Genomic DNA, 131,543 nt, shown 5'->3' on the forward strand with positions numbered 1-131,543 from the left:
CAGAACCTGTCAGGAGAGGGCCAGGGCAAGGTGAAGCGAGTGAAGAAGTCACCTTAGGTCTAAAAGTAAAGTGGGTACCAAAAACCTCAGTAACCAAGATAAATAATATTTTAATGCAATATTTTAAACTTCAAAATTAATACAAAAAAATCCATAATGGACAAAATCTCAAAATTTTTGATAAAGTCATGAACAGTATTACTGAACCTTCTTCCTGCCTCAGGTTCCAATATGGTTCAGCACCACACTGCTGCTGAGCATGAACAAACTTCAGAATCCATGGTATCTTATTAAGGGGTTCAAGCTCCTTACTTTTCCCACTTTGTACCAATCAAAGATGGCCTGACGTGTGGGTCAGAACGGAGTGCATCCTGGAAAGAGATTTGTTTGAGGACATCTATGGTCCATTAGAGGAAGTAGGGTGCTATCCCTCATGAGAGTTTCTTGACGAATTTACTCTTATCTCTCTCTACACACACTTTCACTAGGAATGCGGCAGACAAGGAAAGTACTTGCAGCTGTGAAGAACAAGGAATATAGAGACAAACTCAAGGGACCTCAATAGGATACTTCCCTCTTCCTGACCAATATGTCACCTGTCCCCAACAGAAGAGCCTGCTACATCCACCACCACCCACCAGATAGCTGACACTTACGGTTTCGGTACGAAGTCCAAGGAATAGGCAAAGAACAATTGTGTTGTACCTAAGTGGATGCAGGAACCAGCTAGAGGGAAAACAAGCACAAGACCCAGAAAAGATGGTATAGAGCAAAATGGAACTCTTGGGGGAAAAAGAAGACAACTGACCCATAAAATAATAACAAAAACATAAGAAAAGTTAATGACAGCACATGCATACACACACACATATACATAATCTTTCTGAGACTAGGAAAACAACATGATTTTTAACTTAAAGAAATGGTGAATTGAAGAGAGAAAAATTGTAATGAAACTGAATGATCAGGTGGAGGAGAGGTCTAACAAGGCAGAGGAAGAAATACGAATACATGACAAACATACAGAAAAATATACAACAATTGGATGTCATGACGACTACATATTGATAAATATACATGACTGGTATAACTGACAGAAATATCAGGCACAGAAACCAAAACTGCTTACTTGTGCCCACCTAAAAGATTCAGAAGAACATCAGCAGAATCTGAATATACAGCAGAGAGATCAATAACATTCTCCGAGGGGCACCTGGGTGGCTCAGTCGGTTAAGCGTCTGACTTGGGCTCAGGTCATGATCTCACAGTTCGTGGTTTCGAGCCCCACATCGGGCTCTGTGCTGACAGCTTGGAGCCTGGAGACTGCTTCTGATTCTATGTCTCCCTGTCTGCCCCTCCCCTGCTCATGCTGTCTTTCTCTGTCTCTCAAAAATAAATAAATGCAAAAAAAAAATTAAAAATATAAATAAAAATTTTAAAAATAACATTCTCTGAGGAAGATGCAAATCTGCTGGCCTCCAAGGTCTTATTAAAACCTACATAGTTGTAGTTCATAGCATCTGAGTGACTCAAGTTCACATCAGACTGAGAGCATACGTGTTTCTCTTCTAAGCCCTGTCTTATACCCATAAGCCTAGAGCACGCCAGGATGGAGACTTGTCTGAAAACTTCTGGAGACCTCCTCAACTGGGCCAAGTACACGTCATCAATCTTGAGATACTCAATGCTCAGTACAGTCCCCAGTGCACTGGTCTGAAACAGCTTGTCATGCATTTTCACAGCCTCCACAGCCTAACACAGCTTGATTGAATTACCTTCTTGAATGCTGTGCAGTTACCCAGGGTTTCTAGGATAGCCCAACTATAGAGCCCATCCTGAAAGGAGAAATGGGAATCCTAAAATGGGAATCCCAAAATGGGAAAACAGGAGTTCCAGAAGAAAAAGCAACAGATGTTGGAGAGGAAATTGTTAGGTCAATAACATTTTTAAATTTCTCTAAGCAAAGAAAGATGTGAATTTTCAGATTATAAGGTCTCACTGAGTTCCAGGAAGGGCTCATCGGAAAAGGCACATATTAATGTTATATTTTTTCCTGATAAAATTCCTGAATTCTGAGGAGTCATCTTCATGAGCTACAAAACAAAGAAGTGGTTATTTGCAAAGGAAAAACAATTACATTTAGCACTGAAATTTTTATCCACAACAAAGAAAGTGAGAAAGGAATTAATCATTTAGCAGAAAAAAAAAAGATATGTGTGAATATGCAATGATTCAAAAAAATATTTAAAAAGGTATACTTCACTGGAAGCAATTACTAGATAAAGGATTCTAATGAAACAAAAAATTAGCAAAGGAGAAACCTCAAGAGAGGAGAAGACAAGATGACAGAATTACTGAGAATATAAATTTTGAAATTAGGGACAGCCATGTTTAGTTAATTTCAGGCCTTTGGGATATAAGCAAATGAGATGTGCTCAACTTCTGTGTTATCTCTTCAAAAAATTTTTTTAAATGTTTATTTTTGAGAGAGAGAGGGGAAAAAAAAAAAGAGCGTGAGCAGGGGACAGGCAGAGAGAGAGAGAGAGACAGAATCTGAAGCAGGCTCCAGGCTCTAAATTGTAAGCCCAGAGCCCGATGCAGGGCTGAAACTCATGAACCCGGAGATCATGCCCTGAGCTGAAGTCCGTCGCTAAACCAACTGCCACACAGGTGCCCTTGTGTTATCTCTTTTTAGAAAGATACTTATCCTGAGCCTCATCTTTCACTCTGCTTGACAGCTAGGAAATTAGGGAAATTAGAGCGAACTTCAAAGACATATATTGAGGAAGAGACATACCACAAACCACAAACTGATCACACCTGTAAGAGAGTTAAACCATAGTGTTTGTACTCTGTATTGAGGTCCCTTTGAAACCTCAGCTTAGCTCAGCTAATGTATTAGGTTGAATCATATGAAATTGCTGATGTTCATTCAATAGTTGTTGACCTGGGAAAAATGACAAGTTTCTATGGTTCAATCTAATAGTTCCTATTATAGAGATCAGTTGAATTTCTGTATTATAAATTCAGATGTCTCCCGGTTCCTGTTTTTGTGCTACTGTTTTCCTCAAGGGGACTTTGAATGAGTCAATCTTACTCCTTCAGGACAGGAGGATTTCTTTGTAAACAAAGAAAGGAGTGAACAATGAAAAGTGACAGGAGAAATGCTCTGATTATAGTCTGTCAGAGGATATAAGGAGAGTGAGATTTAGAGGATTCTTTATTTGCTTCAAAAATAGGATAGATTTTTGTAGATATCTTTGTATTGTGTGTTCTTTCTGCTTGTACTGCTCATGTGAATTTCTTTTCTGTGTATGCTTGTTTTTTTATTTCTTATGTGTGCAACATTTTTTTTTTTAATTTGTGACAATTCTTAAAGCCTCAGATGAAGGCAGATTCCTCCAAAAAGTATTCACACTTGCTTCTGCCAGTTACCTGGGAATACTACCAATCCTTTAAGTGATTAAAGAAGCATTTCAAATTAAATGTACAGCTTAAATTGTGTATGATAATACATGTAGTATTAACTGGTGCTACAAATCCATGAGAGAGCTGGCACATGGTTACAACTTCTCAGGGAGTGTTCTTCCCTCTATCTTGGCTCAGGGTTGAGGCAAATGTTTTTGCATTCTTCCAGGGGTAAAGAGGGATGAGGATAGCTTAATCCCTGTTCACCCTTATCCTGAGGCTCTATAGCTTTTAGCTGGGTCTGTTTCTAGGGCAGGACTGCTCCCTGACTCCCCAGGCAAGACAAACTCTGAGCCTTCAATTCAGTCCTTTTTGTGGCAGTTCTGACCTCAAAACTGAAGGTCAAGTTCACCTCATTCAACAAAGACCTTCAGGATAGAAGTGGTTTCCATCATTACCGTAGTGCTCCATGCTCCTGCTTTGGGTTAGATGTTATCTTGAGAAGTCTTAAATTAATTTTTAATTTTTTTTTGGTTATTTGATACTTTCACTGATGTATTTTTAAATTTTTTAATGTTTATTTATTTTTTAGAGAAAGAGAGACAGAGCATGAGTTGGGGGCAGGGGTGGGCAGAGACAAAGAGGGAGACACAGAATCCGAAGCAGGCTCCAGGCTCTGAGCTGTCAGCACAGAGCCCCATGTGGGGCTCGAACCCAGGAGCCCTGACATCGTGACCTGAGCCGAAGTCAGACGCTTGACCGACTGAGCCACCCAGGCGCCCATCACTGATATTTTTATAAAATATTTTACTCAGTATTTTTCCTTGTTTTGGCAGGAATATTGATTCAAATAGCTTAGTAGGCCATATCACCACAAATTAAAGTCATCAATAAAAGTAAAAAAAATATTTTCAATGTTAAATTTGCAAAAGCATTAAGGAGTTTAGAGCTGGGTATATCTGGCACATTGATACCCACCCCCTTCACCTGCCTCCACCCACTCTCCCATTATTTTACTTATAGCATCTGATTTACATGGGACTGACCGGCCAACTTGAACCATGTACACAAGGTTCAAATAGAGTTTTTGGAGTTGAAATTCCCATGTGGAATGTTAAAAACTCAATGGCTCTTGATTACCAGATATTTGATACTTGAGTATCTCCGCTCCATAACAAAACATTCCTTAACTGGATATCAAAATATATCTCCAAATGTGTCCTAGATATATTTTGCTTGATGATTAAAATCTTTCAAAGACTGAAATATGACAAAATGCATGAGGTAATTATAACAGAAAGATTAATAAAATGAATGTGTATCTTAAGCCACAAATATCAAAGAAAATGAGGATCCTCTTCTCAAAAGTACATAGTGCATAGTTAAAATATTAGTCAATGAACAGGAATGGAAAACAATCCCAGTCTTCCTATGAGTACAATGTGAAGTTGTAATATTTGCGTGTCCTGTTTCTTTCTCATTAAGTTCTTCCTCTAAGACAATTTACAAAAGAAATTCTTTGTACATGATGTCTCCTTCATGGACTCTTAAAAGTATTGGCATTATAGACACAAAATGTGCAGTGAAACATTCCTTTGTTTTTTACATAGTTCCATGGGAAGGAACTTATGCAAATTACAGTCACAGACAAAACATATCCTGATGACATCATGATTTCCAACTGAAAACTTTCCAACTCTAGAAGAAAAAAATGTTTCTTCCAACCTTACCCTCCCCCACTAGTGGCAACAGGCACATCCAGCTGTTGTTTTCACAGAAGGGAGTCTGTTGAAGCACCACCCTATTGTTGCTGGTCTCATCCTTCAGCAAATTTGCAGAATGCTAAAATCGGTTCCTCATGTTATGGTCAAGGCTGGAGTTCTTTGTTTCTGTAACTCCTTTCTGATTAAGATTTTCAAGAAGTTATTAAAAATAATAAACAAAGAAATCAGAGCAAATGTTATTAAGGGATACACATAGTCTTGCTTGCCATCCTGACCAAATGCTAAACAGTTGCAAGCTGTTATAAAAATGAATGTATAATTAAAATCATAAGCCAAAGAAATTAAAACCTTTAAGAATTTCATCATAATAAGATATATCAATTCAAAACAAGATTTTAAACTGATTTTGGTGGGGAAGTTGAAAATGTCATACTTTCTAGCTTCATCATTGTGGTTCAAGCAGAAATCATTTTGCCAATGCAGATTAAAAATAGTAAATGCAATTAGTGTCTTCTTAGAGGGAAATGTCTGTACTAGTGCTATCATTATTATAGTGCCTAGTATCAAAATCATTACATTTCAGCCCAAATCCTGGAGAAATTAGTTGATGTAAAAAAAAAAAATGTTTTCTGATCATATGACCAGGTATTTGGTACCATACCTTCCCAGGGACAAAAGAAGTTTCTGAACCCCCAGAGCAGAGGCCACAAGTGCCTAACACAGTGTCTGCTAATATAGTTTTGCAATACATGTCATTACGTAGATAAATCATGGACCCTAATTTGAATGTGTAGGATTTTTGAAGAAATAGATACAATGTAGGTATATGTTATGCCACACTAATGTTTTTTGAATAAATGAAACTTTAATCCAAAATAATGAGTCTGTTGTGAAAAGATATTTTTTACTAAACATATATCATAGAGCAATTAATTGGACTAAACTTCAGGAAAGGAATTCCTATTCCAAGCCCCTTACTAGGCCCATCGCTTTAACAAACAGTCATAATAACTTCCTCTCAACCTGTTGGAAATTAATTAGGAAGATGATGGATGGAAATGCTAAGACAAATAAATCAAAACAAGGCTAGGCCTCTGATGTGCTTTTGGACCTCTTGTCAATTCTCTGAACTTTTGCTTGGTTTCTTTTTCTGTACAATTAGAGAGTTAGACTTGAACTGTTTGTTTTCCAATTCCTTTAGCCCAAGTGTCTGACAGAAATGCTCTGATGGTGGAGCTTCTAGAACTCAAGTGGAGCCCCCATCTCAGCACTGGCTGTGAGGCCAGCTTCTCTGGGTCAGGGCTGAGGACGCCTCAGAACACAAACAATGCACCAAGCAAGGAAAAGAGATTCAAACATTTATAATTTTAGAGAAAAAGAAGGAAGAGGTGGAGAGAAAGGAAAAAATGCACTAGTTCATGCCTAGCTCCAAGTTTAAAATGCCTCAAGTTTACTTTTTTACAGTATTTTGAAAAATGGTTGACAATTTTTCATTGTCACTTTTTACATGTTTTTGGTTTGTTTGTTTTTCATAAAATAGAACCAGGGGATTTTTATCTTCTCACAATTGTAGTAGTTTCTCTATATTCATCCCAGGAGGAGGCTGTGATACCACTACTTGATGCCAACCAGTATCTATTTCTCCCTCTTCCTTTCTAGTAAAACGGTGATTTTTTTTTCAGGCTGGCAGTGTGCCCAGTTGAAACTAATTACTTACCCAGACTCTCTAGCATGTTGATATGGTCCATGTGTCAGAATTCTGACCAATGACATGAAAGCAGAATACTAGGTGGGAATTTCAGGAAAGCTATTGATTTCTTGATTTAAAAAATACTTATTTGCCTTTGATTTGCTGAATAAATTATTGGCACACATCCTTTGCCCTCCACCCTTGTTACTTATTTCTGCATGGAACATGGGCATGATACTAGAGGCACATCAGCCATTTTGCAACCATGAGAACAAGACTCATAAAGTCCAGAAGACAGAGAAATGGAAAGAGCCTGAGTCCCAAAAGGCATTGTGGCACTACCATATTAGCCTTGTTCTAGGTGAGTAAAAAATAAACCCTAACTATTTAAGCCAAACTCAGTTCTTAACTGATATAGAATTCGAGCTTTTCTTCCAACCATCCCCCAGCCCTCTCCCAAATCCTTGGGGTACATGAAATAGCATCATCAAAGCCAAAATGGTTAACAACTTTTGGGTTACATGAATCAAAGCCAGTAACGAAGATGACAACACTCAGCCTTATATGGAAGGGATTCAAAGCTGAGTGAAGCAGAGATTCACAAAAACAAAGGGACTAGGGGTGCATTGTGGGAGAAGGTGGTGGTGGGTCAGAGACCAACACACAATTGTGTGAGGTACTGCATAAGAGACCGTGGCAGAGTGTCTATAGAGATTGGGCATTAAGAACTATAGCTGGTAGAGAAGCACTGAAAGTAGCTATGAGCACGTCTGTAGGCAAGGGAGTAAATGGATGACTCAGAGGAACTTACATGAATATCAGTAGAGCAGACTGCTTGAGGAATAGCTGAAAAGTAACAGTGGAAGCACTTTCAGTAACATAAGGAATCAGGGAAATGATGGGAACCTCCAGTTATTACAGACTCAGACCTATTCCTAGGCTCTTAATAACATAAGTTTAAGATTCTCATATGATTATGCAAATTGAGTGTTGAGTTAGGAAAATAGGGGGTATGTGTCTCAAAGAAGACTATATTTGACCGATCAAATTAAAGGAATGTGACATGTCATGAACCCTAAAGGAGACTGTTTTATATTAGACTCACAAATGTAACACATAATTACTCTTATTTGCAAAGGAAATGTAGCTTTCTTATTTCACTTTAATTAATCTAATCCTCATCTTGCTGTCTCATGCAGCCTCACTGGCAGTCAACAGTAGGAGATGGGAAGGATAAGAGAGGCTTCCATTTACAAATGAATGATATCTCAAAATCTTCACATTTAAGCAGTTTAATGTTCTTCAATCTCTGGTGTGAGGTTGTGGAGAAGGAAGGGTTCCCATGTGACCAATAGAAGCACAGAATAGAAGGTCTTCAATTTACATGTGCTTTCCTTTCTCTGTCAAGGAATAGCTACACTGATCTGGTAGGTAGATCAATATTCACTGGTGAGCAACTAGTTCTGTCTGGCCATTTGGGTAATCTACTTGATTTTGGTAAGGCAATCTTACCAGTCTGCTGTCTTTGAGTCTGGCCTTAGACCAGCCTACCTACTCACTAAGGAGTCCCTTTAGTCAAAAGCATTAAGAGCACCAAGGGATGAACCTAAAATCTATGTTTGAACTCAGGATTCCAGAAATTCTCATGTGTTCTGATACTTACCTGAGACCAATATATTGTCTTTGAAGACTCAGACATTGACACTGTCAGAACCTAAGACAACATTTGAGTGACTGAAGCACAATATCCATACTTAAGAACAAGTTTAGACCATGTAGAAAACTCGTGAAACGGAGCCAGAAGCCTTGATACAAAGTCTCCAGCTATGGAAATCTTTTTGGAAATCCAAGCAAAGTGAATCAGGTCCAAACAAAAAGGCAGAGGGAGGGCAAATTTGCTCTCTCTACTTGAGTTGAGATAGCCATCTTCTCCTGTATTCAGACATCTGTACTCTGGGTTCTCAGGCTTTGACTCAAACCAGAACTTACAGCATCAGCTGCCACCACTCCCCACTTTCCCCAACCCCCATCCATCTTAGACCTTTGGACTTATACTTACATCACTGGCTTTCTTGGATGGGACTTCTTGGTCTCTATAACCACATAAGCCAATTCCTATAATCTCTCTCTCCTTTATTTTATACATAATATGTAATATATAATATAATATATATAAATATACATACATACAGTAGTTTCACATTTTCTCTTTTCTTATGTGATTATTTTTGCTTAATTATTACAATTACTAAGAGGGTTGTGTTAAAATCTCTAAATATGATTTTAGATTTGTCTTCATCTCCCTTTCTATCTATTAGTTATTACTTCATGTTTGTCAAAACTCTGGTTTTAGGCACATACACATTTAAATTAATTCTCCTGATCTACTCACCCTTGTGATGGATCTTATATAGCCATTCAGCTTTAATATGAATAGTATTTGCATGGCATATAATTTTTCAAGCTCTGTGTGCCTTTTCATTAAAATGTATCTTTTGGAAACAGTATATAGTTGGATCTTGCTGCTTTATACAGATTGACACTCTTTGCCTCTAATTAGAAAACTTAGCTCATTTACATTTAATGCAATTATTGATATTATTAGTTCTAGATTTGCCATTTTGTGACTTTTTTTCCTTTTTTTCTCATATTGTTTGGTTGTTATTATAGCTCATCCATTTCTTTTTGCCTGCCTTCTTTTGAGTTAATCAATTGTTTTTAGTATTCCTTTTTTATTTCTCTATTGGCTTTTCAGTATATCTCTTTCAGTTTTTTCTTTTTTAGTGGTTGCTTTAGGAATTACAATGTCTATCTTCAAGTTATTTCAAACTGTGTAGAGTCAGTAGTGAACTATTACATGTAAAAATATATAGGAAACTTATAACAATGTAATTCAATTATCACCCCATGTTCTTTGTGTTTTTTGGGTATATACATACATACATACATACATACATACATACATATATATAATCTTCAAAATTGATTTAATTTTTGCTTTATATGGTAACAAATCTTTTAAAGCAGTTGTACTCCACCAAGGGCAATTTGCCTCCCAGGAGACATTTCACAATATCTACAGACATTTTTTATTTTCACAACTGTGAAAGAGTACTGTTGACAACCCGTGGATAGAGGCCAAGGATATTGCTAAAAAGTTTATAATGTACAGGACAGTCCCTCAAAACAAAGACATATCCAAAGACATATTGCAAAACATCTAGCATGTGAAGGCAATAAAGTTTAAACATATAGAGCTTACTTCAGTAACTTAGGTTTCCAGCTAATTAAGGACATTTCTTTACTGTATTCAACATTCCTCCAAATACAGCATTTATATTCAAACCTGGAGCGTTAAACTCTCTAATCTTATAGTAGGTACTTATTAGCTGATGATCAATCACTGAGTTTGTTGAATGAATTAATTGTGGTGTGTGGTTCCACACGAGGAATTTAAAGACAATTGGAACGAAACCAGAGTTCTGAAGAGGAGAGTCTCACCCACCATTTGTCTTCTTCTTCCTCTTTCTTCCTGGTGTTGCAAATACATCTAGTAATCATTGTTGGGGTTATTTTCATTTAAAAGGAGAAGAAGAGGACATTTTTAAAAATCTAGCAAATTATGTTTGCATATTAAATAAATCCTAAGAGTTTAAACCTTTTTGAATAAGATTATTATACATTTCTTAAAGTGTAATCTGGTTTCTTTTTTCAAATAATCTCTTTCAGTTTTGTTGGACACTGATAAAATGATAATAGTCAAATTTGTCTAAGAGCACAGGATTTCAAGCTAAACCCAGGTGTGAATCTCTAGATTTATTACTTCCTAAATTTACTACCTATCACTCTTCCAAGCCTCATTTATTATCATTTTTTAAATCTGTAAAATGGAGACAAAACCTATCTCTCAAGGCAGTTGAGAAACACTTTGCACCTAGTCTAGCAAAAAACATTTAGAGTGTCCAAGGCTTTGTTTCATCTTGGGAAACTAGTTTGTTGGCTCACCAGCTTGGCCCTTGTGCCTAGAGAATACATCCCTGGTAAACTGGAGTCAGCTGAGCTATCTATTATGGGCGACAACACTCATGTCTCTGTGGACACTGATCAGCACTACTGAGATAAGGTCCAGATGCACTCTGTCACAGATCACTCATTTCAAGCAAGCCTATGGAAAGCCAGGGAAATGGTGAAGGGTGGCCACTGAACTCTTTCACCATCTTCCCAGGGAAATGCTATGAATTCATTCTTGGAAGAAGCTAAGCTACAACCTGTAGCAAGTCAACTCCTTATCCAGATGTCACAGAGGCCTGCAGCTCACAGACTTTCTGAAGGCCATAGGGGAACAAAGGCTTTAAGTCCAGACAGTAGGCCTTCTCTTTTACAGCCTCAAAGTTGACAGCAGTACTAACGTCACTTTCATACCAGCTTCAAAAATTGACTAGAGGGGCCTTCTTTAGTCCTGGGAGAACCATCAAATCAAAACACACTTGCACACACATGCACACACACACACACACACACACACTTGCACACACACACACACACACACACACACACTGTCTCTCTCTCAAACAAATGGCATATCTTCCACCTCGTACATTGACTGCCACAGCTGCCTTCCCGACAGGGTATTCAATCACACAAATGTCTTCTGTTTGAAGGCTGTTTCCACCTCCAGTCAGGCAGGTTGTTTTCAGCACATCTGACAAAATAGGCCAGATCTGCACAGCAATGTTTGAGAGGAAGTGCAACAAAAGACATCCAGCTGTGCTGAATTAAAAGGTCTTCATTCATCACCTTCCATCAGTCCAAAAGCAAAAGGAGGCTGACGTTATTTGTAAGAAATTTAAGGGTGTTATTATTCACCTGTAATTAAAAAGAATGGTTTGATTTGGCTTACAGCCTGGAGGAGAATGAATACTTGTATTTTGCCAGGTTATGAATTTTTCCAAGTACTGAATAGGCTCTGAGAATGAGGCAATGAGATGGAGAAACTTCTTAAGGTAGAATTTTCCTGTATTCACTTGTCACTTGCTTTTTTTTTTTTTCAATCCAGCATTTCTTTACCTTTGCTCTTCTGCTTTGGAGAAGTGTTCCCAGAGGATAGAAATCCAGGGGATTTTGAGTCCATCAACATTAGGAAGTTCATGTAGAAGGTTTTAGATATCCCAAAGAGATGGTATGTGTGGAAACTTACTACAGAGGCCCAAAGTTGCATTTTTCGGATACCCTACATATATAGAGAAATAAGGCTTTCTATGGTGTACAGTAAACAAATATACATGGTAAGAAAACTAGAGATGGTTTTAAAATATTAAAATATTTTATGCATCCAGAGGCACATGTATTTCTCAAGCATGTTAGCGTGGTCTGACAGGCCTATGTTTTGGGGGTGAGGGGAGGGGGGAGGTTCCCAATTACATGCTGGGAAAGTTAAACATTTTCAGTAACAATTATAAGTTTTTGTACTTTCAGAGAATTCATATGGTTTTATTCTGATATCACTAAGTCTAAAAACAAAATTTTCTTTAGGACTGCCAAAATTGTTGTTGGAGGTTAATAGAGAGTAGGTGGCCCGAAGGCAGGTCTTGGCCAGCATGAGCAGCACATGAGGACAGCATTGGGCCAGGACCTGGGAGCCCAGCAGTTTGGGGCTTCACTATATCCCACCATGCTGAGCAGTGCAGGAAAGGAAAGGATAGGGCAGCTGAAATTTAAGCTGCTTGGATGCCCTATATAATATTTGGTATTTTGAAAACACTTTACACTTGCCAGTAAGTAAATCCAGATGGAATTCAAATAAGTTTAGCCAATATTATTATCCTGGCTTGCTGATGTGGAGAGTCAGGTCTGATTGATTTGCCCAAGGACTTTCAATTCCTACAGAGCCACCATACAACTTTTTACCGCTTCCTGTATATCCAGTGGGCCAAAGAGGGTCCTGGAAGAAAACAGAGACTTTCATATTTCCTGTTCTTGGCTCAACCCAGCAGGTCACAAAAGCTTCTGAACAAAGGAAAAATGTCCATCCTTATAACTTGGCTGGCTCCTCTTTCAGTACTTTCTTACAAAGCAACCATGGTCAGTTTTTTCAGACCTACTGCCTAATTTCTGTTAGGCCATTTTTATTAGGCTCAGGATATTCTCCTGAATAGTTATGGAAAACAACTTTCCCCAGCTTACTCATAAGAAAGAAAGCTATCTGGGATCCGGATAGCTGGAACCCAGAACAGAACATACACAATTTTAAGTTTGCATTGATGTATTTTCATTTCTAAGCAAAACCTAAATTATTGTTAAAAATCTCTCCTTTTTCTAGGATGGACATTACACGTTTATTCACTGGGTAAGTTTCCCAACTTTTACTGATGAAAAAAATCACCTCATTTGGGCGGTTAAATACACACACACACACACACACACACACACACACCAAACAAACAAACAAACAAACAACAACAGAACAGACTCCCCAGCCCCACTCAGACTTGCTAAGTGAGAAACTCTCCGGAAGCTGCATGGGAAATTATAATATCAAAGACTCTGGGATCTCATGTAGTCTCAATTCAAATCTCACCTCTGCTACTTAGTAGCTGTGTGACCTTGGACAAGAGGCCTATCCTCTCTGCACCTCTCATCTCTTCATAATGAAATGTAAAATGTGAACCTGCCCTTTGAGAAACCTCCCATTAAAAGGCAGTTTAGTAAAAAAACTGGTTCAGCAGAGAAATCTAAGAGGAGCCAAAGATAGTCTTTAGATCGGTCTATTTCCAAAAAACTGGGTGATGTTAAAAAAATTTACCTACCTTTTATTTAGATTCATCCAAGCTCTAAAACTGTGAGAATGAAACTATGATTTTGAAAACAAGGAGACATTCTCAGACTGCATTTAGATACCTGAAAGGAAGTGGCCATCCACTCTAATCACACCAAAATCTGAGTAGTTTAGGAAGAAAAAATTATAAATAAGCCACTCTAGCATTCTATGTTATTCAAGCTTCAAATATGCTCAGTGTTAAATACAAACTTATTAACCTACCAACAGCGGGACTTTATGAGATGTTTTAAGTAGCTCATTCCTAAATAGCTTACCAAATTACCTAAAAGACTTTTGTTTTGTACAAAAAGAATATGCTACTCCAATGAATGACAAAATTGTCTTAATTTGAAAACCCTTCTCATAAAGGACATGCTCAAGAAGACACAGGCAGGATCTTGATCTTGACTAATCAGTGGAAACATTGGGGAAATGTATCAAAATGAATAATAGAGCCAGGGTACATAAATAATGAGTACATTTCTTAACTACTTCGCTAAAACTGGTTGCTGACAAGCCAGATGGCACAAGTCATTAGTGCCTTTTGGCTTTGGTGTCTCTGCTAACTAACTCAGGAATGGGAACTCAGGACTGGAACAGCACCTCTATTGTTAGGGCCCCTCAAAGCGGAATACACTAAAAGGCCCTCCTGTAGCTGAGGAACAATGACTTAAAATTCTTTTGTTATTCTGCAATGCCTCAAAATTCGTTAAGTCTTGTCCTCTATCACCCTAAGGCACTTTGGGGACTTAATTAAGCTATTGTTTGCAGACATGGGATAAATTCAGTCACATCACAAAAGAAACAAATTCGGTTCCAAATGTTATACATACTTCCCTCTCAACTGTAAAGCAAGATTCGAGACCTATCTGAAAACAGTAACATAATTGTGGGTTTCTTTCTAAATGAAAGGGCCAGAATAATGTATTAAAAACAAAAACAGGAAAGCATAAACTATTAATTTTATTATGGAACTTGTTTACTAAACTCTGATGGTCTTTTTAAGTGTAAATATAATTGGTGCTTTCACATATTTGTTTACAAAATATCAGTCACTTTAGGTGGAATAAAGTGAAATGCTAAAGATAAATCAGGACATTGCTGCTCAGATCATTATGAAGGCTCTGCCGTTATACTAAGCCCTGATCCCCTGGGTGTCCTTCACTGGCGGTCAGTGAAGATTGCGCTGCTAGAAAAAAACTCCAAAAAAACCTCTAAAATGGATCAAATCACTAAATGATTATAAAGTTTTTGTTCCTTTTATTGAGTTAGTAATAAAATCTATCACTTATTTGAGAGAGGTCATTATTTGTGTCTTGAAAAATTCCATGCCATGGTTAGAGCTTATGTAATGAACAAATCCGGAGCAATGTGGGACTTTGTAATATGAAGTGATTCTTGGGTCAGTACAGGTCTCATGAATCCCAGACTATTCTTTTCCTGTTCTCTCTCTTGGCTCCAAAGGCAGGTCAAAGCAATAGCAAATAGTGCCTCCTACCCAGAGCTGGCACTACAAGTGTCCTGCAAAGTTAATTGGAAAACATAGCCAACACAGCCAATGGTGGCTAAGCTCCTGATAGTCTGTGAATGAAGACCATTTTTGTATCCTATGCCTGCTCATAGGTAGTCACATATAGAACACCTGACACCAAGTTGATATTTTGACTAAGGGCTACATTGTTCTTGCAGTTTTCTTGAGCTATCCCAGTCCTCTTGGCCGATGTTATCTGAACTGAAGCTCTTAAGACACATCTATGTTTGCATAGTCCTCTGCCTTTACTGAGGCCTACTCCTTTGCTTAAGGCCCACCACCTCTATGGAAATCTATGGAAATTAATACTTGCCAAAGGAAATGTTCCTTACTATAAGCTGCAGTGGTCTTTAATGGTGATATTTTCATAGGCCTAAGCCTGAATCCTAACTCCACGTGGAAACCCAGCCACACTCCACAACATAGGCCATAGCACAGTATTCACATTGAAGGTACACTGAGTGTCCTAGTAAAATGCAAGGCTCAAAGTCCTGACTCTACCCCAGGTCTCTCCATATGTATTTTTATCTACAAATTATATGCCTTGTCTTCTGTTTCACAAGCTTCCTAAGGAGTCTTGCCAAGGAATATGCTAAGATGAGGGTAAAAGTGGCATAATACAAAGCAGCCTTCTCATCTCTCTAGGGTTTGTATCCATTGTGAAATAAAACAAAAGTGTCAGCAGATGAAGACCCAGAATCTCATATTATGAATGGTAAGTTGGAAGATATTACTTGATGGTGTAGAGCTAGCTTTCAGTTTGGCTGCTTTGGTCTTGGAAAACTTACCCAAAGGAAATTTTGAATTTGAATAGCAAACACACTTTCCCAGGTCATTTTGTTTCTCTGGACCTGATAGAGAAAGGAGAAGCAAGAAACTACCTCTGCCACCATTTGCAGCCCCATCTGACTGAGAAGCAGTGTTCAAAGGCCAGTGCCCAACATACAGGTAATCCCTTTGACCACCCTGGGAAGAAAAATGGCAGGCTGGGGGACTAGAGAGCTAGGAGTGTTATACAAATGGATATCACTCCATATGGATAGAACATTAGGCATCAACATAAAGTATTTCTTTTATTTATTTATTTATTTATTTATTTATTTATTTATTTATTCATTCATTTAGAGACAGAGAGAACTCAAACAGATTTATTTATTTTGAGAGAGAGAGAGAGAGCACAAACAGGGGAGGGATAGAGAGAGAGGGAGGCATTGAATCCTAAGCAGGCTCCAGGTTGTCAGTGTAGAGCCCGACTACAACTGTAAGATCATGACTTGAGGTGAAATCAAGAGTTAGGCACTTAACCAACTGAGCCACCCAGGTGCACCAAAGAGTGAAGTATTTCTGCCCAAATACTCAAAGACCCATTAGAAAAAGTGTTTCTTTCCTTCTGATAATCAGAGAATCAATTCTGTAATCTATTTTAATTTTACATTTTGCAGAGCTTCTAAGAAGCTTAAAGCTGAGTGTATTTGCTCAATTATAATAGTTTCTCTGCTGTATTTATTTGTATTTAAATGCAAATAATGCATTAAATAAATTCAGAATCCTTCCTTTATTTTACAAAATGTAAGCCTTCCACCTTTCAAGGAATTATAAGACTGTTCTACTCTTAGTTACCAATCAAATGTGATTTACCACGATGGCACATTACAAGACAACCCTTCAGGACCATGAGTGCTTTGCCAATACAAACATAGTTCATTGATTTTACAAAAAATATTGTAGACAAGTCCTAAAAGTAAACAGGTGCATACATTTTTTTGAAATTCAGACCTTATGTTTCATTAAGGGGGGCTACAGACGAAGGGAAAGTCAGGATAATCAATAATTACAAAGTAAAAGTGAAATCAGTTTCAGAAGTGTTTTCTGACATGAAATATAAACAAAGTTTTTTTGGAGAGGATGGGAAAAAAAGATTAATTAAAGGTAGAAATCTCTTTCATCATAGGTCAGTTTTTTTACACACCATTAAGCTCATTCTTTTTCAAGAATGGTTCAAAATTATTTGACTAAAATCAGTAATAAAAATGGAATGAAAAGGAAATAGTCTTGAAATAAGTATATTTTATTTAAGTCCTTTGTATTGATCAAATGTCAGCGTGGATAGCAATATTTAGTCTTTATAAAGCTCTTCACAGCTTGATCCACTGACACCACAGTTTTCTTAATTTCCTGACCAACAGCATTGTATGGCCAACAGCTGGTGCCTTTAACCCAGCAGATGCTTTTGTGTCTCAGTTGTATTCATCATACAGGCAGCGTCCAGGATTGTGTTTTCCTTCACACCCTTCTCCCACATGCAGAAACTTCCTTCAGAAGACAAAGGGAGTGTGCATAAAAACACACCACAGGGTGTGGATGAGTTTAATAAACACAGTCTCCCGTGTATAAAGAGCCTAACTCTTTCCTAGTACAGTAGGATTACACAACAGCCACTGAAGTAATTTGAAATGGCTCCTATAAGACCAAAATCCACAGCCAAAGGAATCACATAATCATAGAATATTGAACTTGGATGGAATCAGTACAGTGTATCAAAGCCGAGTAATATATGGGTGCTTTTAAAGGAAAAAGTTATTTAAGCTCACACTCCCCCCCCATGTTTATTTAAACCATTTTTGTTATAAAATTACTTAAATATGTAGAACCAGAAATCAAAGTATAAACTTATCATATATCTAGCTTCTTCAACTCCCAATTGGGACAGATACCACTAAGTTTAAGTGTCAATGTAGGTAAGTGTCATATACTATAAGTTGTAATGAACTTTCAAGGTGAAAATCATGCCAGAGTGTCAGCATGTTTTCATGTGGTTCCATCTCCACCATTTACTGACTGTGTCACTTGAAACAGGTTACTTAGCCAATCTGTGCCTCATCTATAATAGTAGAATCAACCATATAGGTTATAAAATTAAGTAAAATAATAAAAATGTAACAGGGCATACCATAAAGTTAGTGTTCAGTAAATGATCATGATCATTTGTTTTCAAAACCATATAGTCACCAAAATTCAAAGCTTATTTAACTTAATGATATGATTTTTTAATGAATATATATATACATATATATATACGTATATATATATATGTATATATATATAGTGAGAGTAAGTTCACAGACCATTTTTTGAACAGAATGATATTAAGAACTTCAAGAATGTGTTCTCTAGTTCAGAATAACCAGACTTCATAAATAATTAACTCTGCCAGTTTGCAATTTTAAAACCAAATTTAATAAGGTGACACTCTGAAGTTATTCTGTCACCGCAAGATAAGGTATTATCACGTTATTGAAATCTGCATTAAATGCATTGTTTAACCATTTCTCTAATGAAGAAGTAGATTATACACTACTGGTACTACCTTTAGGACCAAGGAAAATAAAAAATCTCTGATAGATTTTTCAATTAGAGTTTGGTAACCTGAAACTATCAGCCATATCAATATCCGAGACCTTGCAAAATCACAAAGAAGAAGTTTAGAGGAGCCCAGGTGGCTAAGTCAGTTGAATGTCTGGCTTCGGCTCAGGTCATGATCTAGGGGGTCAGAGTTCGAGCCCTGCATCAGGCTCTGTGCTGACAGCTTGGACCCTGGAGCCTGCTTCGGATCTGTGTCTCCCTCTCTCTCTGCCCCTCCCCAGGTCGTTCTCTCTCTCTCTCTCTCTCTCAAAAATAAATAAAAACATTAAAGAAAACTTTTTTTAATTAAAAATAAAAAGAAGTTAAGAAGTTTGGTTCCTTTCCAAAGTTCTTTGTTCTCTATGAAAGTGTGAAAAATCTTCACATCACAAAAAGAAATAGCAATTTGATCGGTGTGTCCCAAAATAATCAGGTTGGCTTTCATGGTGGTGAAGAAAACATTCTCAATTATCACAAAAGTGGTAACTGCACGGTTTTAATTATACTTATTTCTGTGTCTAATATTTTCCCTTGTTAAAATTTATTATGTATGAAAATAAACATACATGTCAGATAGACATCACAACTAACATTATCTCAGATCTGTAAAGAATATATTTCAGAGGACAGAATTTTCTCTATTATTTGTGTGGGACCTTAAAACCAATTTGAAAGCTAATATGAACCCAGTACTTTTTCCTGCATTCAGATACATAAAGCATTCCTTACATTTTTAGAAGTTTCCATCATGTCAAGTAGTTGTATTACAGTGTTCAGATTTATAAATAGATGTTTTAAATTAATAACGATATGCATATAGGAGTCTCACATCAAAGGTTTTCAATAAAATCTTTCCCTAGCTACTTAGACATATATATGATTTAAATTTTGAAAGCATTTTTCATATTTTCAATCACTGACACGTGCAACTGATTTTTTTAAAATCCTTTCTAAGCACCAACTAAGAATACAAAACAAAGAAAATATAAACCCAAAAACCTCTATGCGGGGATGGGGGGGGGGATATTGTAATATGTAAAAGATGAATTAGGAGGCAAACCTTTGAAAGAAAAAACTTTTTAGGCTAGTGGAATTGATGTGTATAGAATGGGCTGTTAACTAGATGCATTTAGTTGCAGTTGAACTACTCAAACAGGAATGAGAGGAGATAGAACTTATACTTTAGGAATCTTCATATAGTATCCATCTCTTTAAACATATCAGTATTTTTCATTTCATAGACTTCTTTCTCTTTCACATACAGTACCAGTTAGAATTTACTGTGTAACAAACCACCCCACAACTTTGTCAGTTTAGGCAACAACATTTATTTAGCTTGAATATCAGTTGGTCAGCAGTTGGAGCTGTGTTCAGCCTGATGGCCTTTGGGTGTGGCCCAGGCTGACAGCTGTTAGCTCAGCTTCTTCAAGGACCTTGGCTGGAACAGCCTGGAGTCTCTTGATGCATGGTTTCTTATCCTCTAGCAGGCCAGACTGTGCACAGGGTACAGTTTTAAGCTCAGTGCGAGAGATCCCTAATATGCAAATGCTTTTTAAGACTCTATTTGCTGCTGTTCCATTGACCAAGGCTGGGCACAAGGCCAGTTTACATTCAATAGAGTGAAGAAAGGCTTCACTTTTTAGTGAGAAGACCTGAACATATTTGTCACTATTTTGCTATTTATCATATCCATAATATTTCTTAACTCATGTCCTTTCAATTTAGTGCCTAAATATCTCTGAAATTCATCCATTTCTCTCTTAAGCAACATTCCTTAAGGTCAGCTACCATTATCTTTTATTGGACTACTGCAGCAGCTTTCTAAGTGACTCCCTTCAACTATGCTTACTGACTTCCAAGAAGGCAGCCAAGCAATCTTTTTTAAAACCTAGAAAGTATTTGAATAAGAATATCCAATTAGCCAGTGAAAGTCTTTTCATTGCATCAACTTAAAACTCAAGTCTTCACCAGGCCTATTAGGTTCTCCATGGTATAGTTCACACACCTTCAGTCTGTGTGGCCTCCCATGAGAGTGAATAAAAACATGTACAATGACAGGAGGGTGCCTGACCTGGCCATATCTGAAAGCTTCTATCAATAAAGGAAGTTTGGACTGGGTTTGAGTAAGAAGTGACTAGAATGAGTTGGGAAAAGGGGATGAATATTAATATCAGTTGCAATTTCACATTAAAAAAAATTTTTTTTCAGTGTTTGTTTATTTTAGAGACAGAGAGAGAGAGACAGAGACAGAGTGAGAGCCAGGGGAGGGGCAAAAAGAGAGGGAGACACACAATCTGAAGCAGGCTTCAGGCTCTGAGCTGTCAGCACAGAGCCCAATGTGAGGCTCAAACTCATGAACTGTGAGATCATGACCCAAGCTGAAGTTGGACACTTAACCAACTGAGCCACCCAGGTGCCCCTCACATTTATTTGTATGATTTGTTAATTGTTAAAAGCTGAGATGACATCTGTTTTTCTCACCACTAAGTCCTTGGTGCCTATCAAAATGACTGGTTTAGAAATGTTAAGACAAGATTAACTTTCAGATACCTAAACAGAGACTAAATTTTGGACTTATTATGAAATCACAATATTTCACAATGACACTTTACCAATGTTTGAAGCCATTATTTTTAGGGTCTATGACATATGTTTCTGGGCTTTATATCAGGAATAAGGAAATTTGGGTTCTAGGATTAGTTCAGCCATTACCCATCTGTTAAATATTCTTGGTCTCAGTTCCTCATTGGTAAGGTGAGAAAGAATGTGTACATAGTATCTATCTTTCCAATTCTTTAATTATGTGATGCTATGATTCTGAGACTTGAAATAAGCAGAAAATTTTAACATAAAGATAACCTCCTTTCAGAAGTGAATGTATTATACATTTATTTATCTGAATTTGCTTTGGACTTATGATGTGTCTTCAATTTAAGTAGCCAGAGGATCTAATTATATATAAAAATCCAATTGCTCAAAATGTTAAACGTAGAGACTTTTGAAAAACCCAGAGAAAATAAAAAAATAAAACACAGAAGAATAAACATATAATATGTAAACAATAGAATGAAATTAAATAGCAATAGCAATCTCCTCATCGCAGCTAATAGAGTAACTGTCCTAAATTTGTGGACTACTTAGATGCCTCACATTGAGAAACATGCTGAATTTCCAAAAATTTTAACACATGGGACCTGCTTATGAAGCATCTGGAAAATCCCAAAATCAAAACATGCACTTCAGCAGGACAATTTCAAAAGAGTATAACCCAGAGGCTATGTCCCCCAAGCTGAGTGTGGCAGGAAATAGTTGGGCCCCCACATGTCAGGACAAAATTTCTGCAGCACTTCTCAATAGGACATTTAAAAAGAGAAAAGCAAATAGGCAACACAGCAGTAGGTATTTTTTAATATATTTCAGATTTTACTCAAACAAAAACAACATATGGGATTCTGAAGTAATTCACAATTCATTATAATGAATCAAATAAGAGATTTTGAACCTCTTGAACCCAAAGTAATAGATTTTATTCTCATGATTTTGTGAGGCTTCTGAGGTAAATCCTAGTTTATTGAGAAATGTATCTGACCTAGGACATCAGAAAAACAGAGTCTAAATTCAGCTATGTGATGTGACCTTAATCTCTCAATCTGCAATGTATATGAAAATAGGGCAAAAGAATGGCCTCTGGAGGTTGACTGCTGGTTTTTAATCCCAGCTCCTCCTCAGGAAAAAAAATATATTAAATAACTTGGCATTTGATAAATGAAGTGTCATGTATTTTGTAGGGTAGCCACTAAGAATAGAAAGTTACAAATTCCAACTAAAGGGTGGGAAAAAATGCAGTAACAGAAATAACACAATTATAAATAAAGCAGGGAAAAGATTAATAAACAATATACAACAAGTTGTACAAATAGCAAAAAGGTGGCAAAAGTTAACCCAAAATATATCAGTAATTATATTAAGTATAAATGAGCCATATGTTATAATTAAAAGGCAAAGATAAACTAGATTAAAATACAAAAGCAAATACTTTTTATAAAAAGTACATATAAAAACAGAAATACAGAGGATAAAAATTTTAAAGTTTGTGGGGCACCTGAGTGGCTCAGTCAGTTAAGCATCCAATTTCGGCTCAGGTCATAATCTCGCAGTGTGTAGGTTCAAGCCACGCATCAGGATCTGTGCTGACAGCTCAGAGCCTGGAGCCTGTTTTGGATTCTATGTCTCCCTCACTCTCTGTGCCTCCCCAACTCACACTCTGTCTCTCTCTGTCTCTCAAAAATAAATAAACATTGAAAAAGAAATTTTTTAATAAAAATAACAATAAAAATAACATACAATTGGCCAACTTCTTGAAAGATTAATCAAGTAAAACAAGAGAAGACACAAAATAATCAGTATCAGTAATATAAAAATGGAACATAATTATTATTGATATATATATTTCCTCTGTCTAGAACACTCTTATCAAAATATTCAAAAGGCCAACCTTCTCACCTCTTTCAAGTCTTTGCTCATATGTCTGCTTTTCAGTTACACTGACCCAAATCAGCCTCTTAAGGTTGGAACACTGCCCACCCAGCAATTCCTCTAACCTGCTCTCTACTTAGTTTTCCCCATAAAATGTATCAGGCTCTAAAAGATTATATGATTTACAATTTATTATGTTGGTTGTCAATCTCTCCTTGCTACTAAATCAACTCAGTAAGAGCTGAGGCCTTTGCTTTCCTATGATGTATCCCATGTACCTAGAATAGTTCCCAGCCCATGGTAGGCACTCAATAAATATTTGCTGAATGAATGAATGTGTGTGAAAGTTCACCTTTTGGGGAAATACATGAGTATAAGAGCTTTGAGCAATTTTTGTTGCCCAAATAATAATTGACCTAACTTCATGATTTATGGAATTGCAGATAATTTTGGAAATATTCATGCAAAAATATTCACAAAAATAGTTTATAAAAATAAACAATATTGATATTTATAGTCTTTTCTTTAATTTTTATTTTTTAAGTTTATTTATTTATTTTTAGAAAGAGACAGAGACAGTGAGCAGGAGGGAGACAGAGAGAGACAGAGAGAGACTCCTAAGTAGGATCTATGCTCAGTGGAGAGCCTGACGCAAGGCATGAACCCACAAACCGTGAGATCATGACCTGAGCCAAATCAAGAGTTGGATGTTTAACCAACTGAGCCATCCAGGCACCCTGACATTTTATTCCTTTAATTTAACTCCAATACAAAAATGAAACTTATGGAAGAAGACAACTTTTGCCTAAGGGACTGTGACATATATCAATGAGCAACCCTGTTTCAGAATTCCATGCTATCAACAACAGAGGAAGGTGGTTCAGGATGTGTACAACCAAAGATGTTATACATGTGTCTAGTGCTGAATTCTCAAAAGATTGCTCCAAGTGTCCCAAAATAAATGGTATCTGATAAGTTGTAAATTAGTAGGTGATAAGTAATTGACTCCATCAATATGGTATTTCCAGAAGATTCTCTAGATAATTGCTATAATAAGTATATTAGATTTGTGTCCTCTAACCAGCCAACAGGAAAAATGTTCTCATAAATTTTTGCCCTGGTGTTGCACATGTTTTATTTGTTTGCCTGAATACACACACACACACACACACACACACACACACGCAAACACACACACACACACACACACACACATACACATATAAATATTCATGTTATATATATATGTATGTGTATATATATATAATATTCATGTCAAATTACATTCTGAAATGTAAGTATAAAAAATAAATTTAAATGGGACAACCTACTTTAATTTTAAACAAGTGTTTGAATCTCATCCCAAGTTTGGAGAAGTGGGGACAAAGCTGGCAGTGATTACTTGGTCACACCACTTGCAGTGTGGCAGCGAGTGAGTGCCTAAGTCCTCCCAGCACATGTGCTGCCACTCAGGCACTGCTCTGCTGTACCCTGTCTTAAGATTCTGCAAAAAGTCCAAGCATCTTGATCTTATTCATTTTTTCTGCTTCTAACAGCTGTAACAATTAGAGATGCCCTAATGGCTGAATCAGAACATATCCCAGTCAACAAAGTAAACAATGGTGTAGCAATTCAACTAGAAAACTTTTTGGTCTGAAGTATGTTCTTTTCTAGTTCAAGCATCTGGGAAAGGTACTGATAATATTGAATTGAGGGAAACCATAAGCCAGTAGGAACTTTAAGAACTGACATATCAATCAACGTCTCTATAGGACTCTAACAGAGGTAGGGTTTTTCATTCTATGTGTTTCTCAAAGTTAATCATAGTTTTAATTAACTTAGAAATGAAATATGTCACTAAGTGATGTAGGGAGATAAAAAGTAAATAAAATATGTATTCTCTACCATTAGTATATGTTTAGAATCTAGTTTGAGAGAAAGAACATGGACATATTTTTTAAAAGACAGCATCTGAATAATAGTTTCTAAATAAATCTAGAGGTATTCAACAGAGAGACAACAAAATGGACTAGACTGTTTTGGGCAGGATTTAGATTGGAAAGGAGGTAGCAATAAGAAAGATATTCCATGTAAGGTGTGGATAAAGTGGCAAAGGAAGGATAGGCAGGCTGGGATCTGACTGATATAAGGGGCTGGTGCCATGGGGATTAGAATCATGTACTCTCAGCCTTAAAGGAATTATAGCATCCTGCCAGAAGTTGCTTTGTTTGTGTTGTATGTGCACATATATATCAATTTTAGCTGACCCCTCCTAATAGTATATTGATCTCATTTTGCCTATCTCCAGCTAAAGGTCTGATTAGCAACTTCCAGGCCCAGATTCCCACCAAACCCTTTAAACCATAATCACAGCCCCAGAGTAAAAAATATCAGTGCCTTCTACTAATCATGGGTCCCAGAATTCCACACTTATTTTTTAACTCATAAAATAGAAAACAAATGTTCATTAAACAATGAGTTTGATCTAACCAGCATAAGAAGGAATGGAGGGAAAGGCAGCCCAGTGTTGTGGTTTGTAACATGGACTCTGGAGCCAGACTTCTTAGATTCAGAACACTGGATCTCCTACTTCGTGGAGGCCTGACACTGGGCAAATCTATAACCCAATGCTTTCATCTGTAAAATGGAGATAATAATGATACCTCAAAGCATTATTCTGAGGATTAGATTAATTAATACTTCTAAAGCATTTTGAGCAAAGCCCCATATAAGTGGTCATACTACTAATATTAATAACACTAGTTTTATTACTGAGTAAGCTGAGAAAATAGTCATGTGACTTATACAAAAAAACACAAGACTCATACCTTAGGAACATTTTTAGTTTTTAGAATTTATGATGTTAGTTTTGTTTGCCAAAAGTAATTACTTTAACATGAATCCTCACCATATGGCAACAAATAGCTAGAACTCAGGGAGACCCTCAGCTCACTAAAAAGTCAGAAAGCTTTTTAGTGGCTTATCGGGGGGAATGAGACTCTGGTCATTGTCATATAGATCTGGTCAGTAGAGGGTACAATGTTCTCAGAGGTTGTATGGATTCCTAAGACCATTAGGCACTTGGAATTTGAAGATGTTCTTTTTACTGTACCTTAAACTTTTGGGAAAAAAGAAAAAAATAGAGGACAGGGGGCAGGAGGATGGGGCAGAGTAGGAAGACCAGAGGCTCGCTTTATCCCATAAACACAACTAGATAACTATCAAATCCTCTTGAATATCTCAGAAATCAACCTGAAGACTGACAGAACAAACTCCACAACTAAAGGAAAGGAAGAAGCCACATTGAAAAAGGTAAGAAGTGCAGAGACAGAGTTTAGGGGAGAAAGTGATCACAGCTGCTGTGGAAGAGAGGGAGCCGTGGTTGCAGAGAAAGGCAAGAGAAACAGGAGTACACCGGTGAACGCACGAGGAGAATGTTCCCCCAAAGCCATTGGCTTGGAAAATCAGAGGGACTGAATTTTGTGAGTTCTTGCTACCAACAGTGTTTAAAGCCTAGAGTTTTAAAAGTCAGTGGGCTTGGCTAAGATAGAGCTCAGAGGGCATTGCATCTGTTCCTGAAGAGAAGGCAGGCAAACAACCTGAGACAGTGTGGAAACAGCAATCTGAAGCATGGCTGGGAACACAGTGGGGAGATTATTCACTTTTATCCAAGCACATACCTAAGAGGTAGAGTTAACAGAGACACCTCTCCAGGAACAAAGATTCTGGCAGATGCCATTTCCCTCTCCCTCCCCTCAGCATAAACACAGAGCCACCTGCAGGGGTGTAATGCTAACACTGGCTGCCTAACTTGCTTATACCAATCCCCACTTTTGCTGTGCTTTGGTGGGACTGCCCCTCTCAGTTAAGCTTGCTTTAGTGCTAGTGCAGCAGGCTCCTCCTCCAGAATACCAGCACAAACCCTGCCCTCACCATGTCTCCCAAGAGACTCCCAGAGTTCTGCAGGACCTCAGATATCTCGGAAGTAATGTCAGGTCTAATTTTACAAGCAGACCAGAGCCTACCTAGTTAAAACTTGCCACATTCTGGCCAAGGACCAAACACTGCCTATAGGCAAAGAGAGCCTCTACTGACAACTGGCCTGGAGGATAGACCAGCCAGAACACAATAGCAGAACACACGCAGCACACACTGAAGACATTCCCTAAAGCACCAGGCCCTAGGCACTACATGGCCTCTTCTTCATCAGGCCATTACTTTCAGGAGGAGAAGACATAACTGGCTTCTGTAACACACAGAAGAAGGCAGAGAGTTAGACAAAATGTGAAGAAAGAGGAGTTTATCCCAAATGAAAGAACAAGATAAGGCCACAGCCAGAAATCTAATTGAGACAGAAATAAGTAACATGCCTGATGGATAATTTAAAGCAACAACCATAAGGATACTCACTGGGCTTATGAAAAGAATGGAAGACATCAGTGAGGACCCTTCCCACAGAGATAAAAGAGTTAAAAAGAATCAATCCGAGATGAAGACCACAATAAATGAGATTAGAAACACACTTGATGCAACGAACAGCAAGCTGTAAGAAGCAGAGGAATGAATTAATGACTAGAAGACCAAGTAATGGAAAACAATGAAGCTGAACAATAGAGATTAAAGAATTATGCAACAAGAGAATAGACTTAGGGAGCTCAGTGATGCCATCAAATGTAATAACATTCATATTATAGAAGTCCCAGAAGATGAGGAGAGATAAAAGGGGGCATAAAATTTATTTCAAGAAATAATAGCTGAAAACTTTCCTAACCTGGGAAAGGAAACAGAAACCCAGATCCAGGAGGAACAGAAAACTCTCATCAAAATCAATAAAAGCAGGCACACACCAAGACGTATTGTAATTAAATCTGCAAAATATAATGGTAAGGAAAAACATTAAAAACAGCAAGACAAAAGCAGTCATTCACTTACAAGGGAAAACCCATAAGGTTAGTTGGAGATTTTTCAACAGAAACTTGGCAAGACAGAAGAGAGTGGCATATTCAAAGTGTTGAATGGGAAAAATCTGTTCAATTTTCCTCCATCCAGCAAGAATACTCTATCTAGCAGAGCTATCATTCAGAATAGAAGGAGAGATAAAGTTTCCCAGACAAATAAAAACTAAACCACTAAACCACTAAACCAATTCTGCAAGAAATATTAAACGGGACTCTTTGAGTGGAAAGGAGAGACCAAAAGTGACAATAAAAAGGCAGCAAACACAAAAGTAGTAAAAACGAATATTTCTGTAAAAATCAGTCAAGGAGCTCACACACGCATGAAAGATATAGAATATAATAATATATACCTAATGTGGGGAGGAGAAGAGAAAAGAATGGGTTCAAACTTGAATGATCATCAAATTAATATAGACTGTTAATTTCAGGAGAGGTTATATACAAATCTACTGGTAACCATATATCAAAACCCAGTAATAAACATGCAAAGAATAAAGAGAAAGAAACACAAATATATCACTAAAGAAAATCAGTAAAACATGAAAGAGAGAAAGACAAGAAAGAATCAGAAAACGTCTCTGGAAGAAACCACAAAACAAGTAATAAAATGGGAATAAATACGTATCTATCAATAATAACTTTGAATATAAACAAACTACACACTCCATTCAAAAGACATAGGGTAACAAAATGGATGAAAAAAACCCCAAAACTTATTTATATGTTGCCTACAAGAGATTCATTTTAGACTTAAAGACACTTGCAGATTAAAAGTGAGGGGATGGAGAAACATTTATCATGCAAATGGAGGTCAAAAGAAAGTTGGAATAGGAATACTTATATCAGACAAATTGGAATTTAAAGCAAAGACTGTAATAAGACAAAAAGAAGGGCACTACATAATAATAAAGGAGACAATCCAACAAGAAAATATAGCAAATTTAAATATTTATGCACCCAACATAGAAGTACCCAAATATATAAAATAATTATTAACAAACATAAAAGAACTAATTGATAATAACCCAATAATACTAAGGGACTTTAACACTCCACTTACATCAGTGGACAGATTGTCTGAATAGAAAAATAAACAGGGAAACAATGGTTTTGAATGACACACTTAATGGACTTTACAGATATATTCAAAGCATTTCCTCCCAAAACAGTGGAATACACAACCTTTTCAAGTGCAGATGGAACATTCTCCAGAAAAGATCACTTAGTTACAAAACAGACCTCAACAAATAGAAAAAGACTGAAGTCATACCATATAACTTTTCTGGTCACTACACTATAAAACCAGAAGTCAAGTACAAGAAAAAAATCTGGAAAGACCACAAATACATGGAGGTTAAGTAACATGCTACTAAATAATAGAAGTGTCAACCATGAAATCAAAGAAGAAATTTAAAAAAAATAAATGGAAGCAAAAGAAAATGAAAAAGCAGCAGTCCAAAACCTTTGGGACACAACAAAAGCAGTTCTAAGAGGGAAGTTTATAGCAATACTGGCCTACCTCAAGAAGCAAGAAAAATACCAAATAAACAACTTAGCCTTACAGTTAAAGGAGCTACGAAAATAACAACAAATGAAGCCTGAAGCCAGAAGAAGGAAACATATAATAGAGATTAAAGCAGAAATAAATGATATAGAAACTAAACAAATATATAATAATAATAGAACAGGAGCTGGTTCATTGAAAGAAATTAATAAAATTGATTAAAACCTCTAGCCAGATTTATCAAAAAGCAAAGAGAAAAGGCCCAAATAAATAAAATCACAAATGAGAAAGGAGAAATAACAATCAACACTATAGAAATACAAACAAATATAAGAGAATATTATGAAAAATTATATGGCAACAAATTGGACAACCTATAAGAAATGGATAAATTCTTAGAAACGTATAAATTACCAAAACTGAAACAGGAAGAAACATACAACTTGAATAGACCAATAACTAGCAATGACAGTGGGTGTGTAATCAAAAAACTTGCAAGGAACAAAAGTCCAAGACCAGACGACCTCCCAGGGAGAACTCTACTAAACATTTAAAGAAGAGTTAGTACCTATTCTTCTCAAGCTATTTCCAAAAAATAGAAAAGAAAGGAAAGCTTTCAAATTCATTCTATGAGGCCAGCATTACCAAAACCAGATAAAGGCACTACTAAAAAAGAGAACTATAGACCCATATCTCTGATGAATATAGATGCAAAAATTATCAATAAAATGCCAGCAAACTAGGGAACTTGGGTGGTTCAGTCCGTTGAGTGTCTAACTTTGGCTCAGGTCACGATCTGGTGGTTTGTGAGTTTGGGCCCCACATCGGGCTCACTGCTGTCAGATTGTCAGTGTAGGGCCTGCTCTGGATCCTCTGTCCTACTCTCTGTGCCCCACTCCCCCCAACTTGTGCTTTCCCAAAAGTAATTAAATATTTTTTATTTATTTTTATTTTTTTTAATGTTTATTTTTGAGACAGAGAGAGACAAAGCATGAGCAAGGAAAGGGCAGAGAGAGAGGGAGACACAGAATGTGAAGCAGGCTCCAGGCTCTGAGCCGTCAGCACAGAGCCTGACACGGGGCTTGAACTCACAAACTGTGAGATCGTGACCTGAGCCGAAGGCAGACACTTAACCGACTGAGCTACCCAGGCACCCCTTAAATATTTTTTAAAAAATAAAAAAAATAAACACTAAAATTACTGTGGTTAAATAAATAAATAAATAAATAAATAAATAAATAAAATGCTGACAAACTGAATCCAACAATGCGTTAAAAAAATCATTAATCATGATCAAATAGGATTTATTCCTGGGTTGCCAGGGTCATTCAATATTTGCAAATCAAACAATGTAACATATCATATTAATAAAAGAAAGGATAAGAACTATATGATCATTTCAATAGATGCTGAAAAAGCATTTAACAAAGTGTATAGCATTCATTCACAATAAAAACCCTCAAAAAAGTAGATTGAGAGGGAACATACTTCAATGTAATAAAGGCTATATATGAAAATTCCACAGCTAATATCATCTTATTTGAGGAAAAACTCAGCTTTTCCTCTATGGTCAGGAGCAAGACAGGGATGTCTACTCTCACCACTTTCATTCAACATAGTACTGGAAGTTCTAGCTATAGCAATCAGACAACAACAACAACAAAATCAAAGGCATAAGTAAATTGCAAGGCAATGATAAATAAATTGGCAAGGAAGAAGTAAAACTTTCACTATTTGCAGAGAACATGATACATTATATAGAAAACCTGAAAGACTCCACCAAAAAACTGCTAGAACTGATAAATTAGGTAACGTCACAGGATACAAAATCAATGCACAGAAATCTGTTGCATTTGTATACATCAATAATGAGGCAGAAGAAAGAGAAATTAAGGAATTAATCCTGTTTACAATTGGAGCAAAAACAATAAGATACCTAGGAATAAACCTAATTGAAGAGGTGACAGACCTATATTCTTAAAGCAATAAAACACTGACGAAAGAAATTCAAGATGACACAAAGAGATGGAAAGACATTATATGCTCTTGACTGGAAGAACAAATATTGTTAAAATGTTTATACTACCCAAAGCAATCTATACATTTAATGCAATCCCTGTCAAAATACTACCAGCATTTTTCAGAGTTAGAACAAACAATCCTAAAACTTGTGTGGAACCATAAAGGACCCCGAATAGTCAAAGCAACCCTAAAAAAAAAAGCTAGAAGCATCACGACTTTGGACTTTCAAGTTATATTACAAAACTTTAGTAATCAAAACAGGATGGTACTGGCACAAAAATAGACACGTAGATCAGTAGAACAGAATAGAAAACTCAGAAAGAAACTCACAATCATAAAGTCAATTAATCTTCAACAAAGCAAGAAAGAATATCCAATGGGAAAAATAAACAAATAATCCAACTAAAAAATGGGCAGAAGACACAAATAGAAATTTTTTCATAGAAGACATACAATCAATAGGCACGTGAAAAGATGCTCAACATCACTCATCATCAGGAAAATGCAAATCAAACCTACAATGCAATATCACTTCACACTGGTCAGAACGGCTAAAATCAGTAACACAAGAAACAACAGGTGTTGGAGAGGATATGGAGAAAGGGAAATGCTTATGTAGCGGTGGTGACAATGCAAAATGGTGCAGCCACTCTGGAAAATATTATGGAGGTTCTTCAAAAACTTGAATAGAGAACTACCCTACAATCCAGCAATTGCACTGCTAGGTATTTATCCAGAGAATACATAAATAATTCAAAGGGATACATTCACCTTGATGTTTATAGCAGCATTATTTACAATAGCCAAACTATGGAAGCAGCTCAAGTGACTTTTGACTGATGAATGGACAAAGAAGATGTGATATATATGATACACACACACACACACACATACACACACACACACACACACACACACACACACACAATGGAATATTACTCAGCCATAAAAAGAATGAAACCTTGTCACTTGCAATGACATGGATGAAGCCAGAGAGTATTATTCTCAGTGAAACAAGTCGGTCAAAGAAAGACAAATACTACGTTATTTCACTCATATGTGAAATTAAAGAAACAAAACAAATAAGCAAAGGGGAGAAAAAGAGAGAGAGGCAAATCAAGAAACAGACTCTTAACTGTAGAGAACAAGTTGATGGTTACCAGAGGGGAGGGGCATGAGGGGATGGGTGAAATAGGTATGGGAATTAAGGAGTGCACTTGTCATGATGAGCACTGGGTGATGTACGGAAGTGTTAAATTACTATATTGTGCACCTGAAACTAATATTACACTGTATGTTAACTAACTAGAATCAAAATAAAAACTTAAAAAAATTAGAGGGGACTGTTTCTGACTTTCCAAACTGAAAGTCCACTGAAAGGTGGAGAAGATTTCTCTCCAATGCATTTTGGAGTTAAGTGTCATGCTCAGGTTGTGGAGAGCCTGCTATTGTCCACCAGATATCTGTGATTTTCTTCCATCATGTGCTGTTGTCATGGAGAAGCAGCTCTCCAGTAAGGAACTACATTTTCCAACACCTTTTATATTGGGTAGACCCCTGACACTCAGTTTCAGTGAGTGAAGAGTGAGCCAAAGTAATATTTTTTTTAAAAAATTCTGCCATTAGACTCTCCATTCTTTCTTCTCCTCTCTGCAGGCTAGATTTGAGGCTGAGAATAGCCACCAAAACCAAGTGTTTCCTAAACCTGGTCCCTACATGCTGTAGGGAGGAGAGCCCATGCTGCCTCTTAGACCTGATAGGAGTGGGAAATAAATTTCTATTCTGTTTAGCCACAAAAAATCTGGGCTTTATTTGTTTCAGTAGCTAGCATTACATTGCTAATAAAGGGGTATAAATTAGAGAGAAGTTCTTGCCCAGTAGCAATCATGGCCAAGCCACCAGGAATAACTCGACATCTGACCACAGCCTTAAACAATAAACATGTAGATGTCTCATTAGACAGTACGATGAGAGAGTATCAGACTACTGTGAAAAATTACCAAGAAGTCAGACTTCCAAAATGACCCAAAGCCTTCCAAAGTGACCCAAAACTACAAATCTTCCAAGAAACTACTAAATGTTCATGAATTAAAGTATTTTCCAGACCAGTGAGGTTCAGATAACCCTTGAGTAAATATCTAAATGTCTGGGTGCTTATTTAAAAACAAAATAAATCTCTAATCCTTTGGAGGCCTTGATATTAACAATGACTATTACTATAGTGGTTATGGGATGAAATCATCTATAACTAGAGGAGTTATGAAGCAGTAGCTATAAAATTTCTTAGTAGAAAGGGAAGTTGTTGGGTCCTCCTCAGGCCACTTTCTCTTTGTAATTATTTCTAAATCATTACCTTATGTCAACCGTCACTACAGCAGAAACCCAATTCTCCATGACTTTTAAAAGAGATATAGAAGAGTAACTGCCAAAAACAATGATTGTGCTTGAGAGAGAGAGAGAGAGTGAATATCTGTTTTTAGTCAGAGAAAATGTTTATGTAAAGGAAAAAGACTATAAGAATTTAATAGATTTAGTACTATAATAAAGGATGATTATATAAGACTGATGTCTGCGAAATCCAGTAAAAACACTCAGTCCGCTTTCCTTAGGAGACCCTGTCTCCATATAAATGCTTGGTAAAAAGTCAAACCACTTGAAAGGAAGGATTTTACTGTCCTCTGTGAAATCAGCTTTATGAGCCATTTGCTCGGCTTGTCCTGTGTCCTGTCAGGTGTGTCTCATGTTTACCATACTTGTCAGCATTTGTTCCCACCTTTCACTCAGTTGTACCTTTTAATGCACTGACAGCTTCCTTCATCAAATTTAATGGCCTCTTTCAGACAAAGGGATAATTGACTAATCAGATCTTCTTATTTGCAATAACCCTGAGGAACGAATTTCCCTCCGACAGTTAAAAGCATGTCCCAGGCCTATAAATGATGGCAATGCAGAAGTCATCAGGTACTTGTCATGCCCATGGAACAGAGGACTGCACACAGGGGTGACCTTTTGTTGAAAAATTCTACTACAAGCCCTCCCCTCCTAATCGTCCCCTTGTTGTTTCTTAACTAATGCAAATTGCTTATTACTTTGCAAGTTAAAAATTAGTATTTTTCTTGAAGACTATCCTAAGATTTAATTATTATAATGTAAAAAGGCAACAATCTTAAAATATTTTGCCAGTGGATGCATTGACAAATATTTCAAACTTAAGCTCTATATTTTATTTCTAGAGAACAAGAAAAGCTCTAATTTCCTGGCAATGGAACATAGAATCAGACCTCTACCATTGTATCAAGTGGCCATTTGTTGTTTTACATTCCCTAGTTCTGCCAACAACCTCTCAAATGTGTCTTAGAGGAATCGCACCCCTTCCCCCACTCTCCATCCATAGAATTCACATAAAATCGACACTGTTGCGTTTCAAGGAGGGGCTGAGCAAAGTGCTATCGCTCTCTATTGATCAATATTAGTTAGGGCAGCACTTCCCAGTCTTTGTTCATGGTATGGGCCACAAAAACAAACAAAGAAAAAATATTGTTAGAGTGCACGTTGAGATAAAAGAATGGAGCAAATCTGAGCCAGAGTTGACTAGCCCGGGTCTCTGCCTGACTGTACTCCAAGACAGAAGGGACTTGATACCCCAGTGCATATACAACATATTCAAGGCATGCCAGTATTATTATAGTGGCCAGTGTGCTTGGGCATACCAGTTGAAACTCTAGGTTAAGGCAGGCATTCACCAAACAAATTGGGCCAATTTGATGATGAAATTTGATTCCAGTTTTGGCTATCTTTAACAGTCTCTATTTTCCTATAGACAGGCTGATAATGGTGTGAGCCTGGCAAAGACAAGACTACTTGGATATGACTGAAGATAAGGATCCATGGGTGTGTATTTGTGCATACAGTGAAAGACCTCCCCCTGAACATTTCATCTCTAAGAGTCAATAAAAGCCATTTTGCACTTACGCCACTTTCTGTGATATACAATTGAAGCTCTAAATTCTGTTACATACAGATAACCTCTGTATGTACTATAGTATACTGCAACATATTTTTCATCTGTTGTCTCCTCCACTGGACTGTTAATTTGTTGAGAATAAGAACTGTGTATTAGTTAGATTTGTACGCCGAGCAAAGCACATGGCCCATATGATGAGGTACTCTATCAGGATATATGTGTGTTAAAATGAATACAAGAATACATGTTTTTAATTAAAAAACTATGAATGAAATGGAATCAAGATGTGTCCTGTTGTAATCCATACACCTCTGAATGGCTTTATAAGCAAAGCCTTAAGAATTTGGGCACCTTGGAATATAACATGTGGAGGAAAAGAGAATGAGTTAAATGACTTCACTTAAAAACTGTATTTTCTGGGGTGCTTGGTGGCTCAGTCAGTGAAGCATCCAACTCTTGATTTCTGCTCAGGTCATGATCTCATGGTTCGTGAGTTCAAGCCCCACATCAGTCTCTGAGCTGACAGTGCGAAGCCTGCTCGGGATTCTCTGTCTCCCTCTGTCTCTGCCCTGCCCTCTATCTCTCAAAAATAAATAAATAAACATTAAAAAATTGTATTTGCCAAATTTATTTTTCGGTAGTTCAAAGCTGTAAACACCCCATTCAAGTCAAATGGCCTTAAGGTTCAAGGAAACAAATAAGTAACAGCAACAGAAATCCTAAATCCTTATCCTTCAGTTCTGTTCTCTGGTAGTTACGTATTCTAGCTCCTTTCCCTAAATTATACAATCTAATTGCTTCCTTTTCTCCACCATCTCCTGAAAGAGAAATTAGTTCTTATTCCCAAGTCATGAAAGTGAAGGCAGGTGGGCAGGATAACCATAACAAACCAGGGTACAAATCAAGCCTGTTGCATTTGATTTTTAGACCTTCCCCTCAGCAAATCTCTAAGACTGATCTGTCATAAAATTATCCTTAGGTTCGCTTTGGCGATTTTGAAGTTTATTCAAAGGGAAATTAGGAGAAATTAGACCTGACTTTCTTTCACAAAAAATAGGCTGAAGCTCCACTGAGAATTGGGAACTGGGGTCAGACTGGAAGACTCACGCCATTTTTCGTGAAGCAGGATTTTATTCACAGTGCTCTATGTTAACTGGACAGCAGGCTAACAGAGAAAAGGAGAAAGATAGGAGATAACTTTTTTCTTTTGTTTCTTTCTTTTTTAAAAAAATATGGAACACTCCACGAATTTGCGTGTAGTCCTTGCACAGGGGCCACGCTAACCTCTGTATTGTTCCAATTTTAGCATATGTGCTGCCAAAGCCAGCACAAGGTCATCTTTCAACATTTCTCTCTGCAGGGAGAATCATAAGCTGAGCCCTGTAATTTTTTTTTTTCCCCTAGACCTGCACCATACATTCCCTGAGTTTCTTAGAGTGGTCCCCGCTGGAAAACCATTTAAAGCCCTTAGGTTTCAAGGCTTCAGTAAAGGTGTGTCAAGCCCTGGACTCTGTCACCCTCTAGTCATCCCCTTGGAAAGAGAATCCCATGCTGAGTTAGTTAATGAGTAAGTCTCTGCTTTAATTTTTTTTTTAATGTTTTTATTTTATTTATTTTTGAGAGACAGAGAGAGATGAAGTGTGAGCGGGGGAGGGGCAGAGAGAGAGAAAGACACAGAATCTGAAGAGGCTCCAGGCTCTGAGCCTTCAGCATAGAGCCCAACGCGGGCTCACAAGCCGTGAGATCATGACCCGAGCCGAAGTTGAATGCTCAACCGACCAAGCCACCCAGGCGCCCCGAGTACGTCTCTGCTTTAATCAAAGAAACCACAAGGAAGGCCTGCTTCCCGCTCTATCTAGGCAGAATACCACGGGCATCACCATGAAATGGATATTAAGTGGGCCGTGAAAAACTCTAACTTCTGTCTCTTCCATATCAAACTAGATAAAATACCTTCCTTTCACCCTTCTTTTAAAGTCTTTTAACCTCTGGATACATATCAGTAAAACAAGGGTGTGCCTCAAAGTCTACTTTTTGTACAATTCAGTGATTCTATAGCACTGATATAAAGGAGTGGCAAACGTCTGAGACTATGCTGTATGTCAGTTATTTCTGGAATGCTGACAAGCCTTCTAATTGAGGTTCATTTGGATGCTATACTGGTACATCTCATGTGTCTACTACCATGAGACATATGTTCCTGTTATGAGCATGAAGTAGTGATGGAACCAAGGAAAAAGTACTCAATTGTACTAACTTATACATATGAAAAGCCTAATTACCAAATTAATATAGAATTTATTTGTCAATCCTGGTAGAACATCTCCCAACCTCTCACTAAATTATCTTTGTATACTATGAAATTAAAGGAATTAATCAAAGCCTAGGATTAACCATCAAATATTTGCCACATTATAAGAGCAATTTCTACTCATTGTAAGCTTGATAGAACTAGAGTGAACAATAATAGTAATATGTCCACTCATATGGAAATGACAATACTATTAACAAGAAGAGATTAAAAAGAAATTAAGAGAGGAGCGCCTGGGTGGCTCAGTCTGTTAAGTGTCCAACTCCTGATTTTGGCTGAGATCATGATTTCACGGTTTGTAGGATTGGATCCCGCCCCGTGTCAGACTCTGTGCTGACAGTGTGGAGTCTGATTTTCTCTCCCCCTCTCTTTTCCCCATCCCAGCTCATTCTCTCTCTCTCTCTCTCTCTCTCTCTCTCTCTCTCTCTCTCTCTCCTAGAAAGAAAGACAGATTAAATGAGAGAGAATGAAATGAAAAAAGATCACAAAGAAACAAAGAATTCAATATTCAAAAATGGGAAAGTAGAGTCCCTTCAATAAATGGTGTTGGGAAAACTGAATAGCCACATGCAGAAAAATGAAACTGGACCACTTTTAATACTATGCACAAAAAGCAACTCAAAATGGATTAAAGGTTGGAAACCAATTTGACAATAAATTTCATATTTAAAAAATGGATTAAAGGCTTAAACATAAGACCTGAAACTAAAACTTCTAGAAGAAAACATAAGGGGTAACTTCCATGATATCAGTCTTGGCAGTGATTTTTTAGATATGGTACCAAAAGCAAAGGCAACAAAAGCAAAAATAAATAAGTGGGATTACATCAAACTTAAAAGTTTCTGTGCAGCAAAGGAAATCATCAACAAAATGAAGAGGGGATGGTGGGGAGAGGGGAGATGTTGGTCAGAGAATATAAACTTACAGTTTTAAGATGACTGAGTTCTGGGGATCTAATGTACAGCATGGTGATTGTCTCTAATAATATTGTGTTATATACTTGAAAGTTGCTAGAGTTAATCTTAAATGTGCTCAGCATAAAAATGAAGGAGTAATTATGTAAAGTGATGCAAGTGTTAGCTAATGCTGTGACAATAATTATTTTGTCATATATGTTTATCAAATCAACACATTGTACACCTTAAACTTATACAATGTTGTAGGTCAACAGTATCTCTATAAAGATGGAAAAAAACCCAAAATGCAATATTCAAATAAAATGAATATTGGAGACAAATTTGTTTTGAAAAAATTGAATTAATGACATGGAAGACAAAATTGAAAAGCCTTCTAATACACAGAGGGAAAATGTTTTAATTTTGAAGATTCAAAGAAAAAATTCTCAAGCATCTGGAAGAAATAAGATAACAAGCTATCAACAAAGAAACAAAAATTGGTGGAGAGTCATACAATTTATCCGAGAGACAATCCAATTTAAACTGGAAACTCTCCATAAGTCTCAAGGTGCAGCAGAATTGGGTAACTTTAGAATTAAAGTGAAGGGTGTGATGTTAAAATAAGGTGAAAGATGGAAGAAAGGCATTTAAGGAGCAGTTAGGTCCCTAAAGCCAAAGTACATTCTCCTACTCTATGACTTCAGGTGGCTACTCTTTCTGAAGAAATTCAAGTTTTATTGTCTGGAGAAGATAAAAGAGTAATTATCTGGAAAGGAAGATTCCACACATGGTTAAACTTTAAGTACCCAATGAAAATAAGGAATTTACCCAACATGCAAACCATTATTAGCTCTCCTAGATCACCCTATACTGAAGTTTGAGGCTGGCAATCTCATCCATATGTCTAATACTTCCAATCACTTTTTTTTGTATTCCTTCTTAATCATGACCAGAGATCCCAGAACTTCCATATGAGAAAAGCTTCTCCTATATGAGATAGAGATTAAACCAACCAAAAGGAATAAAAAAAAATTTGGAATGAATGGACACTAATCTGACATATTTTTAAAAGATAGCACTTAAAAAAGAAATCATCATTGGTATCAACAGAGCAGTAAGACAATAAAGCATATTCATGAAGCAAGATGTACATCCTCCAAAAAAAAATATTTAAAGAACAGAACAAGCTCTTAAAATGTAAATCATGATAGGAAAAAAATATTTTGAAATAAAATATATAAACAAAATACAATAAATTTTAAAATTTAAAAATAAAAAAATACCATAAAGTTAAGGAAATTAGTCCCAGCATATAGAGTAGAAGAACACAGAGATGAAAAATAGGAGAGGAAGATAAGAAAATTGGAAGACCATTCTAGGAGGTTCAACACCTGGACAATATAGGGGTTGCAAAGAGGGCAAAGGAATATAGAAAAATGGAGTGATGAGATTAATAAAATAATTAAAGGTAATACCACAGGATTGAAAGACATGAGTTTCTGAATGGAAGGGTCTATTTGGTGCCCAACACAGTGTAAGAAAGCAGACCCACAGTAAGGCACATTACTGTAACATTGTGCAAAAATGCAGACAAAGAGAAAAACTTAATAGCTTCTGGAATAAAAGGTAAAACAAAAGCAAAAGCAAACAAACATCAGGTTGCATACAAAGAATTAGGAATCAAAATGGCTTCACCCTCTAACATCACCGCTGGGAACTAACAACACAGCAGTGCTTTCAAAATGCTGAAGAAAAATTATTTCCAATCCAGATTCCTATACTCATCCAAAATAACAAGCGAATACAGGAAGATTACAATAGAGACATTTTGAGACATAAATTATCTTTGAAAAGTTATCTCTCACCTCTTGCTCCCAGAAAGCATTGGCAAGATGCTCTACCAAAATGAAGTTGACCACGAAAGAGAAAGCATGAGCAATAGTAAACATGGTCCAACATAGGAAGAGAGGTGAGGGAAGAGAATGCCCTGGATAAAGACTATAAAGGGAGCAACCAGTCCAGATTGCATGGGAAAGCTATCCTCTTTTTACATGTGCCAACATTCAGGCAAGTAAAAGTCAATATTCCTCTTTGCTATTGATGAGATTCATATTAGCGATGGTCTATATCTGAGATTAAACGGTAGAGAATAAAGAATGGTCTTTATGTGTATGGTTGCAATAATTCCCGCTATCTCTTTTAAACAACAGTTAGGCAGAATCTTTTGATCCCCAAAGATTATAACACATAAGAAAACACAAATATTCCCACTGAATGAAATTTTCTTACATAGCACATTTCATCAAATTTAAGAAACTTTCAATTGCAATTTGCAATTTATATTAGCAGGAAGGACAAACAACAAAGACTGAGAATCTAATTAATAATACACACATACAGCTGAGTCACCAAATTGCTACATCCTCACTAAAGGTTAAATGAAAAGTAAACCCATCATATGGGGGGATAGCAGGAAACTAGCATGTCTCAAAACTTGACACTACTCGGAGAGAGAAAAATAATCTCTTCCTGGATTGAACCATAAGCTAATATTCACACAAATTTGTGGAGTCAATTCACATGCTCGATGTAGTTCAACAAAACAGAAGAGTTTTAACTTAGATAATTTAATTTGGAGTAGTCTCTGGTTGGTAGGATTTCAGATGACTGGCAGAAGCAAATATAAATCCTCTAGAAGGACTCAGTTTTGAAAACCTTTGATTCTAAGATGCATCCTAATTGCACATTTAAAAAAAAAAGGAAAAGAATATGTGCCTTAGAATCCATGACATAATGTATGTAAATGCTTATAAATGCACAGAATGTCTCGGAAAGCATGCCCAAGAAGGAGAAAATGATTCCATCTGGTGAGAGGAATGAGTTAGTTTACTTAGGAGAAGGGGAATGTAGATAGTTATTCTTTTCACCTTTATTAGTATTCTCTGATGCTTTCACAAATTGCCATAAAATTCAAAGTTTAAAGCAAAATAGGCTTATAACCTTGCAATTCTGTAGGTCAGAAGTCTGACAAAGGTCTCACTGAGCTAAGAGCAAGGTGACCAGAAGGCTACATACCTTTCTGCAAGCTCTAGGGGAGAATCTATGTCCTTGCCTTTTCCAGCTTCCAAAGGCCACATGTCCTCCTTGGCTTGCAGTCCCCTTTCTCCATCTAGCAACACAATGTCTCTCTAATCTTCCATCTGTCTTCATGTCTCTCTCTATCTGTAGCTGGGAAATGCTCTCTCCAATTTAAGGGTTTATGTGATTAGATTTGGCTCATCCAAATAATGCAGGATAATCTCCCCATCTCAGGGTCCTTAACCCTAGTCATATCTGCAAAGTCTTTTTTTTTTTTTTTTTTTTTTTGGTAAGGTAATGTATTCACAGGTTCTGGAGATAAGAATGTGAACTTTTCTCTTTTTTTTCTTCTCTTGTTTTTTTTTTGAAAGGGGGTCATTCTGCCCACTTTGTTGTTTCTTTTCAATTCTGTAATGTGTGGTGTATTACATACTCAAGATTGAAAAAATTTACATTCCCCCAAAAAGAAATTATAAATGCCCTCTAATCTTGCAATTCCAGTTCTAGTGTTTTACAGATATATTAGCGATGCGAAAAAGGGTGGTTATTCACTGCAAAATTATAATATCAAAAGATTAAAAACAACCTAAGTATACACCCATGGAATAGTGAAATAAATTGTACCTACATACAAAATGAAATTCTATGCAGCCATCTAAAAGAATGAGGAAACTTATTATGTAGTACTGAAATGGAACAATCTACAAAGTTAATTGTTAATCAAAAAAGGCAAGTCATAGAAATAGTATATGTGCCACTGTGTGTGTGTGTGTGTGTGTGTGTGTGTGTTTGTGTGTGTGTCATATGTACAAAAATGTATGCCTTTATACACTTGCTTATATGGTCACAAATTATGTCTGAAAAGATACACAGGAGGGGCACTTGGATGACTTAGCCAATTAAGCCTCAAACTCTTGATTTTGACTTAGGTCATGAGATCAAGCCCCAAGTTCAACTCTGCACTGGGTGTGAAGCCTGCTTAAGAATCTCTCTTCCTCTCCCTCTACCTCTCCCTCTAAAAAAAAAAAAAAACATAGGAAAATGATAACAATGGTTACTTCTGAGAGGGAAAACCTAGATCCAGAAGACAGTAATAGAAGGAAGGTTCTTCACCGTGGTACCGTGGTACACATTTTTGTTTTTCTGGTTTTTTTTTAATATTTATTTATTTATTGAGAGAGAGACAGAGCATGAGCAGGGGAGGGGAAGAGAGAGAGGGAAACACAGAATCTAAAGCAGGATCCAGGCTCTGAGTATCAGCACAGAGCCGGACACGGGGCTCGAACTCAACAAAGTCTAAGGTCATGACATGAGCTGTAGTCGGATGCTTAGCCGACTGAGCCACCCAGGTGCCCCAATGCATTTAAATAATTTGCCTGAGTATACATAGGTAGATAGAGCTAGAGATTCTTACCCAGTTCCAAGTCCAAATACTATAATTTTCCTTCTTGAATCAATCTCCTATTTATTGTCATTTTAAATATATGTTTCTCTTGCCATCTGTCTTCTCTCTTTTTTCTAATGGAGATTTTTTTTATGTATTCATTTTTTCATTCTATAGACCCTGATTTGGGTACTTAACCTCTTCTGATAGTCCCACCTTTATCTCTTAGCTGTTACTAAGATTTATTTCCTATTAGAAAAGCAGAGGCAAAAGTCAGAGGGCTTCTGTGTTGCATACTGGCTATTTCTGTAGGAAAATGATAATAGAGCTCCTTTGTAATGCATTTCACATCTGTTTGTAGAAGTGAAATTGTAATAATTCTTGTTTTTGAGTGGTCTTTCTTTCAACAAATGGTGTGGTTCTTTCTGTTTCTCCTTTTCTGAGTTTTAATAACCACATCCTTCAGGAGACCAATGTAGAAAGAATTATGCTCCAGCCTCCATTTCCCTGTCTAATGCCAACCCCTAGTCTTTTCTTCAGCTCTGCAGAAAATGAGAAGTCCTAAATATTTGACTAAATCCTGAAGTGTCAAATATCTCCACATAAAGAATATACACAGTAAGGGATACCTGGGTGGCTCAGTCAGTTAAACACCCAACTCTTGGTTTCAGCTCAGGTCATGATTGAGCCCTGCGTCAGGGTCTGTGCTGACAGCATGGAGCCTATTTGGGATTCTCTCTCTCTCCCTCTCTCTTTCTCTCTCTCTCTCTCTCTCTCTCTCTCTCTGCCCCTCCCCTGCCCCTCTCTCTCAAAATAAAAAAGAATATACACAATGAAGAATGGATGATGGATGGACAGGATACATGGATGAATGGATGGATGGGTGGGTGGATGTATAGATTTGGTATACACTCAAGACTACTTTTGACCATTCTCAAAAATGAGGCTATTTATATAATCTAGCAACTACAAATATTGAGTACCAATGTAAAAAATATTGTAAATTAAATTTTCTTTTCCTTCAAGTGTGGGAAAGTCTCCTGAATATATTGTGATAAATGACATGGAAATAAGATATATTAAGCCATGAGTTCTATTTTCAGTGTGTTATGTGCATAGAAATTTTTCACTATAGGAAGTAATCTTACCAACATAACTAAAATTAAATATGTAGATGAAACTATGAGTCAGTTTGGCTCTATATGCACTGTTTTTTCTGTTTGGATGAAATGTTCCTTCCATTAAAGCAAAGAGACAAGAATCTCTTTTTCCAGGCATGCTTTGAAAATTATTTCCTCAACAGCTTGGTACAGGTGTTAACAGGAAAAAGAACATTGCTGGAAGCAATTCTCAAGTGAACAAATGAAGGTGTAACAGGACTCTTGGTAAAATATGATCTTGATCCAGAGGCAGGAAGGGACCTATGAATCATCAGAACTACAGTGGAGAAAATTAGATTTTGCTCATTAAGTTGCTGAAAAGTGGCATCATCAGATAGGCCAGTCTACAATGCTAACACATTCACAGCTCTCCCATTATAAAATATATAATTTTTTTCTCATGTATTTGTGGTACCAAACTTTAGCTAACATCAGCAAGCTTTATTATAAATTTTCATCCATTTACAGTAACAACTGAAAGCAATTGAAGTTTTAGAAAAACCATATGCAATTGTGAAATGACGCATCAGGGAATTCAACATCTAAATGATGTTAATTATATTTAGTGTGGTTTTCTCAAGAAGCTGGGATAGGGAGGGTTCTAAATATAAACATAAAAATAGATGTTTATGTTTTGGGGGTTTTCTGTAGTGAAAAACAATGGAAATCGATATAGCATCTCTGATACATGCAAGTGTGACATTAAAATTAATAAACCTGATGAAATTTGCAGTATTTGGCCATTTTTTACCTGCAAAAAAAAGGAATTTCTACAGAATCTTAATATATCCTACAGAGAAATTTACAAATTTAGAAAATGATGTACATACAGACTTCTGAAAAAACTAGATGACTTATTTCCATATTTGGTGGAAGTTGTATATCATCTCTCTTGTACCCAACACCCATGGAGGCACTAGATGGGGACAAATCTGTCATTCTATGACAAGACAGGATAAGAGTTGTAGGCATTTTACCAATTCTAAGACAAAGAGTCATGGATACAAATAGAAGGAAGCAAGGGAATAAAAAAAACAGAAGAAAAGAGTTTGTATGAAAATAACTCCATCTTAAAATAGATATAGATATTTATGTTTATAACCATATGAAGGGAAGAGCTCATGGATAGTGGTGATACTAAGATTTAAAGGAAACTCCGGGGGAAAATCAAACACTTTGAAAAAATTGGGAAACATTCAGTATCAAACCTGGACTTCTGGACAGTGATTCTTTTTAAACTTCTCTGCTAGTTCCTAAAGGATTTTAGGTTTATGATTTAAGGTCATTATTTCTTTACAAGCCTCATGAGATTAAAATATCATGGAGCTCAAGAAATAGAGGGCCTGGGGATAAGTGAATGCACTCGCACCCCAGTTCAGGTGGGAGAGTACCTGGATGTTGTGACCCATTTTACAGGAACACGAGGAAATATGGAATTATTATGTCAAATAATTATTAAACTTAGATAAACTAAATGTATGTCTGTGCTAAATCAACTGTTGCATTAGATTTGAATGTAGGGAAATGAAAAAAGTTATTTAAAAAAGAAAAAAATTAAAAATAAGTTTTTTATGGGGGCTCCTGGTGGCTCAGTTGACTGAGCGTCTAACTTCAGCTCGGGTCATGATCTCATGGTCTGTGAGTTTGAGCCCCGCGTCGGGCTCTGTACTGGCAGCTCAGAGCCTGAACCTGCTTCAGATTCTGTGTCCCTCTCTCTCTCTACCCTCCCCTGCTCGCACTTTGTCTCTCTCTCTCTCTCTCTCTCTCTCTCTCTCAAAAACAAACAGTAAAAAAAAAAAAAACAACCCTGTTTTTTAAGTTTTTTTTTTTTAATTTTCTCTTCAAAAATTGCCCTTTATTTGACTTTCACAATAAGATAACTTGACCTGGTATGAAATACCAAAGTTCTCTGGCATCTGAATTTCAGAAGAACTATGCCCAAAACACTTCCTTCATAGAATTGTATGAAAATACAAAATAATAATTTGTTTAAAAAATGCTTGTCTGTCTTTAATTTCCTGTCATAGATTTTATCTAGGGTTTTGCCATTTTTGTTTCAATCAGAAAGAAGATCCCTCTCTGAAAATAGTCCTGTATTAATAAGGATCTGAGTTCTAAACAAATATAAATCATAGAGACCTTTTGATAGCTAACAGTAAGACAAAAATAAAAGTCTCCCTTATGATGTATCTCTTCCCTTTTACAAAGCTTAAATTGGATAAAAGGGTTTATTTAACTTAGAGGTTCCGTATCATTTTCTTCTCTCTTCTTTTTCTAATTTATAACCCTGCCCTGAAAATCTGGCTGCTCGACTTGCTATTTTTAATGTGAAGGAAACGAAACAAAAGCCCTTACAGTACTGCTCAAATATCTAAAATATTAAACAAAAGTCTATTGACACAGAAAAATGACCAAACAACTGCTAATGATTTTCCTATAATTTCCGTATTTTTATCCTATTTTTCCTAAAACACTAGCCAAATTCCAGGGGATGTTTTGGTTTTCTCACTCTGGCCCCCTAAACCCATCCTAAACATGCAGCTGCGGCTCATTTGCAGGAATGTCCACACAGCCTAACCAGCACTGAGCACGGGCACTCCTTCCATGACTTTTCTGGAACTGGTTTAACCAATATATGAAAATGAAGTCCTCCTGAGGTGGTTGTAAGAGAACAGGATGGTGGTAGTTTGAAATGGAAAAGAAATAGTATTCAAGTGGGCAATTGCATGAGACAAAATAGCAAAATAATCTCCTTATTTCTGTCCAGCTGGGTTTATTATTGGCTGACAAAGGAAATAGTCTGCCCTGTTAGTCTAGTCAAACACATAATGAGGGGAAATCATATTCTCATTCTTAGAGTCAAAAGGTAATCATGCTATAGTGTCTTAAAATGGGCACCAAGTTACCTTGATTCGGCAGATATATATAATCTCTCATGTTTTTAATTAAGAAATTTCAGTAGGCTCTTGCTTTGAAGCTAACTCTCTTTCCTTCCTTCAAGTGTCTTACGTGCAATGTCTAAATATATTCTTTTCTGCTATTCTACTCAGGAATATTAAATGTTTCTCTCTGTGGATAATGTTCCATAGAGAAACATATATGATAACGTATCAGAAACAAAAAACAAAACACAGAAGCAATGTATATGATACTTTGAAATGCAGGCCATTGTCACACTACCTTTATCTAAGTGTGGACTAGAACTCTCTGTACATTGTTTTGGCTATATTGCTCTTGGGCTGAATCACTCTTTTCAGTACGTTGAACGTAATGGAGAAGAGGAAGTGCATAAAAACCAAGAGTGTGAGCACAATACTACCCTCAGCCCCAGCCCTTGTAATCCAACAGTAACAGAGTCACATTAATAGTGTCTTGGGCTATAGCAGGACAGGTCTCCAGTACAGCTTTTATGACCTATGTTTGCAAGTCTGTGGATTATAGTCATGTTAATGGCAAACACTTGGTGCCCTCAGAGAAATTTCACATTAATAAAACCTACAAAGCACAGTTCTGTTCCTTTGAAGTTGTTACTAAACATGTAATATTAGCTTGTGAAGCATTAGATGAGGAAATGAGCTCGATAAGGACTCTTGCAGTAATAGCTCTAAATTGATTATTTCCTTCCCAAAATAAACTTGCCAGGAGCCCTGTGGGCTTACTTCCGAAGACTCGCGCTGCTCAGGAACCTTATCACGAGGGAAACAAGCAGCAAAAACGGAGACACACTGTGATAAGGCACATTCACTAAATATTAATACATTTATAAATTCAGGCTTTTCTAAATGAGCCTAAGACCCCTTGAGTGTTGCCATGAATTAAATATTCATTAACTGCATTCTAAACATGGGAAGAGGAAAGAACAATGTCTTTTAATGTTATTATGTTAAATAGCCAAATGCAATAAATCCCTAGTTAAGTATAAAGGAAAGCAAATTCAGCCTGTGTGTACTGTAGTATGAAAAATTTCCTATAGAGAAGCCATATAAGAAGAAACATAAAGAGCAATCTTTCAAAAGACATCCACGGAGCACATCCTTGAATTTAATACTAGTTTATTTAGGTGTCATTGCTCTGCCTCTTGTTTGAAATCAGAGGCAAAAAGTCACATTCACTATTAAAAATACGTTTTAAAAACTCTTTTTCTTATCTTTTGGGTGCATATCTATATAAAATGTAAATATTCCTTTAAAATAAAAAAGAAAAAAGCCTATTCAGGAAAGAGCATTTTCTGCATTCCTTGAGCTTCTTCAATCAGTATTAGCCACAAAAGAAAGAAAGAATTCAGAACTGGGAATTTTTGTGGTTTGGGTTTCTATAAAGAAAAGGCCCCTTCTTACCCAGAATCACTACGCAATAAGGTTAGCTCTGTTTAAAAGTACATTGTTGCTACAATTGTTTACAGATTAATGTACAAATACTTATTTCTATAATTCAGATTGCCTGATTTTCCAACTAAATTTGTAGCTCCTGCCATATTTATTCTGGTTCAGAATTAAATCCAATTTGCTGTTAGGACATTTAGAGAATTGTTACTCTAGTAAAAGAACAGAGTTGAGACCACTGGAATAATTATCACTCTTTTCTCTTCTCAGAAAATGTATTTGGAGAAGTCTAGAAACATCATTTTAATGATGAAAAACCATGTTCAAATAAAGTGAACCTAAATCTTAACCCCCACAATTCTTGTTTGAAAGACCAACAATTACCATTGCTTTCTCTTCAGATTTTAGTTTGACAAAGACTTGAGGTCAAAGCCATGTTTTTCTTGCACTGTGTCATTTTGAAATTCTTTCTGTAGCCTTTAAAACATATAGGTGACCAAGGCAGTATTTACTGATTTTGCTATTGTATTAGCTTGCATACGCAGAAGTTCTTTTTGTCTGTCTTACTGGCTAGTGCCTATGCGCTCCTTGACACACTCCTACTTCCCAGAAGCCTCCCAAACGACCACTGCCAGATCTTTCCATCAAAGAAATTCACTATGTGACTCCTAAGCTAGAGTCCATGGAGATGATTCCGAGAGTGGCAAATGCTTGAGCTCCAAGGGCCTTTGGAGGATTTTGGAGCTGGATAATTATTTGTTGTCAAAAAACCACAGTATGTGTTGTAAGATTATCAGCAGCATCGCTAGATGCCATAGCACTGTCGCCACCACCCAATCCTGGCAATCAGAAACACCTGCAGATATTGCCAAATGGGAGGCAAAATCTACCCAGGTGAAGGACCAGCTGTGGCCCAGGGCTCTCCCTCAAAGGGCAAAGTACACTTGCCAACCGATCTCAAAGATGGTCTCCAAAATAGAAAGCATGTCCCCTTACTAGAAAGCCTCCATCAATAATCATTTTGTGGGGAATACATAAAAGTATCCTGAGCAGCATAATATGTAGGAAATCATCTATACAAACCCATGCTACAATCTGATATTTAATTCAAATAATTGTAGGTTAAATCTTGCCAGTAATGGGACTCCTTAGCAAATGTAGCTGTTCCTCCTAATATCTTGGAGGTGGTCAAGGTTATATTATCATCCTCATTTTATGGATGTGGAAAATTAAGTGTTTAGCCCAATTAGCACAGCCAGTAAGTGAAAAAACAGGTATTAAAAGAATTTCTTTTTTTAAATGTTTATTTTTGAGAAAGAGAGAGAGAGGGAAGGAGGGAGAGAGAGAGATGAGTGCAAGCTGGGGAGGGGCAGAGAGAGAAGGAGACACAGAATCCGAACCAGGCTCCAGGCTCTGAGCTGTCAGCACAGCACAGATGCGGGGCTCAAACTCACAAACCATGAGATCATGACCTTAGCTGGAGTCAGACACTTAACCAACTCAACCACTCAGGCGCCCCTAAAACCCAGAATTTCTAAGAGTCAATTCAGCTCTTTCTAGATTGTCTAGCAAGCAGCAGACATCAAATTTACCTTCATGAGATTATTCATTTAATAAATATTAACTCAACACCTATTATGTGCCAGTTCACTATTATCAGTGAGTAAAACAGACTAAAATTCCTATCTCCATGAAGCTTTCATTCTAATGTATAAAAGAAAATAAATACGTAAAATGTAGAGTATGTTAGGCTGTAATAAGCACTCAGTAGGAAAATAAACCAGAAAGAGGAATAAAAGCTATGAAACTTAGGGTGGTCGAGAAATGTGGGGTGATCAAGAAACGTGTCATGGACAAAGTCACGTTGAGTATCCATGGAAGGAACTTTCCAGGCAAAGGGAAAAGCAGGGATAGAAGTGAAGGACAGTCCTGGCAAAGAGAAAAAAGCAAGCACAAAGTTGTGCGACAGGACTAAGTGAGGCTGCCATTGGAACAGGAAGCCAGTAGTAGAGCGATCAGAGAAGAGCAGTGGTGCAAAAAGGCACAACTGATGACCCCGGATGACCCCCATATGACCCCCGGATGACCCCGGGGGCGCCATTTGCAAAAGACCAGTCAAGAGGACACAGCGGCGCGCACAGCCCTCTGCGCAGTTGATGAACTCGCAGTCTCTTTTGCTACAGACCTTGTTATTTCTACGTTATTCTTAATTTGTCTGAATGCTACTCTGTGAGAAATGTTTTCATCACACCAATTAAATTGACATTTAATTCTGAAATCCTGGTAAACGGAATTGTCCTTGTTTCCCACCATACTGTTTCCTTGAAAATTCATTTCTAGTGTAATACTATCATTTTTAAAACTCCCTGGAATTAATATTTTGATGAACTAACTTTCAAATATGTGCTATTCATATTATTTTTATCCCTCGAATTTCATCTGTATGTGTCCTTGTTGAATGATAAATTTCTTGTCTGTATTCTGGTCCTGTAGGTTCCATTCGCCTAAAGTTCCTGACGTGGATGATATTCATAATACCTCACAATTTAATATCATTTGTTAAATTCATTTATGTGCTGCCTTATCTTCCTTCAACTTATTCTGATAATAATTTTGCATAATCTAGTCTCTATAAATAGTTCTCCATATTCTCTTGAAACAGCTTCCACTAGTCATTCTATTTTAAAGTATCATGAGCCTTAGTTAATATTAATCAACATGATCTCATTTTTATATGCTATTTCCAGAAAAGTTTGAACGTATAGTACAAATGGAATGTTGCAAAGAGCTACCCCATACTTTTCTAAAATGCATATGCAGAAAGACTTTAGGAAAGAGAAACTCAGAGAACAAATCTGGAACCTAAAAACTAATATAATCCTTACTTCTCACTATTGTTTGACTTAAATTTACTTAACTAGCTAATTATAGTTAATATTTCATATTATGGAAGAAAGTGGAGAATTTTTATCTTCCTTGGGAGATCACAATATTTGCTTTGAAAAAGTACTTGAAAACCCTACTTGGAATTGAAGGTAAGAATTCCAGGGAATCCTCAAGTAGCAAAATGATTTCTGGGCTGCTTTGTTTAAACCAAATAAAGAAAATGATTCTGCAAGGGGAAGGAAAGAGAGAGAAATGATAAATGGAAGTTGAGGAGCCTGTATAATAGAAAACAACAGTGAGCTGAGCTGAGGAACCAGTGAAACCCAACACAGGGCTGCCAATTTAGTAACATCTTTTATCTCTTTAACGAAGGGTTCTTGAACATTTTAACATGAGCCAGGACTATTCTAAGTTTGGTTATTTAGTAATGAGCAACTAAATAAACACCCTCCTCAGGGAGCTTTCACTCTTTTGAGGAATTCAGACAATAAACTAAACAAATAGATGTAGATAGATACAGACAGACGACATAAATGGCAGATAGGTTATAGTGACATTAGATATAAGAAAAATGCTAAGAGTTACATTTAAGCCCAGAAGATAGGATAATATAGGGTCAAGTTTGGCAAACATAAACAAGTTTTTTTAGGAAAGATCTCTCTGAGAAAATTACATTTTAGAAAACAGATGCAGGGGGTGAGGGAGACAGGATGAAGGTATGTGAGGAAGAGACTTTCAAGCAGAGAAAGCAGAAGTGTAAAGGTTCCCAAGACAGAATGTGCCTGGTGTGTGTGTCAGGAGGCATGAGAAGGCTGAAATTGCTACAACAGAGCAAAGGGGTCAGAGGGGTAATGAGGGGCCAGATCACTCAGGAGCACTTTGGGATGCAAAGCCATGGAGGGTTTGGGGTAGAGGAGTGACAAAGTCCACATTAAACTTTTAGGAGTTGTTCTATATGCTGTGTTGAGAATAAACTAAAGCAAACCAAGGACAGAACTAAAGAGGCCAACTAGAAATCTATTGAATGATACAAGTGAAACTTGTTGGGAAGCATTGTATATGGTGGGATGTGGTCAGGTTATGGATCTATTTTGAAGTTAAAGGTCCAATGATTTGCTAATAAATTGAACAAGAACTAAGTGAAAAAAAAAGAATACCATTAAAATTCTAGGGTTTTTGTTTAGAACAATTGGAAGATGGAATTGTTTTAACTTAGATGAGAAACATAAGAGAAGCAGATCTGGGTGAAGGAATAGTCAGTTTTAGACTTGCTAATTTTGAGATATAAATTATATACCTAAGTGCAAAACCCCAAGTAGATTGTTAGATATACACAAGATTGCCATTTAGAGAAGAGGTTCAGATGGAAGATATAAAACATTGGGATTAATCATGTATAAATGGTCTTAAAAGCCATGAGAATAAATGATATTTCCAAGAGATGAAGAATAGATGGGCCTAGATGGTACTGTGGGGCACTCTAACATTAAGAGGCTGAAGAGATGGGAGAGAAAGGAAATGAGTCCAAGGAGGAATGGCCAGTGAGATGGGAAGAAAACCAAGAGAATGTGATGTTCTGGAAAGCAAAAAGGAGCCAGCAGCATAAAATGAGGATAGAGAAATTGGAGTTGAATTTTAGCCAAATGGAGGTCATTTCAGACCTTAACAAAAGCAGTTATGATGAAGGGTTAGGGATAAAAGCATAAATAGAATGATTTCAAAAGAAAATAAGAGGAGGGAAATGGAAGACAGTGAAAATAGACAAATGAGTCATTTTGCTATAAAAAGAAAGACGGAAATATTGCAATAGCTGAAGGGAAGGGGATTTTGATAATATCTTTGTGTTTTTACAAGATGAGAGAAAAGGGAATATATATGCTTATTGGTAAAGATCTAGTAGAAAGAGAAAGCAATGATGATGTTTAATAGAAAGGAGATCGTTTTCTGAAATTTTCTGAGTCTTAGTAGCTTAAAGGTGATGAGATCTGTTGTAGAAGTAGGATTGCTGACTTCTCTGCGATATGAAGCTCATTCAGAGTGACAGAGAGAAGGCCAGTGTATGGAAGGCAGAGCCAGGTAGAAAGGAAGAACCGTGATGGGGGCCATAGACCTCTCCTGATTATTTCAGTTGTAAAGGGAATGCAAGGAGGGAAGCAAAGTCATCAGCAGAGCATGAGGCAGGGGAAAGGAAGGGTGCTAGAAAGAGAGAAGAAAGCATGAAATCATCATCTAGCAAAATGGGAAAGTAAAAAGGGTTGGGGAAATACATCAAGATTGCTGGGCAACTCTAAGAGCTGAGGAGGGTAGCCACAAATTAAGTGAGACAAGTTATCATGGCTGAAATTTTCTCCAGCCGCTTTCAGCCATGTAGGAATAGTTTAAACTTGGATTCAGTTGTAAATAGAATGGTGGCTTTACAAAGCAAATACTAAGATGGGAAGAAGGTTGAGGCTTTAGGCAAGAGAATGTTTATAATCACGGGCTATGGAATTTTACCCGAATAAAGAGAAAACTGGGATTTGGTGAAGGATATTGTATAATGAGAAAGTGGTAAGGTCAATGGATTTTTATTTCCTAGTGGAGCCTGAAGACTATTTTTTGAGTCACATTCTGAAAGGCAGTAAAACCGAAAAGATAGAAAGAGGTGGTCAGAGAGTGGGATGCATGATAATGAGATGATGGAGGTGTTTGCATTATTAGGAACAAGATCTGGGGTATGATCTGGGGTAGCTGATATAGACTAGAGACGGTACCATTGGAGGTCAGGAATCTAAGAGGCATTTGGAAGGATCCTCTATGTGTGTTTTCAAACCCCCACAATTATGATAGGAATGGCATCAGTGAGAGTGACAGTGGGCCAGTGATTAAGGAATGAGTGAGAGGGAGTTTGGAAGCAGTGAATAACTATGTCAAAGGAGTGGTATATACTAATGGCATAAGAGATAAATCTGGGGAGGGGCATGAGAGGTAGGAGTTATGGAGTCTGTAAATAATGAGGAACAGGGAGAAAGACATTTATCCCTCCTCCGGGCCCAGTGGTATGAAAGGTGTTGACAAAAATCATCTACTACTTGAGAGTCTATTGAGTGTGGTGATTAGATTATCCATTGGAATATGTTCTTTATTTTTTTTAATGTTTATTTATTTTTGAGAGAGAGAGAGAGAGGGAGGGAGGGGTAGAGAGAGAGGGAGACACAGAATCTGAAGCAGGATCCAGGCTCTGAGCTGTCAGCACAGAGCCTGATGCGGGACTCGAACCCAAGAACTGGGAGATCATGACCTGAGCTGAAGTCAGATGCTCAACCTACTGAGCCACCCAGGCATGCCAAGGTAACTTCATTTAAAAAGTAAAAAGTTACCAGTTCACCTACAGGTGCTGAGGCAGACCTGAGGAAAACCTTAAATTTCAGAAATGTCAATGAATTGGAGATTGACCATTTTGTGAACAAGCTTCTGGTGAGTTAATCTAGCAGCAGAATTCCCAAACCAGATTGGGTGCTGTTACAAGTCTATTTCACCCTTGAGGGTCATGGGTCCCTCCACAGACATTACATCAACTTCCTTATTCTGAGGAACTTCAAAAAGTGTGTGACCTCTGAAAAGTACATAAGTTTTGTGGATGATATATGAGCACACCAAACACCCCCCCCACCCTCACCCCCACACATGCTGCGTATCCTAATTGCCTTTGGTTTCTTCTAGTACTTCTGCTGACTCAATGTATGTGACCAGTTTTTCAATGTTTGAATCTCTCATCACATAGACTGTCCTTTTAATAGTTGATCCTTGCAAAAGATGCTTAGCAGATCTAAAAGGTCCTTTGGTTATACACAAACTGCAACCAAGCTCAGTACCACATGCCAAGAATCAAAAGCCAGGTCAAAACCCATCATCATTGGGGCACCTGGGTGGCGCAGTCGGTTAAGCAGTCTGACTTCAGCCAGGTCATGATCTCGCGGTCCGTGGGTTCGAGCCCCGCGTCGGGCTCTGGGCTGATGGCTCGGATCCTGGAGCCTGTTTCCGATTCTGTGTCTCCCTGTCTCTCTGCCCCTCCCCTGTTCGTGCTCTGTCTCTCTCTGTCCCCCCCCCCAAAAAAAAAAAATCATCATTATTGCAGGATGGCCACGCCCCTGCACTATATATATGTTTTCTTTACCTTTCAAATTATCCACTGTAGGAAGATAAGGGGCAGAGAAAAAAGAAAAGCCTCCAGGAATGCTGTTAGAAAACGCTGGGGGCTAGAATGACAGTTATGTCTGGCTGCAATGCATTTTTCTAGTATGAAATTGCATATAAAATTACTATGTCAAATGCAGTGTTTGCCCTTTCCTTCCTAGGTTTACAGCATTTATAAATTCATATTCAGAACCTAAGCTTATCTTTGGAAAGTGACTAGAATGTCTGGTTTTATAGGAAATTTTTAGCCTTTTAAGCTTATAAATGCCATTAACAAATCCCTTCCAGGGCAAAATCTTCTACCCAATAGGTCAAGTGTCATGGCCAGATTGAGCTACTCTCTGTTACCATATAATTACGTATTGATGAGCTACTGAAGTCTCAAGTACCACCCTTTCTGAGGTTATATTCAATTTAAAAGTGAGAATTTGTGACAGAAAATTCCCAATGTTCTCTCTTATCCTTGGACCCTACCCAACCCTTGATTTCATCCTATATTTATTTTTTTAAAGATTTATTATTTATTATTTATTTTATTATTTATTCTTGAGAGAAAGAGAGAGTGCGTGCAAGTGGGGAGGTGGCAGAGAAAGAAGGGGACAGAACATCTGAAGTGGGCTCTGTGCCGGCAGCAGTGAGCCCGATGAGGGGCTCAAACTCAGGAACCGCAAGATCATGACCTGAGCTGAAGTCAGACACTCAATCAACCAAGCTATCCAGGTGCCCCTAATCTTACATTTAAAGAATTGACGCACCTGGGTGGCTCAGTCAGCTGAGCGTCCGACTTGGGCTCAGGTCATGATCTTGCCGTTCGTGAGTTCGAGCCTCGCATCAGGCTCTCTGCTGTCAGCACAGGGCCCGTTTCAGATCCTCCGTCCCTCTCTGTCTGCCCCTCCCCTGCACTCTCTGTCTCTCAAAACTAAATATACTTTAAAAAAGAAAGAAGGAAAGAAAGAAACTATTTCTTCTTCAAGTGTTATACCCCTTTCTCTACGTAAGAGTTCCCAAGATTTTTCCTCACAAAAATCAGGTGTCTTCAACCAGTGAAGCAGACAATACCACTGGCCAGGAACATGGCTTTCTCAACAGAGTAACAAGGTGCCACTACCTCAGGCTCCCTAGAATTTTGGGCAGGTAAAGATGAGCACCAAAGCAATGCAATAGTGAGTGACTGCTTCTTTCAATGAGACACCCCTCATTACTCTGCCTGCAGGGCAAATCAGTGACAGTCTAATTATGCAAGTAGTATGTGGTAGCTAATGTGGCCTGAATGTCAACTTGTTAGCTACCCTCTGTTGATCTTCCAAAGATGGAAGGGGAAGTGCAAGAGAAAGAGGAAGGGAGAGGGACAGAGAAAGAGAAAGCAAGAGTTTCTTTGTTATTTGGGGGAAAATATCCTTTTTGTAAGCCAAGGACTGTTACTTGTGTATCATTATACAAGTATTATTACTTCAATGATAGTATATAAGTATTGAGAATAAGTTGGTTATCAAAAAAATTCAGTAAGTCCAACATTTCATGTAAAAATTATCTTGTTTTAATCAGGGCCACCCTAAGCCAAACAACCATGCTCATTATTGTGGGTCTTCTGCAAGGGCTCCATATCTACCTACAACTCCCACATTCGATGTCTTCTTCCCAGACTCCTCTACCTTGCCTCGGCGAGAAGCCCATACTGTCAGATAGCCCGTGAGCTCTCTTGCCATCCTCCTCTAGTTCTGCATACTCTCTGCTCCTAGTTTCAGAATTTAGCTGCTGATGTTATCCATTCAAGAGAAAACCTCCCACACCTTCAAATTAATGATAGATGATTCTGTGCTAATGGGTTAAAGTTATGGCTAGGAGAGTCTCAGTTCATTTACATATAAAAAAGTAGATTTTAACTGTAACTACTTATCGCAGTGAATGTCAACCCAACTCGATGTATCTTTTCCTTTTTAAACAAACATTTTGTAATGCTGCTTTAATTAAAAAATTAAACTCATAGGGGGGCCTGGGTGGATCAGTCGGTTAAGCATCCGACTTCAGCTCAGGTCATGATCTCACAGTTCGTGGGTTCAAGCCCCGCATCTGTGCTGTGCTGACAGCTCAGAGCCTGGATGCTGCTTTGGATTCTGTGTCTCCCTCTCTCTCTGCCCCTCCCCGGCTCACACTCTGTCTGTCTCTCTCTCCCTCAAAAATAAATAAACATTAAAAAAAATTTTTTTTAAAATTAAACTCATGGGCAACGAAACTACCTACACATAAAAGAGTGTACACTCCATTAAGTATAATATAAAGAAAATAAAAGAGAGTCATTTATCTAAAAACAGAACTTTTCTCTATGCAAAACTGTGTACTCTAGAAGACACAGTGAGGCAGTCAGCTGTTTGCCCTCTGCGTGGGATCACGATGACTGGGGCATCTGTAACTACTGGCCACAGATGGTTTGCTGCTAATGACATTCTTCAATATGGTGAACAACTTTAGTAAAGTTTCAAATAAAACAGAGTTCAGTCTTTGATTTACACAATTGTTGCCATTGCAGACACACCCAAGAGAGACCTCCAGTTAGTCATGTCCTTCTGTAACTGCTTCCCTTTGAATGAGGAAGGAATCTGTGAGTGATCTGCTTCTTACCAATAGATTCAACAGAGGCAACAGGATATCAACATCGTGATTACGTCACACCAGGTGGCAACCATGAAGGGATTTCCTAGATATAATCAGGGGTGCCTGGCTGGCTCAGTCAGAAGAGCACTGGACTCTTATCTTGGGGTCATGGGTTCGAGCCCCATGTTGGGTGTAGCAATTACTTAAAAAGCAATCCCTAATCAGTTGATTTTTAGTTCATCAAAAGGGGAATTATCTTGAGCCAGTCCGACCTCGTCTGGGAGCCCTTTACATGAGAATATAGATATGGGAAAGACTCAAGCAGATATCCTCTTCGTTGCTAGCCTCGAATCAGGAAGCTACTGTGACTTCTGCAGCTGCAGGGATATGAATTCTGCCACCAGCCATGTGCACTTGGAGGAGGATGCAATCCCTAGTTGAGACTGTATCCCAGGTTGACATCTTAATTGCAGCCTTGTGAGACCCTGAGCAGAGGATTTTGCTAAGTGTGCCCAGACTACTGACCCATGACCCACAGAAACTGTGAGATAATAAATACGTGTTTGAAGCTACTAAGTGTATAGCAATTTGTTATGCAGCAATAAAAAATAAACGCAGTTATATTTTTCATATATTCAATGTAAAGTAAAAACATGTGAAAATTATTTATGTATATCTGCTAAAACAGGTTTACATTCAGATCATTACAGTGTTTTCACCTGGAGTTATATCCAATGGGAATTTAAATGTCAATTGGACCATATGAGAATTCTTCCACAGATAGATAATCCCTCTCTCTGCAGGATGTCTAGTACTCCTGGACCGCACCCACTAGCTGCCTGTAGTAACCCACCAATCACTAAAACTTTCCAGCTTCCCACTTTGAAGACTTTATCTCCCTAGGTAAGACCCAGTGGCCTTTAAGACATTAGCACAGTCTTTACTACTGAAGCAAAAGTTCTAATCCTAATTTTTAAGGAAGATTCTTCTATTTTTTGAGGGGAGGGAGGAGTAGAACGGGGAAGTATTCAAGACAACTTTAAGAAACTGATAAAAACACTAGAGCCCTTTCTCTAGGGGAACAAAAAAATGAACACATAAAAGAACATCAAATTTTTACATATGATTTTGGGTCTTTTAAAGGACATCTGTGAGTTTTTATGAGCTCATGCTCCTTACCCTAAAGGTGGAGTTTTCAGGGACAGAATAAGAAGAAAGTAAGGAATGGCAAAAAAGATGGGGGAAGTTTCTTTGAAAATGAAGGATTTAGAGTCTATGTTCTTAAAGAACTGCCACCAGCTAAAAAAGTTTCCTTTTTCTGGCTGCTTTGCCTCCAGGGAATGATCTGAGAAACTGAGGAAGCTTGAGAAGATTCTTCAAGATAATGAAAGAGTAATTACAATCATCTCTGTTTTACCAAAAGTTTAATTAAAAACAGTTACAGAGAAAACATGTGTTTCTTATCTTTCTGTTGTTTTGTAATCAGCTACAAAAATGAGAAAGTAGCAGCTCAGAAAATCAAGGAAAGAGGGATATTTTAAAGAAAGCAATCTGAAATGCAAAGAAAAATCTTTGGTGCATAATCAAGAACACAAAAGGGAAAACAATGAAAATAAACATTAACATTTTTAGAGACCTTGTTTTTTTGCAGCTCATGAATATTTTGTGGCATGTTTACCCCTAATTCTTCACTCATTTAAATGATCCAACTTTGACTGCAGTGATATTTGTTCATTATAAATCAAGGAAACTAGACTTTTTTCTGCCATATGTATTGTAATTGTCTCCCTAAAAAATATAAGTTGTACTTACTAGGTTGACAATTTTTTGCACTAGTCAGAAATTTATTTTGTTTGATGAATGGCTTAGTTTGGATTCTCATGGACACTTTAAAAATTCTGGGTTCAGGGACAGTTAAGAAGTCCTTTCTTGCTTTAAAATAATAAACAAGGTTATTGTTTTCTTCTAGACTTTTTGTGTTTTTATTTTAGATGTTTAAATATTAGGTATAGGAGAAAAATAAAGATCCAGATCTACTTAATTTTTTCTGAATATTTAGTCACTTTATTATAAATTAAATCTCCATAGGTGTTTGGTACTGCTCCTGGATAGTGTTCTGTTGCTGTCTATTTATTCAAAAGGACTAAAAATTTTAATTTTTGTTGCTTTATTATACATGCTTTAGAAACAGTAAGGCTGTTTCATCAGTATTAATTCTTTTCTTCAAAATTCTCTTGAATATACTTGCTTGTCAATTTCTCCAGCTGAGTTTTACATTAGATTATCAGTAACAATATCATATAGGTGTTATGTTAATAATTGGGATTATATTGAATTTATAAATAACTTGAGGTATACTGATATCTTCATAATACTGATTCTTCCTACTCAAGAATAGAGAGTATCTTTATATTAATTTCAATTACCCATTATGTCTCTTTGAAAAGTTTTTACCTTTATTTCATGTAGGTATTACACATCTCATATTTAGCATATTCTAGATATTTTCTGTTTGAGGTTGAAATGTAAAGGGAAAATTCCTCTACTTTGTCTACTATGCTCTTGTTTGAATATAAAATCTATTTTCTTAATTCACTATTTCGAAAATTCCTGCCACTCTGAAATTTCCTAGTGACTGATTATTTAACTGATTCTCATAGATTTTCTTGGTTAATCCAGTCTTGTAATCTGGAAATAATGATATCTTACTATATACCTATATCTATATCTATATCTAATCTATCAAACAAGTTAAAATGGTAGTTCTTTTAGTGAATGAGCATTAATTATTAGCTTTCCTTTTGAGGCAAAGCTATTTTTTGTATATTAAAACTATGCCCATTATATTTTTAAATCAGTATATCTAATTCAATAAAATAATACTTTTTGACATCTATTGACATATTTTTCTCTTTTTCATTATTAATATAATGCACTGTTATAAACAATTGCTGTGAAAACAGCTTTGTTTGATAACATCAGTTTTAGATGAGCACATTTTAATTATTAGTCATTTAATAAACATTGTGTTCTACAAGAAAGTTAACTCAGAGAAATGTCAGTTATAGAGTTGGCCCTCACAGGCAGGTTCAGCATCATGCATTCATTGAGAATGTAAGTTCAAGTGCTCCAGAACCATCCATGCTCACTTCAGGTGCTGTTTGTGTCTCCAGTTCTTTGACTGCATATTTGCATGTTTTAATAGTAGATTCAAAATAAATAATGACAGCACAGTAATTATAAAAATAAATTTTTAATTGCTTATATTATGTCATTCTATGTAAACACTTAGCATTTTTGTGTTTAAAATTTAAAACAATGAAACAGTATGAACTGCAAAGTGTAATATTTATTAGTACAAATATATGAAATACTTTTCTGAGTTTAAATATCTTTAAACTGCTCATTCCTTTATTTTTAACTAGTGGGGTGTGGTTTTTGTTTTGTTTTGTTTTGTTTTGTTTTTTGTTTTTTGCTTTTAATAGCTTTACTGAGGTATAATTTCCACAACATAAAAATCACCCATTTTAGTGGTGCTTGGTGACTTTAAGCATCTGACTTCAGCTCGGGTCTTGATCTCACAGTTCGTGAGTTTGAGCCTCTCATTGGGTTCTCTGCTTTCAACACAGAGCCGGCCTCAGATCCTGTTTCCCTCTCTCTCTCTGACCCTCTGCTCACTCACTCTTTTTCTCTCAAAAATAAACATTAAAAAAAAAATCACCCGTTTTAAGCAAACAATGTTTTTAAAGGAATTTAAAGAGTTGTTAATGATATTGTAATAGTGATGTAACAGGACAGATGGTAAGCTACTCTTATGGTGAACGTAACATAATGTGTAAACTTGTCAAATCACTAAGTTGCACACCTGAAACTAATGTAACATTGTGTTACAAAAATAAATAAATAGATAGGTAGATAAAATAGAAAAAATATTAAAAAAATAAAGAGTTACGTAACCATCACCACAATTGAGTTTCAGAACATTTCCATCACCCCTAAAAGATCTCTTGTGCCCATTTGCAATAAATTCTCTTTCTCACCCTCAATCCCAGGTAACCATTGTTCTGTTTTTCAACTATATAGATTTGCCATTTCCGGACTTTTCATTCAAGGGAATTATACACTATGTAGTAGTTTGCATCTGGCTTCTTTCATTTAGCATAATGTTTTTGAGGTTCATCCATGTTGTAACATGTTATCAGCACATGGCTCTTTCTTACTGTCAAATAATATTCCATGTAAGGATTCCAAATAGTATTCCACATTTTGTTAATCCGCTCACCAGGTGATGAGCATTAGATTGTTTCCATCATGTGGCTGTTATGCATTTGTGTACAAGTCTTTGGATGTACAAGTCTTTTCATTTCTCTTGTAGATATACCTGGGAGTGGGGTTTCCGAATCATATGGTAAATTTATGTTTCACTTTTTAAGGAACTGTGTTGTTTGTTTTCAAAATATGAATAAATCATAAAAATAAAATCAGGATATAACTTAGTAGTTGCTTAAATTTTAGCTTTTACAGATGTTTTGTTTTCACTATAATTCATCTATTAGTTACCAAACCATTGTTTACAGAATTATTTTATAAGACTATAACTAAAAGTTCAAGGTTGAAATTGCTCTGTAACTATGAAACTATTAAATTAATTGTGCTTTTGTCCTCTTTTATACTTTTTAAAAAAACGTTTATTTATTTATTTGAGAGAGAGAGAGAGCACGAACAGGGGAGGGGCAGAAAGAGTGGGAGAAAGAGGGAATCCCAAACAGGCTCCACGCTGTCAGAGTGGAGGCCAACGTGGGGCTCAAACTCATGAACCATGAGATCATGACCTGAGTCAAAACCAAGAGTTGGACGCTTAACTGACTGGGCCACCCAGGTGCCCCTGTCCTTTTTTACACTTTATGATTACTTTAGTTTTTGGGTTTTTTTCCTTCTATTTTTCTTTCTTCTTTTTTTTTTTAATTTTATCTTTGTTTTAATTACTTTGTTTTAATTTTTAAAAATGTCTTAAGCTGTTGTGGTTATATATATGTGGTTCAATTTAAAAATCTGTCCATTACCATTTAGTTCATTTTATGAAATTCACTAAAAGTAATATTATTAAATAGAGAAGGGGATGTGAAAAAATGCTTTACTTTAGATGCCAAATAAGTTAGATAAATTCGGCAAACACAAGTAATTATTTGAGGATCAAAAGCCATTTGTTCCGAGGTACCTCTTCTACTCTTTGCAGACTTTGACCACCGCCAGTCTCTCTTAATGAAAAGGAAACCAGAGAACTGTTAGGAGTCATGCCACATATTGGGGGGGGGGGGGGGAACAGGGGGAATGGCATTTTATTTTTTTTTTTTTAATTTTTTTTTTTAACGTTTATTTATTTTTGAGACAGAGAGAGACAGAGAATGAACGGGGGAGGGGCAGAGAGAGAGAGGGAGACACAGAATCGGAAGCAGGCTCCAGGCTCTGAGCCATCAGCCCAGAGCCCGATGCGGGGCTCGAACTCACTGACCAAACTCACTGACCGTGAGATCATGACCTGAGCTGAAGTCGGACGCTTAACTGACTGAGCCACCCAGGCGCCCCGGGGAATGGCATTTTAGAAGGTAAGAAAGATTGAGTGAAAAAAGGATGTGTGAAGGGAAATGCCAACTTAAGGAGATGAATCTGGTAGAAGTCACTTCCCGGCCCCCAGGGAGTGAAGGCAGCGGATAGCTGCTGACATCTGACAGTCTTCTTCAGCTGCAGAGACCTGCCTTAGCCACCATCACTCCTATTTGGGAGCAGCTGCTGTGATGTCTGAGTGAGGACGAAATATAAAGGCCTGATTTTCAACCCAACAGGGACAAAGGCCCAACCATTGTGACCCAAAAGGGGACACTGGCCGGATGGCAATTTTGACCCAGGGGCCCCCTGCCCTCCCCGTATGTAACAGCATGTCACTGTTACGCTTCTTCCTCTGCCCAATCCTGTGTCTCCTACCTTCCTTTAATCCACACATGGAACCTGGACTAAATGGGGTACGGTGGATGCATAAGTGGGAGAGGCATCACACAAAAGTGGCAGGTCACTACCTTGATGCAGCAGTCAGCAGAAAATGGAAGTAGCTTGGCTAAATCAAGGATGATTATATTCAAAGACCTAGTGTACAGCTGGTTGTATTAGGATAAGTGATACATACTTGCTATAATCAATGAACCTCTAGAACTCTCTTAATTTGATCTTAATGACAAGGATAGTATAAAAGTGACTCAAAGGATAGCGCCCATATATTTTTCCTAAAAATGAATAACCAAAACGCTACTTGGGAAAGTATTATGTCACAGTATAGGAGTACTTAAGAAAGGGAAAAGGATGGTGTAAAGACAGAGTGAGTATTAGAAAACACTAAAAGATAGCATTAAGTGTAAATAATTGTTCTAACAGTATTAAATGAGAATGCACTTTTTAATAATATTTGAAAGAAATGTAATTGAGCCATCACATACCTTAAGTAAGAAGCTGAATACAAAATCATAGATTATATTATGAAAAGGATTGGCAGGAGAGAACAGTATATCTATAACATGAAATTATAACTCATAAACCTTCAAGCTGAATAATAAAATACAGAATTATATAAATCAAAAACTGGTTTTAAAAAAGGGAAAATAATATCAGTAGCAGGACACTCCATCATACCTCTCAGTCCTTGTTAAATCAAGCAAAGCAAAAATGAATAAAGATATGGACAGAGAATCGGGATGCTCTGGACAATAACAGAAAGCAGAACTCCAAACAGCATAAAAATCAGGGAAAACATTTCTTTTTTTTTTTTTTTCTTGGTCTTTCAAAAGAGGAAGTTTGAAAGAAATGCAGTGGCTCTGATGTCAGAAGAGACCAAGGTATCTTTAATCTTCTACTCTGGAGTTTTCCCTGTGGCTAACTGCCCTCCTGGCTGCAAGATTAAAATCATACTTTTCATCCACACATGCAGACATGGCAATGTCCTGGGGAAGGAAAGGGATAATTAATTCCTTATTCACCTCTCTCTCTCCCACTCTCTCTCTCTCTCTCTCTCTCTCTCTGTCTTTTGACTACAATAATCTTTAATAATCAAAATACCAACAGCAGATTTCTCTTCAACGTGATCACTCCATGAGCAGACATAATTGTACTATTATACAATGAAAATAAATTAAGTATTCTAATGGAGTTAGGAAAATGAAACAAAATGAACTGAAGAAAATGAGACTAGAATTAATAAAATGGAAGAAGAAAATACTGATTTTTTAAAACTTCAAAACAATAGAATTGATAAATAATCCTCATAGATATTTTTGCTAGAAATCAAACCAATAATAGATAAAACTATTAGTGTAATAAAAATGTACTAATACACAAAATTAGAAATAAAAATGGAGATATAACTGGGTCTTAGAGCATTTTTAAAGTATAAGAAGTATGTAGCAAAATACATATAATGAAAAAATACAGAAAAAAACCGTTTCCTATTACTCTACTTGCAATTATCATTTTAAAAACACAACAGCAAAAGTTCTAGTGCAACAGGAACTCTTATAAACTACAGCGAAATGTGGAAAATGGTATAATCACTTTGGAAATCTGGGATATGTGTTAAAGCTGAACATACACATTCCGAGCAACTCCAGTCCTAAGTACAGAGCTAACAAAAATCTATATACCAAAATACAGATAAAGTATGTTCATAGCAACATTGTTTGTAGTAGTCCAAAACTGAAAACAATCCAAATGCCACCTACTATAGAATGAATAAATGCTGGTTTATACATAAAATGAAATTCTATACAACAATTTAAAAGAACAAACTATAGCTAAACCCAACAAGAAATTAGAAATATAATGCTTAATAAAAGAAGCCAGACACAGAAGCATGCTCTATGATTCCAGCTATATGACATTCAAAATCAGGCAATCTAGTTTATAGTAATAAAAACTGGACTAGTATTCACCTACAGGGAATGACCAGAAGGGAGCCTGGGAGAGGCATGTTCTCTATCCTTATCTGGATGGACATTACGCGAGGATGCATATTTTTGGTAGAAATTCATTGAGCTGTACATTTATTATTTTACACATTTCTCCACATATGTTAGACTTCAATAAAAAAAAATTACTTAAAACATTTACGAATGACTTGGTTTCAAAATCTTCCACCACTTACTTCATGTGTTGCCCTGGGCAGGATATTTAACCTCTTCAAGCCTCAGTTTTCCCATCTCTGGGATAATAATTGCTCCCTCTTCATATGGTTGTTGTGGGGAGTAAATAAGATCATTTATGTAAAATGCTCAGCACAATGTTTGACATCTAGTGAACCTTGAATAATTGATGGTATAATTGAGAATTATTAACCTTTTATTTACAGATCCTATAAGCAGAAAATGGCAACATATTACTAAAGAACTTAAATGACTTAAATATGTTCAGAAATTACATTAGATAATATAGAGATAGATGTTTATAGATGGTATTTAATGTTTATAAAAAATTGAGGAATGTAAAGGAAGCCTTGGAATTTTACAGATGTTAATATTTCCTATTATTAAATAACGCATTGAGTCTATTATTTGACTGAGGTATCAATGACATATAACACTATGTAAGTTACAGGAATACAACATGGTTCCATTTATTCGAATATATATTATGAAGTCATCACCCCAGTAATTCTAGTTAATATGCATTACCATACATAACGATACGTTCTTTTTTCTTTTGATAAAATCTTTTAAAATTTACTCTCTTAACTTCAAAATATATAACACAGCATTATTAACTAGAGTCACCACATTGTACACTTCACTCTCATTGGAATATTATTTTAATAAATATTTCAAATAGCCTTTTTCAGGAAGTAAGACAAAATTATTCTCAAATTCATTGAAATGGATGGAAATAACCAATCTATGGTTGTGTGTGACTGGAACCCAGCACAAGAATTATATTTGTGACTATTTTCCTGTTTTGCAGTGCCTAGCCCCACTCCCCAGTAAATAATTTTCCAAGTGAGAAGGAAAGAATGTAAAGATGTAGTTCTAACTGGTGAGATCACATGATCACTTCTGTTGCCCAAGTTCAGATGAACCAGAAACTGTACATTGAGATAAGCATTTGGAAATCTGGCCTTCCAAAAATAAAAATCAGATGCTGGCAAAATATAGAAGTTGAAGGGGGGAACTTTTGGACAACCTCAATATCGATATCTACAAATCATTATCAAGATTTTAAAAATAATCTCATACGTGAAGGAAATCTGTTTCCAAGTACAATTACAATTTATAATGGTAAAAACTTAAAGGCAACCTAAAGGTTCAAAAATAGGGGATTTAGTTTAGTGAACTGTTGTAATCTTTATAATACTGTAATCAGCATTATTAATTAAATTATTTTACAATCAACATTATTGGGGCACCTGGGTGGCTCAGTCGATTAAGCATCCGACTCTTGATTTTGGCCCGGGTCACAATCTCGTGGTTGTGAGATCCAGCCACACATTGGACTCTGCACTGACAGCATGAAGCTTCCTTGGGATTCTCTCTCTCCCTCTCTCCCTGCTCGTGCACATGCACTCTGTCTCACTCTTTCCAAATAAAAAAAAATAATAAACTTCAAAAAGAAATAACAAATAAAATAAAGTCAGCATTATTTACTAAACTTAAGAATTTAATGACATGAAAACATTGCTGACATGCTACTCAATAAACAAAATTAACAAATTCTAGATATGAAAGTATATATTTTGTAAATACATGCACAAATAGAAAGATAGAGGCTATGACATAATATAGTAAAATCCTTAAAAGTAGTTATTTGTGTGGTGGTGGAAGTATGAGGACACTTTTATTTGTGTTTTGTTTTTTTTTTTTTACTATTTTCTGAAGTGAACTTGTATTCCTGTATTAAGGAGAAAATTATAAAATGCTTTTTCTCTTTTTTTAAAATTTATTATTGTTTTATTTTTATTTTGAGAGACAGATAGCAAGCCAGTGGGGGAAAGGCAGAGAAAGACAGAGACAGAATCCCAAGCAGACTGCACAATGTCAACACAGAACCCGATTCGGGGTTCGAAGCCATGAACCTTGAGATCATGACCTGAGCTGAAATCAAGAGTCGGACGCCTAACTGACTGAGCCACCCATGTATCCCTAAAATGCTCTCTTCCTAAAGAAAGAGCAGAAAGTGAGGAAAACCACAGAACATCAGGCGTTTGCCAGATTGATATCCATTGTGAAGTCTGGTCTTTCCCTTTTTACCATACTTAACTGGTCATTTAACTTCTCTGTTTTTATAAACGTAAAATGACAAGATCATTACATTAGTTTCTAAGAACAGAATAAATAATACTGTCTTTAAAGTTTTACATATTGAGAGGCACCTGGGTGGCTCAGTTGGTTGAGCGTCGGACTTCGACTCAGGTCATAATCTCATGGTTTGTGGGTTCGAGCGCAATGTTGGGCTCTGTGCTGACAGCTCGGAGCCTGAAGCCTGCTTCAGATTCAGATTCCATGTCTCTCTCTCTGCCCTTCCCCTGCTCGTGCTCTCTGTCTCAAATATAAATAAACATTAAAAAAAATAACTTAAAAGTTTTACATATGGAAATTCGCAAAAGGAGGCCAAATGAGACAAATGTGTTGTAAAAGACCTGCAAGGAAAAATAAAGACAGTTATAAAAAAACACTATAACTCATTTTTTTTAAATGACTTTGGGGTCTTGTCTGAGATAAAACTGCAAGCCAATGGCAGAACTGCAATAAAGTCCTTGTATTATTAACAATAATTAATATTTAAATAATTATTTTAATGGGAATGTAATTACAACTTATTTTCAAAAGTTACTACTTTTTTAATTATTTTTTTAATATTCACTTTTTCAACTAGTTTCTCAACAAGTATTTCAGTGCCTAATACGTGCCCGGTTCTAGCTTGTACATTGAGTCTGCAGTGATGAGTGAGTTCAGAGCTCTCAGAGGATAAGTAATGGGGCACCATGTCAAACACTGCGGGTTCTCCTGAACATTCTCTCACATCATAGTGTAAGTCACAGACACTGGTGCCCACAGTTCTTTGGTGCGGCAAATGGAAAATAAGCAGAGAGGTTCTAGGAGACTGGGCACTGGCCATAGTCTATTGTCTGGCTTAACACTTAAGGATTAACACTAAAACATGCATGACAAATTGACTTTAATCTTAATCTTAATCTGAAAGATCCCCCAAATCTGAGTGTTTGATTTATTTGATACCCATTTTTAAATTTCTGTTTTCTTAAGCAAGTAAAGTCTACACTAAATCTTAACGTGTATCTTTAGTATGAAATTGGTTATTTATTAATAATATCAAATTTTTTGCTATCCAGGTCAGGTCATCAAAAAATTCTAAAGTCATCCTCCTGAATTATTTTTCCTTTACTAACCAAGCCTTCAAAAGTGCAGAAGAGCATCCTTCTTTGGCTTTTTAAATTTAGGACATGTTATGAGATGATCTTGTGTTTTGACTGTTCATTCTTATTTTGTAAATAAAAGGGAAATATAAATTGTATTCAGCTATAATAATTGTTAATTTATCCATTCCAAAAAGTCTTTAGAGAATAAATTACTTAAAATTATGAAACTGTGTTAATTAGCATTACAATATTCTACTGAAATATTTCTCTATTATCTCTTATGAGCCTTCCCCAACACACATGACTACTGCCCCCAAAGCAGTATAACAAGAACAAGTAATTACTACTTGGTTTTCTAAAACCTACTATAAACCTCATATATTTTTCAACAACTGTTACTCACTGGAGAATTAGTGGAATTAATAAAACAAAATTTAGGCTATGGAATATTATATCTTCAATGGGAGTTACTATTTTTGTTATGCTTAATGGACTTTTTTTTTTTTTTTGGCCAACATGCTTTTTATTTGCCCAATAGTGATATTACTATATCAGCTTTCTTGGGGAAATATTTTGTATGTTTTCTCACTTTTTACTGCTTTTTTTTAATTCTTGACTTTTTTGGTGAATTATATATACAAAGAGGCTTAGAAAATACAAATAAAATATATAACTTAAATAATAATGAAAAAGTCACTTATAAATTCATCAGTCTAAGGAGTGTAATGTCACCAATACCTTAGAAAGCCCTGTGCTATCCTCCATGATAACATTGTCCCCAATTGCCACCAACACTGAAGTCTGTATCAATCCTTCCCCTGCTCTTTACAAACTTAGAATACATGTAAGTATCCTCATACAGCCTAGTATTTTTTAATTTTATATAAAAGGATTCATATTTACATTTTCAAGAAAATTACTTTTTTCCCATAATATCATACCATAGATATTTACCTGATGTTAATTTAACTTAAACCCAACGTTAAGGTTAATTTACCCAATGTTAATAAGACGTTCATCTTATCAATATTCCAAAATTTACTTATCCATTCTACTAACAATGGGTTTAGAGGTGCTTTTCAGAATTTTGCTACCATGAAAAATGCTGCCATGAAATCATTTGATCGCACAGTGTAGTAACTAAGTATCTAAGATTGACCCATAGTAGGTGGCATTTGGACAAAAGGGCTTCTAGGTAGCTTATAGGTATTGTCTAAATGCAAACTAATGCCTTAGTTTCCTATTACTGCTATAACAAATTAGCACTTAGTGGCTTCAAACAATATGATTTATTACCTTATATTTTTGCAAGTCATAAGTTCAACATTGATCTCAGTAACCTAAAATCAAGGTGTTAGCAGAAGTGTGTTCCTTTGTAAAGAATATAGTGAGGGATCCATTTTCTTGCCGTTTCCAGCTTCTAGAGGCTGCCCACATTTCTTGGTTGATGGCTTGCTTCCTTTTTCAAAGCCTGCAATGGCCAGTTGAGTCTTTCTCACATCAAATCACTCTGACACTGATTCTCCTGCCTCCCTCTTCCATAGTTAAGACCCTGTGATTATATTGGGCCCACCAGAATAATCCAGGATAATCTCCCTATTTTAAGGTTATCTGATTAACAACCTAATCTGCTACCTTAATTCCCCTTTGACTTGCAACATAACATATCCACAAGTCTGGGATGATCACCTGAACAAATTTAGGACATTATTCTGCTGACTGTGGAAAATTCCTGAAAGAATTATGGATACAGCAGTAGCATGTGAACTTCAATAAGACTCATAGAAAACCTTCAGTGCTGTCAAGAGAATAGAATTAATGAAAGTGAAACCGTGTCCCATAGGGTTAATGAAGCGAAGAGCAACAGAAAATTTAAAGATTGTTTTTCAGGAGCCCACATCCCCCTAATCAACTATTGTCCCTTTTCAAAAAAAATTTTTTTTAATGTTTATTTATTATTGAGAGACAGAAAGACAAAGAGCGTGAGCAGGGGAGGAGCAGAGAGAGAGGGGGAGACACAGAATCAAAAGCAGGCTCCAGGTTCTGAGCTGTCAGTACAGAGCCCAATGCAGGGCTCGAACTCATGAACTGTGAGATCATGACCTGAGCTGAAGTCAGACCCTTAACCGACTGAGCCACTTAGGTGCCCCACTATTGTCCCTTTTCAGACTTGACTAACAAATCCACTAAGCTGTCTCCACAGAGGCCTGGACTGACACAAATAAAGGTTACTGGTATAGTTCCAGCCTATGAACAACAAGGTCCTACATTACTTCCCTGAGACAATGAGCCACAGAGACCATCCAGTTTACACCAGCTCTCAGAGTATGTGTGTAGCCCCTCTCCTTGTCCTACAGAAGACCTTCTGATGTCAGAGGCAGAATTTTACCTCATTATACTGTTAAGTCTCCACCTCAAGATAAACACAGGATATATGCTACCTATACGTTTGTTAAATGTGTATGCTCTCTTTCCTCATCAATAGTCAAATTTTCCCACCCTTTTCATCCATATGTATGTAATTCCAGTCCCTGTGATTATAAAAACTTGTTCTCATCTCACTTGGGTGAGACAGATCTGAGCCAGCTTCCTGTCTCCTCATTTGGCTGCTTCTCGAATAAACCCTTTCCTTGCTGCATACTTAATGTCTCAGTGGTTGGCTTTGCTGCATGTTGGGCAAACACATGGGTTCAGTTACAAAAACATTACCAGTTTAGACACTGATACCATTCAAAATGAAAAGAGACATCTGGGCTCCCTACTTTTCAGTAGGCAAGAGACAGGCTTAGAAAACTACTCAGTGGTAAACAAGGGACTTTCTTGTGGAAAAAGAAAGTTACCTTGGATAGGAAAGTCAAGAACCCAGAAGACATATGGATCCCAGGGAACAAAACTGAGCTTTAGTAAGAAGCATTCTTTGCATCCAGAGTACAAAGCCCTGACAACACGTGCTCAGCCAGACTTCAGAGGTTCTATGGCCCTGTGACTGCTAGGTGCCTATTTCTCCCTATCTGAAACAGGAGTGTCTATTGATTGTCTTGTTCCTGTTTCACCCACCACTTGATATTAGGTAAGAAGATAACAGTCTTTAATTTATAGATCTCAAGATCAAGAGGAGCTACATCTAAGATTTGTCAGGTTCTGGACCTGATGCAATTCACAAAATCATAAACTTCAAGTTTGATGAGACTTTGGGGACTTGAGGTAGGTGTATTTTGCACATGGGAGAAGTGAGGTTCACTGGGACCAGAAGGTAGAGTGGGGTAGATTGCTACAGGAATGGTCCCCAAGCGCCACACTTCCCAGTTTCCACATTCTTGTATATTTCTCTCCTATAGTGTGCTGAGATACATGACTTGTTTTGGCCAATGGATATCACCAAATGTAACACACATAGAAGCGTGATAAGCAATTGCATATTAGGATTTGCACTCCTAAAAGCTGCTGTCATCATGTGAGAATGTCCTTTCTAGCTTTCTTAGGGATGAAAAATTACATAGAAAAGTTCAAGCATTCAGCTTACCCCCAGTCATCCCTCAGCTAAATGCAACCAGATAGGTGAGATTAATCAAGACTCAGCCAATTATAGAGTTATGAGAAATTTATTAAGTTTTTGCCATTTTAAATGACTATCACAGGGTGGTTGTGATATAGCTATAACAACTGATACAGGTATACCTGCAACTTTTAAAAATCTGTCACTATTTCTTCACAATTTATTCAATGAGATCACTTTCCTTGGTCTTAGATAAAAATTCTACTGGGTCCATGGCTTTTCACCATTTTCTTGGATAATGAACAGTCACACAGTGTCATTTCAGAAGATAAAGTTTTACTTATTATAAAGATAAAGATTAATCAGAATTGTGAATTTTACTTAATGAAAGTCTTCCTTAAGGCAAGGGAAACAAAAGCAAACCTGAGCCATTGGGACCTCATCAAGATAAAAAGCTTGTACACAGCAAAGGAAGCAATCAACAAAACTGTGAGGCAGCCTACAGAATGGGAGAAGATATTTGCAAATGACATATCTAATAAAGGGTTAGTATCCAAAATCTATAGAGGACTTATCAAACTCAACACCAAAAAACCAAATAACTCAGTTAAGAAATGAGCAGACGACATTAACAGACATTTTTCCAAAGAAGACATCTAGATGGCTAACAGACACAGGAAAAGATACTCAACATCACTCATCATCAGGGAAATACAAATCAAAACTGCAATGAAATATCACCTCACACCAGTCAGAATGGCTAAAATTAACAACTCAAGAAACAATAAGCATTGGTGAGGATGTAGAGAAAGGAAAGCCCTCTTACACTGTTGGTAGGAATGCAACAGTAGGCAACAGTATGAAGCTGTTTGCTTCTCCAAGACCAGCAGAAGAATCTTTCTAGTATGTGTTGGCAAGACAGAGTGATCTAATCAGGAGATGACATCGCCTTTGCCATCTTATATTGGTTAGAAGTGAGCCACAGGTTCTGTCCACACTCAAGGGGAGGGTATGATACAGAGCATAGCATTGGGATCAACTTGTGTTGTGTCTACCACAACATCTTACATTAAATTCATTCTTGAACATTGCATAATTTCTGAAGCTACAGAAAATGATACTTTTTAAATTATTTTCTTGTTACAAATATAGAAAAATACCATAATTTCTTTGTGTGTGTATAGAACTTGTATTATGTGAAATTACTATATTCACTTATTAGTTCTAGTACTTTTTTTTTGTAGATTTCATAATAGTTTCTTTGTAAGCAATCATGTCATCTGAGAATAATAATAATTTTACTTCTTTTTCTATTGTTATGGCTTTTCTTTCTTTCTTTTCTTGCTCCACTGTACTTTTTAGAACATTTACTGCAATGTTGAATGGAAGTGGTGAGAATGGACCCTTGACCTCTTCCTGATTCTTGGGGAAAAGGTTTTACTATTTCAACATTAAGTATATGTTATATATGGTATGGTTTTTGTTATTTGTTTGTTCTCACAAGTGCCCTTTATAAGGTTGGGGAAGCTCCTTTGCCTCCTTCCCTTGTTGACTAAATTGTTTTTATTATAAAACAATTTTTTTTACTGTAAAATTGTTATTGAATTTTGTCAAAGCTTTTTTCTGCTCATACTGAATGGAACAGTGACAAAATTTCCTTGATAAAATCTATTCAACCTATTCATGAGCTACATAAATAATTGTTTTCAGCTATTAAGTTGGGAGCGGTTAATTATGCAGTCATAGATAATTGGACGGTTTGGGTACAAGAACATAAGTGCCATGATAAAACCCAAAATATGTGTCCTTGGCTTTGGGGCATGCTATATGAATACTGGAGCTTAGTGTTTCAGGAGAGGCAAATTTAGTGTGTTCCAGAAACTAAAGAAAGCCCAGTGTGGTCACAGCAGAGTGGGGTGGTAGGGAGATGGGATTGGAGTTGGTGCTGGAGAGGTAAGCAAGGGCCAGATCATACAAGGAATTTGAGTCAATGTGGAGTTTGGATTCTATTCTTCTCTTAATGGAAAGCCATCAGAAAAGTTTCCCAGTGAACAGAGAACTGATGTGATCTAAGTGAAGTTTTGAAAAAGACACTATTAAAGACCCTCCATATAAATAATTAGTTATAAGTAGACAAACGGAGACTAACTAGAAGGCAGTTTTATGTAATACAAGTACAAGATGATGGAGTCTTGGACTCCAAGGAGGAAGAGATATCAAATGGCAACTTTATTTTAGGGGAGTTAAAGATATAATTTCCTGCATTCTTTCTGTTATTTCTCTATTACTCAGTGTTCTCATTAGGAATGTCCACACAAGTAAACTCTTTAAGACCTCATTAACTGGGGGTACCTGAAGGGCTCAGTCAATTAGGCATCCGACTTCGGCTCAGGTCATGATCTTACGGCTCGTGAGTTTGAGCCCTGCATCAGGCTCTGTGCTGACAGTTCAGAGCCTGGAGCCTGCTTCAGATTCTGTGTCTCCCTCTATCTCTGCCCCTCCCCCCACTGTGTTCCCTCTCTCTCTCTCTCAAAAATAAGCAAACATTAAAAAAGAAAATACGATCTCATTAACTGGCCACCATGTTTCCACTTTTTCCTTGCCTAACAGAAAACTCATAGCCAAATTTCTGGTTCACACTTGGAGGTTATAGCATGTATATCTGTGTACTATGTTCCCCATCACTCTCACCCATTTCTTCTTTCTATCCTTGTTTTCTCTTCCTTGATTTCTTATTTTGCATTAGACTGTCCATGTTTCTAAATGGCTTCAAAATTTGTATGGGATCAAGAGTTATGTAAATATATGTATTGAGTAACTCCACATGAGTCAAGACACTAAGGTTGTTTTAATCTTTGGTTAGGAAGTATGAGAGAGAGACTGGACAGAGATTGGCATGGGCTAGGCTGGGCCCAATTGTTTGCCACCTGTTTTCTTGAAATGGCCCCAAGCATGGGAAATTAACAGCCCTTCTCACATGGAGACAGCTTTGTAGCAAGACAGCTCTAGGCCTGGCAGTAGTCATAAATTACTATCTTAATGTAGCTTCTCTCCATTATTCCTTAACCTTCTATAAACCCTGTTAAAAATTAGATCTGGTCTCAGTATGTGGGAAATTACAGAAAAGGAGATTATCCCAAGGAATAGCAGTGTTTGTTTCTCCAAGACCAAGGTGATGGTCACTCTGGTGATTAATGATGGAAGGCAGTTTTTCCAGGAAAATATCAGACCCACAAGAGGAGCTAGTTGACTACCTGGAAGAATAGTAAGGCAAGATGGCAGGAACACAGCAAGTCAGTAGTCTGTTTTTGCACACAGATAAAGCCACAGCCTGAGGAATTCCAGCTGAGAGACATTTTGTAAGGGTTAAGCTCTGGAAATAAAACTGGAAGATGTTTAGATAATACTAATTTTGATTAGACACAAAGAATAAAGACTAGAGAAGGAAAAGGGAGCCAGGAGGAAATGGAGGAAGAGGAAGAAGTGGAGGAGAAAGAGGGGAAGGAGGAGAGAGAGGCAGGTGTAAAACCATCCCTACTTACCAATTCCACCCCTCTGTATAAGCCCTTTTCTCATTTCTAAATGTTTCTGTGTGGATATTTTTTTCCCTGTATATTTTTTCCCAAATGAATGCCAGCCTAGATATTTCAGAATGAATTATGACTCTTTGTGCATTTAATTCCACAACCCTGCCCTTTTGATTTATAAGTGAGAAACATAGACCTATTTAGAATAGGATGACATGATCACTCCACCCCAAGGTCATTGTTATTTTTTGAAGAGGCAGCCTTTGATATAAACAAATTTGTAAAGCAAAGCACAGATACTTTCATGTGCCAGATCCAATGTAGTAATTTAATAGCTATGAGATTATTTAAATAAATACAGTCTGCAAAAATAGCATTATAAGGCCATTAGTTTCAGCATTTACTTAGAAAGTAACATCGATTCTGACAGAAACAATGATCTGGGATTTGTTTGAAAATTATATTCTCCTTCATGGGAAAAAGTTTTGCCTAGTGCCTGCTATAAGCAAAGAAAAAGACATAAGAATCAATGATGATTTTCCCATTAATATTACAAATATTCCACAAATATATACCACATTATTTCTGTATAGTTATGCCTATATTTTTCCTTCTTTAACAGACAGCCCTTTTTCTTCAAAGAAAACTTCATATTCCAGCACTATCATGACAAGATCTTTATAAAATTTTCAGCCCCAATTGGATTGCTTTTTTTTCTCCTGAGCAGCATCCAATCCTTAGACCTCACTAGAGGACTTAATTATGTACTTTTTCATAGTGTTTACTGTTTATATGAGTTTGTTACTTCTTCCCCCAGGGTTATCGGAAGGTCTGTGATGGTGATACCTGGGTCTTAACAGGTCTTACTGACCTATGTTGAACATAAGCTTATTTGTTATTATAAGAATGAAATACTATTTTTTAAAGTTTTTTTTTAATCTGGAATATCAATGTATATATTTCATTGTTAAAAATAAATAAAAGCTGTCATTGACACCAACGTACTCAAAGTCACTTGACCAGCCCCTTTCCCCAAAACAGCAATAATAGTGACATGTACTACTTGGTAAGTGCTCATGATGCTGCCCACTGTTTAGCACTTCATATAGGTGAGCTCATTCAGTCCTCGGAGCAACCCATGAGGTGGTCACTGCTAAGATTTTTGTTATTAGTCACATTTGGAAATTTGTGTGATAATCAGGCAATTTTAAAATTAATTTCTAGTGATAAGTAACTTCAACATAAACTGTAGTACCCGGATATCAGGGTGGCATCCTTCCCTATGTGGAGAGTAAGATGACCTGACAGGATGGCCCTAAACAGAAAGCCAAAAGCTGACAAGTGACATATATGAAACAGAAGAAAGACATATAAAATCTAATGGTTAATGACAACAGGAAGAGAAGCCCTGATACATAAGCAACATGAGAGAAAGTCTTATTACCAAAGAGAGTGGAATATTCAGTCTATTTCTATGCACCACTGTTGGTTCCTACAGTGGAATGGCTTTGCCATTCAATACTTATTATCAGTTAGTAATTTATGAGAAGTGAGTGAGTAACAGAAAAAGGTTGAAGGAATCTATTTAATATTTAAAATTTTTTAATAACAAAAGCATGTTTAAAGAAATGGAAGTCATGTGATAGGAAAAGACAATATCAAGACACTGATGTCAAGCAGAATATGTTCAGAAAAGAGACAAGGAATTACTACTAAGCATTCCTGGGATGGAAGGGCATGGGAGACAACGGAGAAAAGACACAGCTGTGACAAAGTTAAAAGCTGGAGTCGAAAGTCAGACTACCCAGGATCAAATTACTCTAGGACTCACTGCCAACACGATCTTGTGCAAGTTCCTTAACTTCTGCGGGCCTCTGTTTTCTCATTCATAAAATGAGAACCATTAAAATACCTACCTCATAAGGTTTCTGTGAAAGGTAAATACGTATAAATTTCTATAACAACATCTAGAACAGAGTAAGTGCTACAGGTTACCTGTTATTTAAATCATCTCACAGTTTTTAAATGTAACCATATTTTCATATAAAAAGTGTGTAAAGATATATTGAGACCATCTTCAAATACTAAATAATATAGGAATCTTAAGTTGGTTTTTGCCTGAAATTTCCTAAAGGTTTACGATTAGCCATGAAATTTTACCCTTCTCCAAAATAATAAAATAAATAAAACCAAGTTTTTTCACTATTTTTAAGATTCCCTTTAAACAAATACTATCCTTTCCTTTCCTAATGAATAGATTTTAAAAGGTGAAAATACAAGTTTTAAGCAGGTTTAGTGACCAGCTGCCTGACTTTGGCTACGTGGGGACCTTGGCTGGTAGCACAGCCTGAAATAAATCGCTAATACTCCAGATCTTAGTTGCCATGGGTGTTTGAAGAGGTCCCTATGTTTTCTCAAGACCTTTTCATGACAGTGTTTAATGTTTTTCATTCCCTAACATTCATTCAAATGCCAGAAGAAGGAGCCAGATTTTAGCAGTGGTCTTAGCTGGGGTTCCATAACAAATACCACAGATTGGGTGTCTTAAACAACACCAATTTATTTTCTCAGTTTTGGAGGCTGGAAATTGGAGAACAGGGTGCCAGCATGGTCAGGTTCTGGTGAGGGTTCTCTCTAGATGGCATGTGTCCTTGCAAACAATCTGGTGTTAGTGTCTCTTTTTATAAAGGCACTAATCTCATGACTTCATCTAACCCTATGAATCTGGGGTGGTGAACACATTCAGTCCCTACAGGGATAAATCGAGCAGAGATTAGGAGTCTTGAAATTATGTATGATACTGACCTTAGGCTGGTAGACACAGCTTAGTCCTTTTATGTCACTATTCTGAGAAAGATTGTGTAATTATCTGACTCTATGTAGTAATATTTGATAGAAGGGAACATAGAAATCCTATATTAAAATCTAAACAGATCAGAAAAGCAAATCCTAAAAATGTACTAGGGTCTATCTTTATAGAGATTATTTTGGAAAATATTTCATGTATGTGTACAATAACGTACACTTATGTGTTCAATTTTAGAGTTAAAAACTACAAGTGCTATCTATATATGCCCTTTGAAAAGTTATAAAGGAATTTAATGAACTTAGCTAAATACTGCTCTTCCAAGTCACTTACAAATTCAAATTACATGAAGTCAAACGAAACCTTTTAAAAAATGAAAATATTTAAACATTTAAAATGTTAACATTTAAAATATTTCACTTTAGAAAGAACATGAGAAATCATGTTGATTGACTATTTATTTAACATGTCGCAGTGATTTAAAAGATGCATATCAACCTCACGTCATGAAAATCACAAGGATTCTAGGATCGTTAAGCATCATGCGTATTATGAGTTAGAGTCAAATTTCCTTTTATAGGAACACATTTCTCAATTCATAACGGAAATAAATGAAAGAATGTAGTCTAATACAGGCAGAGTAATTTTACACACAAGTTTTCCAATAATCCCTCTAATATAAAACATGGAGTTAACATATAGCTGGAAGCAATCAAGTCACTGTGGTGTCATAGTGGTTCCTGAATGTCAACTCATTAAGCCAGTGCCAATTCGGAAAAGACTTCTCATCACTATGCATACAAATAAGAAATGTGGACAATGAATGTACTGAGTTATCACAAGGCTAAGTATATTCAGTTGCAGCAACATATCGGTAACAACTAAACACATTCAGTGTATTCTGAGGTTATGACTGATGATTTTAAAAAATACCCTGACTTAGTTCTATGAAGGACTTCAAATTACTTTGAAGTTCTCAAGACTTGTGAAATACAAAGTTATGGGAATCATTGGTATCATAGAAAGTGCAAGGGGTTTGGTTGTCATGTAAGACTGGATTCAAATCTCAACTCTATTACCCATGATTTGGATGACTTTGGGTTAATAATTTAACAACTCCGATCCCTAATTTTATCACCCCAAAATGGGGTCGTTAGTGACTATTTAGAAAGTTCTTTTAAGGATCAGGTGAAATTATATGTCAAATGCTTTTACCATGAGTCTGTCAGCAGTCACTTAACCAACCAAGGCTACTATTGTTGTAGTGTTGGCTGGTGGAAGTAATGGTAGCAGAGATAGAAGTATTAACAGTCATGCCTTTTTTATTATTGTTGTGGGGGAAAAAAAAGCAAAACTTTTTTGTTGCTAATCACATAGAGAATTCCAGAAACAAAACCTGCATATAACATTCTTTCTCAATAATGTACTTCTCTTTGTCAGTTAATGCTATGGCCAGTCACTGCTGCACACATGAATGCATTGTGACTTCTGATTAACTCTTTCCAAATAAGTTCAGCTCATATCAAGAGATTAAGCTAACTCATATGTGATTAAGCTAAAACATGTGTGATGTTGGTTTCTGCTCTCTGTGCAGTTTTAAACTGTTAAACCCACACCAGCTGCTTTCATAAACCAGCAATTCTAATCATCCAGTATCACTCCTCGAGGCACATTAGATTATAGAAAGAATGCGATAAACCAACACGAATTTTAGGTTTTCAGCAGATTTATTTCAATTTCTAATCAAACTCATTCCCAGCGTTTTCCCTGACCACTCTTGGGCAAAGAGATTTAGAGTAAAGAAAATTGAATTCAGAGAATGAACAGATGAAGATTTTGTGCTGACAGTCCCAAACCATCTCCTTTTGTTTCTAGTTATCCACAACAGAGCTCCTCAAAATGATAGCCTCATCATCTTGATAATTTAAATGCCTTTTAAAAAACCACCTGCCCCTCAATTCAAAATATAAACATGACAAAAGATCAATGAGATATCTTACAACTTGAACATTTATTGAGATTCCTTATGAAGAAAAATAATTTGATTCTGGAGATAGGGGCAATAATATACACTATTATAAGAATTCATCCAAAAATAATAAGACTTAAATAATACTTACTATGCTGTAAGCACTATTTTCCAAGGGTTTAACGTGTATTAACTCATTTAAAGCACACAGTAATTCTGACAAATGAATGATCTTCTTATACCCCTTTTTCAGATAAGAAAACTAAAGCATAGGAAGTTAAATGTCTTGGGGCGCCTGGGTGGCTCAGTCGGTTAAGCGTCCGACTTCGGCTCAGGTCACGATCTCACTGTCCGTGAGTTCGAGCCCCGCGTCGGGCTCTGGGCTGACAGCTCAGAGCCTGGAGCCTGTTTCAGATTCTGTGTCTCCCTCTCTCTCTGGCCCTCCCCCGTTCATGCTCTGTCTCTCTCTGTCTCAAAAATAAATAAACGTTTAAAAAAAAAAAATTTTAAAAAGGAAGTTAGATGTCTTAAGATGGTAAGTGGTAAAGCCAAGGCTCAAATCTAACTGTTCGATTCCTTGACGCCTCACTCTTAATGCTCTCATCTTTATAATGGTTTAAAAACTATAAAAATCAAGATTGACGGTCAAAGATTATTTTAATACAAAAGATACCTAAGTGATTATAAGCTCATTTTACTTTTTGTATATTGACAAGATAGCTAGAAATTCACAGCATTATCAGTCCCACTAATAGTTGTTACAACAAAACCACTCTTTAATAAAGTAACTTGAGCTTATCTTAAAATTTCCGCTTTTTATTTTATTCCTTCCCTTGTCTTCACTCTATTCTTCACTATCTTTTCAAAAGAATCTTCAAGTGTCTGTTTCCAATTTCTTCTGTGTGCCTACTCTGACTTGTCTTCTTGTGTTTGCTGGTTTGCAATCGCTATTGATGTATTGGTGGTGTTATTTTTTTCTGGAATAATAGAAAATAATAAAATTTTATTTCACTTTATTCTTAGTCTATTTCGTTGTCCTTCCTTCAGTTTGTTCCAATCATCCCCCTTTCATAGAGCATTTATTTTATTAGCTTAGATTTACTGGTGAATCTTAGAACACCTAAATGAATAACCTGGGTCATCATCCCTCAAGAAGTACAAGATACTAACAGAAGAAAATACCCTTTCTTTGCTAATTTCCTTATTCACTCCAACCCCAAGCGCTACTCTTACCCCAGTCCTAATCCCACCTCATGGAATACACTAGCCAGAGCTTCACCTATCTTTTAAAGTACAAATACAGGAAAAAAGAAATAATTTCTGGTTTTGTATTGCCATTTTAGCCTGAATATTTGAAGATGTCTCACTAATGCATGCACTTGACTCAGGTTAAAAACACTCTGGTTTAATATATACAATATTCAAGGGAAAATTAGCCAAGGAAAATTTTCAATTCAAAGAAGGGCCACGTATCTGTAATATGTAGCTCACATGAGGATGGACATGTTTAAATGAGAAAATGCCAAATATTCCCTTACGATATAAAGTGACAGTGTGCAAAAGCATTTACTGATTTTCCTCTGTTAAATTCATTATCTTACATAATGGTCTTTCCAGGTAAATCAGCAGAGGGACATAAAATTGCATAAATTTGTTCACCAGGTTGTAAACGTGCCAGAGTAGCTGTTTTCCAGGTATCTGAGTTGACCCAAAAGCTGAATGTTCACTTGTGTTAGTAAGTAATAAAATACTCAAGCCCGGACCTCACTCTGGTCAGGTGCCAAACTAATTATCTATTACCTGATATTATCCAGGAGTGCTCTTTACATACTTCTGATGCCAGAAGGTAAAGTACTTAATCCTTCCTCCAAGTACACTAATCCACAATCAGCCTAGATAAAAATAAAACAATAATGGCCATAATTTTAAAGCAAATCACCACATAAGTTCACCAACAAGTCTTGAGGCATTGCTAGTGACCAAGTGGAATGTTGGTAGTGTCATTTCTTACACTTGGAAGCAATCTACAGAAAGAGAGGAGGGAACAAAACAATAAGATTAGCTGATCCAGCAATATGATTACTGACAAAAGAAGAAAGCAGCTCTTTTTTATGTTGTGTTCTTTCTTTGTTATAAAAAAAAAAAAAAAAAAAAGAATAGTTCAAGCTTACATAGTTGGGAGTGAGAGAACCAGGAAGACATTTGAATCATGTGACTTATTACATCGCTTTTTTTCAACCCTCATTCCAATAAATAGCTGGGTTTTTTATACCACACTGAACACTGCTATGTTTAAGCCATTATAAAATCACTGAGTTGAGCTATGAAAACTGCCATAGTAAGAAATTCTAAGCTGGGTATCTATTTATTACAAATAGTAGTAATGCAAAAGGAAGAAATTCTAAAGAGATCCAATTAAGCCTGCTATTTATTTGCTTACTTATTAATGAAGAAATATGAGTGTTATCTCTTTTCTTTTTAATTTTTTTTCAACGTTTTTTATTTATTTTTGGGACAGAGAGAGACATAGCATGAATGGGGGAGGGGCAGAGAGAGAGGGAGACACAGAATCGGAAACAGGCTCCAGGCTCCGAGCCATCAGCCCAGAGCCTGACACGGGGCTCGAACTCACGGACCGCGAGATCGTGACCTGGCTGAAGTCGGACGCCTAACCGACTGCGCCATCCAGGCGCCCCTCTTTTCTTTTTTAAATTTAATAATCTTGCAGGCAAAAGTAAATACTGGAAATATACTATAAGTTACATTTAGTAGATTTCAAGGCAGTACTATGAGCGGCTTTGTGATGCTTGGGTTATATGTAGTGAATAAGCCTTGAAAAAAGACATCAATCAGGTCCTGTATGGATGTGTCACTTAGTCAAAGCTCCTCATGGACCATATGAGGTGCTTGCAGTACATGAATTTTACATCTTCCTAAATTAATCATCCTATTTTATTTTCAATACAAAATATTTTGTGTTGTTTCTATTGTACAAGTACTACTTGATTTCTCATTATTTTTTAATCTCTTACACACGTATTGATTTAATCCTAAACATCAAGTAATATTACATAATACTGCAGAACTCTAGGCTTGCAAGTAATCCTTCTAATGATTCAGTTGAACTGGAGAGTCGGATAGTAAAAATAGACTGAAAGGCATTAAGAAATTGATAGATAAATTCATCACCAATTTAACCAATTTACTCAGCTAGGTGATGTCTAGGGATGAAAAATAATATATAAGATTGACCTTACTTTTGTGTTGTGAGTTTTTGTCATTTTTCAATTAGTATTAATCTGCTTCACATAAACGTCATTGGCTACCATACCACCACTGCACAAAACTACATGCCATTTTTAATGTAGTTTTTATTGGTACAAATTTTCGTCTAGAATGGCAGCAAGAAAGGAGTGCATACCACTCCAAGTAAATGAATAAATCCTAGCTAATCGTTTTTAAAATCAAATATGAGTCATATTTAAATTTAAACTCAATTTGTATAATATAGAGACACTGTTGAAGATACATGTTGGGGAATTGATTGTAGATGGCTTATGAAAAAAAAGTCGTAATAATCCACTTCTAAAAACAGCAGAAAATCATAATGTGATATTATAATGTGATAACATTTTGTGATAATGCTTCAGGATGTAAATTTCAGTTATAAATTAATCGATTCATTCAGTATTTACTGAATATCACCTCTCCTTCAGACACTACAGCTAAGCCCTGAGTCTGTAACAGTGATTCAAGCCCAGTGGACTACGAAAGTAAATTTATGTCTACGGTCAGTAGAAAAATGACCTAAGAAACATAGACAGTGACTACACTTATTGTGGTGAGTCCTGAGTAACGTCAAATCACTATGTTGTACATCTGAAACTAATATAACATTGAATGTCAACTATACTTTAATAATTTTTTTTTTAACTAAGTGCAAGAGAGTTGGAGTCAGGAAAGAGGAAATATCTGGTTAGAGGCATCAGCCTTTCCTGGAGGAGGGAACATTGAAATCAAAACATGAAAGATGGTTAAGATTTCAACAGATAATTAGAGAGAGGAAGGCTTTCTCTGGGAGTTATAATTAACAGTATGTGCAAAGACAGAAGGTAAGAATTCAGGAAATGCATAGGGAATTCTATTGTAGTATTGTGTCTAGGCTCGTACTATCATTTATACCCTTCAGATGCGATTCTGGGTTGAGCGATTTCTATGCAGTTAGGAAACTTGGGAAGGTCCTTCATTTCTTCTTCTTTGAAAATTATTTTCTCAGTGAATTTTTCTCCTCATCCTCACAAATATATCATCCAGGACCAATTCCATTCTTGCCCTGCTCCAATCTATTTTCTGTATAGCAGCAGTCAGACGTCTTTTATAAATGCAAGTACAAACATCTCTCTTCTCTGCTTGGAACTTATCGATGTTTTCCTTTTTCAAAGTTCCCGAAATAAACAAAATAAAATCTAACAAAGTTTTATCTGACTCAGATCTGCTGAAAAGGTTCTTCCCACTTCCTAAAAACTAAATTTGCCACGCTAGTTAGCATCATTCAGGTACCAGCGAAATGTCAGTTTCTCAATTATTTCTTTCCTGACTCATTGAATCCAAATGGGCTTTCCTTTTCATTCTCTCTTGTGGTACCCAATCCTTCTTCTTCCCTTTGCTTATTACAATTTGCATATTCGTTAATATGTTTACTTACACAACTCTCATTACCCGTTCCCGGTATCTCCTACCCAGCTAGACTAAAAGTTCCATTAGAAAAGACATCAATCTACATCTGTTTCACCACTGCAGACCCATTACTCATGTTGTGTCTGAAGAAAAGAGGGGACACAGTGGTTAAGTATGCCTAATTATTTTACAACTGAAATTCACATCCTGAAACATAGTAATAAAAATACATAATACTTTTCTTACAGTGGCTTATTATGACTCCTGTTTTCATTGAAATATGAGTCAGGATTTTTACTCTACAATTAAGAGGAGAAAATATTCCTTGATTGTCAAACTTTAAATTTTACGAGTTGATTTGATTAGTGATGCTCTTTCTATATTCAGCTTACTTTCTCAAGCATCTGGGCATCCAGCAGTAAATTTTTAAAATTATAATAATGCATTTCCTTCTTCATCCCTGGAAAGTTATAGAAAATAAACACACACACACACACACACACCCCACAACTATGTAATTATAAAAGTTGACATTCCACTTGAATCTTAGCCCTCTTACCTAATATGAAGGAGGCCACCATAGGGTTGAAAATGAGAATAGAGTGAGGAAAATAAATGCTAAAATTCTATTTCCAGTTTTGTTCATATAGTATAGGAGAGTGGGGTTTCCAAATATTTCTCCTATCTCACATCTTCATCTACAGCATGACCTTTATTTTGACCAAAAGGTGGGGTCTATGAATCACCTTGAATGTACATAGACTTCATACTGAGGCATAGGATATAAGCTGCATAACTTCTGAGGCTCAGTCAGAAAAGGTTGTCCCATTTGTACCTTGTTAGCTGGAACTCTTGCACTTTGAGTCTTGATCCAGAATGCCCACTGTGGCTGCCATGTTATTAAAAAGCCAAACCAAAAAAAATAAATAAATAAATAAAATAAATAAATAAATAAATAAATAAATAAATAAATAAAAAGCCAAACCACTTGGAGAGACCAAGGGTAGTCTCTCTGGTTGGCAGCCCCAGTTTCAAGTTCTCCTTGTACAGGGAGTAGATATTCAAATAAACAAGAGATGATTCCAATAGATAATCCCAATAAATGATTCCAGCCTCTATTCCTCCAGGCAGCTACAGCCTTTCAGTCTTCCCAGCTGAGGTCCCAGACATCATGGGGCAAAGTCAAGCCTGCAGTGTTGTCCCTTTTCCAAATTCCTCACTCACAGAATCCACGAGCATAATAAAATGTTTGCTGTCTTATATTGCTAAATTAGGAATTGTTTGTCAGAAAGAAAAGCCATGACATATAGTCTAATTGTTTCATTCACGGACAAACAAACAGGTCTAGATACCACAAGCAAATCCACTGCTAGTAAAGGGACAAGATGGTTGTTTTATATTCATAGGTGGATCGATAAATAGGGCAAGTAATCCAACTAGGCAAAACTGCAAACTCCAAGGCTGAAGGGAAGAAGGACACAGGAATTAGTAGTCGTGTTCAGGCAATGTTCCAATTAGGAGAGAGGGACCGCTGAACTAATCAAGTCAGAGCGATTCTGAACAGCCAGCCAGTTGCTGAGGAGCGGACTCTGACAAAGGGAAGGCTTAGCATTCAGGTTTTCTTCTATTCTGTAAGAACTCTCTGAGCAGTTTGCCAGGAAGCTCTAGAGATGCAGAACTAGGATCAGAACTTCAGGTCTTATTATCTCAGTCTCTGTCTCTGTCTCTGTTTCTGTCTCTGTGTCTGTGTTTATATCTCTGTCTCTGAGTCTCTCTCTCTCTCTGTGTCCATCGCTGTCTCTGTGTCTGTCTCTGTTGTCTGTCTCCGTGTGTATCTCTTTGTCTTCGTGTCTAATCCCATCCCTTTTTGAATAGCTTGGCTGGATTTTTACAAATTTTCAAAAACCAGCTTTTGGTTTCCTTTATTACTCTATTTTTTAATTTTTATTTCTTTCCTATGTAATTGATTTCTGTTTTATATTTCGTATATCCTTTCTTCTACTCACTCTGTTTAATTTTCTCTTCTTTTTCCAGATCCTTTTTTTGGAAATTTAGGTCACTGGGAAGAAGTGCTTCTGCTTCAATTAGAATTACTTGAATTGGAGGCGCCACAGTGGCACAAGCAGTTAAGTGACCGACTCTTGATCTCGGCTCCGGTCATGATCTCGGGGTTCATGAGATGGAGCCTTGAGTCGGGCTTTGTACTGACAGTGTGGAGCCTGCTTCAGACTCTCTCCCTCTCTCTGTCTCTCCTGCCCCTCCCTGCTCTCTCTAAATAAATAATAAATAAATTTTTAAAAAGAAATACTTGAATTGCTTTTCCCTTGTCATTTTTTTTAATTTTTAAGAGAAAAAAATCTATAAAATAACAAAAGAAAAACTGAAGTCAGTAACATGATACAATTATGAGCTCATCTATACTGTATTTATGCAGAGTTTTTGACCATCACTTGAACTTTAAATACATGGTTCTATATATAACTGAGATAAAACATGTTTTTCTAAGTTACATCTTCAAAAATAAGACAATGATTAATAGCTACAGGAAAGATAGACAAAAATAAACAGTTCTGGCATTTTCAGAAAAGACCCTTGTGCTTTCATTTTCAAAATCCACCATGACCGCAAACTTGCCAAGTGACACCATTCCCGAGTCCAGCAAGACATGCTGTTTGCTCAAAGCCACTGTCCATTTTTAAGGCATTGATGTGCTGGGATAACTATTGAGGCGAAAAAAATATCTGGATTAGCATTTTATTCATCCTTTATTAAGCATCAGTTATGTACATGGCACTACACAAGGCATCGTATGAATTACAAAATTAAAAATTGTCCTTCCTCATGATGTTAGAAAGGTGGCTACGACGTAACCAGAGGGAAGTAAGTAGAAAGGGAAATTCTTTCTGGGGCTGTGTATTAATTATTTACGAAGGAAAAGGGTTTTAAACTGAACTTTCATTCATTTGTTGACAATGATTGAACAGCCACTTGCTAAAACCAAGCACTGAGGTAAGGTTGCAGTACACAGTGTTTTGATTTGCTATAGAAGAAATGGAAGGCAAGCCAGTCCCAGGGAAGCATGTCCCCTCTCTGAGAGCCTCCTTCTGTACCCAATGTAGAGAGAAAAAATGTAAATGTATCGTTTCCAGGCCTTCTACCTTTACCACTCCTTTCTCTCTGCTCTACTCACTCCTGCTTGGACAGATTCACCTTTTCCTGTGTTCTCAAAATGAAAATCTATATTCTAATTTCCCTGAACTCTAGACCTCCAAGATTCGTCTTCCTTTCTAAGACTCTCCGCGGGCATACCTTGTTTTATTTGTGCTTCACCTTACATTCTTCACAGATACTGCATTTTTTTTCCTTTTCTTTTTTTTTTTTTTTTTTTTTGTACAAATTGAAGGTGTGTGGCAACCCTGTTTGGAATAAGTCTGTAGACTCCACTTTCCCAACCATTTGCTCACTGTGTGTTTCTGTGTCACGTTTTAGTAATTCTCACAATACTCAAACTTTTTCATTATTGTTATATCTGTTACTGTGATCTGTGATCAGTGATCTTTGATGTGACTATTGTAACTATTTTGCAATGCCACAAACCTTGCCCATATAAGATGGAAAACTTAATCAACGATATTACATGTGTTCTGACTGCTCCACCAACCAGCTTTTTCCCAATCTTGTGTCTCTCCTTGGGCCTCCCTATTCCCTGAGATACAACAATATTGAAATTAGGCCAGGTAATAAGCCTACAATGGCCTCTAAGTGTCAAGCAAAAGGAAGAGTTGTACATCTCTCACTTTAAATCAAAAGGTAGAAATGATTAACCTCAGCAAAGAGGGCATGGCAGGCCTAAAGCTAAGCCTCTTGTGCCAGTTAGCAAAGTTGTGATGGCAAAGGAAAAGTTCTTGAGGGAAATCAAAAGTGCTATTCTAGGGAATATATGAATAATAAGAAAACAAAATACAGCCTCACTGCTGATATGGAGAAATTTTAGTGGTCTGGGTAGATTAGCCATCATGCTCCCTTAAGGCAAAGCTTAATCCAGAGCAAGGCCCCAATCTCTTCAATTCTATGAAGGCTGAGAGAGGTGAAGAAGATACACAAGAAAAGTTTGAAGCTAGAAGTTAGTTCATGAGGTTTAAGGAAGGAGCCCATCTCTACAACATAAAAGTGCAAGATGAAGCAGCAAATGCTGATATGGGAGTTGCCACGAGTTATTCAGATCTGGCTAAGAGGGTTAATGAAAGTGGCCATGCTAAACAGATTTTCAATGCAGACAAGACAGCCTTCTTTCCATTGAAAGATGCATCTATAACTTTCATAGCTAAAGAGAAGTCAATGCCTGGCTTCAAAGCTTCAAAGGACAGGCTAACTCTTTTGTTAGAGGCTAACGCAGCTGGGACTTTAAAAATTGAAGCAAGTGTTCATTTCTCTCTCTGAAAATCCTAGGGCCCTGAAGAATTATGGTAAATCTACTCTGCCTATGTTCTATTAATGGAATAACAAAGCCTGGATGACAGCACATCTGTTTACAATACATTTTACTGAATATTTTAAGCCTACTGCTGAGACCTACTTCTCAGGAAAAAAAATTTCTTTCAAAATATCACTGCTCATTGACAAGGCACCTGGTCACCCAAGAGCTCTGATGGAAATGTACAAGGTTCATATTGTTTTCATACCTGCTAACACAACATCCATTCTACAGGAGTAGAATCAGGATCAGGAGTCATTTTCACTTTAAAATCTTAAATTTCATAATGCAATAGCTGGCATAGATGGTGAATCTTCTGATGAATCTGGGCAAAGGAAAAGGAAAAAACTTCTGGAAAGGACTCAGGATTCTAGATATCATTAAGAACATTCATGATATATGGGAATAGGTCAAAATGTCAACATTACAGAAATTTAGAAGAAGCTGATTCCAGACCTCCTGGGTGACTTTGAGGGGTTCAAGACCTCAGTGGAGGAAGTGACTGCAGATGTGGTGGAAACAGCAAGAGAACTAGAATTCAAAATGGAGCCTGAAGATGTGACTGACTTGCTGAAATCTCATGATAAAACTTGAACAGATGAGATTTGCTGCTTAGAGATGAGCAAAGAAAGTGGTTTCTGTGATGGAGTCTACACCTCCTGAAGATACTGTGAAAATTATTGACATAACAAAAAAGGATTTAGATTATTACATGAACTTAGTTGACAAAGCAGCAGCAGGGTTTGAGAAGACTGACTTCAAATTTGAAAACAGTTCCATTGTGGGTAAAATGCTATTAAACAGGATCACATTGTATGGAAAAATAAATCCAGAAGGGAAGAGCTAAGCAATGTGGGAAACTTCACTGTTGCTTTCTTTTAAGAAATTGCCACAGACACCCCAGCTTTCAGCCACCACCCCCCTGATCAGTCAAGAGCCGTCAACATCAAGGCAGGATCCTCCATCAGCAAAAGCATTATGATTCACTGAAAGCTCAGATGATGGTTAGCATTTTTTAGTCACAAAATATGTTTTATTGAAGTTATGCATATTTTTTAGACATAATGTCATTACACACTTAAAATGGACTATAGTGTAAATATAACTTTCATATTCACTAGGAAACCAAAAAAGTTATTTGACTCACTTTATTGTAATGTTTACTTTATTGCAGTAGTCCACAACAAACCCACATTATCTCCAAAGTATGTCTGTGCTTCTTACTTTATAGTTATTCCAAACCCAAACTGCCCTCAATCTTCATTTTTTTTATTGTATCCTTACCACCCCTTATTTTATAATGCACCCACACATGCATGCACATTCATTTGCTTCCTGCTTATCATATGCTTCCTATTTCAGTTAATGGCATCAAGTTCCACTCTGTCACTCAGAGTAGTAACATCAGACTCATTTGGGGTTCTTTCCTTGACTTCATCATCTATCCAATTGGTCATCAAATTCTGAATATTCCACATCATCTGATTGTTCTATCACTACTGTATTAGTTCAGAAAATTGCCATCCTACTATTACAATAAATTTTTGTTCTTTTTCATGCAAATATATTCTCTTTGAGCTCAGTCCATCCTCAATGGCAGCAGTCATCAGACTTTTCTATAAGGGGTTAGAATATGTTAGGTTTTGTAGGCCATAGGTCTCTCCCTTAACTACTTAATTCTGCTGATGGAGTACGAAAATGGAGATACACAATATACAAATTAATGGGCATGACAATGTTCCAATAAGACTTTATTTACAAATAGAGATGACATGACAGATTTGGCTCAATAGGTGTAGTTTGCAGACTCCTGCAGTAGGAGTTTGTCCTAAAAACTGAATCTAATAATAGCCCTTAATATTTTCTGTTGAGTTTATCTTACCTACAGGAATATTTCCCAACGATAAGTTCCTGGCAGTCATATGGGATTGTAAACATGCCAAATGCAAAATTATCTGTACTATATTAAACATGCAGTCAGAATCACATTCAATTTTCAGGTGAGTTTTTTGCATGGATTCTATCTTCATGTATATTAACTTGCACTTTAGTAGCAACAAATAAAGGGATAAATAAGCAATGAATAATTTGTCATTAGCTGCTATTGTAATAATGGTTTAAAGTTATTATGGAATGATGTTTTTTTAATTAACCATTGTATTTTTTATTCATCTTATTTTTTTAACGTTTATTTATTATTGAGAGACAGAGAGAGACAGAGCATGAGCATAGGAGGGACAGAGAGACAAGGAGACACAGAATCTGAAGCAGGCTCCAAGCTCTGAGCTGTCATCACAGAGCCTGACATGGGGCTCGAACTCACAAACCGTGAGATTGTGACCTGAGCCGAAGCCGGACTCTTAACCGACTGAGCCACCCAGGCGCCCCATTAATCATTATTCTTAAAGCTTTTCACCCACTCAGGTTGAGACATGGTTCATGGAAAGCGCAAAATGCAGCCAAAACAAGACCAAGTATTTGTTCAGTTTAATCTTTTGAAGTTCATTTTAAGTACAAAAATTGTGAAAGATACACCTTTCATCTGTAAGAGTCAGGTTGTGTTGACAGGAAAAAATCATATGCAGATTTATGATGCTTTGACATTTGGGTCCTTGCTGATCCCGACAAGACTGCGTCTCCCAGGGTTACCTCATTCCTAGAGATAGCAAGTGACTCCCCTGAGTTGTGGCTTTTATGTGCAAACAGACCAATGCCGAGTTCACACCCAACTACACCTTCTTTATCAGCCTCTTACAGGTTGAACCACATTGCCTCTGCCCTAATATCACCCCTGGGCCAAGTTCCAAGCAACTAGGGGCAATCCCTACACCCCAGACCCTGATGAAATTATTCCAAAAAGCCACTCCCAAATCTGTTTAGCTTGTGTACCCTGGCTTGCCCATTTCTTTCCATGAAAACAACAATTAAGACTTTTGCCTGTGCTTTCCCCTTGCTCCTCTGCCTCCTGACTGACTTTCCCCATGTGGCATCCCACATGCCTCCTGTTTCTAGGGATCTGTGAGTATACAATTTTCTTTCATAACTATCATTTCACATCTCTGTGTCTTACCATACCTGATTGAAATAAATCCTGAGTACATCTGAGAACAAGGTTCCAGAGGTCAAACTTGGGACCTGATCATAGAGTCTTTACTCTGTCTCCCAAGGTGCCAGGTTCCCTTTTCAAGTCCCACCTGACCCTTTCCAGGCAGTTCTAGTGCCTCTGAAAACTACTTCCCAAGCAAAAGAGAAGGAATAAGTACAGTTAATTGGGGAATGCTGTTTGGTTGGGCACTGCTTTGAGTGATTTGGAGCAGGTCAACTTTAACCAAAAAGAGACACGTTTTCTGTGGTTTTCAAAGCAAAGCAGATTTTCTCTTTTCCACACAGATACACATAGATTTCAGTCCCTTCTGTATCTTGGAGGCTTGTTTTGGCTCACAAATCCCTCTCAAAATTCTCATTTGCTTAATTGATCAGTCTACCTCTCTCTCACATACATACATACACACACACACACACACACACACACACACATACACCAAATTTATGAATATCAAGATGAAACAAAATAAATTGCCCTTGGGTTTGAGTTGCGGGTCCTCTAAAGTGTGGGACATGGGGCAGAATCCTTCTTACATGGGACTCAGGGAAGTATTAAACCTATTAGATATTAAATCTTATAACAAATATATACCATTTAAGACAATATAGTATTGCTAAAATAATGGAACTCTGCCCCAAACCCAGAAACAGACCAAGGCATTTATAAAAAAAAATATGATGTTTGACAGAGAAATAATAAAAATTGAGTATGAAAAGTTTCAATAAATGGTCCTAGGACAGTTGCTTATTCCCACAGAAAGAGCCACACAATGTCCTAGACCTAAGTTCTACAACTTGTCCCGTGTTTCTTCTGCCACCTTTTATTGATCAAAGCAAGTCACAAGGCCAACCCAGTTCAATACAGTGAAGTAATAGGCTCCAGCTTTTGAGAGAGGAGGAGCAACGCCATATGACAAAGTGATATGGGCAGACAGAGACATGGATCGTTAAGTGGAGAGTTGCCAGATTTAGCAAATAAAAATACAGGAACTCTAGTTGAATTTGAATTTTAGAAACAATTTTGACTTAGTATAAGCAGGTCCCAAATATTGCATAGGATACACATGCACTAAAAAAAATTCATTATCTCTTGCAAATTTGACCAGGTGTCCTGTATTTTATCTTGCAGCACTAATTAATTGTCATTATTAAAATGTTGACCACAAACATGGACTTTTAATTTATATAAAACAGTCATAGCTTAACTTCAGAAATCTTGGCCAATAAATGTTGCTAAAAATATATGTATGAAGAAACATTTTAAAGTGTAGGGGTTTAGAGCTCTTCACAAACACTAACAGCTTATCCGTAAAGTGGCAAGACCAGAAAAGCGATGTTTATTTAGCTATTTTGTTATCTTTAGATGCATGATTCCTCCATTCATCAGTTGACTAAATGTACAAGTCAGATTTACCAACCGATTTACATTCATTTTCCTTCTCACGTCTGTCCCCAGTGCACTGAGAGAATGAAGAACTATCCATCTAGTCATTACAGTATCGCAATGGTGGATAGATAGTTCCACTGTCCCTCAGCTTTCATCTTCCAGGACCTGTTCTGATCTCTCCACCAGTGGAAAACTGCAGTGACCGACCAGAAGAGAGTTCCTCAGCAGGTCACACAGGAGACGCTCAGTGGAGCACAACAGCTTTCCGGGAATACATGATAGATTTTATAATATTTCTAAAGAATCTTAATCTGGCAAGAATAGTACTATCTAATATTTATTTTTATCTCTGATTCCTGTACCTCTGACCTCTAGTCATAGTTTTACTGAATTCCTTCAGGGTGCATAACTGTGCACTGGGCTTGGGATACATGAGACCCTTATCCTTAAGGAATACTATTTAGTACATGAGAAAAACAGAAATATAAATATATAAAAATAAAAGCATGGAAGTCATTTTTCTAACAGCTGAAGAAAAGAGAGGGCTATTATCCAAAAAGCTTTAGTGAAATAAGGGCATCATGAACTGAGTTTAATGGAGGGGATCGTGGGACAGACTGAGCAGAAAGAAGAAAACTGTGGCAGAGTTTACTGGCTGTTCTACAGGATCCAGTATCCCCCCCCCCTTTTTTTTTTACCTTAGTTTAGAATCTTCTTGGGGCACCTGGGTGGCTCAGGCAGTTAATCATCCCACTCTTGATTTCCACTCAGGTCATGATCCCAGAGTTGTGGGACTGAGCCTGTGTCAGGCTCCGTGCTGAGCCTGCTTAAGATTCTCTCTCTCTCTCTCTCTCTCTCTCTCTCTCTCTCTCTTTCAAATAAAAAAAATTAATTTTTTTTTAAATTAAAAAGATAAAAATAAAAAAGAATCCTTAGAGTGTGGCGGTCACCTGGAATACGGACTACATTACCCAGACTCCATTGCAGCTAGGTTGTGGGCTTGTCGTTAAGTGTTTAGCCAATAGAATGTAAATGAAAACTTGTGTGCAATTTCCTGAAAACGTCCTTAAGGAGGAGAGCAGGGCTGCCTTTCTTCAGCCTTTCCTTGCTGGCTGGAATGCTGACAAGGGCGGCAGGCAGCAAGAATAGCCCTCTGGAAACGTGAGGTACAATGCTGAAGGTGGTGGAGAAGCAAGACCTACCAAAGGAGCCTCGTCTGGGACACCACACAGTGCCACAGTGCTCACCCTAAGAGCTTACCTACAGATTTCATTTTCATGACTGAACATTTCTCCTGTTGAAGCCCCTGTTGGCGATATTCTACAAAATAAAATAGTAACTACTCATAACGGATACCTAACTTAATGGCAAAATCAACTGCTTAATAGGAAATCAAAACTATGGATACCAGAATATATTTCCAAAAAGGAGTGATCTTGTAATGCTATTAGAAGCTTGTTATCCCCCAGGGCCATTCAGGCAGGTTTCCAATTGAAGACCAAGGCAATGAGGAAAATATTTGAGACCAACTCTAAATGAGCCTGTCGTTGAAGAGATTTATTTTCAAGAAGAGATCATAGGTCAAAAAAGAAAAATAAGGATCATTTGCATTGAAATAGCTCTAGCCAGTTCCTACCAAATTGGGCTGAAAATAAGTGCAAGTTGAAGTTGCTGTGAAATTAAATATAATTTCTGGCCAATCTCTCTTAGCTCTTAAAGATCGCTGCTATTGATTTGTAGAATAGCCAGCAAAACATCTCACATGGTGCCCATTTTCTGGAATATCAATCTGAACAAGGATAAAATAACTAACTAACTTAGAGTACTTTTAACAAAACCTAATTTCTTAAAATTTTAACTTGGCTTCACCACCCCACACCCCCCCGCCAAATAACCAAGCACAGAATAAACATAGAAAGTTGAGCATTACTTAGCAGTTTGAAATATTTATTTCAAACACAATTGATTGAAAGAAATTTCTATTACCTTTTCCAAGCCATTAATAGAATCCTCCAAATAATTCTATAAAGCATAGAATAGATATTCCTTACTTAATCTTTTTATTCTTTTTGATTTCTTGCTTTTAAAGTTGCATTAATGTATTAGACTGGAGTTTTAAACTTCTTAGATAGTACAATTTTTTTTTTCTTTAAGTTCTACCCCTATCTTTCCACAAAGAATTTCAAAGGCAGTTGTGAACTTCTAATAACATACTTTACGTTATAACTTTTATATTCAGGAAAGGTAGACATTTCTGTGGCTCACCTTTTGGAGACCTTTCACAAGAGAGGCCAGTTCTGGCAAACCATATGACAGAGTGGAGTTGATAATGGCCTTCACGCTTTCCATGCTCAGTGAGCAAGGTAAGCCACACCAACTCCATTATGACCAGGACAGTGGCCACTATCACTTAGTTCCACAGAAGTGATGAAAGATGTTGAAAACAGATCCACAAAATAAACCCTGCTGTAGGTATATGATTCAAATATTCCAATCTTGATATGAAGTCTCTTGTTAAAATCTGTTGGCCAGGGCGCCTGGGTGGCTCAGTCAGTTAAGTGTCTGACTTCGGCTCAGGTCATGATCTCACAGTTTGTGAGTTCAAGCCCTGCGTCGGGCTCTGTGCTCTCAGTTCAGAGCCTGGAGCCTGCTTCAGATTCTGTGCCTCTCTCTCTCTTTCTGCTCCTCCCCCACTCATGCTCTGTCTGTCAAAAAATGAATAAACATTAAAAAATTATTAAAAATAAAATAAAATCTGTTCAGCCAAATGTTTGTTTCAAAGGGTGACGAGGCAAAATAATAAACTAGATAGACAACTAGAAGACCCTAAAAAGTTCGAATACCTATATATTATTTATATGGTATCTATTTGTATAACACTAGCCACACCACTATCTGTAATACAACATCCCTGCTTTTTTACATCTCAACTCACTCAAGTCAGTCTTGAGTGAGGATCATCAATGACGAGTTAATTAAGAAATACACCAGAGATTTATCAGCCCTTGTTTAACATGACCTTTCTGTAACCTCTGACAATGATGAATACTTCCCACCTCCAGAAAATTCTCTGCTCTCTTGGCTTCTGTAGCACTATTTCCTCTTGTTTTACCTCTCACCTCTCTGAGCAATCCTTCTAAGTCTACTTTGCTGCCAGTCCCTGAAGTGTTAATGTTCCCTAGGATCTTGATCATGGTATTTCCTTACACAACACATTCTCGTGGCTCATGTACTATTCAACTGTTAAAGATCCCGATTCTGTAATATTATGAATCTCAGAACACTCCCATGATTCATTGCTATAATATACGTCGTATTCTGGATTTTCTTTCACTAGAATACTACAAAGGAAAAAATCTGTCCCAAGGTACTTATTTCCTAAATATCTCCCCTCTCTCACCTCATCTTCATCCGGCCAAAAAATCTTATTTATTCTACAGGCTAAATTAATCTAAAAATCTTTTTATTCTTATATTTATATTTTTTATATTTATTATAATATATATAATATTTTATATTATATATATTTATATATATAATATTTTTATATTTATATTTATATATTTATATATTTATATATTTATATATTTATATATTATTCTTTATATTTACAATTTTCTCTTAATCTCCATTTCCACTAATTCTTACTGAGCGGTCAGCTGGACCACTGCAAATATCAAAAGAGAAACAAGAAGAAACCATCTAAATAGATTTATTGCTTTTAATTTCATCCCATTTGCATTTTACAACAGCTTATGTGATTCTACTAAAATATTTAATATAGCCACTTTTCTATGCAAAATGGCATTCCTTCACCTATAAGATCAACATCCATATCTTTAGCAGGTATGAGAAGCCATCATACTCTGCACACCTTCACTTTTGAGCTCGTCTGCCGCTTTCCACACATTCACCCAAGCTTCAGCCTCTTCAAACACTTACATTCACTCCATGTGCTTTGAACTTTCTTACCTCTGTGGCTTTGTTCATGCTGATTTCGCTAACTGGAAAATTCCTCCCTTCTTTTCCTGCTTGGAAAAGTTATCTTTTAAGATTCACACAAATATCCCTTCTCCTGAGGCCTTGTCCTGTGCAGTATTTGATATCCTCTTTCTTGAAATCCTCTGCATTTTGTGTATGTTTTCATTACAGCAAATTACACAATGGCTTGTAAGAATTTCTTTACATGTACATGTTTGCCTTTCAAGGGAAAGGAACCATGTCCTATTCTTTTTTTTTTTTTTTTTTGACCAACACCAGGCACAGTGCCTGGTGCTCAAAAGATGTTTGTTTTATTCGTATTAGGCATTAAAGGGAGTATATGGATAAAAGACATATGGTCTTTGATTTCAAGGGAATACATTAAAAATCTAAAGATTTGTCATGGAAAAAATATTTATGGATTTTCTGTTATTCCACCAGAGAGTAAAACAAATATAATTTCCAAAGAAGCAAATTTTTGTTTAATAAAATAATGTATTCACTTATTCTTGGAGTTATCCAACAAACAAACAGGAAGTCCCAAGAGTTACTGAGTTTCCTGTTACTGGATTCAGGCTGAAACAATATGGCCTAATCAAACAGAAGATGGGTTATATTCAATACTTGTATTGGATGAGGGTTTAGACCTTCACAAGTCTGATGTTACTCTGTGAGAAAAAAGAGATATGTTTTGAACGATTTTGAAATAATCTCTGGAGGAAATAAGATTACTTGATATCTCTGCTTTAACTTTGTGCTTCAAATGCTAATTTTAAAGTAAGTTCAGCATTGATAATAAGAGTTCACTGAAATATTATAATTCCACAATATTCTGGGAATGCATAACTAGAGACATTGTACTGGAGTTATTTGGGAGGAAAGCAACAAATATTTAACTGATTTAGGGTACTTAGAAAAGATGGACATATGAGTCAGATAAATGGAAGGTCAAAAAGCACCTTTGTTACCAGTAAAGATAAACTTTGTTAAATGATAAGTCACATTCTTCTGCAGGTGTAATAAATAACCCCTGCATTAAAAATATTCTCCCCCCCCCCCAACAAAAGTGCAGGCTTTTCCTGTTGGGCTGCCAGAGAGTGGAAAGCAGAGCAGCAGAAATATTGGGAAGACCCAGAAAACATGCAGCCAACTTGGCTTTGTTTCTTCTCTATTTTCAATAATCAATGGAGGGCAGTGAATGAGGAGGTGAAAAGAAGCTAGAAATGCTTCTTTTACAGATTCCTCAGGAAAGATTAGAGGAGTTTTCCTCTTCTTCATGAAGAAGAATGAAGAATAGGATGGTTTTATTATACTCGCAAGAGGAATGTCATTTTTCAGTTGCCTTTTATGCTGCAATTGACTTTACATGTCAGAAAACACAATATTGCTCAATCCTGAAGACTAACCTCTTTCTTCAGAATGACTTGTTTTACTGTTTACTCATGCACCCATGCATTCAACAAACATTTGTTAAATGCCAACCATGCTCCTGGTTCTTTTGTGTCAGTGATCAAAGACAAATAGGGGCGCCGGGATGGCTCAGTCTGTTAAGCATCCAACTTCGGTTCAGGTCATGAATGGTTCGTGAGTTCGAGCCCAGCATTGGGCTCTGTGCTCACACCTCATAGCCCGGAGCCTGCTTCAGATTCTGTGTCTCCCTCTCTCTCTGCCCTCTCCCTCTCATGCTCTCTCTCTCTCTCTCTTTCTCTCCATCTCTCAAAAATAAATAAATGTTAAAAGAATTTTTTAAAAAAAGACAAATAAGCCTCTATGTCATTGAAGAGCTCTAACTGGAGAAATGGCCTATTAACTGAGAAGGAGTAGGAGGAGGACGAGAAGGAGGAGAAGTGATACACCAGATAATTCAGAGGAATATTATATTGTGAACCCAAAAGTGAAGGAGAAATTAATTACTGGAAAAAAGGAAAAGGGATATGGTGATTGAAAATGCCCAGGATGAAGTGGAGTGCTGATGCAGGCTTTGGATGATTAATAGGCACTTACTAGGAGAAAGTGGGTAGGAACAAAGATATCCCTGAAAAAAGAATGCCCATGGGCAAAGGTACAGACATTTGCCCATACAGAGCTTCGTAAAGCATTAAACTGAAATGAAAGTATGGCACAACTTTTGATATATAAAATAAATATATTTGATATATATAAAATACACACAGGCACCTGAATGGCTCAGTCAGTTGAGGGTCCAACTCTTGATTTTGGCTCAGGTCATGATCTCACAGTTCGTGAGTTGGAGCCTCGCCTCAAGCTCTGCCCTGACAGCATGGAATTTGCTTGGAATTCTCTCTCTCCCTCTCTCTCTGTCCCTCCCCCACTTGCATGTGCACACAATCTCTCTCAAAATAAATAAACAAAAAAATAATAAAATACATAAAATATTTTCCCATTTAACTTATGTTTATTAAAGCAAGGAACTTTGGGATAGTTTGATATGGTTACAAGGACCTAGAAGTGAGACATTTTGAACTAGTTAATAATAACCAAATGATTTAGGGATTTATCCATTAACCATTAATAAGTGCACTCTGGATCCCTCATCTTTGGTTGATTTCCAACAGTCATATCTCAGAGGTCTTGGCACTTGATGTCCGAATTTAAGAATTTATGTCTATAATATAAAGACCAAAAATATTTTGCTTCTGGGTCATTAAAATTTTTAGAATAATAAGCCATTCCCTTGCAGTCTCTCTATTTGGTAGAATGCCATTCAGGAATGTGTTCCCTATCTGAATTCTTAGGGGAAATAAAGCAGTGCTCTTATTAAGGAAATCCATTTCCTCCAAAAGGATAAAGTATGACAAGGACTGTTTTTCCAATTTAATGTAAATTTCATAATATCAGCAGTGTACTGCAAACTGCCGAATGGAGAGGCTCTCACGCCATACCCACAGAATATACAGGCTCAGAAAAGACAGAAATTACATTCACTTCAGCACAGGCACATCCTCCATACAGCTCTTTAAGATCTACCATGGTGAATCTATTCCTATCTCTTGAAGTCAGTCTATTAGATACCTTCTTTCAGAACAGCTAAAATGATGAGTTTGTTCTTTCTCCTTCCTCCCTCCCTCCTCGTTCTTTCTTTCTTTCTTTCTTTCTTTCTTTCTTTCTTTCTTTCTTTCTTTCTTTCTTTCTCTTCACAGATACAGCACCAGTAATTGAAAAGCCTAACCTGCAAAACTGACAATTCAACTTATCTAGGACTATCTCTAAGTACAAGGTCCACATTATCTCAGCCTGCATCCTGTGTAATTATAGTATTTGGCTGGCACTGCTGAACAGGGGCTGAAATCCATCAGGTTCTAGTTAATCTGCCTTGAGTAACCACAGCTGGTTGGCCGGAAGAAAATGATTATGAAATAAAGTTGTTGTGTCTTAATAATAAAGATAACTGATATGCAGGACAGGATGGCTCTGAAGTTAACCTTTTCCTATATATGAAGACTGTATAAATGTGAGGGAAGAGGAGTTACTTCCGTAAAGTCTTTTCTATTTTGTATTTTGTGTCTCCTTTCTTTTCACCTTATCTCATTTCCCACCGGTCCCGAATTCTCATTTCTCTTCAGTGAACCACAAAGATTAACCCTTTGGATGTTTTCCAAACAGACAAAACTAGAAATTTATTGGGCATGAGATCAGCTTCCTTCTTTTTAATTAGTCTTCCAACTTAATCTTGTCTTCTTTTATTAAGAATCAGTTTATCTTGCTAAGGCTGAGACTGTGAGTTATTCACACTCCAGACAGGATGACAATGAATTTACATGGTGATATTAGATTAGATTAGTATGTCTAATGATAGGTGGCATGGTACAAGCTGTACATTCAACACTTAAAACAGGCTTATAGAGTTGGAGAAAACTCCCCATCATCATCTATACAGCATGAACAACTCAGCACTCTTCCAATTCAATAATGTTGACTACTTCCAACAATAAAAGATGATCATAAAATTGTTTATCCAGAAATTGTGGAAAGGCACAGATGGTGATAGGGTGGTTAAGAGCACAGGACCCGCAGTCATATCCAGCTCTGCCATCATTAGTTGTGTGGCCTTGGGCAAATTACTTAACCTCTCTGTGCCTAAGCATTCTCTCAAATTTAAAATGGAAATGATAATATTAATAGCTGCCTTATGTGATTACCATGAGAATTAAATGAGTTAACAGATCTAAAGCACTTACAACCATGCCAGGCATTTAATAAGCATGCTAAGTGTTCATTGTTGATAATATTAAGACAGCTGAAGAAACAGGACTGACTGGATAGAGATCCTGTTGTGTAGTCAGTAAGTACAGCTTGCAAGGTCTTTAGCTCTAAATTCTTGTGTTTGATACTTGACTTCAGGCTATTAACATTTAACCAGAGGCTCATAAATAAGATGAACTATGGTTAAACCCATCATGTTAATGTGTCTACTTATAAGAAAATAAAACTGCACATAAAAATGGTATGCCATGGATTTCGTTTGGCAGAGTAGGATGAGAACAAAAAAGGAGGGAATAATTTGCTGCAGGCCAGTGGGTCTGGACACGGTGGCTTGCAGCCTCTTCCTTATTCCACTGTTATCATTGCCCTTACAGCACCGGGCCAGGATGACTGTGGACACGACCCCTGCAAAGGAACTCATTTTAGTTTCTGGGTTTCCAAGTTCACTTTGGCATTCATGCCTTGGCTACCGCACTGACTCTTCTTTCTTCATAATTACATCTCTAATGTAAGTGCATCCAGCAACGATCCTTAATTACATCCTCTTAATTACATACCTACTGCATATGCATGCCAACTCCTCTTTGTCAATGTTTAGTCAACTGGTTAATACTAAACTAAACAAATACATAGGCACATAAGAAAATCATCAGTGGGGGGCTTTCGGGTCAAAAGATATGCTGAGGAATATGTATTTAAAATAATTTCTCTTAATTTTTTTTGCGGTCTTTTAAGTGTTAGGAATTGCTTTTTAATCATGTTACAGTACCTCTTTTTCATTTTTACATATCTTTTCTGAATGTTGAAAAGATTACAAGGGAAAAAGTTTGAGGACAGACTCTAGACGTCCATTGTGTGTGTGTTTATAAGACATCATATATGCATTTATGTATTTTTGTTGATCTTGCAATATCTTCCTTTATTTTAGCTGAATATAATATATAAAAGTCAAAACATGTCAAAACACATAGATCCTCTTCAAATAAAAAAAAAACGTAAGCCATCTATTCAAGAATCATTTTCATGTGTTTTGTAATCTAAACTGAATTTCTACCTAATTACCAATTTCTCACCATAGTAAATCTGCACAGCTCTTATTAATGCCAAGGAAACATTCAAGTGTCCTAATAGATAATTTAAGAATAGATATATTTTGAAAAAGAACAACCACTGTCAATTGAAAAAAAGAAAAACTTTCTTTGTTAAAGTCTAATACAGAGGGCACGGGGAAGGATGGGGGGAGCACCTGTATTTTCAGTTTTTGAGAAGAAACTGCTTCCCAGGCATCATCTTTTTAGGTGGAGTTCATAGTGGGGGATTTTAAGATCTTTTTTTGCTCCCAAAGTGTACCTCTAGATATAAGAGACTATACATAATCAAAACACTTTAGTAAAACATTAAGAAGTCAAACTCTTTTAAACATATCATTATGAAAATAGAATTTTCATAAGATCTCACTTTCTGAGGTTTTTATTTTTTTTAAAGCAGTGGTCTTTTTTTTTTCTTTAATAATATTCAGTGCTGCTTGTGTTTCCATTCCTGTAGTGAGCTTCCTAACATCTGTTTTCCATTTTTCTTTAATTTCCACTCATGACCCTTGGCCTATTCTCTGTGTTTGGAAAAAAACAGGAATTAAAGTTGACATTATCTCTATGCCTTCTCCAAACTGAATAAATTCACATTCTTAGCCTGCCTTATATCTAACTACAGGCTTTCTGACCACAAAAGCAATTTGTCTACCTATTGTTTAGGAAGACGTTTCATAATGTTCAAAATAGAAATAAGCAACCCCAGAGTCAACCAGAATATTTGTTCTAGATTTGTGGCCACGGTGGAAAATTGCTCTGGCCTAGTCCACTGTTCTAGAAAATTCCCAAAGCACAATAGAATATGAATGTCTTTTTATAATTATAGCACTTAGTCTCTTGCATGAGACTAAAGAATGTGATACTGGGGCGCCTGGGTGGCGCAGTCGGTTAAGCGTCCGACTTCAGCCAGGTCACGATCTCACGGTCCGTGAGTTCGAGCCCCGCGTCAGGCTCTGGGCTGATGGCTCAGAGCCTGGAGCCTGTTTCCGATTCTGTGTCTCCCTCTCTCTCTCTGTCCCTCCCCCGTTCATGCTCTGTCTCTCTCTGTCCCAAAAATAAATAAACGTTGAAAAAAAAAAAATTAAAAAAAAAAAAGAATGTGATACTAATATGGTATGAGAATTATGTCGTACACATTTAAAAACATTAGGCAAATGAGGAGGTATTCAATGATAATGCTTAAGAAGCTAAAGTATTCACCAAAAGCAACGATGAATTAACCAGAGTATTATACCGATGCAGACTATGCATTATAACACAGAAAGCCTGAGCTATATAGAACCCAGAGTTGACAAATATTCTCAGTAGGTGGGTGAGCAGGTGACGGATTATCCAAGGAATCCCACATTTTTTTAAATGATGCTGAATGTAGCGTAATACGTACTTCTACATTTCCTTCTCCTAATTGAATTACAATTTACACACAAAAAAGTACATAGAGCTTTTGTACACAACTTGGTGAATTTTTCCATGTGTATGTATTTGTGTTCCATGCCCTCTTAAGCATGCCTAAAGAAGATTAAGTTTCCTTGCTATCTCAGGCTCAGAAATGATTGTGTTAAAATATTATAATGCCTTCAAGGTCTAATGATGTCTCTAGAATCTTTGCCCTTACATTAAAAGAAGGTTGCGCTTTATCTTATTTTGGTTCTTTTCGTCTCCTGTAGATTTTCTGTCTCCTTTTTGTTTTTAACTTAGTTATCTTCATGTGCCTGGACCTAATGTCAGGTCAAATAAGATGTTCAACAAATATTTGTAGTAATGAATTGGATATTGGACATACATGCTTGTGGGAATTGCATGTGTAGTGAAAGTCAACGATGTTGAGTATTTTTGTCCTAAGAAACAAATACAGTAAAACCTTGGATTGTTAGTAACTTGCTCTGTGAGTGTTCCACAAGACAAACAAATTTTCTAATAAATTTTAACTTGATAAATGAGCCATGCCTTGCCATACAAGTAGTTTGTGGCACTGAATCACATGATCACAACTGAGCCAATGGTTCTTGAAATTTACTTTGATATATAAGTGCTTTGGATTGAAGCGTGTTTCTGGAATGAATTATGCTCACAAACCAAGGTTTTACTGTATCAGGAATGCTAATGAGTTTTTAGAGATTGCAAAATATCTTGCTTATCCAAACTGGGGTAAAACTTGCCACATTAATATTTGTTGAGTTCTATTGACAGTAGAGCTACTCGTGCTACTGACTGAGAACTTGAGCTTCAAAAATGCTAGAAGAACCCAACAGAGGCAACAAGATGATTGCTTTAGAATGGCTATAGTCACATTACAGAATGAGACAAATCCTATGAAAAAGTATTCAACAAACAGCCTGCCTCAGCAGTATGGAGGTTACGTACAGACTTTGTTTTATGTGTTTGAAAGCTTCAGAGGCATTTAGCTTTACTATATTCAGAACTGGCAAAGGTTATGCTACACAATCTTGAAGAGTTTCTTCGATTTTTTTACAACACAAATGCTCTATTAGGAAGGGTTGAAAAGAATGACCACAATAGTTAGGAAGGTTTGTCACATAAAACATAAAGCCCCAAAACTCTAAGCTGCCACTCCAACGGGCCCATGTCACCCTCCTCTTCACCCCAGTGTGTGTTGCTCATGTGAATGTTATGGAGACAGAAAAGGATGAATAACTACTGAACTTTGGTTTTCAGTTTAGTAAAGATAATCTTACAGAGGATTTATAAGAAGTTCAAGAAAAGCGGAATTCCTTTGGGGCCCTTGGGTGGCTCAGTTGGTTAAGGGTCCAACTCTTGATCTCAGCTCAGGTCATGATCTCGAGGTTTGTCAGTTCAAGCCCTGTGTTGAGCTCTTCACTGACAGCTCAGAGCCTAGAGCCTGTTTTGGATTCTGTCTCTCTCTCTCTCTCTCTCTCTCTGCCCCTCCCCCACCTGCACTCTGTGTGTCTTTCAAAAATAAATAGACGTGTAAAAGAAGCAGAATTCCCTGAGAGGCAGCAACCACAGATAATCAGATCAATAATTGTTACCCAAAACTCACTATAGAAAGAGAATCATGCTATTGGCCAAGACGGGCAACTTCGGGCTGCCTGCCAGGCATGCTCCATGCCCATGCCAGCCCTGCCTCAACCTGTAAGGCCACTTCGCTAGACACGAAACTCACGGAAATCTCAGGTTTCTACTCCTGTTGGCATTCGCACTGGTTTTACCAGTTTTCTTTAAAGAGCGAATTTTCTACTTCTCTACATAAAATGATTTTTATACAGATTTTGCTGTGTGTTTCAACAGCAAGCAACACATTGCCCTTAGAGAAGCATACTGTCTCTTAGAGGGTAGCATATAGAAATCTCTGGGAATAGAAAAGAGAGCCTAAAACAAAAAGACAAAACTTACGATTTCTCTTAGTTTTATACTATAGGATCAATTTTATTAATTATCTACTTATAACATTGCCTGGGTCTCTGGATCTTTCTCTCCAAAGGCCCCTTATGCAGTTCTTTGAACTCACGATTAAAAAAAAAAATCTACTAATGCTCTTCTATCCTTTTAGAATAGTAAGAAAGTAACCAAAATGTTTTCTGTGAGCTAGATAAGCATGTAAATAAATCAGAAAAAGCTAGTTATTTCTGTTCAGCATCATGCTTGAAAATGAGGAATTTATTTTTGGTTGATTTTATATTTTTTCTCTGGAAGGTCATAAGAGGGACCATCAAAGTAATAAAAGGCTTTCTTTTTCCTTCTTGACACCAGAACCATGAATTATAAGGCCATTTGTACAAACTTTTATTTAAGTGTGATTAAGTCCATTTTAGTATTCTGAATACATGACCCTTCACTCTCCCAAGTCTTCTTAGTTTCTTTTTGACTATGTCTTATTCTCTGCTACAAAGTTTGTGTATCCGGTCTTTATTCCCACTTTCTCAAAAAAAAAAAAAAATTAGTCTTGGCATAGCACAGGCACACTTTCAATGTTTATTTCCTCCTCTTTCTTAAAATAAAGGTTCAAAAACAATTCCAAAAGAGCCAGTGATCTCTTGATTCTCTGAACACTTATGGCACTTTGTTGAACAATCCTCCAACAGTAACTATTACTTGTCTTAGTCCCAGTTTATGCATCTCCCCGGATCAGACCATTCTCATCTGCACCCCTTGCCGCTCTCGCCTCTGCCACTCACCCTGCTTCCCCACAGTTGAAAGCCTGGACACCTTGCCTCGACATCGCCTCATCTTCCAGCAACATGGCCGCCTGCACACCTGGACAGTTGGAGTCAAACAATCCCTAGCACCTAAGTCCTACACAGTGGGGCTCATGGAGACCCCAGCTGATCTGGGAGCTGCACACACAGGCAAGGGAACAGGACTTGGAAGTGCAAGGAATTCAAGGCAAAGGGGGAGGGGGGCGGGTAGGAAAGGAGAAGGGCCAGCAAATAAATTCTTTCAGTTCTACCTTCCCTCATGACTTTTCCAGTGCACAATGCCCCTTCTCCAAAGCCACCCTGTTTATGCAGTCTTTTCTTGTTAAGCTTTGACCAGCATAGTAATGGAATATTTGTATATACTTTCCCTGGTTCTCTGACTCACATCCATTTTTCCCTCTCTCTTTGCTTCCCTTGGGATTATATCCCTCCAAGAAAACATTAGCACAGAAGCTTCACCACAGGCTGTGTTTTCTGGAGAAGTGGCACTTAGGTGCAATTTTTACTAAATTATATCTAGATATAATTGTATAAGGATAAAGAGTCATTATCCTTCATCCCACCTGGTATCATACAAAATACCTAGCAGGTGCTAAATACTTACATACTTACATCTTTTGCTGGAAGATCAACTAGATTTGAAAAAAAATTGAAAGCAATATATCTGAATATCTAATGGGCACTTCAAAACAGAAGCTTGTCTTTTATCATTTATTTTGATAAAAAGTCTAAACATTTGCATTATAGCATGACTTATCAGGCAGTCCCCATAAAATAGGTTACATTTAAAAGTATCTTTGACCTATTTTCAGAATGAAAGAAATAATATTTGTAATTTCAGAACAGTAACATCTATTTTTATAATCTCCATTCTTAACCCTTGGCTGTTACTAAATTTTCCATGCCACTTCTCCCCAACTGTGAAAGTGTTGAACTAGAATTAAATGATTACAAGGAATTTGTGAATCTACATAAAGAATCTTTTTTTAGAGTTTGTTTTCTTTTTCTTTTTTCAACTGGGAGCTCAATCATCAACATCTGTCCCCATGTATGCCAAAATACAAATTCCTTCACCGCATGCTACTTCTCATTCCATGCATGTGACTTATGCTAGTTCTCAAAAAAAAAAAAAAAAAAGATACTGGCAAAGTTCTTTTTGTATTCAAACATGTTTACTTAAATATCTCTTTAACCCTGGTTTTCAGTTTACTCTTTCAAAGATGGAAACTGAGATTCAGGGATTGCTCAAGACCACACAGCCTAGAGTGGTAATATTAGGACATAAAGATCTTAAATTCTGAAAGTTGCCTTTTTATCAGGCCTGATAAGATCCCATTTAGATACTTGGTAGCTCTTTCAGAAGTAACTGTTGCAGATGTAGTTCTGGGCGACCACCTCTTTTCTCAGCAGACAGTAGATTCCGACAGTAGACAATAGATGTCCTACAGAGTCAAGACACTATCAGACACCATAAGAACACTCAATAAATGAGTAAGAAACAGGAGTCAAGAGTTATCTGCTCTGTAATTACAATGAATCTCCTGAGAGTTTTCCCACGATGCTGTTCCATAATGGACAGTAAAATAGAGGATCTCGCATTATATGTGTAATGCAAACACAACAGGTAAATTCAGATAGCACATTAGAGAATTGATAATAATAACACCATACACAAATTCACTAAAACATTGGGTGGAAATTCATTTGATGGAAATTCATTTCCATATAACTCCACACTTGTGTCACATCAGTGGTAACCCCAATGTATTTATGTTAGTTGAGGAATTTTCTACCAATTCACTCTCTTCACATACCTGAAAGACCAGAGAGCACACATCAAGGGCATGATGACTGGGAATAGGGGGAAAATTCTTACTATAGACGCCTTAAAAGTCAGATATCAATTTAAGTCAATTCAGAACATAAAGAGTTTTGAAGATATTTTTGGAACAGGAGAAAAATAATCTTGGAGCTTCCGTCAGGAAGACTTCGGTTTTTGTGTGTATTAGGAAGAGTAGGAGTCAGGAGATGATCTGAGATCCTACTGCATTGGTCCATACAACATGGACTAGAGATATGAAACAGATGCAAGGGACAGCAGAGTATATAGAAGCTCTGGGACTTGGTTCTTCTCTTTTTCCACTCGCTAGGTAAGACTCCAGAGTCCCAAATGGCTCCCACCTACCCCTCATTGTTCCAAACTAAGGTGAGAGGAGGAAGCCGTGCAAGCTGCTGGCGATGGTGCTCACTATTCCCAAGTTAAGAGCCACATCTGCAGCCCCTTATGTGGAGTTGAACTCAATCCCGTTTGAGCAACAGTTGCTCTAGGCAAGATGGAGAATTCTGACTTTTTCTAATGAAAGAGCTAACTGTAAATTCTAGATTTTAGAATCCTAAATCTGAACCTTAAACTAAAGCTCATACTCCAAAAAAAAAAAAAAAAAAAAAAAAATTGTAAATGATCCCAAGCTTAATAATAATGTAGAGATAGATACTTGCACTGAATTTGGTTATGTGTGTTGTTTATTTGGAGTGGGGGTGTGCACACGTGCACACTGCATCTGCTAGTGCATTGGTTAAAGTTCAATCTATTCTTCTTATTTCCCACCCCATTTTTTAAAATATTTATTTTTGAGAAAGAGAGAGAGCTCAAATGGGGGAGGGGCAGACAGGGGAACACAGGATCTGAAGCGGGCTCTGTGCTGGCAGCAGCTAGCCAATCACGGCCGAACACGCCGGGAGACCATGACCTGAGCCAAAGTCAAACGCTCAACCGACTGAACCCTCAGGTGCCCCTCCCATACCATTTCTTAATAAAAAATGCCAAAATGACATTTTAAAATAATTTTCAGATTTTATGTTATAAACTTATTAAATAAGCTCATAATGACTTTTCGTCATCTCTTGTAATTCTCAGTAGCTAGAGTCTCCATTACAATAATCTTTCCCCTCTGCTGCTTAAATCTTGGTTTATTTCATAGACGCCTGGCAACATGGAAGTGTAACTAATGGGCCATAAGACAATTTTAACACCTTCATGGGCTAATTACTAAAATGGCCTTTATTTAATTCTCTTAAGAACTGATCTCTGAGAAAATTACAACCTGGTGACAACATGAACCGAAAGCTCAATGCTAAGCCTCATGTGACAGACTAGCAAATAGTGTTCGCTTGGCTGATCTTAATAAATCTGAATCAAATTAATACTTATCCGGTTCAATTATTATAGCATTTGTTTAAAAACTTTTTTCTTCCTGTGAAATTGAATAGTTTAACTGAATGTTTCCAACCCAAAGAAAACACTTTTATTATATTAGTCACTGATCAATTTCTTAAGAAAACTACTTGGTAGAGGCTGACTTTTAGGGAAAAAACTGGCATATTTAATGGTTCCTATATAACCGAAGAAAGCCTAATATGCCATCGACTTCTGGATCAGGATACAAAACCTAGCAAAGATAAATAAATATTAATAATGCCTTCTCATTCTTCACATACAAACTGAGAAAGGAAGAACTTCTAAATGAAAATATGGACTTAATAAACTAAATTTTTCTAATGCAAAGTGATTCCTACCCTTCAGAAATGGGTCATACTTCCCACTAACCAAGGATTACTGAAATAAGAAGCCTAGTTTCACCTGCATTCCCACAAATATTTTGATTCAAGAGAACATTAATTTTCCTTTTTCTTAAATTGAAGTATCCTTGACACACAGTGCTGCATCAGTGTACGACATAGTGATTCAATAACTCTGTGTGTTATTCTGCGCTTACCACAAGTGTGGCTACATTTGTCACCATCCATGCAATTATACTACCGCTGACTATATTCCCTATGCTGTACCTGTCATCCCCACGACTTATTCATTCCATAACTACACTTCTGTGTGTCCCACTACCCTCTCCCCCATTTTGACCACTCCCCTCCCTCCCCACCCCTCTGGCAACCACCACTTTGTTTTTCAGATTCCACATACAAGTGAAGTCCTACGGTATTTGTCTTTCTCTGTCTGAGTTATCTCACTTAGCATAGTGGTCTCTAGATCCATCCATGTTGTAGCAAATGACAAGATCTCATTCTTGCTGAGTAATATTTCATTGTATATATATACCACACTTTCTTTATCCAACCATCTATCAATGAACACTGAAGTTCCTTGTATAACTGATTTTTTTTGTATCAGGAGAAACTTCGTCTTTCAGACCATCTCCAGCCGCCATAAACGACTTGAAAAAGAAGAAAAGTCAAGACAAACCCAATCACTTAATAGCAATGTTTGGGATTACGTAATCAAAGTAATCTGCTCTCTAATTATGAATTCAAAATTTTATCAGAAACCACATTATTCTAAACTAGTTAAGTAGATAATAGCCTCTTTGATCTGTAATTACTTTGAGACTATAATGATCTGTTGTTTATTTTTAATATTTAAAACCTGAAACAAAAGCCAGATATAGTTTTAAACTGCTTTTACTTCTTTTACAATAATCATAGTATGTGATCTCTTAAGCCCACATTAGATATATACCAAATGTTTACAGATATAATCTCTCCTTGTACACAAAGCCCTCACCAATGTATCGGGATAACTAAATATTTTAGTTCACCGTTAGACTGTAAACAGAGAACTTACAAATTCTCTACTGGAAAAACCTGCACATCTATTTCAAGTCTGCTTAACTTGAGGTGCTAGAAAATTATCTAGGATGATCACCTCAGGTTCACTGGAAATATGAGGCAAAGGTAAGGTTCATCAAGGTAGTGAGTCATCCTTGACTATATTCAACAGCAGGGACACAACTAAACACATTCAACTCATTCACACCTGTGGAGAACTGCCTTTTTTTTTTTAAATATTTATTTATTTTTGAGAGACAGAGAGAGATAGAGCATGAGTGGGGGAGGGGCAGAGACAGAGGGAGACAGAATCCGAAGCAGAGCCTAGGCTCCAAGCTGTCAGCACAGAGCCTGACGCAGGGCTCCAACTCACGGAGTGCGAGATCATGACCTGAGCTGAAGTCAGACGCTTAAACTGACTGAGCCACCCAGATGCTCCTGGAGGACTGCCTTTTGTGGGATTCTTAATATGAATTTACTGCATTCTTTGGGAGTAGTCATTACAACTATGGAAGTCAGGAAAGAATAGAATGGATAAGACTCACAAGCAATGTCAAAGGTAAGTCAGTCAGTAAAGCATATTAAAGGTGGATTAAGCATAAGAGACTGTTAAAAACTGAGAACAAACTGAGGGTTGATGGGGGGTGGGAGGGAGGGCAGGGTGGGTGATGGGTATTGAGGAGGGCACCTTTTGGGATGAGCACTGGGTGTTGTATGGAAACCAATTTGACAGTAAATTTCATATATTAAAAAATTAAAAAAAAAAATTAAAAAATAAATAAATAAATAAATAAATAAATAAATAAATAAATAAAGGTGGATTAAATGGTTTGCCCGGGTGGCTCAGTAGGTCAAATGTCTGACTCTTGATTTCAGCTCAAGTCATGATCTCACAGTCCGTGAGTTGGAGCCCCATGTCCACCTTCATGATGACAGCCTGGAGTCTGCTTGGAATTCTCTCTCTCTCTCTCTCTGTCTCTGCCTTTCCCCTGCTCTCTCTCTCTCTCTCTCTCTCTCAAGATAAATAAATAAGCTTAACAAAAAATGAAGTTGGATTAAATAAATGGAATATATGGTGTTTAATATAGGCAAAAACAATGGAGCAAATGACTTTATTTTTAGATGGAAATGAATAGGCAAACCAAGAAATCTTATACATTCATAAGTTACGGTTCATGCCACTTTGAACAGACAGCTATGGTATCTCGGGTACAGCCACCAATCCGTTCCCCAGTTGTACTCTGCTTACAGAATGGAAAGAAAAGCTCTAGCTGTATAGTGAGGTGCAACTGTCGCCAGATTCTAGCCAGCACCCTTGGTCTGGCATGTCTCTGGTAGAAAAGTGTGCTTTGGCTTAAGGCAACTTTCACCTGCCCAGCCCCTTGGCTCTCCTTCCTGTATTAGTTTCCTATAGCCATAAAAAACTGCCACACATGTAGTGGCTTAAAACAACACAAATTTATCACCTGACAGTACTGTAGAAGTCTGGCATGAATTTCACAGGGGAAAACTCATGGTGTTCATTGGGTGACATTCCTTTCCAAAGGCCCGGAGGAAAATCCATTCCTGTGCCTTTTCTAGCTTCTTGAGTCCACTAGCCTTCCCTAGCTAGTGGTTTCCATTTTCATCTTCAGAGTCAGCAAGAAACATTACATCTATCTGACCCTAACTTCCTCCTCACGTCTCTCTCTGTAGCCAGGAATTGTTCTCTAATATTTAAGTATACATGTGATTAGAGTAGGTTCATCTAGATAATCCAGAATAACCTCCCACCTCACGGTCCTTAACACAATCACATCTGCAAAATCTCTTTTTCCAAGTAAGACAACATAGTCACAGGTTCAGGGGATTAGAACATGAACATCTTGGTTGGCGGGGGGGTGGGGGTAGGGGGGCACTATTCTGGCTATAACTCACCTTGTTCTTGTAACTGCACTCTTAGCAGGGAAGCCCAGAGCATGTGAATGTGACATAACCCAGGACTTGGGTGATATGAGCTTTCTACCTGCTTGCTCTCTATCATAAGCGTGTTAATCTATTCAGTCCCCTTTCCTTTGCTACTGCTGTAAATTTGAAATCTATTTAATACACTTTGTCATTCAAACATCTTCATTTAGTTTGTCTGTGTTTCATGAGCTCTGAAATGATCTGTCTGGGAGTGTACCTGAAGGTACTGAATCAAGGTAATTCCCCAAGCAACAGGATTTTAGTCTTGGCTGGTCCCCATATGAAACCTCCCAAACCCCACAACTCCATATATGTATCATACCTGGGACTAATCGCAAATGAGAAAATAAATTATTGGTCATTTATCTTTCCTGGAATAAATCAGGTGTACTTCTAAAAGAATACAAGACTGAATCAATCAAAAAGAAACATAGAAAGCTGAGCAGTAAGAGGTAGTTATAAAGGGGGAAATGGTTAGTTCACTAGAAACTAGAAACCAGAAGCAGCATACTGCTTGGGTTGCTAGGAATGATAACTTTAATCTATGCCTGGAGTAGAAATTGAAGTTCAAAGAGGGAAGTAGTTTGTGGTAGAGAAGACAGGCCAGCCGCAAAGTAGGAATAGTTTGGAACTAGAAGATAAAGCTGACATTTTAGGCGTGCAGGCCAAAAAAGCCTGACTGAGGCATATTCTGGGCCTGAATGATAAGATAAAGTTCTTTGTGCTCAGGTTTTTATTCTTATTTTTTTAAGCTGGGCCCCGTACCTATTTTTGGCACCCATCATTTGCCTATCTACATGAGTTCAACAAACGTTTCCTTGGCACTTGTTAGGTGCTAGATTGCCTAAGTGAGGCTTAAGCTAATGACTGTTACCATCTCGAGTCTTGTGGGATCCAGCCCCTCCAGGTTCTCACATCAGCCTTCCTTCCCCTTCCTCAACTACAATGTCTCCTGTTTGCAGTTCAAACACCCCAAGTGATTTCCTCCCTCAGGGTCTTTGTTGTTGCTTCCTCCACAACACTCTATTCAGATTATTTCCTAGTTAGCCATTCCCTGTGTTAGGGGTCTGTTCAACTACCTCCTCAGAGGGGTCTTCTATGACCACCTCACCTGGTTACCATCCCCCACCCTCACCCCAGCAATGCTCTGTGCTATGTCTTTTTCGTTAGCACCTATCATGATTTGCAATCACCTTGTTGTTTGCTTGGAGTTTTAAAATCTGTTTCTTTGTTTCTGTTTACTAAAATGTGAACTTGGGACGCCTGGGTGGCTCAGTCGGTTAAGCGTCCGACTTCGGCTCAAGTCATGATCGCATGGTTCGTGAGTTCAAGCCCTGCATGGGGCTCTGTGGTGACAGCTCAGAGCCTGGAACCTGCTGCGGATTCTGTCTCCCTCTCTTTCTGCCCCTCCTCCCGCTCACACTCTGTCTCTCACTTTCTCTCAAAAATAGAAATAAACATAAATTTTAAAAAAAGAAAAAAAGAAAAAAATGTGAACTTCATGCTGGGATTTTGCCTGTGTTGTCACTGCTGCATCACCAGTATGTAGCCCTCAGTGTTTTGCACACTTTAGATAAAATTTGAATGACTAAATTAATGAATAGATGGTAGAACTTATAATTCTACTTATTTATGAGATATGTACAAAACTAAAAATTGTCGTCTCTAATAGCATATGTTCATGGCTCCCAAACAGTGTGCCAAAGCATAGCAGGGACCCTCACTTAACACAGAGAGGTGATCCTGGGTATTTTAAATGTTTGAGGAAATTATGGCAATACTCAACAGGCATTAATTAGACACCATGAGAATTGTTACATCAAGGTGTTTCACAGTTTCAATGTTAGATCACGCTACATTTTTTTTAATGATGGCCTTAGTGAAAGGCTGGGTTATCTGTGGTGGCTGTGATGAAGAGCAAGTACCATGCAAAAGTTAGTGTGGAACAGGAAATGAAGTTGGCAGTATCCAATCTGATTCTAAGATTTGAGAAGCTGTACAGTGCTCATGAGGTAAGTAATTCTGGTTATTAAAATTTGAAGTCTCGAGTAGCCATAAGCAGAAAGAAGCAGGTGAAATTTATTTTAATGATATATCTTATTCAACCCAATATGTCTAAATTATTACTCTTTTCACATGTAATCAATATAAAAATCTTGAGGTAATATTTTAAATTATTTTCCACATCCCAAGTCTTCACTTTCTACCAGCCACACTTCAGGTGCCAAACGGCCACATATGACCATTGCTGGTCTACAGCCATGAAATTTTCAAGCAGGAGGCCCTTTCCACCACAAAACTCTTATCTGCTAATTTTTTTCATCTAAAAGAAGAAAACCTGTAGCCAGATCCTATGTCAGGTAGCCAATAATTGAGCACAACTTAAAAGAGAAGCTAAGAAAATAAAATAGTTTGCATTTATTACAAAATAACAGTCTGTCAATGTTTCATTCTTATTCATCTGATGTAATGGCATTCTTTTAATGAGATAATTTGTTTCAAGCACTTACACAGTACCTGGCATGAAGTAAATTCTGGATAAGTATTCTGGATAAACAATGAGTATCATTATTAATACTAATGGGGATATACCAGCTTATCAATATCCATGAATGTGATGAAGAAGAAAGAAAGCAGGAGAATAATACAAAGTACCCATTGATTACTTTTAAGACTCTTTCTGGTAGACACTGGCCAAATAATTACCTCAGAATAAATTTGTAAATTCAATGTAGAAAGTGAGTGGTAAATTAAGCACTTCTTAAAGCCTTTAAAACCTTTCAAGTTTCTGAAACGTATTACATTATTCAGGTCTGAGTGTCTCAAGTACAAGTCTAAAATATATCTTTACTATTTTGATCAAGACTAGTCAACCAGGAATTTTTAGGAGTTTGTTATTATTCATACGTCTCTCATTTTTGTTTAGCTTAGGGGGAAAAAGGTCTGTGCTAATGTTTTATTTCTGCATTCTCTATTAGGAAATCCTTTTGTTACCCTGTCCGTGTTCCTTCCCACTTAGGCAGGAATGTGGCAAATGTGACCATCCTTACCCTGGTTAAGGCAGAATTAAGCATTCCCTTCAAGCATGAATTAATGCTAACCTTTGTAAGGATGTATTTAACCTCTTAAAAATCCTGCTAGTTTCTGAAATATTCATTGTACTGAAATCAATAAATCACTGAAATCCCCACTGGGAGGGAAACTTCCTGAGGTCTCAAAGGCCAAGCCCGAGTGGAACCAGTAAACATCAGTTTCTCACAGACATGCGATTAGAACATCTGTTTGTGTCTTCTATGCCTATTAAGATGTTTACTCTGTTAATTGTAGGCATAACATGGGTATCCATCACTATTTTTGTTTTCACTCCCACTATAGGAATTCAATAACAGAGCTTTAACCAGGGCCAGCTACCTTGCCGCTCAATTAGCAACTTGTCTTTTTAAAGAGAGTATAAGAAATGAACATTGTCAGAAGCAAATAATGAGTGATGAAAGACAATCGTGAGAAAAAATCGTGAAAGTTGTAGTACAGACAAATGTATTTCACCAGTGGATATTTAAGTGGTTCTGAAGTTTCATGTTTGGGTTGATTATATCAAAAATAACCACCTCTGGGACCCAGGGATAGATTTTGAACTTCTACGAGCATTTGTAAATGCTACATTCATTAGCTTTGCCAGCTGTGCTATTGATTTACCAGCAAAGGTTTTCTGCATGAATAGGTAGTAATCTACTGTTTCTTCAATCTTAGAATATTGAGAGAAATGGAGACAGCATATAACAAAAGAAGTTACGGAAAATTATTAATTAAATTTTTGTAATTTCTCTACCTTTTAAAATTATACTAGATAAATGTAACAATCATGAATGTATAAAATAAAAACATCTGAAAATTCTCAGGTGTGGGTGAAATTTAGTAATATAGTTCACAGACAGTGTTCTAATGGTGTCATAACCCTTAAGGGATATTTAGCACACCAAAATTTGGGTTTCGATTGTCTATATAATTGCATATATGCATAAAATAAGCATTTCATATAAATTTTACTCTGTATTTACCCAGTAACCTTAACTTGTTCCCATTCACAAAAATGATTATATAACAGTAAACATCTATATAAAATCTTAAAAACATATTTGACATTTAATTGACATAATGCCTCTCTGTCAAATAATCATTCTAATATTCTAATAAGGAATAAAAATATAGCATTAATTTCACCTTCCTCTCCATTAAATATTTTTGATGATTCTGAATGTTGACAATTGCCTGAATAATAACAATAAAGCAGAAAGCAAAAAATTGGGAATATTTAGCAACTAGCTTCCTCACCGGGTCCAGCACTGTCCCTGACATATACCAGCTGGTTAAGGAGTGTATTTCTAGACCACGCAGAAAAGAGGAAATTAAAAAGAACCTAATACTCACGTGAAATTGAATTCAAGATGGACTTCACATCCACTATTTAAGTTGAAATCTCTGAACTTCCTCAAAGGTAAGCACAACCAAAGTAAAAACTCATTTGCTGAATGTTCTGCCTAAAATGATATTTTTCAAACATCTGGAAACACTCTTTTGCCTCTCTTCTAAAACCTTAAGAATTACACATTGCTGAAGCTTGATGAAGAAATTGTATTTCAGTGACTGTGGAATAGATATTCTCCACGTTGGAACAGGGCTTTTCCAGTTCATAGAATGCCCTGAGCTTTTCATGGCTAAGAGGTACATTTTAATAAGGTTCATGGAAACCCCCCTTAGCACACTTACCTTAGCTCTCGGAATCAATTCTGCCATCAGCTTCCACACAGCTTCAGAGTCATTTTATCTATCCATTGTCTCTGAACTCAGGTGGCCTCAGTACCTTCAAGACCCGCATTAATCTTGTGTCCTTATTAATATAATGTATTCTGTTTCTAAGTTAAGCCAGGATGGTAAATTCATTGGGGATTGGATCCATGTTAGAATGATTGCTACATACCCCTGTTGCCCTTATCTCAATCTCAGATGGGGCCGAAAGAAAACATGCATTTGTATATATTGGTTTTGTTCATGTTGTGGCATTCAGCGATTAGGAAAACAGAAAAGGGATACTTAATAGCCTGTGATTTCAATACTCATAGTCTTAGCCACTATGCCATCCAGCCTCTTCACCATAAAAAATTCAACACCTACTTTAAATACCCACTAAGGAGCATTTTTATTAGAACTATGACCAGAAAAAAAAGTGAAATTTCTCTAAACGAGGGACTCCTTACAATAATATTGTGAAAAAAACCTCCACAAAAGTTTGTGTGGTCTTTCAAAATCTGGAATGTGAACTTCAGGAAAAATTTATGCAATGTTTAAAATGAAGTGTATAATTTGGTTTTATGATCAAAATTAATATGCACATATTTATGTGTTTCTGAGATATAAATCAAACTTAGTGCAGTAGATTTTCTTGATGCAAACCTACAGATAAAGCTACATGCCTCAGAGAACACACCAGACTATACAGCTGTGCAACTGAATTATGAATTATATAGCCAAGTACATTTATCATGAAAATTGACCAGATTTCCTGCAGGCTAATCCAATATGGTTTTGATAACCAAAATAAAAGATAAAACATGTCTAATTCCCATAATTCACATTACCGTAACCTAAACTTAACCAAAACTCAGCAATTTTGGAAGCATTAATTTATGTAATGATCATTACATTGAAGTTAAATACCAAGGTAATAACTTATTAAATGAGTCACAAAATTTCCCAAACCATCTCTGACATATGTGGGGCTAAGTTCTATGAAATTCAACCAAATTCAACCAAAGTCAACAACAGCAATAACAAATAGGGATGGGAAGAAGGGGAGTGTTGTTTATTCTTTAAGCCTTGTGTTTTTTACAAAAGAAGCAGCTAGACCAATTTTTTTTTAAGTTTATTTATTTATTTCAAGAGAGAGAAGGAGAGTGTGAGTGGGAAAGGGGCAGAGAGAGAGGGAGACAGAGAGAATCCCAAGCAGGCTCCGAACTCTAAGCGCAGAGCCTGATGCAGAGCTGGAACTCACGATCTGAGGCGAGATCAAGAGTTGGACGCTTAACCAGCTGAGCCACCCAGGCGCCCCTAGACTGATTATTTTAAATCACAGAGTAACAAAATATCAGGATTGAAAGGGGAAAAATTATATCTGGTCAGGGACATAGCTAAAAACACAACAATAACAATGTAGGGTTTGGAGGTTATTGTATAACTCTGATGATCGTCCGCAAGGAGAAACTCAAATCAAAACGCAAGCTTGTAGGTCAGATTTTCTCTCAATAATTCTCTGCACATTTTCACACCCCTTAGGGCACTGTATGCACCTGCAGTGCACGAGGGCCTGGACACAGAACTTCTGCTGTGTGCCTTGTCACACAGTAACATTTTATGTTTCTTTTCGGGTCGCCTAAATGACGCCATAAGTATCTTAGGGACAAAAACGTATATACCTTATTTCCTCTCTGTTGCTAACATCTAGTGTACAGTTGTTGTTCTATAAATAGTTTTTGAATTATACTAAATCCAGCATGATATCTTTAAGCACAAGGGAAATCTGTTTCACTTTGTTTCTTGCATTATACATTTATACACCAAGGTAAAATGTGTGTGCGTGTGTATAAATTTACATATATACATATATATAATATATTCATTATATATAATAATATATAACTGCATATATATCATTATCCATAAATTATATATGTGTCTATTAAACTGCTCTGTCATTAAACTCTCAAGGTTTCATTCTTAAATAGTGGCTTATTATAAATAAATTATGCCAAATTATTGATAAATATTTTGGCATTGCACATGAGATCAGACATAAAAGTTCATGATTTAAATCCCAGACCCCAAATCAAAAAATATTTCAAAAGGCTCCTCCCTACTAACTCTGCCTTCCCAGCAACCTTCTTTCTGCAGTGTATGGGGAGGTCCCCAAGGCACTCAAGAACCGATTGGGAAGGAGCTACAGCTATACTTTTTGCAGTGATGGAGGGTCGAATAACAATGAAAAAAAAAGTAAATCGAATGGAAAGGTAAGCATATAAGCTCTCATTAAAAATAAAAACTTGGGGGGCGCCTGGGTGGCTCAGTCGGTTAAGCGGCCGACTTCGGCTCAGGTCATGCTCTCGCGGTCCGTGAGTTCAAGCCTGGCGTCGGGCTCTGTGCTGACAGCTCAGAGCCTGGAGCCTGTTTCAGATTCTGTGTCTCCCTCTCTCTCTGACCCTCCCCCATTCATGCTCTGTCTCTCTCTGTCTCAAAAATGAATAAACGTTAAAAAAAATTAAAAAAAAAATAAAAATAAAAACTTGGATGCCAGGGTTCCTCAGGTGGTTGAGCGTCCGATGCCAGGGTTCCTCAGGTGGTTGAGCGTCCGACTTCAGCTCATGTCGTGATCTCGTGGTTCGTGAGTTCAAGCCCCGCCTTGGGCTCTGTGCTGACAGCTCAGAGCCTGGAGCCGGCTTCAGATTCTGTATCTCCCCGACACCCTCTTTGCTCCTCCCCTGCTCATGCGCTCTCTCTCTCTCTCTCTCTCTCTCAAAATAAATGAAGTTAAAAAAAATAAAAATAAATAAAATAAAAACTTGGATGCCTGGGTGGATCAGGAGGTTGAGCATCCGACTTTGGCTCAGGTTGTGATCTTGCGGTTTGTGAGTTCGAGCCCCGCGTTGGGCTTGCTGTTGTCAGCATGAAGCCTCTTTCAGATCCCCCCCCCCCCCCGCCCTTCCCCTGCTCACACTCTCTGTCTTTCGTGAAAAAAATAAACATTTAAAAATAAATAAATAAAGTAAAAATAAAAGCTGAATTACAGAGTCAAATGAACCACAGTTTGAATAGAATGTGAGATGGACGGTCAGCTCGTGTACTAACCCTGGCTCAATTGCGAAGGAAACATGGTATGATTTAAGATTGCAAACTAGCTAAAGGGAAGTATGACTGAGTTGTATTTGCTAGAACTCTGGAGAGTAATCTGTATTCTTACAGTGTATTGATGCTATGTAAGATGCTGTTTGATATAACTGATCATGAGTGTCTGCACCAAAAGTTTTCCAAAGTCACTTCCTTCTTGTAGTGTAAATATAACTCAGCCGTAAGCATTTAACTAGAAAGAATTAATTACACAGGTGATTTTGTATTTTTTTCTCAATGGCATTTTATCTTGATCCTATTTCTTTTCTTTATACACTGTACCACCATATAACCAAGATAAAGCATACTGCTTTACAACAGAAAGGCTTTCCCCTCAGGACTTTGGAGTACAGCACACTGCTCACTGCCAGTAACATTTAGCTCTCTGAAGTCACTGAACCTAAAGGAAGGTCAGGGCCATTTCCCTTTCGTCAAAAGTAGCAGCTCCCTTCTCCATCTAAGTGTCCTGTGGGAAACTAGAAAACAAGAAAAGGCAAAACACTGGCCATTTCAGTCAATACTATATGGTAGAAAACATACAAGAGATAAGCATTTTGTGCTATGGTAATTTATACCTGGAATAAAATTCAATTTGCTTTTTCAATATACTCTCTGTCTGCCTTAAATGGCACACAAATCTTTCTTTGGTAGCACAGAGCCAGTTACTACCATCCCACAAACATTTATAATGGATCCAAATCTTCTGAAGGAATACTTTATGACACGGCCACACACACACACACACACACACACCACACATGATTCAATGAATACAAAAACTTGCATTTTTTAACAATTTTAAACACTGAACTTTATTCAAATAAAAATAACCACAAGAGGTTTGTTTATGGTTAAAGAGGTGTGTTCATTTAAAAGATAAAACCAATGAAGAAAACTTCCGAGTCTTTAATCACAGTCTTTCCATAATGTTGCTGATCATTCTCAAGCTTCGTTTCTGCACCAGAAAGCCACATCAGATTGCTAACTTTCTGACAGGATGAAGAAAGTAGCAGTTTTATCGTTCTCTGTCTAAATTCTCCACTGACTACTGAGAGACTTCCTTGGTTAACTCAAGTAGAAATGTTTTTACTGGTTTATTTTTACTTTACTTTGTTAGGGAAAGATTAAAACAGATAAAATATGAATAGAGGCACCAAAATATTAACTATTTAAACTATTACTGTGGCAATCACTTGTACCAATTTTCTAGAACACTCTTGATTCTATAGTTCCCATAGAGGTAGTTGTAATGTTTTACAATGTATATCCCAATTTTTGATTCTGAACAGTCATACTATCTCCCACTTCCTGATAGTGTTCAAAAACTTCTGCATTGGGGCGCCTGGGTGGCTCAGTCGGTTAAGTGGTCGACTTCGGCTCAGGTCATGATCTCGCGGTCCGTGAGTTCGAGCCCCGCGTCGGGCTCTGTGCTGACAGCTCAGAGCCTGGAGCCTGTTTCAGATTCTGTGTCTCCCTCTCTCTGACCCTCCCCCGTTCATGCTCTGTCTCTCTCTGTCTCAAAAATAAATAAACGTTAAAAAAAAATTAAAAAAAAAAAAAAAAAAAACTTCTGCATCACATTTCCAAAACCATAAAGGTAACTTTTTCAATGACTAAGTAGTTTGTGTATATATGTCCTTATGCCCTTTAAAAAGAGATTTTACGGGCACCTGGGTCGCTTGATAGGTTAAGCATCTGACTTCGGCTCAGGTCATGATCTCACAGTTCGTGAGTTCAAGCCCCATGTTGGGCTCTGTGCTGATAGCTCAGACCCTAGAGCCTGCTTCAGATTCTGTGTCTCCCTCTCTCTCTGCCCCTCCCTGTCTCGTGCTCTCTCTTTTTCTTTCAAGAATGAATATTCAAAAGGGAGAGAGAGAGATTTTAAATAGCTTTTAAAGATCACTGTCAGGAGAAAAAAATTCCCATAGTAGTTTTGTGATCTATCAGAATTTCACACTGGGAAGATTTGTGTTAGTCAGTGGTATTTGCATGGCATCCCATCAAAGAAAAGACTGTTCTTGCAGAAAGCGGTCTGGGTAATTCATCTGGCCGCCCCGACCTCACAAGGCCAGTGCTCCGAGCACTAAAGCCACAACAATACTTGAGTACAAGGAAAAGCCAGTGGATGTCAGTAAGGCCGTCTCAGTCACTCCATAGTCATCAAATGGAGACTGGATGTCTGCTTAAAGTAACCACGTTTCATTTCCCTAAGGGCCTACAGTTGCCCTGGTTCAGAAGAACTCGGTGTGTCACTGAGGGGACCTCAGATTAGGAACAGTCAGCCATGCAAACCCTGAGAACTGCAGAGAAAATAAGGGATTGTCATCTAAATGTTTATGACGTAAGGATTACCACAAACACCATCTCAACACCTACTCAGGCAGTCCTCCCTGTGACCTCCAGCAGCCCAGACAGGACCCACCTAGGAAGTCCCTAGGTGACTAAAACCCTAATCTTCAAGTTTAATCCATGCTAAGTAATCATGTTTTTTCCCTAAAAAAAAAAAAAAAAAAAAAAGTGTATGTGAGTGTGTGTGTGTGTGTGTGTGTGTGAGCATATGTTTGTTTCACTCAATGTCCTTCCCCCAGCTTCTATTTCATCATCAAGTGGCAAAGTCATTCTAAGAATACTATTTGAAAACATTTTTCTATCAACTGGGCAATAATTCTAACTATTCAATAGAATGAGACACTGTATATATAACTAAGTACTGATGCATAGGAAATAGTGGGAAATATTCGTTATCTAGTTGTACACTTTAAACTGGCTTATTTAATTTTATTTTGCTTATTTACTTTATATTTGTCTCCATAAATCAATGGAATTGTTGTCTTGTACCCTTAAACACAAAAGCAGGAAGAGTAAAAAGAGAGTCTCTCTGCTTGCTGTTGCATAGATTAGTACATGAAAACCGGATAGAATAAAACAAGGGTATGGTAAAATTCACTTAACTTAGAGGTTCGTATCTGATCAAACCCTTAACCTCACTGTTTCCTTTCCTTCTCTGAGTATTTATTTTAACTCTGAATTTTAGTTTTTGGCCTTCAGTGCCAGAAATATTCTTACATGTTCAGATAAGGCACTTTCATCCAGTTCCAAAAATGTTGAGGGTGAGGGTCAGATCTGAATTCCTGCTTATCCTGAGGCAAACATCTCCAACTGGACAAACACTTGGAATGTCTTGACTGACATCCTTGCAGCTGACAGGGGGCTGTTTGCTGTCTTGTTTTTTATCCTCACCCATCCCCCTTTTCTGAATTTACATAGCAACAGAGATAATTAATTGCTTCTAGATTCTTCCCCTTCCCTCCAAAAGCAAGCTGAGGACAGAAGGCCCCCCGTTGATTTTTTCAGCTTGACCCTACCTGTGTTTGGCTTTTGCCACCGGACCATGTCAGCATTCCAGGACCATGAGAGAATGCCATGTTTGCAACCCAACAGGAAGAGGAGTAAGCCAGGCGTTGACATCACCTGACAGATGTGTTTCTCAAGTGGGAAATTTTATTCAAGCCTTTTTCATGGAAATCATTGATACAGAAAAGGAATAAAGAAAAGAGAGGGAGAAAGAAAGTCGGTGCCATGATGGGCATGTTTTGCACCCCATAAAAAGGGAATTAAAGTGACGCAAGCTCACCTCCCTTTCTCTACACCCCCTCCTCACTCATCCTTTACGTCTGGAAGTAAATGTTTCTGAAATACTATAGCTACCGGCAGAGCAGCAACACATAATAACATGGTAGCAACACATAAAACTGTCAGTCTTCAGGGAAAATAGATGGTTAGGTTGAGGGGGTAAATGGACTAAATCAATTTGAACACGCATGTTAAGGACTGTGAAAGGGCAGAGTTTAGTGCTGCTAGGCTGGAAAACATTTGTCTCTGTCTTCTTGTATTTCCACAGCACTGGGCAGAATCCACCCACAGGCTTCTCACTTGGCTCCAGTCTGACTCTGCGGCTGATTAATGGCAGCTGGAGGTGTCCAGTAATTTCCTCACCTAATAATAAGCTACAAACCAAAATGGAGGTTCCCCTCAGGCCCACAGTTAACATACCTATACTTACAACCAGGAGGTAGCCAATTACCCTGCCTCTGTGCCCACTACTTAGGAAATACATGCTCAAGCAAGGCCGAGGCCGTTTTGTTTACCGGGGACCCAGCTTCTGCCTATACCAGACAGACTGTTCTTGTTACATGATAAATACATATTAAGTCCAGTTAGAGACAGAAAATGCTTACAAAAATCTCTGGCAGTTCCACAAGATACATTTTTAAATAGCTCACTCTTTTCCCAAAAATGTGGCAAAAAAACGTTCAGATGATAGACTTGGTCTTCAGCCTTTGGGGAGCTTAAATTTTAAATTACCATTACTAAAATGTCAGGTTGTAATTACAAAGCCTGAAGCCTAAGCAATCAATCTAATTCCCTGTTTCCTGAGGCAACCAATAAAGCTGTTTGTGTTCAGGCATCTCTTCCTCTCAGAAGCAATAAGAAGCAGTCTGTGCCACGAACTATAAGGTGATTATATGGATTAACTCTGTGATATTAATTAAGTGGTTAGCCTCAACCTTTGTATTTATAGAAACACAATTAATTTAAGCTAAGGAATAATACATATTATATACCAAGATGAAACACAGAAGTGTGTGTGTGTGTGTGTGTGTGTATCTACACAAGGACTTTAGTTCCACGTGGGTAGAAGAAGTATGGGGTGATGGAGGCATTACACAGACCTGGATTCATATTTCATTTCTGCTGCTTAATTGCATATATAACCTTATGAAATTATTTTAACTCTTATGAACTTCTGTTTCCCCACTCATAAAATAAGAATAATAATATTTATCAGGAATAATGTAAGTGAAGTACCTACTTCAACATATGGTACATAGTAGGCAATCTATAATGAGTTTCACATAGTAGAAGTGAAATTTTTTACCTAAAATTTTTTAATAGTCGTAAATACGCATCACATAAAATTTACCATCTTAACCACTTTTAAGTGTAGAGTTTGATGGCATTAAGTGCACTCACATCACTGTGCTATGATCCTCACCATCCATCCCAGAACTCTTTAAGTTTATTTATTTTTGAGAGAGAGAGAGAGAGGGAGAGGAAGAGAGAGAGAGAGAGAGAGAGAGAGAAAATGCAAGCAGGGGAGGGGGAGAGAGAGAGAGGGAGACACAGAATGCGAAGCAGGCTCCAGGCTCCAAACTGTCAGCACAGAGCCCAACGAGGAACTCAGCTCACAAACCGTGAGATCATGACCTGAGCCGAAGTCAGATGCTTAACTGACTGAGCCACCCAGGCGCCCCTTTCCCAGAACCCTTTTCGTCTTGTGAAACTGAAACTTTGTACTTAGTAAACAATAACTCCTCATTTGCCCTCCCGGCAACTCCTGGAAACTACCATTCTATTTTTTATCGCAAGGTATTTGACTACTTTAAGTACCTCAAATAAGTGGACTCATAGAGCATTTTCCCTGTTGTGATTGGTTTATTTCAATCAGGATGGTGTCCTCAAAATTCATCCTTATTTTAGCATGTGTCAAGATTTTCTTCCTTTTCAAGGCTGCACAGTATTCCATTGAATTTCTATACCAGATTTTGGTTATCTGTTGGTCTGTCAGGAAACTGACAGTGAAGATGGGGAGATTATACTTGGATGGATGAAGAGACTGGAGGAGAAAACTATAAAGGAATTATGAAAAGATCAGACAAGAAGAAATAGTGGCAAAGTGAACTAAAGATACCAGATCAAAAACATAAGGTTTTAGAAGGTATGTGTTGGATGTTTGTCAGGAGATCCTAAGATAGGCAGGGTCAGGCAAAGGAAGGAAGGACAGATAAGGGACATCTCCAAGTGACAGAATGTGTCACAGAATGTCATATTGTTGGCATCTGGGTTCAAACTTAGAACAAGGATTTTTTTACTGAATTAACGGCATGTGATAGCAAACACCAGCTAATCTTACTACTTTATGTTTCTATACATGTGCCATCACTCACTGTGGCAGTAGTAGGATCACCTCTAAATTACACTCAGCTAACTAGATGTAATCCTTTGTCAATGCCATGGAAGAGGACATATGTGTGTCATTTTTCATAGAAAAATGCTAAGCCTTCTTAACCAATTCCTGGGATCCCAAAAGAGTGGAGGAGACCTTTAGAAATTAAGGAGCTTATGGGATTCTGGGGCATGCAGAGGTACCTCTGCACTGGGAATCACTTGACTGCACTGGGTAGATTCATACTTATATACTGGGATTCAAGAGCCTTCCAATGCGGCTTTGTAAGGAGATCTCAGCTTTCCCTGTATCTTCCATTGAGATGTCTTCCCTGACTTCTCTCACTGGATGGTCTTGCCCAGAGTGAGCTGCTCTCTACCCACACCGATACCCGTGCCCCCCTCACCCTTCTCAAACTGAACTCTTGCACCTAATTTGAGTCTTACAGGCAAACTATCGCTCCTTTATTTTCTATTCACATCCAACTTCTCCCTTCTTTATCATTATAAACCAACATATTATTTTTAAAGGTGTAAGACCAATACCCCTGCCACACCTATGTTTATCAGAAAACCTGAAAAAAATTTCTGTTTGTTTTTGGTTTTAAGTTGAAATTGTATATTGCTGTCAAAGAAATGGACTGGGAGGCAGTCCCAGTGAAAGAGTGAAAATCCTTAAAAGATCTGTATTAAAAATAAAAAGATAAAAAAGCAAAGGTACATGATAGGGGTGCCTGGGTGGCTCAGTCAGTTGAGCATCCGACTTCGGCTCAGGTCATGATCTCACGGTCTGTGGGTTCGAGCCCTGCGCCGGGCTCTGTGCTGACAGCTCAGAGCCTGGAGCCTGCTTCAGATTCTGTGTCTCCCTCTCTCTCTCTACCTCTCCCCTGCTCGCACTCTGTCTCTCTCTGTCTCTCAAAAACGAATAAAAATGTTTAAAATAAAATTTTAAAGATGCATGACTAAATAGGCATGAGTAAGCTATGTTGTCCTCATAAGTAACAATAATACCAGAAGGGAGTATGTGCTGCAAAAGGGGGCCTGCTTTTATGCCATTAATAGATTATAGGATACACTTCATTTTCTGTTCTATTTGGCCTCAAATTTTACTGTTTATTCAAGCAAAGGAAAAAAGAAAGAATGAATGAAACCTACAGAGGAAGACAGACCTCAGGAAATAAAAGCCTACAAAAATCATAGGGTTAGAGAAACACATGAAAACCTCTAAGCTTCACTGATAGTCAAGTCTGAAAACAAAACCTTTGTGAAATCTGGAAGGAAAGTTTAAAGACTTGAGCCACTAAAGGGAAGTAGGTCAGTTCTTGGTATACACATTCTCAAAGCAGTGACCCTTGTATAGTCACATCCAGTGAAAATGTTTTCCGTTATCTCTCTGATTATTACCTGGTGATGTTCCCATGGCCACAAATGACCTGTTGGCTTCTTCCTACCAAATTCTCCTCTCATCACTATCTCCAGCTCCATACAACAGATCCCACCCTTTATCAAGGCCTAAGACTCCTACACCATTTCTGTCAGCTCAGTTGTATCACCCACTGCTGAGTTGAGATTTAGGGTCATATATTCAGTGATTTAAGGACTGCTTGTTGACTACTTAGCATCTACCAGACAGTGTGTTAAGTGCTATGGTGAGTAACATACATAAACACTTATAAAGTAATAATAAAAGAAAAGGAATAGAATGTAGAGACATTATACAAATTGAGCTACACTGATCACTGAGGCAGAGGTAAATGTCCTTTCAGAGTATGCAGATCAATGTGATCTAGAAAGTCCAAGGAGGTCTCCTTGCTATTGAGCACAAATCTAAAGAAAGAATAGGAGTGACCTAGGTTGTGAGGTGAAAGGAGATGTACATGGTAGGATTTTAGGGTGAGAAGGTGACATTTTGCCAGAAATAATAAGCACAAAACCCCATGGTTGAAGGAAGCATGACTTCTCCCTGGACAATGAAATAAAGCCAATGTGGCTGGATGCCAGGGAGCAATACAAAAAATGACTAAGTAAAAATTTGAGGCAAGGAAGATGTGTAACACAAAGACAATTCAGATTGCATGGAACATGTTGAGGATTTTAAGATTTCCCCTGAGCTAGGTGGGGTAGTGATATATAGGAAGCACCTGTACAGATGGAGTCACCATGTTCCCATGGAATCATGGAGTGATGGATAATTGGGATGGTGTACAACCCTCAAGAAGTTTGCAAAGTGGGTTAGAGATTAGTAAAGGAAGGTCCAGAAAAATGACAACTTGAAATAAGAAGACCTGAGTTCAAATCCTATCCTTCCACTTACTAGCACTTTGACCTTGGGAGAATTCATGAACCCCTCTTAGTTCCAACCTACTCATCTACTCTTAATGAAGCTGTCAGTCACAAATGAGGTCATCCAGTGGATAG

General features: G+C 37.2%; 1 long non-coding RNA gene and 1 other non-coding gene across 2 annotated transcripts; both read right to left on the reverse strand.

Moving 5' to 3' along the window:
- Window positions 1–9,792: 9,792 nt before the first annotated feature.
- Window positions 9,793–119,726, reverse strand: LOC128776546 (uncharacterized). Its single transcript, XR_008421689.1, has 2 exons — window positions 119,613–119,726; window positions 9,793–12,763 (listed from the first exon to the last, which is right to left on the reverse strand). It is a non-coding gene; the product is annotated as an uncharacterized LOC128776546 (long non-coding RNA).
- LOC128776765 (U6 spliceosomal RNA) lies at window positions 36,723–36,826 on the reverse strand. The gene has a single exon (XR_008421941.1). It is a non-coding gene; the product is annotated as a U6 spliceosomal RNA (small nuclear RNA).
- Window positions 119,727–131,543: the final 11,817 nt, after the last annotated feature.

Source organism: Panthera pardus, unplaced genomic scaffold (assembly GCF_024362965.1).
Source record: "Panthera pardus isolate Hobbes unplaced genomic scaffold, ASM2436296v1 HiC_scaffold_13, whole genome shotgun sequence".
In the NCBI taxonomy this organism is placed as follows: Eukaryota; Metazoa; Chordata; class Mammalia; order Carnivora; family Felidae; genus Panthera; species Panthera pardus.